This window comes from Taudactylus pleione, unplaced genomic scaffold, assembly GCF_031769625.1.
Source record: "Taudactylus pleione unplaced genomic scaffold, aTauple2 ptg000532l, whole genome shotgun sequence".
Lineage (NCBI taxonomy): Eukaryota > Metazoa > Chordata > Amphibia > Anura > Myobatrachidae > Taudactylus > Taudactylus pleione.
The window spans coordinates 3402990-3547168 of NW_028284934.1; the positions used below are offsets into that span (position 1 = coordinate 3402990).

Consider the following 144179-nt stretch of genomic DNA (forward strand, 5'->3'; position numbering starts at 1 on the left):
TTACCAGCATCAAAATCCTTAACAAAATCAAGGTTAAAATATATATTTCGGTGTTTAATAACATTCTAATTCAGTATTGTTCACTTCCTTTACTCTTCCTTATTGGTAATACCCTTAATGGTAATTGATCTACCCTTACCAAATTGGTAGCAGTAGGTTAATATCTATAAGCTATTACCATACTAGTAAACAGTAATAAGCATAGCTATAATAACATGAACAATAGAGATAACTGTGGATACATGTTAAGTCAGTCTGTACTTTGTTGCTAGTACCAGAACAGCTACTGCACCTGAGTTCTATATCTCATGTAAAAGTCTATCTCCTTGGAACAATGGGCCTGATTCAGACCCACTCGCAAGCGGCTGTCCGCTCGCAAGTGGGTCGATGGTGTGCACTGCGCATGCACACGATGGCGGGAGCTCCGTCGTGCGCATGCGCCAGATGCGACGAGCGAAGGACTTTCCTTCGCTCGTTGTGTCTGATCAAAGGGGGCGTGCTGTCGATGTTGATTGACAGCATGCCCCCTTTGGTGGGCGTGCCGGGGGCGTGCCTCCCTGATGGGGGTGTTCCCAAGGGAACGCCTACCGTCAGAAGCCGGCCCACTGACATCACTAGTGATGTCAGTGGGAGTGATTTTGGCTCTGATAGAGCTAAAATCACTCCGGGCCTTTACGGTTGAGAAACTCAACCGCAGGCTCCGGCTCGCAGTGGCAATGGTCGTGATGGTCAAGACCATCGCAGCCATCAACCTGCATGCTCGTATAGGCTGTGGGTGGTGACCCACAGCTATACGAGCGTCCAGGAGGACGCTCCATAATTATGGAGGACGGCCCTCATTCAGAGCGTGCGCTCTGCTCAGAGCGTACGGCTCTGAATGAGGGCCAATATCCTGAAGAGCAATACTTGGTGGTCTGCACTCTCTTAGTTATATATATGCATATATATATTCTATAGACAAAAAACCTTACGGTTTCACATGTCCCATTAAGGCTACTTAGACATGATTTGAAATTTCACAAAACCTATTGATTTTCTGCCACTCAAACTTCAAAAAGCAATGAAATTAAGATCATTAAGACTAATGCCTTAATGGATGTGCTCCTTGTGCAATACAGATATGGTATGCCATCACACCCTAGGTTAACTGCAGATTCAGCACTCTCACAGAATGAGATTGCTGTCACTCACAAAAAGGTGGCGCTGCTAATTCACAGCATTGTGTGCTCATTGGAATACACACATGCAGTCCATGCAACTGAGGTCCAAGCAGAAAATAGAGCTGTGCAGATAGGATAAAAGTGGTGTGGATGGGGGGAGGAGACACAGCAGCGCGGGTAGGTGAGACACAAAGGTGTGTAGAGGAGGGAAGGTTAAGCAGTACAGATGCAGGGGGTAGCCAAAGCAATGCAGATGGGTGGAAAACATTGTTGAATTGTGTGTTCATTGGAATACACACATACAGTCTATGCAACTGAGGTTTGAGCAGTTATATGGATCCAACATCCCACTCAGTGCCCACAATCTTCCCATTTAATCACTGGCTTCCAACATCCTTCTCACTGCATACATTTATTTCATTTAGAATACACATTCAGCTCCCTTATTTTTAAAAATATCATACTCTATGCAAGTACACTTTCTACCCCTATATGCCACCATGCTGCTATATATTCCTCAATCCCTACTGCTGTGTGGTCTCCCAACTGTGATAGTCTGTGTTCCCTCATCTGCACCAATGTTTTTCCCCAACCACACCGCCCTGCATCCGTGCCTTCTCCACAGTCACGTTGCTGTCTTTCTCTCATCTGTGGCTCTCTTTCTTCCTCCATCTGCACTACTCTGATCTCCCAACCGTGCACCTCTGTCTCCCCCCACCACCCGCACCACTCTGTCTTCCTCCCCATCCACACCAATCTGTCTTCCCCAATCCCTACTGCTGTGTGGTCTCAGAACTATGGTAGTCTCTCATCAGCACCAATCTGTCTTTCTCCATCTGCACTGCTCTGCATCCGTGCCACTCTGTTTCCTTCTGCACCACTGCCTTCCCCTAAGCCATGCCGCTGTCTTCCTTTCCTCTGTGGCACTCTTTCTTCCTCCATCTGCACCACCCTGCCCCCCCCAACTGTGCAACTCTGTCTCCTCCCCCCACCCGCACTACTCTGTCTTCCTACCCATCCACACTAATCTGTCTTCCCCAATCCCTACTGTTGTGTGTTCTCCTATTTGTGCTAGTCTGTGTTCCCTTATCTGCACCAATCTGTCTTTACCCATCTGCACTGCTGTCTTCCCATGTCCATGATACTCTCTTCCCCATCCATGTCGCTGTCCCCCAAAACTGTGCCACTCTGTTTCCCCCCATCCGCACCACTGTTTTCCACCCATCTGCATTACTTTGGCTACCCCCCTATCTGTACTGCTTAACCATCCCTCCTCTACACACCTTTGTGTCTCACCTATCCACGCTGCTGTGTCTCCTCCAGGGGAGGATTGGGATGGAAAACCAGCCCGGGAAATTTAATGGAAGCAGCCCTGAGTGGGGCGGAGTCTTTTGAGGGGGTGTGGTCTGTTGAGGGGGGCGGGATCCCTCAAGGGCCTGATTCTGAGTTGGACACACTTGCGGCTTTCCTTGCCTCTTTGCTGCTGTTGTGTTGGCAAAAACAAACAAATTGGCACTCACAGGGAAAAAAACACACTGGCACCCACAAGAAAAAAATAAAACACATTGGCCACCAACATAAAAAACACATTGGCCCCCACAGGGAAAAAAAACTAAAAAACAAATACACTCCCCCACAGGAAAATAATAACACACTGGCAACCACAAGAAAACAAAATAAACACACTGGCCCCAACAGGAAGACATAATACATAATTGCCCCAGTCCCCCACAAAAGACTGACCTGTCTGCAGTACTTGCTGACATGCTTGGCTCTGCCCCCCCAAGAGCGATGTGTGTTCAGCAGTTTAGATCCTGCTACAAGAGCTGTTGGGCGCTGTTGTTTGTGATCACTGTGGTGCCCAGGCTGGCAGCAGTACCATTGCTTGTAACCTGGGATGGGGGTAGACGGTGTCAGGGCCGGGGAGTAGTGAATGTCCCTGGGTCCGGAGAGGTGAGATGTGGTAGTGAGGGCAGGTAGTGTATGTCTCTGGGGCTGGGGAGAGGGTGGGGATGTAAGGAGGAGTTTAGGTCTATGGGATCGAGGGGGGGAAGGTTGTTCAGTATATGTCACCAAGGGCTGGGGGAGTCGGGCAGGAAGTACGTGCTCTCTTATATTACATCATCACTTCACTGGGCATGACAAACAAACTTATATATGTTATATATTATATCTATTATGATGGGGGGGTTCGGGGAGGGGTAATACATGTACCTGAGCAGGGGGGTTATATGGGCGTGACAAGTAAACTTATATTTATTATATATTACATTTATTGGGGTGGGGGGATCAGGATCGGGCAGGTAGTACATGTATCTGGGTATGGGAGTTATATGCGCATGACAAACATTAATTTTACATATTATATTTAATTGGTCGAGGGTGGGTAATACATGTATCTGCGCAGAGGGTTCATATTGGTAAGACAACCATATTTATTTTATATATCATATATTATACTTATTAGGTGGGGGGGCGGGGAAGATCATGATCGGGTGGGTAGTACATGTACCTGGGGTGGGGAGTAGCAGTGTATGTCACATTGGACGGGAGGGGGAGGCAGTTTATGTCTAGGGGGAGTGGGCAGAATATACTCACTCAAAGCAATCTGCCACTGCTTCCAGCCGCCGGCGCCACCTCCAACAGTTTAACTGCTTGCCGCACAGTGCTGCTGAGTCTGCGCACTGTGTGTAGTGTGATCTCTCTGCAGGTCGGAGGCTGAAGGCGGGCCACAGTTGGCTGGCGGCCGAGCCGTTAGTTGTGACTGAAGGCACCGTCTCTGCAAATGCTTACGGGCGGCAGCTCCGTCAGCCTTTTTTTTTCTTCTAACCTCTGAGCACACTGGCGCACACTGCTGCGCTTGAGCAGAAGGTGTGCAGCTGCACGATCGGAGCGCGGCAGTGGTATGGGGGAGCAGAGGTCCAGGGGAGGGGGGGGTCAATCAATGAAGGGCGTCCGCAGCCACCAAAGGGACCGGCCCAGCGGGAAATGGCCCGGCGTCCCGGCGTCCCAATCCACCCCTGGTCTCCTCCTCCCATCCACACCACTTTTATCCCATCTGCACAGCTCTATTTTCTGCTTTGACCTCAGTTGCATGGACTGCATGTGTGTATTCCAATGAGAACACAATTCTGTGAGTGACAGAAATCTCATTCTGTGAGAGTGCTGACTCTGCAGTTAACCATAGGGTGTGATGGCATACCATATCTGTATTGCACAAGGAACACATCCATTAAGTCGTCAGCCTTAATGATCGTAATTTCATAGCTTTTTGAAGTTTGAGTGGCAGAAAATAAATAGGTTTTGTCTATGGAATTTCATAGCTTTTTTCATAGCTTTTTTGAAATTTATTAACTATCAGTGTTTTGATGAGCAAACCGGGCCACCTGCTGGGGAGATGGGCAACAAAATGGTACAATAACAAAGGTGGAAGAGGGGACAGCACACAGGAGGTTGGTTTGGGAGGTGTAGCATGCGAGATGGCTTTAGGCATGTGGGGTAGTGGCTGCAGCAGTGGTGCAGAGCAGTGGCAGCGGTGCAGTGCTCAGGGGGCATCAGTTGGTGACAGAGGGCTCACTGGTAGTGCGCATGCACCTAAAAATATCAAATCAATAAGTCACAGATGCACAAATGCAGCAGTGAGATCCTTCTACATATCTGTTAAAAATTTAATGTGTAAAAAAAAAAAAGGTGTAGCCCCATCCCCTAGAGGACAGCCAGCACTGGGCTTTGGAGCCCCAGTACTGGTTGTGCTAAATACAGGGGACAAACGACATGGGGGGTCCCCCATATTAAGTACAACCAGCACCAGGCTTTTCAGAACCAGTTCTGGTTGCCAAAATATGGGAAACAAATGAGGTAGGGAGTCCCCTGTATTTAGTGCAACCAGCACAGGGCTCTGAACCGGTCCTGGTTCTGGAAATACAGGGGGAAAAATGCATTTACCCTGTATTTACCAAAACCAGCACCAGACTCCTTGTAGTGTGTGGGGGGGTGATGCCACAGCCAGGGAAGCCCTTTCACTGGGCCCCCCAGCTGTAGCATACCCCTGACCGCTAGTCAGCCCATGCTGGGGATCCCTGGGGAGTTGGGGATCCCCCAATAAATGGGCCCCCCTCCTCAGGGCACCCCTGGCTGATAATCGAGGGCTATTCCCAGCACCCCTGGGCGGTTGGTGCCATGTGGATTATGCAAAGTGTGGTGCATATGAAAATATAAATATTGTCTTTTGCAGTAGTACTACAGGTCTCAGCAGGCATCCCCGTATACATGTACTTGGAGAACCACAAGTATCAGCAGGTGGGGCATTAAGGGCCTGCTGGCACCTATTGTACCCCTGCAAAAGAAATATGAAAATAAAACAAACAGACATAGTTTTTTAAAGTATTTTATTATGCTGCACCTTCACCTGTGGGGCAGCAGCCTTTAAGCTCTTTTACATGGCTGCCACTCCACCAGGACTTCTACGGCATCTTCACCTGGATCTCAGCAGCCATTAAGCTCTTTTGCCCGGCCGCCACCCATCCAGGGCTTCCGCGGCGTCTTCTTTCTTTAGCTGGTCTCTCCAGCTCCCCAGCCGTCGACTGAATGAACGGGGCCTCACGCTGGCTATATTTATATTGATTGGCTCGTGGTGGCCATCTTTGAATTTCAAAAATGGCGCTGAGGCGCCATTTTTGAAATGGGCACGCTCGGTTCTCACCATTGAAGTCAAAGGTGAGAACAGCTCATTGGCTGAGAGGCGGAAGGCTCGCCTTTCTCAGCCAATGAGCACTCTGCACCAAGATTTCTGTACTAAAATCCCGGGCGGAGCTGTCATTCGATAGAGAGCACTACTAATGTGTGAGGGTCCCTGTATTTTTTTTTTTGGATTGTGTGAAGATGACCTGATCTACACATAGGAGGAGGTGAGTATGACATTTTTATTACAGGTACTCCCCATTGGATTATCTACTGGAGAAGAGGACAGAATGGCTTCAGGAATACATAGGTGGGTATGTGAGATAGTGCATGCATGCGTGAATACATGTGTGTGTGAATATATGTTTTAATAAAATTTTACTTTTCTACGGTGTGTTGTGTTTTTTTTTTTTAATAATGCTTTTGCTGTGGAACTAAAAGTACCAGCAAGCCTGTAATGCCCCGCATGCTGATACTTGTGGTTCTCCTCCAAGTACCAGCATGCGGGGGAGGCTTGCTGGGAACTGTAGTTCCACAGCAAAAGACAAGATTTATATTTTCAAATGCACCACACTTTACATAATCAACCCGGCACCCACCTCCCAGGGTTGCTGGGGATAGCCCCAGGCTATCAGCCCAGGCCTGGGGTGCCCTAAGGTGGGGGACCCCTTTATTTGGGATCCCTGGCCTGTGTTGACTAGTGGTCAGAAGTGATGCTGCGGCTGGGGGGCCTGGTGAAAGGGCTCCCCTGGCTTTGGCAACACCCTCCCACTAGAAAGAGTCTGGTGCTGGTTCTGGTAAATACAGGGGGACCCTACGCATTTTTTACCCTTGTATTACCAGAACCAGGACCGGATCAGAGCCCTGTGCTGGCTGCGCTAAATACGGGGGACCCCTACATCATTTGTCCACTGTATTTTGGCAATCAGGACAGGTTCTAAAAAGCCTGGTACTAGTTGTGCTTAATACGAGGAACCTCTATGTCATTTGTCCTCTTTATATAGCAATGCCCAGTGCTGGTTGTTTTCTGGGGGGCGGGGCTACGTAATTTTTTTTAATTAAACACAGAAGCAGGTATCATGGATCTACCAGATCAGAGCCTGCATTCTGTGTGCTGCTTCCTCCCCCGAGTCCTAACACCTGCACTACCACCGTCCACACTGCCGTTAAAGCTGGCTACTGTCCCCAGTTTCTGGCCACAGCTGATGCCCGCTACCACCCATGCCTTTCCACCAAATCCCACTGCAGCTAACAACAGCTTCTTTCCCCAGAGCCCACCACCACTAAAGCTTGCAAACAATGGCCATCTTGGTGCACCCATGTGAAGCCACAGTTATTACACCTGCTGGTGTCTGTTATGTAAGGTTGAATGTAAGAATGATGTGAGGCATGGGAAAGCTGTGTGGAAGCTGAATGTATGGTTGCTTGAAGATGAACAAGTTAAAAACTATTTCTTTAAAAATTATGCTAAATGGCCGATGTGTAAAAGTGAGTTTGTGAATGTGCTTGATTGGTGGGAATGGGTGAAGATGAAAGTGGGTGTGTTTTTCAGAAGAAGTGGTCATATTGTGGCTCGGCGCAAGCGTAATAGGTATAAATGGTTGAATAAGAGATTATGGTTTTTGTATAGGATGAGAGAAATGGGGCAAGAGGTTGCGGATGATATTAAGTCAGTGAGGCTTGAGGTGAATAAGATGTTGGAGGAGAGGGGTAGACAGATTATATATAGTGTGAAAGTAGAACAAGAATTTATTCATTAGACCGAGTATGTGGCTTTACCCATTTCAAAGCCTCCCCTATGAAAGACGTAGTCAAGCATCGAATGGTCTGAGCTGAAATATGAATAGGAGCTACTTCTAGACACTGAAGCATCAGATCATGATATTGTTCTAATTTTCCATCAAAAATGACTAGGTCAGGGTCTTGATTCGGAACAGTGGATTGAAAGTCTTTAGGAGGATGCTGTGAATTCCCAGATAAAATAACTGGTTGGTATTTATTTCCAGACTTTACAGGGTGCGGTGTCCCTCCCAGGACTGACAGGTTAGAAGTTTTTTCAGAAAGTGAACGTTTAGAAGTATTTCAGAAGCTGGATATTCAGAAGTCTGTTTTGGAGACAAGGGATGAACCACCCCTCCTGGGGTTTTGACTGGAATCACCCCTTCAGGCTTTGACCCAGAGCCCCAAGTTAAGATTTTTGCCTCATTAAAAGGGAAGCGACTTTTGTGGCATCCGAAGAACTTCCAAATAATTCAGAAACTTGCTGACTTTTTTCAGAGAGTGATGTCATCAACTGCTCCACAGGTGCCTGAAAAATCCTTAGTTGTTCAAGACTCCCCTTACTGGAAAACTTAGGGGGCAGTGAACAGTCACTTTGAAAGGTGCCATAAACTCTTTGTCCACATGATTTACAAAGCTGAGAATTGTCAGGATCAAAATAATTTGCAAAAATCTGCTGCTGCAGAGCATCTACATAAATGAATAGCCCTAGGAAGGCTTGTGATGTGAGAATTTGCATGTCTTCACAGCTTTTAAATCTGCTGAACAAGACCAGAACTGGATCCTCATCCGGATTCTGACTTGAGGTGGGCTGACTTGAGGGTGAAGACTGGACCGGATTTTGCATAGCTGGACTCATCTTACTATACTCCTGTGATTGGCTGGTGATAATGTTATGAATGTACCAGCACTACTTGCATGAGTACCCTAGAGCTCGCTGATGGGACTCATGCAATAGGCAGGGATTCACAGAGAATAAACCTGGAGTTAGCAGCAGGCAAGGCAAGAGTTAATTTCAGGGAAAAAACAGGTGCAGGCATGTACTGGAGTCTGCTGCTGTGGAAACTAGCTGGAAGATCAGAAGTCTAGTAATTAACCTGCACAGGTGGATAGGCACAGACACAGAAAGGATGCAGATCTGGATAGCAGCAGGCCAGCTACCCAGGATGCAGTTAGGAATTGTGTAACAGAATCAATACTTGAAATGGTTGAACTGGCAGACAGATGCAGGTTGAAGTTTGTAGTAGTATCAATACTTGAAGTGGTTGAACTGGCAGGCAGATGCAGGTTGGAGATTGTAGCAGAATCAATACTTGAACTGACAGGCAGATGCAGATATATGCTGGGACTAGACACAAACCGGACGAGACACAGAAGGCAAGCTGGAGGGTCTTGGTGAGGCACAGAAACAAAGCTGGGATGGACACAGGAACAGAGCAGAATCCAGCAGGACACAGGAGCAGGACAGGCAGGGACAGGACACTGAGGACTGAATCTGGGAGCAATAGAATACAATGGTAGGATACTGGACACTGGAACAAGGGTACAAGAGCAAAGTGCTGTTGAAAAGACATTTGGTTAGGTCAGAAGAGTGTCCACAGGAAGGGTGTAGAGGGTTTGAGAGTGTGATCCATTTGTTTTGGAATTGTTTATATGCACAGCGTGTGTGGAAGGGTTTGGGTGGTTTGGTAAAAGAGTTGTCTGGGATTCAGGTGATGTCATGGAAGATGGCAATGATTGGGTTGTGTGCGTGTGGTAGTGTGAATGAAAGGTTGCTGTGGTTAATTATGGTATGTGTTTCTGAAGTTTTGTAGGATGTTAGGAATATTTATGTGTTTAGAAGAGATAATATTGATGCCAGGGAATGTATTCATATGATATTGGGGAAACTTTACACATGTTATATGTGGGATATGCATGCTGGTGGGGGGGAGGATGCAGAGGGGTTGTGGAAACATAGGAAATGGAAAGAAATTGTTTGTTTGGGTTAGCTGGGGTGGGAGGAGTGTTTAGTAGTTTAGGGATAGTTATTGTTTTTTTATTCTTGTAGTGCATTTATAATTTGTTTAAGGTGTGGTGTATTTTTAGTGATAGTACTTACTGGTGTTTTTTGTTTTGATTAAGTTTTGTGGAAAGGATCTATGTCTTGATTTTGTTTTGTTTTTTTCGGTAAGTTAATATGATGTCATTGGAATTTTTCTTGTAGTGGATGGAACCATATGATGAGTTGTAAGAAACTTCAAATTGTGTTTGTTTCCCTTTTGGGAATGTAGGAGTTATTTTACATCTGAACGGTTTCAAGACACAAAAAAAAACAAAAAAAAAACAAGGTTGGAGATTGTTCCCAAGCCTTGTGTTGGATGGGAGCCTGCAGACCCTTGTATTCTAAGGAGACTCTTGGCTCCAGGGATGTCAAAGGGAAGCCCTATCTTTGGTGAAGGGGGATCTGAATTTTCTTGTTTCCTCCTTTAAGAGGGGCTTTCTGGCTCTAAGTTGATGGAAGGAAATGACATTTCATGAAGATGTACTGCTGCAGCCAATTGGTTTTGCTTGGTACTGTGAAAAAATCTTTCTTAACCCAATATATAGTAGCCATAGTTCTAGACAGTGGTGTAGTGCATTACCACAATCTCAAGAACATCACAGGTCCTATATATATATATATATATAATAATTTTTTTTTGAAGCCTTTGATTTATGCTCCAATCACCCAGGAAAGTGTAAAAGCATGCAGTGCAAATAAGCACCATTTCTTTTTGACCAGTCAAAAGCCAAAGACCCATCATCACAAACAGCATGGGTGCACCTAACAAAGACACCAAACAGCACCTTAGATTCAGAGTCTTCAGGCTATCTTACATCTCAAAGCTTGGGGGTTGCGCTTCTAACTTGTTACTTCTCAGAAACAAGCAGCTACCTCACATAGAAAGACATTGATAATTGTTGATGAACACAATGTGTAGTATAAATCATATACTATTACAATTAGGGAGAGCTTTGGTTTTGTAATGTCATTTAGAGCCTGGGAGTTATTTTTTTTTTTAATTCATCTCTATGTTATCAATTGAACAAATGCAGGCTTCTTTCCCACTGCCTCTTGCAAGCCTCTGCCACACCCACAAGCCAGCTGGCAGCCTTTCTTTCTTCATGTTTTGTCTCGACAGTTAATCAGGAAGTCTGAAACCTTAATTGGAATGTTAACAGTGTTTACAGAATGTTCATACTGTCCACGGAATGTTCAGGAGTGGCTGCCATGCAGTCACCATGGCAATAGAATGTATACAGTCAGCTAGCAGATTCTGCCACTATAACAACATTCTTCTATGATGTCACAATCTACTGCTGTTTATAACCATTGCACTTCCTTGAAGCCCACTTGAGAAAGGCAAAGACCTAGAGATGCATCATATCACTGCTCGTTCCAACTGGTCCAAAGTCAAACAATGAGGAAAATTCAAGCGTTACAAACCTAAAATATATTTTCAATAAATGACCAAAAATTTCTGAATAGTAAATGTGAACTACTCTAGCAAATTTTGCCTCAATGTAGAAATTTAACAAATATCCAAGTTGTCAGAAGTAATGGATAGCAATCCATGGCTCCAATGTTTCTATCCATTTGGTTGCCCTCGCAATGGTGCAAAAAAGTAAAAAAAGGAGACCTGATAATCAATTTCCAAATGGCATTGCAAAAGTGTCATAGGGGTTGGATAATCATGACACAAACAATAGAATATATTCATTATTCAATTAACCAATCCTCCGCAAATACATCCACTTTACAGGGACTTTGATTTTAGTCCCGGAATTAGACCTGAATAGAGGCAGATAAATGGAGACAAGACATAGAGACACAATGTGACACTATCGATTCCTTCCTATCTATATTCTTTAAAATGTTACTATTTAGCGTTGTAAGTCGCACGAGAAATAATTACTATTCAGACTTTGATTGTGTTTCCAAAGCACAAAAAAGATATTAATCACCAAAAAGCAGATAGTTACACGCTGTGATCTAAATACAATTAGCGCGAACAAATTATACAATCACAAGGTACAGTCGTTACATACACATGCGCTCTGGATCCAGATCCCGGCATCAAAGATGAAACCTCCGTCAACAGCAAAGAAAGGATGACTGACATCTAGTTTCAGAGAGCTTGCATATATACCCTTACAGAGATAGGCTATACAATAGAACAGGTTGGCATGATTCCATTGTTTCTTCTTCCTGATTCTTCTGTTACAGTACAGTTCATATGATCACAATCCAGCCTCCACCAGCTTTGTAATGCAGCCAGTTTAGACTTGTTATTCAGTGGGAAAATGGACACAGAGTGCATTTTAATGCCTATCTCTCTATGATCCATAATTTGCAGACACATGTTGCGATTTCCTCACCAATGGAACCGGAAATCTGCAAATACACAGTAGTTTAGAATGACACCAAACACTGTCTGCTTATCATGTACTAAACCTCAGATATCAAATGACATGTATTCCACAACATTGCTGATAATGAATAAAACCTTAAGTATTAACCTTAATGCTAGGGAAACTTTTTATGTAAGTGTGCAGTGTGTAAGTATTGGGATATTAAGAAAAGACGCTAATTAGCATTGTACGTGTTTGTGAAGTACACCGTGGTACGTGTTTTGCAGGGTTGGTCATATTATATGTTTTAGTAAATGTCTGTATTTATATAATGAAGACATTTAATATTGTTCTATTGCATGCTAATCGCTCAATGCTGAATAATAGCATTGCCATATGTACTAATAATGTGTGAGGTTCGCTAAAATAGCGCTGAGCGGCCACTCGCAAAATGGTGTCTTGCGGCCATTTGCAAAATGGCGTCATGCCGATTTTAATTTCAACAGATTCTGTCTCAGCCAATTATCCAGCTTCGACAATACCAAAGGATCAGTCCTCTTCTTACCAGTTGTTTAATGAATCAAATGAAGTATTTATAAATGCAAAAGTGCAAGCAGGTGAATGCAGCAGCAGGTTGTATTCACATGTGATTGTAGAACAAGCATGAAGGGCATAGGCCCCATTTCTTCCCATTCCCTCAGAGACAAATGGCCCCCATTGAGGGTTAAAAAGGGAATCTTCAGGTCCCCCTTCACCGATGCTAGTGGGACCCTTGGACATCCTTCATCCCTGGAGCCATTTTTTTTATGGTGTCCCTAATTGTAATGGTATATACAACCCCTAATGTTATTGACATCATCTGTTTCTTCCACATGGCTACTTGTGTATGGCATGTAACAAGGATGGAGCTTGTTCCCAAGCCTTGTGTTGGATGGGAGCCTGCAGACCCTTGTATTCTAAGGAGACTTTCGGCTCAAGGGATGTCAAAGGGTAGCCCTATCTTTGGTGAAGGGGGCTCTGAGGATTCTTGTTTTCTCCTTTATGAGAGGCTTTCTGGCTCTGAGTTGATGAAGAGAAATGAGGCTCATGTGCCTAGTGCATTTTTGCAGTTTCTTGGATGATTGGAGCCAGGGGTATAGCTATAGGGAGTGGTGCACTCCCCTAGGTCACTTCAGGCCTAACTGCATGAAGATTTACTGCTGCAGCCTATAGGTTTTGCTTGGTACTGTGGAAAAAGCTACCTTGACCCAATATAGAGAAGCCATAGTTCTAGACAGTGGTGTAGTACATAACCACAATCTCAAGATCACATTTTTTTTTAATTGAAGCCTTAGATACATACTCCAATCACCCAGGAGAGAGTAAAAGCATGCTGTGCAAATAAGCACCATTTTTCTTCGATCCACAAAAGCCAAAGACCCATCATTACAGAGAGCACCTGATAACAGAGCCAAACAGCACCTTAGCTTCAGGGTCTTCAGGCTCTCTTACATCTCAAAGCTTGGGGGTTGCACTTCTGATTTTTTTTTATTGAAAAAAGCATTCTTTATTAACATAAAGATAGCAAAAAACATACATAAACCATACATACAAGTGTACTGTGTCGCAGCACAGCTTAAGCCCAATACACTATCAAATATAATCCTACATACAATATAATGCATTGCAAAACATAGCACAAGACATCCTATAGTATACATAATGCTTTGCACTATTCATTGAGTAATTAAACAAAAACAACAATCAACAAGGTCTATGGGTGTGGAGGGTAGAGGGGAGGGGGAATCACAGATCTGAAGTTTTTATTGAAAGACAGACACAAATATGGGAAGGGTGAATAAATAGAAAGACATATCAATAAAACATCAGCACTGTGAAAAGGGGGAAGGGGGCCACTTTCCCAGTCCTTGTTGGACAGTCACACATGGGGAGAGGGGCAAAAGAAGGGGGGTTTAGTCCTCTTCTTCCTCAGGGCTGTCCATGATGGAATAGTCTCTTAGCAGGCTGTGGATCAGCCTGCGACAGTCCTGGATGAACATCCTCTCCCTTCTGAGAATGAAGCAGTTCCTGGCAAGCCACACAGCGTCCTTAAAACAGTTCATAAGGCACCAGGCCTCCTGGATTGCCCCATAAGTGTGGGTGCCAGGAAACAGTCCGTAAAGTACTGACTGGTACGAAAGGTTGTTCCTTGGCACACAGCCTGAGTTAATTTTCTAGGGCATCTAACAACAACTGTGCATAAGTACAGTCCTAAAACAAGTGCATAGATATTTCCTCATGAGAGATGAACCAGGGACAATGTCTGTACCTGCACAGGTTATGGGAGTGCATGAATGTCCTTAGGGGCAGATCCCCTTGGATTGCCATCCATGACATGTCCTTGTGTCTATTTGTGAGCCTTTTGGAGGCCACATTTTCCCATATCTGCTTGGCAGTTGCTGAAGGGAGCACTGGAATAGGCTCCATGACGTCTTTGGCTCTGATGAGCTTGTGGATAGACTTAGGTTTCCACAAGTCCAGTTTAACTCCCTCCAGTTGGTGCTACCTCACAAACTTGGACACATCCAGGTAGAACCAGGGAGTGTTCCAGTTGTAAGGGATGGAGCTATCCCACTTGTCCCAGCCTAGGGACCTCCTAAGGGGTAGGAGGAAGAAGCGAGACATGGAGTTTCCTACAGAGTCATTATCAGTCTCACACAAAGTCCTGCGGATACAGTTGCACACAAAGAAGGCTCGCAGCATTGTGGGGATATCTGGTATTCCCTTTCCACCTTTGAGGGGCTCCTTGTACATAACTGCCCGCTTAACTCTGTCCATCTTGGAGCCCCAGATGAAGTGAAATACTGCCCTTGTGATGTCCCTGCAGACCATGACCAGAGGTGGCCAGGCCTGCACTGTGTACTGCAGAATGGGAAGGATCTCGTTGCGCAGCACAAGTGCTTTTTCCTTTGATGGTAAGGTCTCTGAGGCTCCATAGTCCAATTTTTTGCCTTACAGTGGCAAGTGTTTCATCCCAGCACTTCAGGGCCGCACCGTCACCACCAAGCCAGACTCCCAGAATTTTGATGAAGTCCGGCTTAACAGCAAAGGGGAATGGAGCGGAGGATGACAGGTGCCACTGCCCGAACAGCATAGCCTCTGACTTCCCGCAGTTGACCTTTGCCCCTGAAGCTTGGCCTAAGCTCTCGCAGGTCTGGACGAGTGCTGTCACCAAACTCTGGTCAGTGCAGAAGACAGTGACGTCGTCCATGTACAGCGAACAATTGGCTTCTCTACGGTCTGGACCCGGTGCAATGACCCCTCTGATCTCTGGTTTCCGTCTGATGCATACAGCCAGGAGCTCTATAACACAAACAAAAAGAAGAGGTGAAAGAGGGCAGCCTTGTCTGACCCCAGATAGAATAGGAAAGGGGTCAGTCTTCCAGCCGTTCACCAACACCGAGCTGTGAATATCAAGGTACATCAGGTTAACATACGTGCAAAACATTTCACCAAGCCCAAATCTCTGCAGGACCCTATCCATCAACTCATGTGAGATACGGTCAAAGGCCTTCTCCTGGTCAAGGCTGACCAGAGCTGCATGCATGTACCGGTCCTTGATGTAATGGACCGTGTCTCTGAGGAGGGCAAGGCTATCTGCAATCCTGCGGCCAGGAATGCCGCAGGTCTGGTCTGGGTGAATGATCTGTCTGATGACAACGTTCAACCTGTTGGCAAGTACCTTTGCCAGGATCTTGTAGTCCACATTCAGGAGAGAGATGGGCCTCCAATTTTTCAGCTCGCATCTCTCCCCCTTATGCTTAAACAAGATCGTGATCAGTCCCTCCCTTAGTGAAGGAGGCATTTTGCCCTCCACCACAATCTCCTTGTACAGCTTGAGCAGGTCCGGGCCAATGAGGTCCCACAGCGCTACATAGAGCTCTGCTGGAAGACCATCACTGCCCGGGGTCCTGCCCTGCCTAAAGGATTTAGCGGCAGAGTGCTACTCCTCCAACACCAAGGGAGCATCCATGGCTGCTTTACCTGCAGTATCAATAGTGTTAGTGATACCTGACAGGAACTCATCAGCCACAGCACTGTCCATTGTCTTTGGGGAGTAGAGGTCACCATAGTAGTCAGTGATGACCTTCATGATGCCCTCCTACCCCTGCCTGGGAATACCGGTCTCATCTCACAGCTCAGTCAGGTGTGTGTGGCCAGAGTGGAGTTTCCTGAAAAAGAAAGAGTTACATTTCTTACTCTTCTCCAGGTTCTCCACCTTTGAGGAGGAAGCCAGATGCATCGTCTTCCGTTCCAAGAGCCTTTTCAGGCCCTTTTTGGTCTCCTCCAGATCACCTCTCACATCCAAGCCGCACCGTTGGAGGTCCTGCAGGGACTGCAATTGTCTTTGCAGTCCCTTGAAGTTCCTCTTCCGGTCGCACGCCTGTTGTCTTCCTTTGACCTGAAAGAAACTGTGAATGTTAGCCTTAACATATTCCCAACAATCACTCATGCATTCAAAATAACATTTATCATTCTTCCATGTGATGTAGGCATCCTTCAGCTCAGCCAAAACCTCCTCCCTTTCCAGCAGAGCACAGTTCAACTTCCAGGAGCCTGGGCCAGGAGGAAAACCATTGCCCAGGTCTCCTTGGAAGAGAATGGCCCTGTGGTCAGAGGAAGCAGGGAACCATAGCATGCCTATTCTGCTTCACTGCTCTAGAGGTAAATACAAAGTCAATGCGGGAATGCACCGAGCCATCGGGGCGGCTCCATGTGTAATTCACGGAGCCAGCCCCCATGGAGCCCACAGCATCCCCTAGAGAAGCTTCGGTTACCATTTCTATGAGCAATTTAGATGTCAAGTCAAGCTTAGCAGTGTTACAGGTGCTGCGTCCATCCTCCTCCATGGGGCAGTTGAAATCTCCGGCCATCACTACTGCCCTAGTGTTTGCGAGCTGCAGCTGCAGGGTCTGGAAAAGCTCCAAACGCTCATTTCTTACCGGGGGGGGCATACACGCAGATTATCCTGATAGGCTAACCTGCCCAGGAGCCATCTACGATAAGCAATCTGCCGCAGACAAGCTTCTGAACAGAATCTAGCGTGAAGAGGCTCCCCCTGATAAGAATGGCGACACCTGCAGACTTACACTCACTCCCACCAGACCAATAGGATGGACCATGAGACCCCTGCCAGCTCAGGTGTCTGTAAGACTTGGAGAAAGGGATAGAGCACTCCTGCAACATGTACATATCACATTTCTGAATATCTAAAAAGGAAAACACAGACTGTCTTCTAAACTTATCCTTAATACTCCACACATTAATGGTAAAAAGGGAAAAAGATACCATTAGTTGAGAGAAAAAGGGCTCCTGTTGGGCGGTGCTTCATCTGGATCGGCTACTGTGTCAGCAGGCTGTTTGCTATCAGCTGGTTGATCAGGCAGAAGGGGCAAGGCTCAGTCTCTCCTCCTTCCACGATTTCTTCCACTATCTCCTCCATTTCTTCCTCCAGTGGAAGGGGATCTTCAGCCTGCTCAACCGCCAATTTCTTAGAAGGGTCAGGGTCGGAAGATGGGCTGTCCAAATCCTTTCTCTTCCTGCTCATCTGGTCAGCACCTGCAGAGGGCGTAAGAGGGGGAAACTATTCCTCGGAGAGGAGAGAGACAGGTGGGGTGGTAGAGACAGTGGGATGGAGCAGAGAGCGGAAAGGTGAGGGAGGAGGGGTTGTGCCAGCAGTGGGGATGGGAGTTGCTGTCACAGTGGGAGGGGGGAGTGGGGTAGGAGGGGTGGAAAGGGAGGGAAGGGGTGGGTTGGGAAGGGTTGGAAGGTTTCTTACCCTCCTATCGCCTCTGCTGGCCTTGTCCTGATACTGCTGCTGCATAGGATTTTGCCCTATTGGTGCAGTCTCTATAAACATGGTTCTCCTCCCCACAGAGGTTGCATGTTTTCTGTATGGGACAGTCCTTGGTGTCATGTCCTGCCAACTTGCACTTCCTGCAGGCCGCCACCTAGCAGTCTCTCCCAATGTTGTCCTTCCCACCACAGGTCTTGCAAATCCGAGGCTGGTCAGGATAACTGAGAAATCCAGCAGATGCACCCAGGGAGAAGAACTGTGGCAGGTGCACGAGTCCATCGGGGCTCCAGTTGTCCTTTTGTATCCTGACAATGACAGCCCAGGAAGGTAGCGATGTCCTTGCCAGGTGTATGTGGGTTCCGCATTGAAACAGTCACCCACCTCTCCTCTCTTTAAATAGGTCAATTGCCCACAAAGTGAGAGAAAGGGGATTCAAGCCTCGCCGCTTTCACCACTTCCCAATACCTCTTGCAGATGGCAATGGAGGCCTAAGGTCACATAGAAGATGCCCTTGATGTAGTTCTATATGCTGAGGGTTTCAGCAGTCGAGAACCCCTACTCAAGGACCATCTTCTTGCCAAAGGTCTCTGTCATCATGTCCGGCATCTTTCCCTCCACCTCCTTTAGCTTCATCACCACAGTCTGCCTCATCCAGGGCTCCAAGGCTGGGGTACCCTTGGGCTGGGTCTGGCTGGGCTTCCCGGGATCTGCTGCTGGAGGGGCGGTGGATGTGGATGGGACCTGGTCAGGCAGAGCTTCGGCCGGCTTCGGTCCCTTCTTTCCCATCTTCTTCCTGGCAGAAGTGGCTGGAGCGGAGGCTGGAGCCGGCACCTGGGTTGGGGCAGCTGTGGCCATCTCTCCTGCTTCTTGCCTGGTGTCGAAGTGGGGCTGGAGAAGGGTCTGCACTGGTCTGAGGTCAGAAGTCGCTTTCGCAGAGGGCAGAGCAAACAAGTCTAACCCTCTGCCAGTCGAAGTCCTTCCTCGTCGCGATCGCAGGGTCTGGTCAGCACTGGTCAGAGGTCAGAGGATGGCTTCGCAGAGGGCAGAGCAAACAAGTCTAGCCCAATGCCAGTCGAAGTCCTTAATCGTTGCAGGGTCTGGTCATCGCTGGTCAGAGGTCAGCTTCACAGGGGGCAGAGCAAACAAGTCTAACCCTCTGCTTCTTGTAGTCCTTCCTCAGCGCAGTCGGCAGTATGGGGGACACTGGTCAGAGATTGGCTGTCGCTTCTCCAGAGGGCAGAGCAGGCAAGTCTCACCCTCAGCAGGTTGAAATCCTTCTTACTCTCAGCAGTCCTCGTTCAGCTTCCTCAGCCAGTGCAGGTCCAGAAAAATGCAGCAGCAGGTCCTCTGGAGCCCGAGTGTAGCCAAAGTTCAGTCAGTCAACACTGATAAGAACAGATACTACACTTGATCTTAGCCAAAAGGCCCCATTCACTGATACTAGTGTGACCCATGGACATCTTTGATCCCTGGAGCCATTTTTTTTAAATAAATGGTCTCCTTAATTGTAAGGGCATATGATTTATACTACCCGTAATGGTATTTGTGTTTTCTGTTCCTTTCTTCCACATGTTACATGGCTACTTTTGTATGTCATGTAGCAGGATGTGATCCTCGACCATTTTGGCTAGGACCAGGTGTGGTGTAATTGCTGCATCTGGTCTGGTTGGAAGGAATCAGGGTCTCCTTGCTAGGGGATCCTGGGACGTTGATTTGTGATTGCCTACTGCTGTTTGGAGTCCTTGAGGCTGCCAGGATGTCTGGATTGAAGAATACCATTCGCTTTAAATATGCTGAGGAGGTTACTGGTCAAAGAAGAACTCTGCGTACTTTATGGGACAGAATTTTGGTTGGTCTGGCTGGGGTAAGTAAGGAGGAGATTTACTGTATTCAAGAGTTTCCTTCAACTGGGATTTATGATGTGACTTTTTGCCATCCTGAGAACTGCCTGAATGCATTTGAGAGGGTTAAAACCTTTGCAAAAGACCCTTTATTACATGGAATTGAGGTGTTGCCTTTATTTATGGGAGCAGAGAGGCCATTAACGGTGCACATGTACAACCCCTTTGTGGAGCCAGACATTATTAGAGCTTTTCTGTCCAGGTATTGCTCTTCAGTTCGTGGAGGAATTCGCCTAGAAAATTATGTCGGCATATTTAACGGCAAGACTAAATTTTGGGTACGCTTGAGACTGGATCCCAGTGGCATTGGTGGAGTTATGCACCCTCCTGGGAACTTTAATATTGGAGGAGCTAGAGGGTACTTGTTTTATCCTGACCAGCCTTTTTTTTGCAGGAGTTGCTTTAAGTATGGCCATACTAAGGAAAATTGCAGTGTGGGAAAATGTTGCAGAAACTGTGGTTTGCCTGGGCATGAAGCTGCAGAATGTCCTCAGGCACGAAAGTGTGACATATGTGGGGATACTGGTCATGTTATGAGGAGCTGCCCTAAAGGGCCTGAGGAAATGGCTAAGGATACGAGAAGGCTGCATGAACAGCTTAATGTACCATCACATTCTGGGAGTGGAATAGTTAACAGGAGTGAGAGTAATGCTGAAACACCTGCTGTTAATGAGGCTGAGCTGCTGGAACAGGAGAGGCAGTTTAAGTTTAAAGTGGAGATGGTGGAAAGATATGGGTTTAAGACTGTGTGGGAGGCTGAGAAAGGCAATGTGCCTGCTTCAGTTGTTGGACAAGTTGTCTCCCCTGTTTCACAAGTCAGTTCCTCCCCTCCTGCTTTGAGTGGCACTGCTAACATAGCAGAGTTTCCAGACACCTCAGCAAGTCCTTCTGATAGCAATGCTACAGCATCCTTGCAATGTCATTGGAGTGAATCCGAATCTGATTTTGACACCGTGTCTGGTTGTGGAAGTAGTCCTGCAACTGTTAGGAGTTCAGACGATCTGGATGGTTTTACCTCTGTAAATAGGAATCGTGGAGTAGCGACTGGTAGCGCTTTAAAGCGCCCACGGCTGGATGTGAAGGTTGCAGTAACTACAAGTAATCGTTTTGAAGGCCTGCCAGTAGAAGAGGGTGATATGGAGGTAGCCAGCCAGGAGGTGGTGGTGATGGCTGGTCAGCCTGTCTCAGATACTGGCATGCAGTCTGCTGGGTGTTTGCCTGGCACAGTTGATGCTACAGTCCCTATGGAAGCTATTGATCAGCCTGCTCAGTGTATTCAGACTGAGGGTGGTGTGCAGGGGGATTCGCCTGCTCAGCCTTTTTTGAGCACTGGTGATGTTGAATCCTTTATTGATGTATGTAGTGGGAAATGAATGTTGGCAATGTAGTCATGATGTAATGTGCTGCTTTCTTATAATTTGCCTGGCGCGATGTCTATATCTATAATTTCCCAAAATGTAAGGGTATTTAAGTCCAATGCCAGGAGAGCCGCAATTTTGGAAGATATTAGGGCTAAAGGGGGGGATTTAATTTGTTTACAGGAGTGTGGCATATGTGAAGCTCCTAAACAAGATGAATGGCCACATGGTGCTGCAATATGGTCTGGTTCTGCATTAAATAGAAATGATGGCGTGGGGGTATTAGCCCAGAGTAGGGAGATTTCCTTTGAATCCTATGTCATTATTGAGCAGGGTCGTTGCATTTTGGTTGATATTTGTTTTAGAGGGATTAAATTAAGGGTCATTAATGTTTATGCGCCAGTTAATTTGATTGAGCGCAAAGAGTTGTTTGAAAAGATTGTATATTTTTTACCAGGTAAAACACCTGTTATTTTGATTGGTGACATGAATTGTATAATTGAGGTGCAGGGAAGGCAGAGCATTTGTACGAGTAAGGTGGATGTGACTGGTAATATGTTAAAAAGAATGATTGTGGATTTTGATTTAGTGGATGCTGCAAGTGTGTGTACTGGTGGTAAGCCATTATTTACTTATAAGGCTGATAGAGGAATGATTGAGTCTCGTTTGGATTATGTTTTTGTTACTAAAGTTTTGAAGTGTGTTAGTTTTGTGCAAGTGAGTGTGTCTTACTCTGATCATGAGTGTCTGATATGTAAGGTAGAATGTAAGAATGGTGTGAGGCATGGGAAAGGTGTGTGGAAGCTGAATGTACGGTTGCTTGAAGATGACCAAGTTAGAAAACATTTCTTTAAAAATTATGCTAAATGGCAGATGTGTAAAAGTGAGTTTGTGAATGTGCTTGATTGGTGGGAATGGGTGAAGATGAAAGTGGGTGTGTTTTTCAGAAGAAGTGGCCATATTGTGGCTCGGCGCAAGCGTAATAGGTATGAATGGTTGAATAAGAGATTGTGGTTTTTGTATAGGATGAGAGAAATGGGGCAAGAGGTTGCAGATGATATTAAGGCAGTGAGGTTTGAGGTGAATAAGATGTTGGAGGAGAGGGGTAGACAGATTATATATAGTGCGAAAGTTGAACATATGGAGAAGGATGAAAGATGTAGCAGGTTTTTTTTCAAAAAGATATGTGGAGGGTCTAAGGCTATGGATGTGGTATTGGATGATCGTGGTATGGAAGTGGGTGCGGAAGATGTTATGTTTGAGGTTGAGAAATTTTATAAGAAATTGTATGAATGGAAGGTGGGTGATGGAGATATGCAGAGTGAGGTGTTGAGTGCTGTTAGTGAAAAAGTCAATATGGGTGATTGTGATTTATTATTGAATGATATGTCTGAGGATGAGGTGAAAGATGTATTGAAGAGCATGGGGAGGAATAAATCTCCTGGTAAGGATGGTTTGCCTGTTGAATTTTATATGAGTATGTGGGATGTTGTGAAAGTTGATTTGGTTGAAGTCATGCGTTATATTTTTGTGAATGGCCAGATGAATGATTCTATGAAAGAAGGTGTGGTTGTTTTAATTCATAAAAAAGGTGATAGGCGGTGTTTGGCAAATTGGAGGCCTATTACACTATTGAACTCCGATTATAAGTTGTTTGCAAAGCTGATAGCATGTCGTATGAGAGTGGTTATTAGTCAGGTGATTGGTGAGGAGCAGGTATGTGCGGTCCCAGGACGTCGTATGCATGATAATTTAATGTTGTTGCGTGATATGATAGGTGATTGTCTAGTAAGAAAGCAGAAGATGTATGTGATGGCGCTTGATTTCGAAAAAGCATATGATAGAGTGTCTCATGTATTTATGTTTAATGTTCTGGTGCGGATGGGTTTTCCTGGGGAGTTTGTGAATAAGATTAGATGTTTGTATGCAGGTGCTTGTAGTAGATTGTTGGTGAATGGGTATTTGAGTGAGCATGTTAGTATTGAGTCTGGGGTACGTCAGGGTTGTCCTTTGTCTCCTATTATGTTCATTTGTGTGCTTGAGCCTTTGTTATGTATGTTGCGTAGGGATAAGGTTGTTAGAGGTTTTTTGGTGCCTGGAAGTAATGGGAGATGTGTGAAAACACTAGCTTATATGGATGATGTGGTTGTTGTGGGTGGAAGTAAGGTTACTTTGGACAGAGCAAAATTATTAATACAGTTGTTTTGTGGGGCATCTGCCTTTAAGGTTAATTGGGACAAGTCCAAAGTGAAAGGGTTTGGGGACAGTAGTGTGAGGGATAGTCAGATGGAGTGTGTGTCAGGTGGGATAAAGGTGTTAGGGGTTATTTTTGATGAGTGTCTGAATGGTAAGGAAAGTTGGGATGAAGTAGGGAGGAAAGTGGCTAAAAAGCTTAACTTTTGGAATTTAAGAAAATTGACTATGTTTGGGAAGGTTCTAATTATTAAAGCAGTGGTGTTACCTATGTTATTGCATATTGCAAATGTGTTTCCGCCAGGTTCCCGGGGTGTGAGGAAGATTAATAGAATGCTGTTTCTTTTCTTTTGGGGATGTAAGATGGAGCGTCTGAAACGTGAACATGTGATGAAAGAGTGGCAGAATGGAGGTATGAGGTTTCCAAATTTAGAAGTGTATTTTGGGTTGAATTATATTGCTCAAGTTTTGAGATTGATGGAGATTGATAGTAAGGCTGCTTATATGATGAAATATATGGCTGGTTGGATGATGTGTGGCTTGAAGTGGCGTGTCAGGGAAAATGCAGTGCCAATGGCGTTTAGAGTGTGTAATTGGTATAGTGTGATTGAAGTGTTTGTGAGGAAATTTGATTTATTAGGGGTGAGTGTGAAGGACTTCAGAGAAAGGAAGAATGTTATTAAAATGTTGAAGGGGCGTGAGGAGGTTTGTCTTATTGATGGTTTGACTTCCACAGATAGTGTGAGAACATGGAAGATGATTAATGTGAGTGGTTTGAATAATAGACAGAGGGAGGTGGTATGGATGAAGCTTCATGGTGTGTTGTCTGTGAGACAAGTGCTGTTGAAAAGACATTTGGTTTTGTCAGAAGAGTGTCCACGGGAAGGGTGTAGAGGTTTTGAGAGTGTGATCCATTTGTTTTGGAATTGTTCATATGCACAGCGTGTGTGGAAGGATTTGGGTGGTTTGATAAAAGAGTTGTCTGGGATTCAGGTGATGTCATGGAAGGTGGCTATGTTTGGGCTGGGTGCGTGTGGTAGTGTGAATGAAAGGTTGCTGTGGCTAATTATGGTATGTGTTTCGGAAGTTTTGTGGGATGTTAGGAATATTTATGTGTTTAGACGAGATGATATTGATGCAAGGGAATGTATTCATATGATACTGGGGAAACTTTACACATGTTATATGTGGGATAAGCATGCTGGTGGGGGGGAGGATGCAGAGGGGTTGTGGAAACATAGGAAATGGAAAGAAATTGTTTGTTTAAGTTAGCTGGGGTGGGAGGAGTGCTAGTGTTTTAGGGATGATTTTTTTGTAGTATGTTTATAATTTGTTTAAGGGGTGGTGTTATTTCAGTGATAGTACTTATTGGTGTTTTTGTTATTAATAAGTTTTGTGGAAAGGATCTATGTCTTTGTTTGTTGTTTTTTTTTTCTGGTAAGTTAATATGATGTACAGTAATTGGAATTTTTCTTTTGGTGGATGAAACCTAATGATGAGTTGTTAGATACTTCAAACAGTGGCTGTATCCCTTTTGGGAATGGAGAAGTTATCTTACACCTGAACGGTTTCAAAAAAAAAATGTAGCAGGATGTGATCCTCGGCCATTGTGGCTAGGACCAGGTGTGGTGTAATTGCTGCATCTGGTCTGGTTGGAAGGAATCAGGGTCTCCTATCTAGGGGATCCTGGGACGTTGATTTGTGATTGCCTACTGCTGTTTGGAGTCCTTGAGGCTGCCAGGATGTCTGGATTGAAGAATACCATTCGCTTTAAATATGCTGAGGAGGTTATTGGTCAAAGAAGAACCCTGCGTACTTTATGGGTCAGAATTTTGGTTGGTCTGGCTGGGGTAAGTAAGGAGGAGATTTACTGTATTCAAGAGTTTCCTTCAACTGGGATTTATGATGTGACTTTTTGCCATCCTGAGAACTGCCTGAATGCATTTGAGAGGGTTAAAACCTTTGCAAAAGACCCTTTATTACATGGAATTGAGGTGTTGCCTTTATTTATGGGAGCAGAGAGGCCATTAACGGTGCACATGTACAACCCCTTTGTGGAGCCAGACATTATTAGAGCTTTTCTGTCCAGGTATTGCTCTTCAGTTCGTGGAGGAATTCGCCTAGAAAATTATGTCGGCATATTTAACGGCAAGACTAAATTTTGGGTACGCTTGAGACTGGACCCCAGTGGCATTGGTGGAGTTATGCACCCTCCTGGGAACTTTAATATTGGAGGAGCTAGAGGGTACTTGTTTTATCCTGACCAGCCTTTTTTTTGCAGGAGTTGCTTTAAGTATGGCCATACTAAGGAAAATTGCAGTGTGGGAAAATGTTGCAGAAACTGTGGTTTGCCTGGGCATGAAGCTGCAGAATGTCCTCAGGCACGAAAGTGTGACATATGTGGGGATACTGGTCATGTTATGAGGAGCTGCCCTAAAGGGCCTGAGGAAATGGCTAAGGATACGAGAAGGCTGCATGAACAGCTTAATGTACCATCACATTCTGGGAGTGGAATAGTTAACAGGAGTGAGAGTAATGCTGAAACACCTGCTGTTAATGAGGCTGAGCTGCTGGAACAGGAGAGGCAGTTTAAGTTTAAAGTGGAGATGGTGGAAAGATATGGGTTTAAGACTGTGTGGGAGGCTGAGAAAGGCAATGTGCCTGCTTCAGATGTTGGACAAGTTGTCTCCCCTGTTTCACAAGTCAGTTCCTCCCCTCCTGCTTTGAGTGGCACTGCTAACATAGCAGAGTTTCCAGACACCTCAGCAAGTCCTTCTGATAGCAATGCTACAGCATCCTTGCAATGTCATTGGAGTGAATCCGAATCTGATTTTGACACCGTGTCTGGTTGTGGAAGTAGTCCTGCAACTGTTAGGAGTTCAGACGATCTGGATGGTTTTACCTCTGTAAATAGGAATCGTGGAGTAGCGACTGGTAGCGCTTTAAAGCGCCCACGGCTGGATGTGAAGGTTGCAGTAACTACAAGTAATCGTTTTGAAGGCCTGCCAGTAGAAGAGGGTGATATGGAGGTAGCCAGCCAGGAGGTGGTGGTGATGGCTGGTCAGCCTGTCTCAGATACTGGCATGCAGTCTGCTGGGTGTTTGCCTGGCACAGTTGATGCTACAGTCCCTATGGAAGCTATTGATCAGCCTGCTCAGTGTATTCAGACTGAGGGTGGTGTGCAGGGGGATTCGCCTGCTCAGCCTTTTTTGAGCACTGGTGATGTTGAATCCTTTATTGATGTATGTAGTGGGAAATGAATGTTGGCAATGTAGTCATGATGTAATGTGCTGCTTTCTTATAATTTGCCTGGCACGATGTCTATATCTATAATTTCCCAAAATGTAAGGGTATTTAAGTCCAATGCCAGGAGAGCCGCAATTTTGGAAGATATTAGGGCTAAAGGGGGGGATTTAATTTGTTTACAGGAGTGTGGCATATGTGAAGCTCCTAAACAAGATGAATGGCCACATGGTGCTGCAATATGGTCTGGTTCTGCATTAAATAGAAATGATGGCGTGGGGGTATTAGCCCAGAGTAGGGAGATTTCCTTTGAATCCTATGTCATTATTGAGCAGGGTCGTTGCATTTTGGTTGATATTTGTTTTAGAGGGATTAAATTAAGGGTCATTAATGTTTATGCGCCAGTTAATTTGATTGAGCGCAAAGAGTTGTTTGAAAAGATTGTATATTTTTTACCAGGTAAAACACCTGTTATTTTGATTGGTGACATGAATTGCATAATTGAAGTGCAGGGAAGGCAGAGCGTTTGTACGAGTAAGGTGGATGTGACTGGTAATATGTTAAAAAGAATGATTGTGGATTTTGATTTAGTGGATGCTGCAAGTGTGTGTACTGGTGGTAAGCCATTATTTACTTATAAGGCTGATAGAGGAATGATTGAGTCTCGTTTGGATTACGTTTTTGTTACTAAAGTTTTGAAGTGTGTTAGTTTTGTGCAAGTGAGTGTGTCTTACTCTGATCATGAGTGTCTGATATGTAAGGTAGAATGTAAGAATGGTGTGAGGCATGGGAAAGGTGTGTGGAAGCTGAATGTACGGTTGCTTGAAGATGACCAAGTTAGAAAACATTTCTTTAAAAATTATGCTAAATGGCAGATGTGTAAAAGTGAGTTTCTGAATGTGCTTGATTGGTGGGAATGGGTGAAGATGAAAGTGGGTGTGTTTTTCCGAAGAAGTGGCCATATTGTGGCTCGGCGCAAGCGTAATAGGTATGAATGGTTGAATAAGAGATTGTGGTTTTTGTATAGGATGAGAGAAATGGGGCAAGAGGTTGCAGATTATATTAAGGCAGTGAGGTTTGAGGTGAATAAGATGTTGGAGGAGAGGGGTAGACAGATTGTATATAGTGCGAAAGTTGAACATATGGAGAAGGATGAAAGATGTAGCAGGTTTTTTTTCAAAAAGATATGTGGAGGGTCTAAGGCTATGGATGTGGTATTGGATGATAGTGGTATGGAAGTGGGTGCGGAAGATGTTATGTTTGAGGTTGAGAAATTTTATAAGAAATTGTATGAATGGAAGGTGGGTGATGGAGATATGCAGAGTGAGGTGTTGAGTGCTGTTAGTGAAAAAGTCAATATGGGTGATTGTGATTTATTAGTGAATGATATGTCTGAGGATGAGGTGAAAGATGTATTGAAGAGCATGGGGAGGAATAAATCTCCTGGTAAGGATGGTTTGCCTGTTGAATTTTATATGAGTATGTGGGATGTTGTGAAAGTTGATTTGGTTGAAGTCATGCGTTATATTTTTGTGAATGGCCGGATGAATGATTCTATGAAAGAAGGTGTGGTTGTTTTAATTCATAAAAAAGGTGATAGGCGGTGTTTGGCAAATTGGAGGCCTATTACACTATTGAACTCCGATTATAAGTTGTTTGCAAAGCTGATAGCATGTCATATGAGAGTGGTTATTAGTCAGGTGATTGGTGAGGAGCAGGTATGTGCGGTCCCAGGACGTCGTATGCATGATAATTTAATGTTGTTGCGTGATATGATAGGTGATTGTCTAGTAAGAAAGCAGAAGATGTATGTGATGGCGCTTGATTTCGAAAAAGCATATGATAGAGTGTCTCATGTATTTATGTTTAATGTTCTGGTGCGGATGGGTTTTCCTGGGGAGTTTGTGAATAAGATTAGATGTTTGTATGCAGGTGCTTGTAGTAGATTGTTGGTGAATGGGTATTTGAGTGAGCATGTTAGTATTGAGTCTGGGGTACGTCAGGGTTGTCCTTTGTCTCCTATTATGTTCATTTGTGTGCTTGAGCCCTTGTTATGTATGTTGCGTAGGGATAAGGTTGTTAGAGGTTTTTTGGTGCCTGGAAGTAATGGGAGATGTGTGAAAACACTAGCTTATATGGATGATGTGGTTGTTGTGGGTGGAAGTAAGGTTACTTTGGACAGAGCAAAATTATTAATACAGTTGTTTTGTGGGGCATCTGCCTTTAAGGTTAATTGGGACAAGTCCAAAGTGAAAGGGTTTGGGGACAGTAGTGTGAGGGATAGTCAGATGGAGTGTGTGTCAGGTGGGATAAAGGTGTTAGGGGTTATTTTTGATGAGTGTCTGAATGGTAAGGAAAGTTGGGATGAAGTAGGGAGGAAAGTGGCTAAAAAGCTTAACTTTTGGAATTTAAGAAAATTGACTATGTTTGGGAAGGTTCTAATTATTAAAGCAGTGGTGTTACCTATGTTATTGCATATTGCAAATGTGTTTCCGCCAGGTTCCCGGGGTGTGAGGAAGATTAATAGAATGCTGTTTCTTTTCTTTTGGGGATGTAAGATGGAGCGTCTGAAACGTGAACATGTGATGAAAGAGTGGCAGAATGGAGGTATGAGGTTTCCAAATTTAGAAGTGTATTTTGGGTTGAATTATATTGCTCAAGTTTTGAGATTGATGGAGATTGATAGTAAGGCTGCTTATATGATGAAATATATGGCTGGTTGGATGATGTGTGGCTTGAAGTGGCGTGTCAGGGAAAATGCAGTGCCAATGGCGTTTAGAGTGTGTAATTGGTATAGTGTGATTGAAGTGTTTGTGAGGAAATTTGATTTATTAGGGGTGAGTGTGAAGGACTTCAGAGAAAGGAAGAATGTTATTAAAATGTTGAAGGGGCGTGAGGAGGTTTGTCTTATTGATGGTTTGACTTCCACAGATAGTGTGAGAACATGGAAGATGATTAATGTGAGTGGTTTGAATAATAGACAGAGGGAGGTGGTATGGATGAAGCTTCATGGTGTGTTGTCTGTGAGACAAGTGCTGTTGAAAAGACATTTGGTTTTGTCAGAAGAGTGTCCACGGGAAGGGTGTAGAGGTTTTGAGAGTGTGATCCATTTGTTTTGGAATTGTTCATATGCACAGCGTGTGTGGAAGGATTTGGGTGGTTTGATAAAAGAGTTGTCTGGGATTCAGGTGATGTCATGGAAGGTGGCTATGTTTGGGCTGGGTGCGTGTGGTAGTATGAATGAAAGGTTGCTGTGGCTAATTATGGTATGTGTTTCGGAAGTTTTGTGGGATGTTAGGAATATTTATGTGTTTAGACGAGATGATATTGATGCAAGGGAATGTATTCATATGATACTGGGGAAACTTTACACATGTTATATGTGGGATAAGCATGCTGGTGGGGGGGAGGATGCAGAGGGGTTGTGGAAACATAGGAAATGGAAAGAAATTGTTCGTTTAAGTTAGCTGGGGTGGGAGGAGTGCTAGTGTTTTAGGGATGATTTTTTTGTAGTATGTTTATTATTTGTTTAAGGGGTGGTGTTATTTCAGTGATAGTACTTATTGGTGTTTTTGTTTTTGATAAGTTTTGTGGAAAGGATCTATGTCTTTGTTTGTTGTTTTTTTTCTGGTAAGTTAATATGATGTACAGTAATTGGAATTTTTCTTTTGGTGGATGAAACCTAATGATGAGTTGTTAGATACTTCAAACAGTGGCTGAATCCCTTTTGGGAATGGAGAAGTTATCTTACACCTGAACTGTTTCAAGAAAAAAAAAAAAATGTAGCAGGATGTGATCCTCGGCCATTTTGGCTAGGACCAGGTGTGGTGTAATTGCTGCATCTGGTCTGGTTGGAAGGAATCAGGGTCTCCTTGGTAGGGGATCCTGGGACGTTGATTTGTGATTGCCTACTGCTATTTGGAGTCCTTGAGGCTGCCAGGATGCCTGGATTGAAGAATACCATTCGCTTTAAATATGCTGTGGAGGTTATTGGTCAAAGAAGAACCCTGCGTACTTTATGGGACAGAATTTTGGTTGATCTGGCTGGGGTTAGTAAGGAGGAGATTTACTGTATCCAAGAGTTTCCTTCAACAGGGATTTATGATGTGACTTTTTGCCATCCTGAGAACTGCCTGAATGCATTTGAGAGGGTTAAAACCTTTGCAAAAGACCCTTTATTACATGGAATTGAGATGTTGCCTTTATTTACGGGAGCAGAGAGGCCATTAACGGTGCACATGTACAACTCCTTTGTGGAGCCAGACATTATTAGAGCTTTTCTGTCCAGGTATTGCTCTTCAGTTCGTGGAGGAATTCGCCTAGAAAATTATGTCGGCATATTTAACGGCAAGACTAAATTTTGGGTACGCTTGAGACTGGACCCCAGTGGCATTGGTGGAGTTATGCACCCTCCTGGGAACTTTAATATTGGAGGAGCTAGAGGGTACTTGTTTTATCCTGACCAGCCATTTTTTTGCAGGGGTTGCTTTAAGTATGGCCATACTAAGGAAAATTTCACTGTGGGAAAATGTTGCAGAAACTGTGGTTTGCCTGGGCATGAAGCTGCAGAATGTCCTCAGGCACGAAAGTGTGACATATGTGGGGATACTGGTCATGTTATGAGGAGCTGCCCTAAAGGGCCTGAGGAAATGGCTATTGACACGAGAAGGTTGCATGAGCAGCTTAATGTACCATCACATTCTGGGAGTGGAATAGTTAACAGGAGTGAGAGTAATGCTGAAACACCTGCTGTTAATGAGGCTGAGCTGCTGGAACAGGAGCGGCAGTTTAAGTTTAAAGTGGATATGGTGGAAAGATATGGGTTTAAGACTGTGTGGGAGGCTGAGAAAGGCAATGTGCCTGCTTCAGATGTTGGACAAGTTGTCTCCCCTGTTTCACAAGTCAGTTCCTCCCCTCCTGCTTTGAGTGGCACTGCTAACATAGCAGAGTTTCCAGACACCTCATCAAGTCCTTCTGATAGCAATGCTACAACATCCTTGAAATGTAATTGGAGTGAATCCGAATCTGATTTTGACACCGTGTCTGGTTGTGGAAGTAGTCCTGCAACTGTTAGGAGTTCAGACGAACTGGATGGTTCTACCTCTGTAAATTTGAATCACGGAGTAGCGACTGGTAGCGCTTCAAAGCGCCCACGGCTGGACGTGAAGGTTGCAGTAACTACAAGTAATCGTTTTGAAGGCCTGCCAGTGGAAGAGGGTGATATGGATGTAGCCAGCCAGGAGGTGATGGCTGGTCAGCCTGTCTCAGACACTGGCATGCAGTCTGCTGGGTGTTTGCCTGGCACAATTGTTGCTACAGTCCCTATAGAAGCTATTGATCAGCCTGCTCAGTGTATTCAGACTGAGGGTGGTGTGCAGGGGGATTTGCCTGCTCAGCCTTTTTTGAGCACTGGTGATGTTGAATCCTTTATTGATATATGTAGTGGGAAATGAATGTTGGCAATGTAGTCATAATGTTATGTGCTGCATTCTTATATTTTGCTTGGCGCGATGTCTATATCTATAATTTCCTAAAATGTAAGGGTATTTAAGTCCAATGCCAGGAGAGCCGCAATTTTGGAAGATATTAGGGCTAAATGGGGGGATTTAATTTGTTTACAGGAGTGTGGCATATATGAAGCTCTTAAACAAGATGAATGGCCACATGGTGCTGCAATATGGTCTGGTTCTGCATTAAATAGAAATTATGGTGTGGGGGTATTAGCCCAGAGTAGGGAGATTTCTTTTGAATCCTATATCATTATTGAGCAGGGTCATTGCATTTTGGTTCATATTTGTTTTAGAGGGTTTAAATTAAGGGTCATTAATGTTTATGCGCCAGTTAATTTGATTGAGCGCAAAGAGTTGTTTGAAAAGATTGTATATTTTTTACCAGGTGAAACACCTGTTATTTCGATTGGTGACATGAATTGTATAATTGAGGTGCAGGGGAGGCAGACCGTTTGTATGAGTAAGGTGGATGTGACTGGTAATATGTTAAAAAGAATGATTGTGGATGCTGCAAGTGTGTGTACTGGTGTTAAGCCATTATTTACTTATAAGGCTGATAGAGGAATGATTGAGTCTCATTTGGATTACGTTTTTGTTACTAAAGTTTTGAAGTGTGCTAGTTTTGTGCAAGTGTGTCTTACTCTGATCATGAGTGTCTGATATGTAAGGTAGAATGTAAGAATGGTGTGAGGCATGGGAAAGGTGTGTGGAAGCTGAATGTACGGTTGCTTGAAGATGACCAAGTTAGAAAACATTTCTTTAAAATTATGCTAAATGGCAGATGTGTAAAAGTGAGTTTCTGAATGTGCTTGATTGGTGGGAATGGGTGAAGATGAAAGTGGGTGTGTTTTTCCGAAGAAGTGGCCATATTGTGGCCCGGCGCAAGCGTAATAGGTATGAATGGTTGAATAAGAGATTGTGGTTTTTGTATAGGATGAGAGAAATGGGGCAAGAGGTTGCAGATGATATTAAGGCAGTGAGGTTTGAGGTGAATAAGATGTTGGAGGAGAGGGGTAGACAGATTGTATATAGTGCGAAAGTTGAACATATGGAGAAGGATGAAAGATGTAGCAGGTTTTTTTTCAAAAAGATATGTGGAGAGTCTAAGGCTATGGATGTGGTATTGGATGATAGTGGTATGGAAGTGGGTGCGGAAGATGTTATGTTTGAGGTTGAGAAATTTTATAAGAAATTGTATGAATGGAAGGTGGGTGATGGAGATATGCAGAGTGAGGTGTTGAGTGCTGTTAGTGAAAAAGTCAATATGGGTGATTGTGATTTATTATTGAATGATATGTCTGAGGATGAGGTGAAAGATGTATTGAAGAGCATGGGGAGGAATAAATCTCCTGGTAAGGATGGTTTGCCTGTTGAATTTTATATGAGTATGTGGGATGTTGTGAAAGTTGATTTGGTTGAAGTCATGCGTTATATTTTTGTGAATGGCCGGATGAATGATTCTATGAAAGAAGGTGTGGTTGTTTTAATTCATAAAAAAGGTGATAGGCGGTGTTTGGCAAATTGGAGGCCTATTACACTATTGAACTCCGATTATAAGTTGTTTGCAAAGCTGATAGCATGTCATATGAGAGTGGTTATTAGTCAGGTGATTGGTGAGGAGCAGGTATGTGCGGTCCCAGGACGTCGTATGTATGATAATTTAATGTTGTTGCGTGATATGATAGGTGATTGTCTAGTAAGAAAGCAGAAGATGTATGTGATGGTGCTTGATTTCGAAAAAGCATATGATAGAGTGTCTCATGTATTTATGTTTAATGTTCTGGTGCGGATGGGTTTTCCTGGGGAGTTTGTGAATAAGATTAGATGTTTGTATGCAGGTGCTTGTAGTAGATTGTTGGTGAATGGGTATTTGAGTGAGCATGTTAGTATTGAGACCGGGGTATGTCAGGGTTGTCCTTTGTCTCCTATTATGTTTATTTGTGTGCTTGAGCCTTTGTTATGTATGTTGCATAGGGATAAGGTTGTTAGAGGTTTTTTGGTGCCTGGAAGTAATGGGAGATGTGTGAAAACACTAGCTTATATGGATGATGTGGTTGTTGTGGGTGGAAGTAAGGTTACTTTGGACAGAGCAAAATTGTTAATACAGTTGTTTTGTGGGGCATCTACCTTTAAAGTTAATTGGGACAAGTCCAAAGTGAAAGGGTTTGGGGACAGTAGTGTGAGGGATAGTCAGATGGAGTGTGTGACAGGTGGGATAAAGGTGTTAGGGGTTATTTTTGATGAGTGTCTGAATGGTAAGGAAAGTTGGGATGAAGTAGGGAGGAAAGTGGCTAAAAAGCTTAACTTTTGGAATTTAAGAAAATTTACTATGTTTGGGAAGGTTCTAATTATTAAAGCAGTGGTGTTACCTATGTTATTGCATATTGCAAATGTGTTTCCGCCAGGTTCCCGGTGTGTGTGGAAGATTAATAGAATGCTGTTTCTTTTCTTTTGGGGATGTAAGATGGAGCATCTGAAAACGTGAACATGTGATGAAAGAGTGGCAGAATGGAGGTATGAGGTTTCCAAATTAAGAAGTCTATTTTGGGTTGAATTATATTGCTCAAGTTTTGAGATCGATGGAGATTGATAGTAAGGCTGCTTATATGAAGGAATATATGGCTGGTTGGATGATGTGTGGCTTGAAGTGGCGTGTCAGGGAAAATGCAGTGCCAATGGCGTTTAGAGTGTGTAATTGGTATAGTGTGATTGAAGTGTTTGTGAGGAAATTTGATTTATTAGGGGTGAGTGTGAAGGACTTCAGAGAAAGGAAGAATGTTATTAAAATGTTGAAGGGGCGTGAGGAGGTTTGTCTTAGTGGTGGTTTGACTTCCACAGACAGTGTGAGAACATGGAAGATGATTAATGTGAGTGGTTTGAATAATAGACAGAGGGAGGTGGTATGGATGAAGCTTCATGGTGTGTTGTCTGTGAGACAAATGCTGTTGAAAAGACATTTGGTTTTGTCAGAAGAGTGTCCACGGGAAGGGTGTAGAGGTTTTGAGAGTGTGATCCATTTGTTTTGGAATTGTTCATATGCACAGCGTGTGTGGAAGGATTTGGGTGGTTTGATAAAAGAGTTGTCTGGGATTCAGGTGATGTCATAGAAGGTGGCTATGTTTGGGCTGGGTGCGTGTGGTAGTGTGAATGAAAGGTTGCTGTGGCTAATTATGGTATGTGTTTTGGAAGTTTTGTGGGATGTTAGGAATATTTATGTGTTTAGACGAGATGATATTGATGCAAGGGAATGTAATCATATGATACTTGGGAAACTTTACACATGTTATATGTGGGATAAGCATGCTGGTGGGGGGGAGGATGCAGAGGGGTTGTGGAAACATAGGAAATGGAAAGAAATTGTTTGTTTAGGATAGCTGGGGTGGGAGGAGTGCTAGTGGTTTAGGGATGTTTTTTTTGTAGAACGTTTATAATTTGTTTAAGGGGTAGTGTTATTTTAGCGATAGTACTTATTGGTGTTTTTGTTTTTTGATAAGTTCTGTGGAAAGGATCTATGGCCCTGATTCAGAGCCGGACGTTCTGACCAGAGTGCTCGCTCTGAATCTGGGCCCTCCTCCATTAAAATGGAGCATCCTCCTGGACGCTCGTATAGCTGTGGGTCACCACCCACAGCATATACGAGCGTGCAAAAAGATGGTCGTGATGGTCTTGACCATCGTGACCATCGGACTTGCAAGGGAAACCCTGCGGTCGGGTTTCCCAGCCGCAAGGCCAGGAGTGATTTTGGCTCTATCAGAGCCAAAATCTCTCCCACTGACATCACTAGTGATGTCAGTGGGGCCAGATTCAGACAGTAGGCATTCCCATGGGAACGCCTCCATCTGGCAGGCACGCCCCCGGCACGCCCACCAAAGGGGGCGTGCTGTCAATCAACATCGACAGCACGCTCCCTGTGGTGTGAGACCAGAGCGATGGAAAGCCCGTCACTTGCCGGGTCTCGCGCATGCGCACGACGGAGCTCCCTCTGTTGTGCGCATGCGCAGTGGGGAACATCGACCCACTTGCGAGCGTACTGCCGCTCGTGAGTGGGTCTGAATGACCCTCAATGTCTTTGTTTTTCTGGTAAGTTAAAATGATGTACAGTAATTGGTATTTTTGTTTTGGTGGATGGAACCTAATGATGAGTTGTTTGAAGTATCTAACAGTGGCTGTTTCCCTTTTGGGAATGGAGAAGTTATCTTACACCTGAACAGTTTAAAAAAAAAATGAAAAATGTGATGTAACAAAGTTGGAGTTTGTTCTCAAGCCTAGTGTTGGACGGGAGCCTTTTGGCGCCATGGATGTCAAAGATGGGCTTCATGGCTCTGACTTGATGGGGAGAAATGAGGTTCATGTGCTCAATGCATTTTTGCAGTTTCTTGAATGATTGGAGCACTCCCCTAGGTCACTTCAGGCCTAACGGCATGAAGCTGTACTGCTACAGCCAATTGGTTTTGCTTGGTACTGTGGAAAAATCTACCATGACCCAATACAGGGAAGCCTTAGTTCTAGACAGCACTGTAGTGCATAACCACAACCTCAAGAACATCACAGGTCCTATATATATTATATATATATATAATTTTTTTATACCGAAGCCATAGATGTATGCTCCAATTACCCAGGAGAGTGTAAATGCATGCTGTGCAAATAAGCACCATTTCTCTTTAAACCACAAAAGCCAAAGACCCACCATCACAGAGAGCAGGGCTGCACCTGACAGAGCAGCCAAACAGCACCTTAGATACAGGATTTTCAGGCTCTCTTATGTCTCAAAGCTTGGGGTTGCACTTCTGATTTGTTACTTCAGTTTTAATACCACCCTGAGTGGTCAAAAAAAAAGTCTGTCCCAAAAGGAACAAATAATCATTGCTGAAAGTCAAGGTTTTAATACCCATCATCAGCGTGATCTTTTATTAAACTTAAAGAGATGAAGATAATCTACATAACTCCTCCCCAAACGAACACACCCCCAACACAGTTTGGGGGCCATTTTGGAAAAAAGCCATTGAGACATTTTAAGTGAAGCATATATAAAAACTGGCATATTCAAACATGTCTCCCCATGATGCATCTGGCACAAAATCATCTGGAATCCCCAAAAAATCACTTTGTCCAGGAAAATCTCTATAACCATGCCTCAATAATCTAGGCCACAGAGTTTCAGCAAAGCATCTTTTTGGTATGACCCTAGCCTTTCTGTCATAAAAAGTCTCAACCAACTCTGGCACTAAGGTCTGAAATTCAGGCACGTCTTTAAATTTTCTATGAACTGATTTAGGCACATAGGCCATCTTTTCCCCCGACTGTTTAGCAAATTTCCCACATTTTCTTTTCTTTTCCACATCCACCTCTTCCTCTGACTGATACCAAGGGATTCTCTTAGAGCTAGATTTTAACCCTTTCTTGGGTACACGTTCAGGTTCAGCTTCCACCATTTCCACAGACTCATGACTACCAGCAGATTCATTCTTTTCAGAATCTGTCTGAACATTATCTTCTTCATTCTGAGGTTCTGGCACATTGTCACTCTTAACCTACCTTTCCTCCTCTTCAGGAAGACTCCCACCATCCACAGCAGGACACCCTCTGGCAGAGTGGCCACTCATCCCACAGACATCACATGTCTTAGGTTGAGGACATGCTCCAGCCTCATGGCCTACATTCCTGCAATTTCTGCAACATTTCCCTTTAGGGCAATCTTCTTTCACATAGCCATACTCATAGCAGGATTTGCAAAAATGTGGCTGCCCTGGGTAGAACAAAAAACCTCTAGATCCTCCCACAGAAAAATTAGCCAGGGGGTGCATAACTCCACCTTTCTCATTTGGGTCTGACCTCAGCTTTACCCAAAACTGATATTTTCAATGGAAAGTATAAAAGTCATTTTTCTGGGGTACACCACCTCTTACAGTAACACAATATCTAGATAAAAAGGCTCTTACCATATTCAGAGGGGTATAGGGATTGTAGACATGCACAATTACCGGGCGTTCTGAGCTCAAAAAGAGCGGGATGATCTCAATACCTTCCATGTCAGGTTCCAAAACTTTCTCCCGGATTTTCTCAAAGATAGGCAGGCAAATCTTGTCATCATAAAGGGTGACATCGTATACTCCAGTACTGGGGAAATCTTGTACACAAAAGATGTCATCCAAGGTCAGTTCAGACATTTTCATCAAAATTCTCTTCACAATAAACTTCAGAGTCTTCACACTCTTCCTCTCAGAATCAACATGAAGTCAAAAGTTATTCCTGATTCCAACCATATCTGCAAAAGAACAGACCAAAAACTCACCCTCTGGTTACCCTAGGAGCCCTCCACAAAGAAGGACCCCCAACTGCCTGAGCTTCTAATTTGTTACTTATCAGACACAAGCAGCTACCTCCCATAGAGAGACATTGATAATTGTTGAGGAACTCAATGGGTAGTATAAATCATATGCTATTACAATTAGTGAGAGCTTTTCTTTAATAAAAAAGAAATAAATCTATATATATATTATAATTTGCAGTACATATCATATGCTAACCACCCATAATTCAATGCTTAAATGTTAACTAAGCAAATAGATAGTGCGCACATTACTTTATTTATAAGCATAAAGTTTAGCTGCAAAATATTTTGCATATATTCAAATTATTTCACAGCTTGTACAGTTTAAGTGTAAATGAAGTAATATTTGCACTGTTTGCCCACTTAGCTGACTTTAAAAGATTAAATATATGGTGATTAGCATATGGTAAGTATTATAAATGTAAACACATATACATTGATTTATAATGGTATATGATATAAAGTGGTTTATAAAAAGATTATTTTTGCTTTGTTCTCAAGTATGGTCGGCTCCTTGTGTCAGAGCTTGGGCTGGTAGTTAGAAACTGCAGCAGTAAATTAGGAGCCAGGTATCCAAGAGACAGAACTGCAACTCCCAACCAAACAGCAGATGCACCCCTATATTTCTGTCTTTTTCTCCTGTAAATGTTTTTTCATTTGGCCTGGTTCTATTTTCGCCCATCCTTTCCTCCTCCTCCTTAATCTATACTTTCATTTCTTTGATTCATTGTTACCAAAAGAGAGCAGAGGATTTCAATGTCATTTAGAGCCTTGGAGTTATTATTTTTTTTCAATTCAACTCTATGTTATCAATTAACATATGCAGACTTCTTTCCCTCCCTCTCTTTCTCTCTGGGTGCATGATTTGTGAATGCACTCCCTCCTGCAAGCCTCTGCCACACCCACAAGCCAACTGGCAGCCTTCCTTTCTTCATTTCTTGTCTCAGCAGTTAATCAGATAGTCTAAGACCTTAATTGGAATGTTAACAGTGTTTATGGAATGTTCACACTGTCCACGGAATGTTCAGAACTCTACGGAATATTCATACTGTCCACGGAATGTTCAGGAGTGGCTGCCATGCAGTCACCAAGGCAATAGAATGTAAACAGTCAGCTAGCAGATTCTGCCACTATAACAACATTCTTCTATGATGTCACAGTCTACTGCTGCTTATAACCATTGCACTTCCTCGGAGAAGCTTACTTGAGGGAGACAAACACCTCGAGATGCATCATATCACTGCTCGTTCTTGCAAATGGAGAAAATGAATGCCTCCAGCTGGTCCCAAGTTAAACAATGAGGAAAATTCAAGCATTGCAAACCTAAAATATATTTTCAAAAGATGACAGAAATTTTCTGAATAGATAAAGTGAACTACTCTAGCAAATTTTGCCTCAGTATAGAAATGTAACAAATACCCAATTTGTCAGAAGTAATGGATAGCAATTCATGGCTCCAACAGTTGTATCCATGTGGTTACCCCCGCAATGGTGCGAAAAAGTAAAAACAGGAGACCTGTTAATCAATTTCTAAATGGCATTGCAAAAGTGTCTTAGGGGTTGGATAGTCTTGACACAAACAATAGAATATATTCATTATTTAATTAACCAATCCTCTGCAAATACATCCACTTTACAGGGACTTTGACTTTAGTCCCGGAATTAGGCCTAAATAGAGGCAGATAAATGGAGACAAGACATGGAGACACCAAAAGGTCAGTCCTCTTCTTATCAGTTGTTTAATGAATGATATGAAGTGTTTCTAAATGCAAAAGTGTAAGCAGATGAGTGCAGCAGCAGGTTGTATTCACATGTGATTGTAGAACAAGCACTGGGGGCATAGGCCCCATTTCTCCCCATCCCCTCAAAGCCAAATGGCCCCCATTAAAGGGAAAAAACTGAATCTTCAGGTCCCCCTTCACCGATGCTAGTGGGACCCTTGGACATACTTGATCCCTTGAGCAAATTTGTTTTTGTTTTTTGTTTTTTTTAAATGGTCTCCCTAATTTTAGTGGTATATGATTTATACTACCCCTAATGGCATTTGAGTTTTCTGTTCACTTCTTCCACATGTTACATGGCTATGTATGTGATGTAACAAGGTGGGAGTTTGTTCCCAATCCTGGTGTTGGATGGGAGCCTTTTGGCTCCAGGGATGTCAAAGATGGGCTTTCTGGCTCTGAGTTGATGGAGAGAAATAAGGCTCATGTGCCCAGTGCATTTTTACAGTTTCTTGGATGATTGGAGCCAGGGGAATAGCTATAGGGAGTGGTGCACTCCCCTAGGTCACTTCAGGCCTAACACCATGAAGATGCACTGCTGCAGCCAATAGGTTTTGCTTGGTACTGTGTAAAAATCTACCTTGCCCCAATACAGGGAAGCCATAGTTGGAGACAGTAGTGTAGTGCATAACCACAATCTCAAGAGCATCACAGGTCCTATATACTTTTTTTATTGAAGCCTTAAATCTATGCTCCAATCACCCAGGAGAGTGTAAAAGCATGTTTTGGAAATAAGCACCATTTCTCTTTAAACCACGAAAGCCAAAGACCCACCATCACAGAGAGCAGGGCTGCACCTGACAGAGCAGCCAAACAGCACCTTAGATTCAGGGTTTTCAGGCTCTCTTATGGCTCAAAGCTTGGGGTTGCGCTTCTGATTTGTTACTTATCAGACACAAGCAGCTACCTCACATAGAAAGACATTGATAATTGTTGAGGAACTCAATGGGTAGTATAAATCATATGCTATTACAATTAGTGAGAGCTTTTCTTTAATAAAAAATAAATAAATCTATATGTATATTATAATTTGCAGTACATATCATATGCTAACCACCCATAATTCAATGCTTAAATGTTAACTAAGCAAATAGATAGTGCGCACATTACTTTATTTATAAGCATAAAGTTTAGCTGCAAAATATTTTGCATATATTCAAATTATTTCACAGCTTGTACAGTTTAAGTGTAAATGAAGTAATATTTGCACTGTTTGCCCCCTTAGCTGACTTTAAAAGATTAAATATATGGTGATTAGCATATGGTAAGTATTATAAATGTAAACACATATACATTGATTTATAATGGTATATGATATAAAGTGGTTTATAAAAAAATTATTTTTGCTTTGTTCTCAAGTATGGTTGGCTCCTTGTGTCAGAGCTTGGGCTGGTAGTTAGAAACTGCAGCAGTAAATTAGGAGCCAGGTATCCAAGAGACAGAACTGCAACTCCCAACCAAACAGCAGATGCACCCCTATATTTCTGTCTTTTTCTCCTGTAAATGTTTTTTCATTTGGCCTGGTTCTATTTTTGCCCATCCTTTCCTCCTCCTCCTTAATCTATACTTTCATTTCTTTGATTCATTGTTACCAAAAGAGAGCAGAGGATTTCAATGTCATTTAGAGCCTTGGAGTTATTATTTTTTTTCAATTCAACTCTATGTTATCAATTAACATATGCAGACTTCTTTCCCTCCCTCTCTTTCTCTCTGGGTGCATGATTTGTGAATGCACTCCCTCCTGCAAGCCTCTGCCACACCCACAAGCCAACTGGCAGCCTTCCTTTCTTCATTTCTTGTCTCAGCAGTTAATCAGATAGTCTAAGACCTTAATTGGAATGTTAACAGTGTTTATGGAATGTTCACACTGTCCACGGAATGTTCAGAACTCTACGGAATATTCATACTGTCCACGGAATGTTCAGGAGTGGCTGCCATGCAGTCACCAAGGCAATAGAATGTAAACAGTCAGCTAGCAGATTCTGCCACTATAACAACATTCTTCTATGATGTCACAATCTACTGCTGCTTATAACCATTGCACTTCCTCGGAGAAGCTTACTTGAGGGAGACAAACACCTCGAGATGCATCATATCACTGCTCATTCTTGCAAATGGAGAAAATGAATGCCTCCAGCTGGTCCCAAGTTAAACAATGAGGAAAATTCAAGCATTGCAAACCTAAAATATATTTTCAAAAGATGACAGAAATTTTCTGAATAGATAAAGTGAACTACTCTAGCAAATTTTGCCTCAGTATAGAAATGTAACAAATACCCAATTTGTCAGAAGTAATGGATAGCAATTCATGGCTCCAACAGTTGTATCCATGTGGTTACCCCCGCAATGGTGCGAAAAAGTAAAAACAGGAGACCTGATAATCAATTTCTAAATGGCATTGCAAAAGTGTCTTAGGGGTTGGATAGTCTTGACACAAACAATAGAATATATTCATTATTTAATTAACCAATCCTCTGCAAATACATCCACTTTACAGGGACTTTGACTTTAGTCCCGGAATTAGGCCTAAATAGAGGCAGATAAATGGAGACAAGACATGGAGACACCAAAAGGTCAGTCCTCTTCTTATCAGTTGTTTAATGAATGATATGAAGTGTTTCTAAATGCAAAAGTGTAAGCAGATGAGTGCAGCAGCAGGTTGTATTCACATGTGATTGTAGAACAAGCACTGGGGGCATAGGCCCCATTTCTCCCCATCCCCTCAAAGCCAAATGGCCCCCATTAAAGGGAAAAAACTGAATCTTCAGGTCCCCCTTCACCGATGCTAGTGGGACCCTTGGACATACTTGATCCCTTGAGCAAATTTGTTTTTGTTTTTTTTTGTTTTTTAAATGGTCTCCCTAATTTTAGTGGTATATGATTTATACTACCCCTAATGGCATTTGAGTTTTCTGTTCACTTCTTCCACATGTTACATGGCTATGTATGTGATGTAACAAGGTGGGAGTTTGTTCCCAATCCTGGTGTTGGATGGGAGCCTTTTGGCTCCAGGGATGTCAAAGATGGGCTTTCTGGCTCTGAGTTGATGGAGAGAAATAAGGCTCATGTGCCCAGTGCATTTTTACAGTTTCTTGGATGATTGGAGCCAGGGGTATAGCTATAGGGAGTGATGCACTCCCCTAGGTCACTTCAGGCCTAACACCATGAAGATGCACTGCTGCAGCCAATAGGTTTTGCTTGGTACTGTGTAAAAATCTACCTTGCCCCAATACAGGGAAGCCATAGTTGGAGACAGTAGTGTAGTGCATAACCACAATCTCAAGAGCATCACAGGTCCTATATACTTTTTTTATTGAAGCCTTAAATCTATGCTCCAATCACCCAGGAGAGTGTAAAAGCATGTTTTGGAAATAAGCACCATTTCTCTTTAAACCACGAAAGCCAAAGACCCACCATCACAGAGAGCAGGGCTGCACCTGACAGAGCAGCCAAACAGCACCTTAGATTCAGGGTTTTCAGGCTCTCTTATGGCTCAAAGCTTGGGGTTGCGCTTCTGATTTGTTACTTATCAGACACAAGCAGCTACCTCACATAGAAAGACATTGATAATTGTTGAGGAACTCAATGGGTAGTATAAATCATATGCTATTACAATTAGTGAGAGCTTTTCTTTAATAAAAAATAAATAAATCTATATGTATATTATAATTTGCAGTACATATCATATGCTAACCACCCATAATTCAATGCTTAAATGTTAACTAAGCAAATAGATAGTGCGCACATTACTTTATTTATAAGCATAAAGTTTAGCTGCAAAATATTTTGCATATATTCAAATTATTTCACAGCTTGTACAGTTTAAGTGTAAATGAAGTAATATTTGCACTGTTTGCCCCCTTAGCTGACTTTAAAAGATTAAATATATGGTGATTAGCATATGGTAAGTATTATAAATGTAAACACATATACATTGATTTATAATGGTATATGATATAAAGTGGTTTATAAAAAAATTATTTTTGCTTTGTTCTCAAGTATGGTCGGCTCCTTGTGTCAGAGCTTGGGCTGGTAGTTAGAAACTGCAGCAGTAAATTAGGAGCCAGGTATCCAAGAGACAGAACTGCAACTCCCAACCAAACAGCAGATGCACCCCTATATTTCTGTCTTTTTCTCCTGTAAATGTTTTTTCATTTGGCCTGGTTCTATTTTCGCCCATCCTTTCCTCCTCCTCCTTAATCTATACTTTCATTTCTTTGATTCATTGTTACCAAAAGAGAGCAGAGGATTTCAATGTCATTTAGAGCCTTGGAGTTATTATTTTTTTTCAATTCAACTCTATGTTATCAATTAACATATGCAGACTTCTTTCCCTCCCTCTCTTTCTCTCTGGGTGCATGATTTGTGAATGCACTCCCTCCTGCAAGCCTCTGCCACACCCACAAGCCAACTGGCAGCCTTCCTTTCTTCATTTCTTGTCTCAGCAGTTAATCAGATAGTCTAAGACCTTAATTGGAATGTTAACAGTGTTTATGGAATGTTCACACTGTCCACGGAATGTTCAGAACTCTACGGAATATTCATACTGTCCACGGAATGTTCAGGAGTGGCTGCCATGCAGTCACCAAGGCAATAGAATGTAAACAGTCAGCTAGCAGATTCTGCCACTATAACAACATTCTTCTATGATGTCACAATCTACTGCTGCTTATAACCATTGCACTTCCTAGGAGAAGCTTACTTGAGGGAGACAAACACCTCGAGATGCATCATATCACTGCTCGTTCTTGCAAATGGAGAAAATGAATGCCTCCAGCTGGTCCCAAGTTAAACAATGAGGAAAATTCAAGCATTGCAAACCTAAAATATATTTTCAAAAGATGACAGAAATTTTCTGAATAGATAAAGTGAACTACTCTAGCAAATTTTGCCTCAGTATAGAAATGTAACAAATACCCAATTTGTCAGAAGTAATGGATAGCAATTCATGGCTCCAACAGTTGTATCCATGTGGTTACCCCCGCAATGGTGCGAAAAAGTAAAAACAGGAGACCTGATAATCAATTTCTAAATGGCATTGCAAAAGTGTCTTAGGGGTTGGATAGTCTTGACACAAACAATAGAATATATTCATTATTTAATTAACCAATCCTCTGCAAATACATCCACTTTACAGGGACTTTGACTTTAGTCCCGGAATTAGGCCTAAATAGAGGCAGATAAATGGAGACAAGACATGGAGACACCAAAAGGTCAGTCCTCTTCTTATCAGTTGTTTAATGAATGATATGAAGTGTTTCTAAATGCAAAAGTGTAAGCAGATGAGTGCAGCAGCAGGTTGTATTCACATGTGATTGTAGAACAAGCACTGGGGGCATAGGCCCCATTTCTCCCCATCCCCTCAAAGCCAAATGGCCCCCATTGAAGGGAAAAAACTGAATCTTCAGGTCCCCCTTCACCGATGCTAGTGGGACCCTTGGACATACTTGATCCCTTGAGCAAATTTGTTTTTGTTTTTTTTTGTTTTTTAAATGGTCTCCCTAATTTTAGTGGTATATGATTTATACTACCCCTAATGGCATTTGAGTTTTCTGTTCACTTCTTCCACATGTTACATGGCTACTTTTGTATGTCATGTAGCAGGATGTGATCCTCGGCCATTTTGGCTAGGACCAGGTGTGGTGTAATTGCTGCATCTGGTCTGGTTGGAAGGAATCAGGGTCTCCTTGCTAGGGGATCCTGGGACGTTGATTTGTGATTGCCTACTGCTGTTTGGAGTCCTTGAGGCTGCCAGGATGTCTGGATTGAAGAATACCATTCGCTTTAAATATGCTGAGGAGGTTACTGGTCAAAGAAGAACCCTGCGTACTTTATGGGACAGAATTTTGGTTGGTCTGGCTGGGGTAAGTAAGGAGGAGATTTACTGTATTCAAGAGTTTCCTTCAACTGGGATTTATGATGTGACTTTTTGCCATCCTGAGAACTGCCTGAATGCATTTGAGAGGGTTAAAACCTTTGCAAAAGACCCTTTATTACATGGAATTGAGGTGTTGCCTTTATTTATGGGAGCAGAGAGGCCATTAACGGTGCACATGTACAACCCCTTTGTGGAGCCAGACATTATTAGAGCTTTTCTGTCCAGGTATTGCTCTTCAGTTCGTGGAGGAATTCGCCTAGAAAATTATGTCGGCATATTTAACGGCAAGACTAAATTTTGGGTACGCTTGAGACTGGATCCCAGTGGCATTGGTGGAGTTATGCACCCTCCTGGGAACTTTAATATTGGAGGAGCTAGAGGGTACTTGTTTTATCCTGACCAGCCTTTTTTTTGCAGGAGTTGCTTTAAGTATGGCCATACTAAGGAAAATTGCAGTGTGGGAAAATGTTGCAGAAACTGTGGTTTGCCTGGGCATGAAGCTGCAGAATGTCCTCAGGCACGAAAGTGTGACATATGTGGGGATACTGGTCATGTTATGAGGAGCTGCCCTAAAGGGCCTGAGGAAATGGCTAAGGATACGAGAAGGCTGCATGAACAGCTTAATGTACCATCACATTCTGGGAGTGGAATAGTTAACAGGAGTGAGAGTAATGCTGAAACACCTGCTGTTAATGAGGCTGAGCTGCTGGAACAGGAGAGGCAGTTTAAGTTTAAAGTGGAGATGGTGGAAAGATATGGGTTTAAGACTGTGTGGGAGGCTGAGAAAGGCAATGTGCCTGCTTCAGTTGTTGGACAAGTTGTCTCCCCTGTTTCACAAGTCAGTTCCTCCCCTCCTGCTTTGAGTGGCACTGCTAACATAGCAGAGTTTCCAGACACCTCAGCAAGTCCTTCTGATAGCAATGCTACAGCATCCTTGCAATGTCATTGGAGTGAATCCGAATCTGATTTTGACACCGTGTCTGGTTGTGGAAGTAGTCCTGCAACTGTTAGGAGTTCAGACGATCTGGATGGTTTTACCTCTGTAAATAGGAATCGTGGAGTAGCGACTGGTAGCGCTTTAAAGCGCCCACGGCTGGATGTGAAGGTTGCAGTAACTACAAGTAATCGTTTTGAAGGCCTGCCAGTAGAAGAGGGTGATATGGAGGTAGCCAGCCAGGAGGTGGTGGTGATGGCTGGTCAGCCTGTCTCAGATACTGGCATGCAGTCTGCTGGGTGTTTGCCTGGCACAGTTGATGCTACAGTCCCTATGGAAGCTATTGATCAGCCTGCTCAGTGTATTCAGACTGAGGGTGGTGTGCAGGGGGATTCGCCTGCTCAGCCTTTTTTGAGCACTGGTGATGTTGAATCCTTTATTGATGTATGTAGTGGGAAATGAATGTTGCAATGTAGTCATGATGTAATGTGCTGCTTTCTTATAATTTGCCTGGCGCGATGTCTATATCTATAATTTCCCAAAATGTAAGGGTATTTAAGTCCAATGCCAGGAGAGCCGCAATTTTGGAAGATATTAGGGCTAAAGGGGGGGATTTAATTTGTTTACAGGAGTGTGGCATATGTGAAGCTCCTAAACAAGATGAATGGCCACATGGTGCTGCAATATGGTCTGGTTCTGCATTAAATAGAAATGATGGCGTGGGGGTATTAGCCCAGAGTAGGGAGATTTCCTTTGAATCCTATGTCATTATTGAGCAGGGTCGTTGCATTTTGGTTGATATTTGTTTTAGAGGGATTAAATTAAGGGTCATTAATGTTTATGCGCCAGTTAATTTGATTGAGCGCAAAGAGTTGTTTGAAAAGATTGTATATTTTTTACCAGGTAAAACACCTGTTATTTTGATTGGTGACATGAATTGTATAATTGAGGTGCAGGGAAGGCAGAGCGTTTGTACGAGTAAGGTGGATGTGACTGGTAATATGTTAAAAAGAATGATTGTGGATTTTGATTTAGTGGATGCTGCAAGTGTGTGTACTGGTGGTAAGCCATTATTTACTTATAAGGCTGATAGAGGAATGATTGAGTCTCGTTTGGATTATGTTTTTGTTACTAAAGTTTTGAAGTGTGTTAGTTTTGTGCAAGTGAGTGTGTCTTACTCTGATCATGAGTGTCTGATATGTAAGGTAGAATGTAAGAATGGTGTGAGGCATGGGAAAGGTGTGTGGAAGCTGAATGTACGGTTGCTTGAAGATGACCAAGTTAGAAAACATTTCTTTAAAAATTATGCTAAATGGCAGATGTGTAAAAGTGAGTTTGTGAATGTGCTTGATTGGTGGGAATGGGTGAAGATGAAAGTGGGTGTGTTTTTCAGAAGAAGTGGCCATATTGTGGCTCGGCGCAAGCGTAATAGGTATGAATGGTTGAATAAGAGATTGTGGTTTTTGTATAGGATGAGAGAAATGGGGCAAGAGGTTGCAGATGATATTAAGGCAGTGAGGTTTGAGGTGAATAAGATGTTGGAGGAGAGGGGTAGACAGATTATATATAGTGCGAAAGTTGAACATATGGAGAAGGATGAAAGATGTAGCAGGTTTTTTTTCAAAAAGATATGTGGAGGGTCTAAGGCTATGGATGTGGTATTGGATGATCGTGGTATGGAAGTGGGTGCGGAAGATGTTATGTTTGAGGTTGAGAAATTTTATAAGAAATTGTATGAATGGAAGGTGGGTGATGGAGATATGCAGAGTGAGGTGTTGAGTGCTGTTAGTGAAAAAGTCAATATGGGTGATTGTGATTTATTATTGAATGATATGTCTGAGGATGAGGTGAAAGATGTATTGAAGAGCATGGGGAGGAATAAATCTCCTGGTAAGGATGGTTTGCCTGTTGAATTTTATATGAGTATGTGGGATGTTGTGAAAGTTGATTTGGTTGAAGTCATGCGTTATATTTTTGTGAATGGCCAGATGAATGATTCTATGAAAGAAGGTGTGGTTGTTTTAATTCATAAAAAAGGTGATAGGCGGTGTTTGGCAAATTGGAGGCCTATTACACTATTGAACTCCGATTATAAGTTGTTTGCAAAGCTGATAGCATGTCGTATGAGAGTGGTTATTAGTCAGGTGATTGGTGAGGAGCAGGTATGTGCGGTCCCAGGACGTCGTATGCATGATAATTTAATGTTGTTGCGTGATATGATAGGTGATTGTCTAGTAAGAAAGCAGAAGATGTATGTGATGGCGCTTGATTTCGAAAAAGCATATGATAGAGTGTCTCATGTATTTATGTTTAATGTTCTGGTGCGGATGGGTTTTCCTGGGGAGTTTGTGAATAAGATTAGATGTTTGTATGCAGGTGCTTGTAGTAGATTGTTGGTGAATGGGTATTTGAGTGAGCATGTTAGTATTGAGTCTGGGGTACGTCAGGGTTGTCCTTTGTCTCCTATTATGTTCATTTGTGTGCTTGAGCCTTTGTTATGTATGTTGCGTAGGGATAAGGTTGTTAGAGGTTTTTTGGTGCCTGGAAGTAATGGGAGATGTGTGAAAACACTAGCTTATATGGATGATGTGGTTGTTGTGGGTGGAAGTAAGGTTACTTTGGACAGAGCAAAATTATTAATACAGTTGTTTTGTGGGGCATCTGCCTTTAAGGTTAATTGGGACAAGTCCAAAGTGAAAGGGTTTGGGGACAGTAGTGTGAGGGATAGTCAGATGGAGTGTGTGTCAGGTGGGATAAAGGTGTTAGGGGTTATTTTTGATGAGTGTCTGAATGGTAAGGAAAGTTGGGATGAAGTAGGGAGGAAAGTGGCTAAAAAGCTTAACTTTTGGAATTTAAGAAAATTGACTATGTTTGGGAAGGTTCTAATTATTAAAGCAGTGGTGTTACCTATGTTATTGCATATTGCAAATGTGTTTCCGCCAGGTTCCCGGGGTGTGAGGAAGATTAATAGAATGCTGTTTCTTTTCTTTTGGGGATGTAAGATGGAGCGTCTGAAACGTGAACATGTGATGAAAGAGTGGCAGAATGGAGGTATGAGGTTTCCAAATTTAGAAGTGTATTTTGGGTTGAATTATATTGCTCAAGTTTTGAGATTGATGGAGATTGATAGTAAGGCTGCTTATATGATGAAATATATGGCTGGTTGGATGATGTGTGGCTTGAAGTGGCGTGTCAGGGAAAATGCAGTGCCAATGGCGTTTAGAGTGTGTAATTGGTATAGTGTGATTGAAGTGTTTGTGAGGAAATTTGATTTATTAGGGGTGAGTGTGAAGGACTTCAGAGAAAGGAAGAATGTTATTAAAATGTTGAAGGGGCGTGAGGAGGTTTGTCTTATTGATGGTTTGACTTCCACAGATAGTGTGAGAACATGGAAGATGATTAATGTGAGTGGTTTGAATAATAGACAGAGGGAGGTGGTATGGATGAAGCTTCATGGTGTGTTGTCTGTGAGACAAGTGCTGTTGAAAAGACATTTGGTTTTGTCAGAAGAGTGTCCACGGGAAGGGTGTAGAGGTTTTGAGAGTGTGATCCATTTGTTTTGGAATTGTTCATATGCACAGCGTGTGTGGAAGGATTTGGGTGGTTTGATAAAAGAGTTGTCTGGGATTCAGGTGATGTCATGGAAGGTGGCTATGTTTGGGCTGGGTGCGTGTGGTAGTGTGAATGAAAGGTTGCTGTGGCTAATAATGGTATGTGTTTCGGAAGTTTTGTGGGATGTTAGGAATATTTATGTGTTTAGACGAGATGATATTGATGCAAGGGAATGTATTCATATGATACTGGGGAAACTTTACACATGTTATATGTGGGATAAGCATGCTGGTGGGGGGGAGGATGCAGAGGGGTTGTGGAAACATAGGAAATGGAAAGAAATTGTTTGTTTAAGTTAGCTGGGGTGGGAGGAGTGCTAGTGTTTTAGGGATGATTTTTTTGTAGTATGTTTATAATTTGTTTAAGGGGTGGTGTTATTTCAGTGATAGTACTTATTGGTGTTTTTGTTATTAATAAGTTTTGTGGGAAGGATCTATGTCTTTGTTTGTTGTTTTTTTTCTGGTAAGTTAATATGATGTACAGTAATTGGAATTTTTCTTTTGGTGGATGAAACCTAATGATGAGTTGTTAGATACTTCAAACAGTGGCTGTATCCCTTTTGGGAATGGAGAAGTTATCTTACACCTGAACGGTTTCAAAAAAAAAAAAAAAAAAACAAGGTGGGAGTTTGTTCCCAATCCTGGTGTTGGATGGGAGCCTTTTGGCTCCAGGGATGTCAAAGATGGGCTTTCTGGCTCTGAGTTGATGGAGAGAAATAAGGCTCATGTGCCCAGTGCATTTTTACAGTTTCTTGGATGATTGGAGCCAGGGGTATAGCTATAGGGAGTGGTGCACTCCCCTAGGTCACTTCAGGCCTAACACCATGAAGATGCACTGCTGCAGCCAATAGGTTTTGCTTGGTACTGTGTAAAAATCTACCTTGCCCCAATACAGGGAAGCCATAGTTGGAGACAGTAGTGTAGTGCATAACCACAATCTCAAGAGCATCACAGGTCCTATATACTTTTTTTATTGAAGCCTTAAATCTATGCTCCAATCACCCAGGAGAGTGTAAAAGCATGTTTTGGAAATAAGCACCATTTCTCTTTAAACCACGAAAGCCAAAGACCCACCATCACAGAGAGCAGGGCTGCACCTGACAGAGCAGCCAAACAGCACCTTAGATTCAGGGTTTTCAGGCTCTCTTATGGCTCAAAGCTTGGGGTTGCGCTTCTGATTTGTTACTTATCAGACACAAGCAGCTACCTCACATAGAGAGACATTGATAATTGTTGAGGAACTCAATGGGTAGTATAAATCATATGCTATTACAATTAGTGAGAGCTTTTCTTTAATAAAAAAGAAATAAATCTATATATATATTATAATTTGCAGTACATATCATATGCTAACCACCCATAATTCAATGCTTTAATGTTAACTAAGCAAATAGATAGTGCGCACATTACTTTATTTATAAGCATAAAGTTTAGCTGCAAAATATTTTGCATATATTCAAATTATTTCACAGCTTGTACAGTTTAAGTGTAAATGAAGTAATATTTGCACTGTTTGCCCACTTAGCTGACTTTAAAAGATTAAATATATGGTGATTAGCATATGGTAAGTATTATAAATGTAAACACATATACATTGATTTATAATGGTATATGATATAAAGTGGTTTATAAAAAGATTATTTTTGCTTTGTTCTCAAGTATGGTCGGCTCCTTGTGTCAGAGCTTGGGCTGGTAGTTAGAAACTGCAGCAGTAAATTAGGAGCCAGGTATCCAAGAGACAGAACTGCAACTCCCAACCAAACAGCAGATGCACCCCTATATTTCTGTCTTTTTCTCCTGTAAATGTTTTTTCATTTGGCCTGGTTCTATTTTCGCCCATCCTTTCCTCCTCCTCCTTAATCTATACTTTCATTTCTTTGATTCATTGATACCAAAAGAGAGCAGAGGATTTCAATGTCATTTAGAGCCTTGGAGTTATTATTTTTTTTCAATTCATCTCTATGTTATCAATTAACATATGCAGACTTCTTTCCCTCCCTCTCTTTCTCTCTGGGTGCATGATTTGTGAATGCACTGCCTCCTGCAAGCCTCTGCCACACCCACAAGCCAACTGGCAGCCTTCCTTTCTTCATTTCTTGTCTCAGCAGTTAATCAGATAGTCTAAGACCTTAATTGGAATGTTAACAGTGTTTATGGAATGTTCACACTGTCCACGGAATGTTCAGAACTCTACGGAATATTCATACTGTCCACGGAATGTTCAGGAGTGGCTGCCATGCAGTCACCATGGCAATAGAATGTAAACAGTCAGCTAGCAGATTCTGCCACTATAACAACATTCTTCTATGATGTCACAATCTACTGCTGCTTATAACCATTGCACTTCCTCGGAGAAGCTTACTTGAGGGAGACAAACACCTCGAGATGCATCATATCACTGCTCGTTCTTGCAAATGGAGAAAATGAATGCCTCCAGCTGGTCCCAAGTTAAACAATGAGGAAAATTCAAGCATTGCAAACCTAAAATATATTTTCAAAAGATGACAGAAATTTTCTGAATAGATAATGTGAACTACTCTAGCAAATTTTGCCTCAGTATAGAAATGTAACAAATACCCAATTTGTCAGAAGTAATGGATAGCAATTCATGGCTCCAACAGTTGTATCCATGTGGTTACCCCCGCAATGGTGCGAAAAAGTAAAAACAGGAGACCTGATAATCAATTTCTAAATGGCATTGCAAAAGTGTCTTAGGGGTTGGATAGTCTTGACACAAACAACAGAATATATTCATTATTTAATTAACCAATCCTCTGCAAATACATCCACTTTACAGGGACTTTGACTTTAGTCCCGGAATTAGGCCTAAATAGAGGCAGATAAATGGAGACAAGACATGGAGACACCAAAAGGTCAGTCCTCTTCTTATCAGTTGTTTAATGAATGATATGAAGTGTTTCTAAATGCAAAAGTGTAAGCAGATGAGTGCAGCAGCAGGTTGTATTCACATGTGATTGTAGAACAAGCACTGGGGGCATAGGCCCCATTTCTCCCCATCCCCTCAAAGCCAAATGGCCCCCATTGAAGGGAAAAAAATGAATCTTCAGGTCCCCCTTCACCGATGCTAGTGGGACCCTTGGACATACTTGATCCCTTGAGCAAATTTGTTTTTGTTTTTTTTTGTTTTTTAAATGGTCTCCCTAATTTTAGTGGTATATGATTTATACTACCCCTAATGGCATTTGAGTTTTCTGTTCACTTCTTCCACATGTTACATGGCTATGTATGTGATGTAACAAGGTGGGAGTTTGTTCCCAATCCTGGTGTTGGATGGGAGCCTTTTGGCTCCAGGGATGTCAAAGATGGGCTTTCTGGCTCTGAGTTGATGGAGAGAAATAAGGCTCATGTGCCCAGTGCATTTTTACAGTTTCTTGGATGATTGGAGCCAGGGGTATAGCTATAGGGAGTGGTGCACTCCCCTAGGTCACTTCAGGCCTAACACCATGAAGATGCACTGCTGCAGCCAATAGGTTTTGCTTGGTTCTGTGTAAAAATCTACCTTGCCCCAATACAGGGAAGCCATAGTTGGAGACAGTAGTGTAGTGCATAACCACAATCTCAAGAGCATCACAGGGCCTATATACTTTTTTTATTGAAGCCTTAAATCTATGCTCCAATCACCCAGGAGAGTGTAAAAGCATGTTTTGGAAATAAGCACCATTTCTCTTTAAACCACGAAAGCCAAAGACCCACCATCACAGAGAGCAGGGCTGCACCTGACAGAGCAGCCAAACAGCACCTTAGATTCAGAGTTTTCAGGCTCTCTTAAGGCTCAAAGCTTGGGGTTGCGCTTCTGATTTGTTACTTATCAGACACAAGCAGCTACCTCACATAGAGAGACATTGATAATTGTTGAGGAACTCAATGGGTAGTATAAATCATATGCTATTACAATTAGTGAGAGCTTTTCTTTAATAAAAAAGAAATAAATCTATATATATATTATAATTTGCAGTACATATCATATGCTAACCACCCATAATTCAATGCTTAAATGTTAACTAAGCAAATAGATAGTGCGCACATTACTTTATTTATAAGCATAAAGTTTAGCTGCAAAATATTTTGCATATATTCAAATTATTTCACAGCTTGTACAGTTTAAGTGTAAATGAAGTAATATTTGCACTGTTTGCCCCCTTAGCTGACTTTAAAAGATTAAATATATGGTGATTAGCATATGGTAAGTATTATAAATGTAAACACATATACATTGATTTATAATGGTATATGATATAAAGTGGTTTATAAAAAAATTATTTTTGCTTTGTTCTCAAGTATGGTTGGCTCCTTGTGTGAGAGCTTGGGCTGGTAGTTAGAAACTGCAGCAGTAAATTAGGAGCCAGGTATCCAAGAGACAGAACTGCAACTCCCAACCAAACAGCAGATGCACCCCTATATTTCTGTCTTTTTCTCCTGTAAATGTTTTTTCATTTGGCCTGGTTCTATTTTTGCCCATCCTTTCCTCCTCCTCCTTAATCTATACTTTCATTTCTTTGATTCATTGTTACCAAAAGATAGCAGAGGATTTCAATGTCATTTAGAGCCTTGGAGTTATTATTTTTTTTCAATTCATCTCTATGTTATCAATTAACATATGCAGACTTCTTTCCATCCCTCTCTTTCTCTCTGGGTGCATGATTTGTGAATGCACTGCCTCCTGCAAGCCTCTGCCACACCCACAAGCCAACTGGCAGCCTTCCTTTCTTCATTTCTTGTCTCAGCAGTTAATCAGATAGTCTAAGACCTTAATTGGAATGTTAACAGTGTTTATGGAATGTTCACACTGTCCACGGAATGTTCAGAACTCTACGGAATATTCATACTGTCCACGGAATGTTCAGGAGTGGCTGCCATGCAGTCACCAAGGCAATAGAATGTAAACAGTCAGCTAGCAGATTCTGCCACTATAACAACATTCTTCTATGATGTCACAATCTACTGCTGCTTATAACCATTGCACTTCCTCGGAGAAGCTTACTTGAGGGAGACAAACACCTCGAGATGCATCATATCACTGCTCGTTCTTGCAAATGGAGAAAATGAATGCCTCCAGCTGGTCCCAAGTTAAACAATGAGGAAAATTCAAGCATTGCAAACCTAAAATATATTTTCAAAAGATGACAGAAATTTTCTGAATAGATAATGTGAACTACTCTAGCAAATTTTGCCTCAGTATAGAAATGTAACAAATACCCAATTTGTCAGAAGTAATGGATAGCAATTCATGGCTCCAACAGTTGTATCCATGTGGTTACCCCCGCAATGGTGCGAAAAAGTAAAAACAGGAGACCTGATAATCAATTTCTAAATGGCATTGCAAAAGTGTCTTAGGGGTTGGATAGTCTTGACACAAACAATAGAATATATTCATTATTTAATTAACCAATCCTCAGCAAATACATCCACTTTACAGGGACTTTGACTTTAGTCCCGGAATTAGGCCTAAATAGAGGCAGATAAATGGAGACAAGACATGGAGACACCAAAAGGTCAGTCCTCTTCTTATCAGTTGTTTAATGAATGATATGAAGTGTTTCTAAATGCAAAAGTGTAAGCAGATGAGTGCAGCAGCAGGTTGTATTCACATGTGATTGTAGAACAAGCACTGGGGGCATAGGCCCCATTTCTCCCCATCCCCTCAAAGCCAAATGGCCCCCATTGAAGGGAAAAAACTGAATCTTCAGGTCCCCCTTCACCGATGCTAGTGGGACCCTTGGACATACTTGATCCCTTGAGCAAATTTGTTTTTGTTTTTTTTTGTTTTTTAAATGGTCTCCCTAATTCTAGTGGTATATGATTTATACTACCCCTAATGGCATTTGAGTTTTCTGTTCACTTCTTCCACATGTTACATGGCTATGTATGTGATGTAACAAGGTGGGAGTTTGTTCCCAATCCTGGTGTTGGATGGGAGCCTTTTGGCTCCAGGGATGTCAAAGATGGGCTTTCTGGCTCTGAGTTGATGGAGAGAAATAAGGCTCATGTGCCCAGTGCATTTTTACAGTTTCTTGGATGATTGGAGCCAGGGGTATAGCTATAGGGAGTGATGCACTCCCCTAGGTCACTTCAGGCCTAACACCATGAAGATGCACTGCTGCAGCCAATAGGTTTTGCTTGGTACTGTGTAAAAATCTACCTTGCCCCAATACAGGGAAGCCATAGTTGGAGACAGTAGTGTAGTGCATAACCACAATCTCAAGAGCATCACAGGTCCTATATACTTTTTTTATTGAAGCCTTAAATCTATGCTCCAATCACCCAGGAGAGTGTAAAAGCATGTTTTGGAAATAAGCACCATTTCTCTTTAAACCACGAAAGCCAAAGACCCACCATCACAGAGAGCAGGGCTGCACCTGACAGAGCAGCCAAACAGCACCTTAGATTCAGGGTTTTCAGGCTCTCTTATGGCTCAAAGCTTGGGGTTGCGCTTCTGATTTGTTACTTATCAGACACAAGCAGCTACCTCACATAGAGAGACATTGATAATTGTTGAGGAACTCAATGGGTAGTATAAATCATATGCTATTACAATTAGTGAGAGCTTTTCTTTAATAAAAAATAAATAAATCTATATGTATATTATAATTTGCAGTACATATCATATGCTAACCACCCATAATTCAATGCTTAAATGTTAACTAAGCAAATAGATAGTGCGCACATTACTTTATTTATAAGCATAAAGTTTAGCTGCAAAATATTTTGCATATATTCAAATTATTTCACAGCTTGTACAGTTTAAGTGTAAATGAAGTAATATTTGCACTGTTTGCCCCCTTAGCTGACTTTAAAAGATTAAATATATGGTGATTAGCATATGGTAAGTATTATAAATGTAAACACATATACATTGATTTATAATGGTATATGATATAAAGTGGTTTATAAAAAAAATATTTTTGCTTTGTTCTCAAGTATGGTTGGCTCCTTGTGTCAGAGCTTGGGCTGGTAGTTAGAAACTGCAGCAGTAAATTAGGAGCCAGGTATCCAAGAGACAGAACTGCAACTCCCAACCAAACAGCAGATGCACCCCTATATTTCTGTCTTTTTCTCCTGTAAATGTTTTTTCATTTGGCCTGGTTCTATTTTTGCCCATCCTTTCCTCCTCCTCCTTAATCTATACTTTCATTTCTTTGATTCATTGTTACCAAAAGATAGCAGAGGATTTCAATGTCATTTAGAGCCTTGGAGTTATTATTTTTTTTCAATTAATCTCTATGTTATCAATTAACATATGCAGACTTCTTTCCATCCCTCTCTTTCTCTCTGGGTGCATGATTTGTGAATGCACTGCCTCCTGCAAGCCTCTGCCACACCCACAAGCCAACTGGCAGCCTTCCTTTCTTCATTTCTTGTCTCAGCAGTTAATCAGATAGTCTAAGACCTTAATTGGAATGTTAACAGTGTTTATGGAATGTTCACACTGTCCACGGAATGTTCAGAACTCTACGGAATATTCATACTGTCCACGGAATGTTCAGGAGTGGCTGCCATGCAGTCACCAAGGCAATAGAATGTAAACAGTCAGCTAGCAGATTCTGCCACTATAACAACATTCTTCTATGATGTCACAATCTACTGCTGCTTATAACCATTGCACTTCCTCGGAGAAGCTTACTTGAGGGAGACAAACACCTCGAGATGCATCATATCACTGCTCGTTCTTGCAAATGGAGAAAATGAATGCCTCCAGCTGGTCCCAAGTTAAACAATGAGGAAAATTCAAGCATTGCAAACCTAAAATATATTTTCAAAAGATGACAGAAATTTTCTGAATAGATAAAGTGAACTACTCTAGCAAATTTTGCCTCAGTATAGAAATGTAACAAATACCCAATTTGTCAGAAGTAATGGATAGCAATTCATGGCTCCAACAGTTGTATCCATGTGGTTACCCCCGCAATGGTGCGAAAAAGTAAAAACAGGAGACCTGATAATCAATTTCTAAATGGCATTGCAAAAGTGTCTTAGGGGTTGGATAGTCTTGACACAAACAATAGAATATATTCATTATTTAATTAACCAATCCTCAGCAAATACATCCACTTTACAGGGACTTTGACTTTAGTCCCGGAATTAGGCCTAAATAGAGGCAGATAAATGGAGACAAGACATGGAGACACCAAAAGGTCAGTCCTCTTCTTATCAGTTGTTTAATGAATGATATGAAGTGTTTCTAAATGCAAAAGTGTAAGCAGATGAGTGCAGCAGCAGGTTGTATTCACATGTGATTGTAGAACAAGCACTGGGGGCATAGGCCCCATTTCTCCCCATCCCCTCAAAGCCAAATGGCCCCCATTGAAGGGAAAAAACTGAATCTTCAGGTCCCCCTTCACCGATGCTAGTGGGACCCTTGGACATACTTGATCCCTTGAGCAAATTTGTTTTTGTTTTTTTTTGTTTTTTAAATGGTCTCCCTAATTCTAGTGGTATATGATTTATACTACCCCTAATGGCATTTGAGTTTTCTGTTCACTTCTTCCACATGTTACATGGCTATGTATGTGATGTAACAAGGTGGGAGTTTGTTCCCAATCCTGGTGTTGGATGGGAGCCTTTTGGCTCCAGGGATGTCAAAGATGGGCTTTCTGGCTCTGAGTTGATGGAGAGAAATAAGGCTCATGTGCCCAGTGCATTTTTACAGTTTCTTGGATGATTGGAGCCAGGGGTATAGCTATAGGGAGTGATGCACTCCCCTAGGTCACTTCAGGCCTAACACCATGAAGATGCACTGCTGCAGCCAATAGGTTTTGCTTGGTACTGTGTAAAAATCTACCTTGCCCCAATACAGGGAAGCCATAGTTGGAGACAGTAGTGTAGTGCATAACCACAATCTCAAGAGCATCACAGGTCCTATATACTTTTTTTATTGAAGCCTTAAATCTATGCTCCAATCACCCAGGAGAGTGTAAAAGCATGTTTTGGAAATAAGCACCATTTCTCTTTAAACCACGAAAGCCAAAGACCCACCATCACAGAGAGCAGGGCTGCACCTGACAGAGCAGCCAAACAGCACCTTAGATTCAGGGTTTTCAGGCTCTCTTATGGCTCAAAGCTTGGGGTTGCGCTTCTGATTTGTTACTTATCAGACACAAGCAGCTACCTCACATAGAGAGACATTGATAATTGTTGAGGAACTCAATGGGTAGTATAAATCATATGCTATTACAATTAGTGAGAGCTTTTCTTTAATAAAAAATAAATAAATCTATATGTATATTATAATTTGCAGTACATATCATATGCTAACCACCCATAATTCAATGCTTAAATGTTAACTAAGCAAATAGATAGTGCGCACATTACTTTATTTATAAGCATAAAGTTTAGCTGCAAAATATTTTGCATATATTCAAATTATTTCACAGCTTGTACAGTTTAAGTGTAAATGAAGTAATATTTGCACTGTTTGCCCCCTTAGCTGACTTTAAAAGATTAAATATATGGTGATTAGCATATGGTAAGTATTATAAATGTAAACACATATACATTGATTTATAATGGTATATGATATAAAGTGGTTTATAAAAAAAATATTTTTGCTTTGTTCTCAAGTATGGTTGGCTCCTTGTGTCAGAGCTTGGGCTGGTAGTTAGAAACTGCAGCAGTAAATTAGGAGCCAGGTATCCAAGAGACAGAACTGCAACTCCCAACCAAACAGCAGATGCACCCCTATATTTCTGTCTTTTTCTCCTGTAAATGTTTTTTCATTTGGCCTGGTTCTATTTTTGCCCATCCTTTCCTCCTCCTCCTTAATCTATACTTTCATTTCTTTGATTCATTGTTACCAAAAGATAGCAGAGGATTTCAATGTCATTTAGAGCCTTGGAGTTATTATTTTTTTTCAATTAATCTCTATGTTATCAATTAACATATGCAGACTTCTTTCCATCCCTCTCTTTCTCTCTGGGTGCATGATTTGTGAATGCACTGCCTCCTGCAAGCCTCTGCCACACCCACAAGCCAACTGGCAGCCTTCCTTTCTTCATTTCTTGTCTCAGCAGTTAATCAGATAGTCTAAGACCTTAATTGGAATGTTAACAGTGTTTATGGAATGTTCACACTGTCCACGGAATGTTCAGAACTCTACGGAATATTCATACTGTCCACGGAATGTTCAGGAGTGGCTGCCATGCAGTCACCAAGGCAATAGAATGTAAACAGTCAGCTAGCAGATTCTGCCACTATAACAACATTCTTCTATGATGTCACAATCTACTGCTGCTTATAACCATTGCACTTCCTCGGAGAAGCTTACTTGAGGGAGACAAACACCTCGAGATGCATCATATCACTGCTCGTTCTTGCAAATGGAGAAAATGAATGCCTCCAGCTGGTCCCAAGTTAAACAATGAGGAAAATTCAAGCATTGCAAACCTAAAATATATTTTCAAAAGATGACAGAAATTTTCTGAATAGATAAAGTGAACTACTCTAGCAAATTTTGCCTCAGTATAGAAATGTAACAAATACCCAATTTGTCAGAAGTAATGGATAGCAATTCATGGCTCCAACAGTTGTATCCATGTGGTTACCCCCGCAATGGTGCGAAAAAGTAAAAACAGGAGACCTGATAATCAATTTCTAAATGGCATTGCAAAAGTGTCTTAGGGGTTGGATAGTCTTGACACAAACAATAGAATATATTCATTATTTAATTAACCAATCCTCAGCAAATACATCCACTTTACAGGGACTTTGACTTTAGTCCCGGAATTAGGCCTAAATAGAGGCAGATAAATGGAGACAAGACATGGAGACACCAAAAGGTCAGTCCTCTTCTTATCAGTTGTTTAATGAATGATATGAAGTGTTTCTAAATGCAAAAGTGTAAGCAGATGAGTGCAGCAGCAGGTTGTATTCACATGTGATTGTAGAACAAGCACTGGGGGCATAGGCCCCATTTCTCCCCATCCCCTCAAAGCCAAATGGCCCCCATTGAAGGGAAAAAACTGAATCTTCAGGTCCCCCTTCACCGATGCTAGTGGGACCCTTGGACATACTTGATCCCTTGAGCAAATTTGTTTTTGTTTTTTTTTGTTTTTTAAATGGTCTCCCTAATTCTAGTGGTATATGATTTATACTATCCCTAATGGCATTTGAGTTTTCTGTTCACTTCTTCCACATGTTACATGGCTACTTTTGTATGTCATGTAGCAGGATGTGATCCTCGGCCATTTTGGCTAGGACCAGGTGTGGTGTAATTGCTGCATCTGGTCTGGTTGGAAGGAATCAGGGTCTCCTTGTTAGGGGATCCTGGGACGTTGATTTGTGATTGCCTACTGCTGTTTGGAGTCCTTGAGGCTGCCAGGATGTCTGGATTGAAGAATACCATTCGCTTTAAATATGCTGAGGAGGTTACTGGTCAAAGAAGAACCCTGCGTACTTTATGGGACAGAATTTTGGTTGGTCTGGCTGGGGTAAGTAAGGAGGAGATTTACTGTATTCAAGAGTTTCCTTCAACTGGGATTTATGATGTGACTTTTTGCCATCCTGAGAACTGCCTGAATGCATTTGAGAGGGTTAAAACCTTTGCAAAAGACCCTTTATTACATGGAATTGAGGTGTTGCCTTTATTTATGGGAGCAGAGAGGCCATTAACGGTGCACATGTACAACCCCTTTGTGGAGCCAGACATTATTAGAGCTTTTCTGTCCAGGTATTGCTCTTCAGTTCGTGGAGGAATTCGCCTAGAAAATTATGTCGGCATATTTAACGGCAAGACTAAATTTTGGGTACGCTTGAGACTGGATCCCAGTGGCATTGGTGGAGTTATGCACCCTCCTGGGAACTTTAATATTGGAGGAGCTAGAGGGTACTTGTTTTATCCTGACCAGCCTTTTTTTTGCAGGAGTTGCTTTAAGTATGGCCATACTAAGGAAAATTGCAGTGTGGGAAAATGTTGCAGAAACTGTGGTTTGCCTGGGCATGAAGCTGCAGAATGTCCTCAGGCACGAAAGTGTGACATATGTGGGGATACTGGTCATGTTATGAGGAGCTGCCCTAAAGGGCCTGAGGAAATGGCTAAGGATACGAGAAGGCTGCATGAACAGCTTAATGTACCATCACATTCTGGGAGTGGAATAGTTAACAGGAGTGAGAGTAATGCTGAAACACCTGCTGTTAATGAGGCTGAGCTGCTGGAACAGGAGAGGCAGTTTAAGTTTAAAGTGGAGATGGTGGAAAGATATGGGTTTAAGACTGTGTGGGAGGCTGAGAAAGGCAATGTGCCTGCTTCAGTTGTTGGACAAGTTGTCTCCCCTGTTTCACAAGTCAGTTCCTCCCCTCCTGCTTTGAGTGGCACTGCTAACATAGCAGAGTTTCCAGACACCTCAGCAAGTCCTTCTGATAGCAATGCTACAGCATCCTTGCAATGTCATTGGAGTGAATCCGAATCTGATTTTGACACCGTGTCTGGTTGTGGAAGTAGTCCTGCAACTGTTAGGAGTTCAGACGATCTGGATGGTTTTACCTCTGTAAATAGGAATCGTGGAGTAGCGACTGGTAGCGCTTTAAAGCGCCCACGGCTGGATGTGAAGGTTGCAGTAACTACAAGTAATCGTTTTGAAGGCCTGCCAGTAGAAGAGGGTGATATGGAGGTAGCCAGCCAGGAGGTGGTGGTGATGGCTGGTCAGCCTGTCTCAGATACTGGCATGCAGTCTGCTGGGTGTTTGCCTGGCACAGTTGATGCTACAGTCCCTATGGAAGCTATTGATCAGCCTGCTCAGTGTATTCAGACTGAGGGTGGTGTGCAGGGGGATTCGCCTGCTCAGCCTTTTTTGAGCACTGGTGATGTTGAATCCTTTATTGATGTATGTAGTGGGAAATGAATGTTGGCAATGTAGTCATGATGTAATGTGCTGCTTTCTTATAATTTGCCTGGCGCGATGTCTATATCTATAATTTCCCAAAATGTAAGGGTATTTAAGTCCAATGCCAGGAGAGCCGCAATTTTGGAAGATATTAGGGCTAAAGGGGGGGATTTAATTTGTTTACAGGAGTGTGGCATATGTGAAGCTCCTAAACAAGATGAATGGCCACATGGTGCTGCAATATGGTCTGGTTCTGCATTAAATAGAAATGATGGCGTGGGGGTATTAGCCCAGAGTAGGGAGATTTCCTTTGAATCCTATGTCATTATTGAGCAGGGTCGTTGCATTTTGGTTGATATTTGTTTTAGAGGGATTAAATTAAGGGTCATTAATGTTTATGCGCCAGTTAATTTGATTGAGCGCAAAGAGTTGTTTGAAAAGATTGTATATTTTTTACCAGGTAAAACACCTGTTATTTTGATTGGTGACATGAATTGTATAATTGAGGTGCAGGGAAGGCAGAGCGTTTGTACGAGTAAGGTGGATGTGACTGGTAATATGTTTAAAAGAATGATTGTGGATTTTGATTTAGTGGATGCTGCAAGTGTGTGTACTGGTGGTAAGCCATTATTTACTTATAAGGCTGATAGAGGAATGATTGAGTCTCGTTTGGATTATGTTTTTGTTACTAAAGTTTTGAAGTGTGTTAGTTTTGTGCAAGTGAGTGTGTCTTACTCTGATCATGAGTGTCTGATATGTAAGGTAGAATGTAAGAATGGTGTGAGGCATGGGAAAGGTGTGTGGAAGCTGAATGTACGGTTGCTTGAAGATGACCAAGTTAGAAAACATTTCTTTAAAAATTATGCTAAATGGCAGATGTGTAAAAGTGAGTTTGTGAATGTGCTTGATTGGTGGGAATGGGTGAAGATGAAAGTGGGTGTGTTTTTCAGAAGAAGTGGCCATATTGTGGCTCGGCGCAAGCGTAATAGGTATGAATGGTTGAATAAGAGATTGTGGTTTTTGTATAGGATGAGAGAAATGGGGCAAGAGGTTGCAGATGATATTAAGGCAGTGAGGTTTGAGGTGAATAAGATGTTGGAGGAGAGGGGTAGACAGATTATATATAGTGCGAAAGTTGAACATATGGAGAAGGATGAAAGATGTAGCAGGTTTTTTTTCAAAAAGATATGTGGAGGGTCTAAGGCTATGGATGTGGTATTGGATGATCGTGGTATGGAAGTGGGTGCGGAAGATGTTATGTTTGAGGTTGAGAAATTTTATAAGAAATTGTATGAATGGAAGGTGGGTGATGGAGATATGCAGAGTGAGGTGTTGAGTGCTGTTAGTGAAAAAGTCAATATGGGTGATTGTGATTTATTATTGAATGATATGTCTGAGGATGAGGTGAAAGATGTATTGAAGAGCATGGGGAGGAATAAATCTCCTGGTAAGGATGGTTTGCCTGTTGAATTTTATATGAGTATGTGGGATGTTGTGAAAGTTGATTTGGTTGAAGTCATGCGTTATATTTTTGTGAATGGCCAGATGAATGATTCTATGAAAGAAGGTGTGGTTGTTTTAATTCATAAAAAAGGTGATAGGCGGTGTTTGTCAAATTGGAGGCCTATTACACTATTGAACTCCGATTATAAGTTGTTTGCAAAGCTGATAGCATGTCGTATGACAGTGGTTATTAGTCAGGTGATTGGTGAGGAGCAGGTATGTGCGGTCCCAGGACGTCGTATGCATGATAATTTAATGTTGTTGCGTGATATGATAGGTGATTGTCTAGTAAGAAAGCAGAAGATGTATGTGATGGCGCTTGATTTCGAAAAAGCATATGATAGAGTGTCTCATGTATTTATGTTTAATGTTCTGGTGCGGATGGGTTTTCCTGGGGAGTTTGTGAATAAGATTAGATGTTTGTATGCAGGTGCTTGTAGTAGATTGTTGGTGAATGGGTATTTGAGTGAGCATGTTAGTATTGAGTCTGGGGTACGTCAGGGTTGTCCTTTGTCTCCTATTATGTTCATTTGTGTGCTTGAGCCTTTGTTATGTATGTTGCGTAGGGATAAGGTTGTTAGAGGTTTTTTGGTGCCTGGAAGTAATGGGAGATGTGTGAAAACACTAGCTTATATGGATGATGTGGTTGTTGTGGGTGGAAGTAAGGTTACTTTGGACAGAGCAAAATTATTAATACAGTTGTTTTGTGGGGCATCTGCCTTTAAGGTTAATTGGGACAAGTCCAAAGTGAAAGGGTTTGGGGACAGTAGTGTGAGGGATAGTCAGATGGAGTGTGTGTCAGGTGGGATAAAGGTGTTAGGGGTTATTTTTGATGAGTGTCTGAATGGTAAGGAAAGTTGGGATGAAGTAGGGAGGAAAGTGGCTAAAAAGCTTAACTTTTGGAATTTAAGAAAATTGACTATGTTTGGGAAGGTTCTAATTATTAAAGCAGTGGTGTTACCTATGTTATTGCATATTGCAAATGTGTTTCCGCCAGGTTCCCGGGGTGTGAGGAAGATTAATAGAATGCTGTTTCTTTTCTTTTGGGGATGTAAGATGGAGCGTCTGAAACGTGAACATGTGATGAAAGAGTGGCAGAATGGAGGTATGAGGTTTCCAAATTTAGAAGTGTATTTTGGGTTGAATTATATTGCTCAAGTTTTGAGATTGATGGAGATTGATAGTAAGGCTGCTTATATGATGAAATATATGGCTGGTTGGATGATGTGTGGCTTGAAGTGGCGTGTCAGGGAAAATGCAGTGCCAATGGCGTTTAGAGTGTGTAATTGGTATAGTGTGATTGAAGTGTTTGTGAGGAAATTTGATTTATTAGGGGTGAGTGTGAAGGACTTCAGAGAAAGGAAGAATGTTATTAAAATGTTGAAGGGGCGTGAGGAGGTTTGTCTTATTGATGGTTTGACTTCCACAGATAGTGTGAGAACATGGAAGATGATTAATGTGAGTGGTTTGAATAATAGACAGAGGGAGGTGGTATGGATGAAGCTTCATGGTGTGTTGTCTGTGAGACAAGTGCTGTTGAAAAGACATTTGGTTTTGTCAGAAGAGTGTCCACGGGAAGGGTGTAGAGGTTTTGAGAGTGTGATCCATTTGTTTTGGAATTGTTCATATGCACAGCGTGTGTGGAAGGATTTGGGTGGTTTGATAAAAGAGTTGTCTGGGATTCAGGTGATGTCATGGAAGGTGGCTATGTTTGGGCTGGGTGCGTGTGGTAGTGTGAATGAAAGGTTGCTGTGGCTAATTATGGTATGTGTTTCGGAAGTTTTGTGGGATGTTAGGAATATTTATGTGTTTAGACGAGATGATATTGATGCAAGGGAATGTATTCATATGATACTGGGGAAACTTTACACATGTTACATGTGGGATAAGCATGCTGGTGGGGGGGAGGATGCAGAGGGGTTGTGGAAACATAGGAAATGGAAAGAAATTGTTCGTTTAAGTTAGCTGGGGTGGGAGGAGTGCTAGTGTTTTAGGGATGATTTTTTTGTAGTATGTTTATAATTTGTTTAAGGGGTTGTGTTTTTGTTTTTGATAAGTTCTGTGAAAAGGATCTATGTCTTTGTTTTTTTTTGTCTTTTTTTCTGGTAAGTTAAAATGATGTACAGTAATTGGAATTTTTCTTTTGGTGGATGGAACCTAATGATGAGTTGTTAGATACTTCAAACAGTGGCTGTATCCCTTTTGGGAATGGAGAAGTTATCTTACACCTGAACGGTTTCAAAAAAAAAAAAAAAAACAAGGTGGGAGTTTGTTCCCAATCCTGGTGTTGGATGGGAGCCTTTTGGCTCCAGGGATGTCAAAGATGGGCTTTCTGGCTCTGAGTTGATGGAGAGAAATAAGGCTCATGTGCCCAGTGCATTTTTACAGTTTCTTGGATGATTGGAGCCAGGGGTATAGCTATAGGGAGTGATGCACTCCCCTAGGTCACTTCAGGCCTAACACCATGAAGATGCACTGCTGCAGCCAATAGGTTTTGCTTGGTACTGTGTAAAAATCTACCTTGCCCCAATACAGGGAAGCCATAGTTGGAGACAGTAGTGTAGTGCATAACCACAATCTCAAGAGCATCACAGGTCCTATATACTTTTTTTATTGAAGCCTTAAATCTATGCTCCAATCACCCAGGAGAGTGTAAAAGCATGTTTTGGAAATAAGCACCATTTCTCTTTAAACCACGAAAGCCAAAGACCCACCATCACAGAGAGCAGGGCTGCACCTGACAGAGCAGCCAAACAGCACCTTAGATTCAGGGTTTTCAGGCTCTCTTATGGCTCAAAGCTTGGGGTTGCGCTTCTGATTTGTTACTTATCAGACACAAGCAGCTACCTCACATAGAGAGACATTGATAATTGTTGAGGAACTCAATGGGTAGTATAAATCATATGCTATTACAATTAGTGAGAGCTTTTCTTTAATAAAAAAGAAATAAATCTATATATATATTATAATTTGCAGTACATATCATATGCTAACCACCCATAATTCAATGCTTAAATGTTAACTAAGCAAATAGATAGTGCGCACATTACTTTATTTATAAGCATAAAGTTTAGCTGCAAAATATTTTGCATATATTCAAATTATTTCACAGCTTGTACAGTTTAAGTGTAAATGAAGTAATATTTGCACTGTTTGCCCCCTTAGCTGACTTTAAAAGATTAAATATATGGTGATTAGCATATGGTAAGTATTATAAATGTAAACACATATACATTGATTTATAATGGTATATGATATAAAGTGGTTTATAAAAAAATTATTTTTGCTTTGTTCTCAAGTATGGTTGGCTCCTTGTGTCAGAGCTTGGGCTGGTAGTTAGAAACTGCAGCAGTAAATTAGGAGCCAGGTATCCAAGAGACAGAACTGCAACTCCCAACCAAACAGCAGATGCACCCCTATATTTCTGTCTTTTTCTCCTGTAAATGTTTTTTCATTTGGCCTGGTTCTATTTTTGCCCATCCTTTCCTCCTCCTCCTTAATCTATACTTTCATTTCTTTGATTCATTGTTACCAAAAGATAGCAGAGGATTTCAATGTCATTTAGAGCCTTGGAGTTATTATTTTTTTTCAATTCATCTCTATGTTATCAATTAACATATGCAGACTTCTTTCCATCCCTCTCTTTCTCTCTGGGTGCATGATTTGTGAATGCACTGCCTCCTGCAAGCCTCTGCCACACCCACAAGCCAACTGGCAGCCTTCCTTTCTTCATTTCTTGTCTCAGCAGTTAATCAGATAGTCTAAGACCTTAATTGGAATGTTAACAGTGTTTATGGAATGTTCACACTGTCCACGGAATGTTCAGAACTCTACGGAATATTCATACTGTCCACGGAATGTTCAGGAGTGGCTGCCATGCAGTCACCAAGGCAATAGAATGTAAACAGTCAGCTAGCAGATTCTGCCACTATAACAACATTCTTCTATGATGTCACAATCTACTGCTGCTTATAACCATTGCACTTCCTCGGAGAAGCTTACTTGAGGGAGACAAACACCTCGAGATGCATCATATCACTGCTCGTTCTTGCAAATGGAGAAAATGAATGCCTCCAGCTGGTCCCAAGTTAAACAATGAGGAAAATTCAAGCATTGCAAACCTAAAATATATTTTCAAAAGATGACAGAAATTTTCTGAATAGATAAAGTGAACTACTCTAGCAAATTTTGCCTCAGTATAGAAATGTAACAAATACCCAATTTGTCAGAAGTAATGGATAGCAATTCATGGCTCCAACAGTTGTATCCATGTGGTTACCCCCGCAATAGTGCGAAAAAGTAAAAACAGGAGACCTGATAATCAATTTCTAAATGGCATTGCAAAAGTGTCTTAGGGGTTGGATAGTCTTGACACAAACAATAGAATATATTCATTATTTAATTAACCAATCCTCAGCAAATACATCCACTTTACAGGGACTTTGACTTTAGTCCCGGAATTAGGCCTAAATAGAGGCAGATAAATGGAGACAAGACATGGAGACACCAAAAGGTCAGTCCTCTTCTTATCAGTTGTTTAATGAATGATATGAAGTGTTTCTAAATGCAAAAGTGTAAGCAGATGAGTGCAGCAGCAGGTTGTATTCACATGTGATTGTAGAACAAGCACTGGGGGCATAGGCCCCATTTCTCCCCATCCCCTCAAAGCCAAATGGCCCCCATTGAAGGGAAAAAAATGAATTTTCAGGTCCCCCTTCACCGATGCTAGTGGGACCCTTGGACATACTTGATCCCTTGAGCAAATTTGTTTTTGTTTTTTGTTTTTTTTAAATGGTCTCCCTAATTCTAGTGGTATATGATTTATACTACCCCTAATGGCATTTGAGTTTTCTGTTCACTACTTCCACATGTTACATGGCTACTTTTGTATGTCATGTAGCAGGATGTGATCCTCGGCCATTTTGGCTAGGACCAGGTGTGGTGTAATTGCTGCATCTGGTCTGGTTGGAAGGAATCAGGGTCTCCTTGCTAGGGGATCCTGGGACGTTGATTTGTGATTGCCTACTGCTGTTTGGAGTCCTTGAGGCTGCCAGGATGTCTGGATTGAAGAATACCATTCGCTTTAAATATGCTGAGGAGGTTACTGGTCAAAGAAGAACCCTGCGTACTTTATGGGACAGAATTTTGGTTGGTCTGGCTGGGGTAAGTAAGGAGGAGATTTACTGTATTCAAGAGTTTCCTTCAACTGGGATTTATGATGTGACTTTTTGCCATCCTGAGAACTGCCTGAATGCATTTGAGAGGGTTAAAACCTTTGCAAAAGACCCTTTATTACATGGAATTGAGGTGTTGCCTTTATTTATGGGAGCAGAGAGGCCATTAATGGTGCACATGTACAACCCCTTTGTGGAGCCAGACATTATTAGAGCTTTTCTGTCCAGGTATTGCTCTTCAGTTCGTGGAGGAATTCGCCTAGAAAATTATGTCGGCATATTTAACGGCAAGACTAAATTTTGGGTACGCTTGAGACTGGATCCCAGTGGCATTGGTGGAGTTATGCACCCTCCTGGGAACTTTAATATTGGAGGAGCTAGAGGGTACTTGTTTTATCCTGACCAGCCTTTTTTTTGCAGGAGTTGCTTTAAGTATGGCCATACTAAGGAAAATTGCAGTGTGGGAAAATGTTGCAGAAACTGTGGTTTGCCTGGGCATGAAGCTGCAGAATGTCCTCAGGCACGAAAGTGTGACATATGTGGGGATACTGGTCATGTTATGAGGAGCTGCCCTAAAGGGCCTGAGGAAATGGCTAAGGATACGAGAAGGCTGCATGAACAGCTTAATGTACCATCACATTCTGGGAGTGGAATAGTTAACAGGAGTGAGAGTAATGCTGAAACACCTGCTGTTAATGAGGCTGAGCTGCTGGAACAGGAGAGGCAGTTTAAGTTTAAAGTGGAGATGGTGGAAAGATATGGGTTTAAGACTGTGTGGGAGGCTGAGAAAGGCAATGTGCCTGCTTCAGTTGTTGGACAAGTTGTCTCCCCTGTTTCACAAGTCAGTTCCTCCCCTCCTGCTTTGAGTGGCACTGCTAACATAGCAGAGTTTCCAGACACCTCAGCAAGTCCTTCTGATAGCAATGCTACAGCATCCTTGCAATGTCATTGGAGTGAATCCGAATCTGATTTTGACACCGTGTCTGGTTGTGGAAGTAGTCCTGCAACTGTTAGGAGTTCAGACGATCTGGATGGTTTTACCTCTGTAAATAGGAATCGTGGAGTAGCGACTGGTAGCGCTTTAAAGCGCCCACGGCTGGATGTGAAGGTTGCAGTAACTACAAGTAATCGTTTTGAAGGCCTGCCAGTAGAAGAGGGTGATATGGAGGTAGCCAGCCAGGAGGTGGTGGTGATGGCTGGTCAGCCTGTCTCAGATACTGGCATGCAGTCTGCTGGGTGTTTGCCTGGCACAGTTGATGCTACAGTCCCTATGGAAGCTATTGATCAGCCTGCTCAGTGTATTCAGACTGAGGGTGGTGTGCAGGGGGATTCGCCTGCTCAGCCTTTTTTGAGCACTGGTGATGTTGAATCCTTTATTGATGTATGTAGTGGGAAATGAATGTTGGCAATGTAGTCATGATGTAATGTGCTGCTTTCTTATAATTTGCCTGGCGCGATGTCTATATCTATAATTTCCCAAAATGTAAGGGTATTTAAGTCCAATGCCAGGAGAGCCGCAATTTTGGAAGATATTAGGGCTAAAGGGGGGGATTTAATTTGTTTACAGGAGTGTGGCATATGTGAAGCTCCTAAACAAGATGAATGGCCACATGGTGCTGCAATATGGTCTGGTTCTGCATTAAATAGAAATGATGGCGTGGGGGTATTAGCCCAGAGTAGGGAGATTTCCTTTGAATCCTATGTCATTATTGAGCAGGGTCGTTGCATTTTGGTTGATATTTGTTTTAGAGGGATTAAATTAAGGGTCATTAATGTTTATGCGCCAGTTAATTTGATTGAGCGCAAAGAGTTGTTTGAAAAGATTGTATATTTTTTACCAGGTAAAACACCTGTTATTTTGATTGGTGACATGAATTGTATAATTGAGGTGCAGGGAAGGCAGAGCGTTTGTACGAGTAAGGTGGATGTGACTGGTAATATGTTTAAAAGAATGATTGTGGATTTTGATTTAGTGGATGCTGCAAGTGTGTGTACTGGTGGTAAGCCATTATTTACTTATAAGGCTGATAGAGGAATGATTGAGTCTCGTTTGGATTATGTTTTTGTTACTAAAGTTTTGAAGTGTGTTAGTTTTGTGCAAGTGAGTGTGTCTTACTCTGATCATGAGTGTCTGATATGTAAGGTAGAATGTAAGAATGGTGTGAGGCATGGGAAAGGTGTGTGGAAGCTGAATGTACGGTTGCTTGAAGATGACCAAGTTAGAAAACATTTCTTTAAAAATTATGCTAAATGGCAGATGTGTAAAAGTGAGTTTGTGAATGTGCTTGATTGGTGGGAATGGGTGAAGATGAAAGTGGGTGTGTTTTTCAGAAGAAGTGGCCATATTGTGGCTCGGCGCAAGCGTAATAGGTATGAATGGTTGAATAAGAGATTGTGGTTTTTGTATAGGATGAGAGAAATGGGGCAAGAGGTTGCAGATGATATTAAGGCAGTGAGGTTTGAGGTGAATAAGATGTTGGAGGAGAGGGGTAGACAGATTATATATAGTGCGAAAGTTGAACATATGGAGAAGGATGAAAGATGTAGCAGGTTTTTTTTCAAAAAGATATGTGGAGGGTCTAAGGCTATGGATGTGGTATTGGATGATCGTGGTATGGAAGTGGGTGCGGAAGATGTTATGTTTGAGGTTGAGAAATTTTATAAGAAATTGTATGAATGGAAGGTGGGTGATGGAGATATGCAGAGTGAGGTGTTGAGTGCTGTTAGTGAAAAAGTCAATATGGGTGATTGTGATTTATTATTGAATGATATGTCTGAGGATGAGGTGAAAGATGTATTGAAGAGCATGGGGAGGAATAAATCTCCTGGTAAGGATGGTTTGCCTGTTGAATTTTATATGAGTATGTGGGATGTTGTGAAAGTTGATTTGGTTGAAGTCATGCGTTATATTTTTGTGAATGGCCAGATGAATGATTCTATGAAAGAAGGTGTGGTTGTTTTAATTCATAAAAAAGGTGATAGGCGGTGTTTGTCAAATTGGAGGCCTATTACACTATTGAACTCCGATTATAAGTTGTTTGCAAAGCTGATAGCATGTCGTATGACAGTGGTTATTAGTCAGGTGATTGGTGAGGAGCAGGTATGTGCGGTCCCAGGACGTCGTATGCATGATAATTTAATGTTGTTGCGTGATATGATAGGTGATTGTCTAGTAAGAAAGCAGAAGATGTATGTGATGGCGCTTGATTTCGAAAAAGCATATGATAGAGTGTCTCATGTATTTATGTTTAATGTTCTGGTGCGGATGGGTTTTCCTGGGGAGTTTGTGAATAAGATTAGATGTTTGTATGCAGGTGCTTGTAGTAGATTGTTGGTGAATGGGTATTTGAGTGAGCATGTTAGTATTGAGTCTGGGGTACGTCAGGGTTGTCCTTTGTCTCCTATTATGTTCATTTGTGTGCTTGAGCCTTTGTTATGTATGTTGCGTAGGGATAAGGTTGTTAGAGGTTTTTTGGTGCCTGGAAGTAATGGGAGATGTGTGAAAACACTAGCTTATATGGATGATGTGGTTGTTGTGGGTGGAAGTAAGGTTACTTTGGACAGAGCAAAATTATTAATACAGTTGTTTTGTGGGGCATCTGCCTTTAAGGTTAATTGGGACAAGTCCAAAGTGAAAGGGTTTGGGGACAGTAGTGTGAGGGATAGTCAGATGGAGTGTGTGTCAGGTGGGATAAAGGTGTTAGGGGTTATTTTTGATGAGTGTCTGAATGGTAAGGAAAGTTGGGATGAAGTAGGGAGGAAAGTGGCTAAAAAGCTTAACTTTTGGAATTTAAGAAAATTGACTATGTTTGGGAAGGTTCTAATTATTAAAGCAGTGGTGTTACCTATGTTATTGCATATTGCAAATGTGTTTCCGCCAGGTTCCCGGGGTGTGAGGAAGATTAATAGAATGCTGTTTCTTTTCTTTTGGGGATGTAAGATGGAGCGTCTGAAACGTGAACATGTGATGAAAGAGTGGCAGAATGGAGGTATGAGGTTTCCAAATTTAGAAGTGTATTTTGGGTTGAATTATATTGCTCAAGTTTTGAGATTGATGGAGATTGATAGTAAGGCTGCTTATATGATGAAATATATGGCTGGTTGGATGATGTGTGGCTTGAAGTGGCGTGTCAGGGAAAATGCAGTGCCAATGGCGTTTAGAGTGTGTAATTGGTATAGTGTGATTGAAGTGTTTGTGAGGAAATTTGATTTATTAGGGGTGAGTGTGAAGGACTTCAGAGAAAGGAAGAATGTTATTAAAATGTTGAAGGGGCGTGAGGAGGTTTGTCTTATTGATGGTTTGACTTCCACAGATAGTGTGAGAACATGGAAGATGATTAATGTGAGTGGTTTGAATAATAGACAGAGGGAGGTGGTATGGATGAAGCTTCATGGTGTGTTGTCTGTGAGACAAGTGCTGTTGAAAAGACATTTGGTTTTGTCAGAAGAGTGTCCACGGGAAGGGTGTAGAGGTTTTGAGAGTGTGATCCATTTGTTTTGGAATTGTTCATATGCACAGCGTGTGTGGAAGGATTTGGGTGGTTTGATAAAAGAGTTGTCTGGGATTCAGGTGATGTCATGGAAGGTGGCTATGTTTGGGCTGGGTGCGTGTGGTAGTGTGAATGAAAGGTTGCTGTGGCTAATTATGGTATGTGTTTCGGAAGTTTTGTGGGATGTTAGGAATATTTATGTGTTTAGACGAGATGATATTGATGCAAGGGAATGTATTCATATGATACTGGGGAAACTTTACACATGTTACATGTGGGATAAGCATGCTGGTGGGGGGGAGGATGCAGAGGGGTTGTGGAAACATAGGAAATGGAAAGAAATTGTTCGTTTAAGTTAGCTGGGGTGGGAGGAGTGCTAGTGTTTTAGGGATGATTTTTTTGTAGTATGTTTATAATTTGTTTAAGGGGTTGTGTTTTTGTTTTTGATAAGTTCTGTGAAAAGGATCTATGTCTTTGTTTTTTTTTGTCTTTTTTTCTGGTAAGTTAAAATGATGTACAGTAATTGGAATTTTTCTTTTGGTGGATGGAACCTAATGATGAGTTGTTAGATACTTCAAACAGTGGCTGTATCCCTTTTGGGAATGGAGAAGTTATCTTACACCTGAACGGTTTCAAAAAAAAAAAAAAAAACAAGGTGGGAGTTTGTTCCCAATCCTGGTGTTGGATGGGAGCCTTTTGGCTCCAGGGATGTCAAAGATGGGCTTTCTGGCTCTGAGTTGATGGAGAGAAATAAGGCTCATGTGCCCAGTGCATTTTTACAGTTTCTTGGATGATTGGAGCCAGGGGTATAGCTATAGGGAGTGATGCACTCCCCTAGGTCACTTCAGGCCTAACACCATGAAGATGCACTGCTGCAGCCAATAGGTTTTGCTTGGTACTGTGTAAAAATCTACCTTGCCCCAATACAGGGAAGCCATAGTTGGAGACAGTAGTGTAGTGCATAACCACAATCTCAAGAGCATCACAGGTCCTATATACTTTTTTTATTGAAGCCTTAAATCTATGCTCCAATCACCCAGGAGAGTGTAAAAGCATGTTTTGGAAATAAGCACCATTTCTCTTTAAACCACGAAAGCCAAAGACCCACCATCACAGAGAGCAGGGCTGCACCTGACAGAGCAGCCAAACAGCACCTTAGATTCAGGGTTTTCAGGCTCTCTTATGGCTCAAAGCTTGGGGTTGCGCTTCTGATTTGTTACTTATCAGACACAAGCAGCTACCTCACATAGAGAGACATTGATAATTGTTGAGGAACTCAATGGGTAGTATAAATCATATGCTATTACAATTAGTGAGAGCTTTTCTTTAATAAAAAAGAAATAAATCTATATATATATTATAATTTGCAGTACATATCATATGCTAACCACCCATAATTCAATGCTTAAATGTTAACTAAGCAAATAGATAGTGCGCACATTACTTTATTTATAAGCATAAAGTTTAGCTGCAAAATATTTTGCATATATTCAAATTATTTCACAGCTTGTACAGTTTAAGTGTAAATGAAGTAATATTTGCACTGTTTGCCCCCTTAGCTGACTTTAAAAGATTAAATATATGGTGATTAGCATATGGTAAGTATTATAAATGTAAACACATATACATTGATTTATAATGGTATATGATATAAAGTGGTTTATAAAAAAATTATTTTTGCTTTGTTCTCAAGTATGGTTGGCTCCTTGTGTCAGAGCTTGGGCTGGTAGTTAGAAACTGCAGCAGTAAATTAGGAGCCAGGTATCCAAGAGACAGAACTGCAACTCCCAACCAAACAGCAGATGCACCCCTATATTTCTGTCTTTTTCTCCTGTAAATGTTTTTTCATTTGGCCTGGTTCTATTTTTGCCCATCCTTTCCTCCTCCTCCTTAATCTATACTTTCATTTCTTTGATTCATTGTTACCAAAAGATAGCAGAGGATTTCAATGTCATTTAGAGCCTTGGAGTTATTATTTTTTTTCAATTCATCTCTATGTTATCAATTAACATATGCAGACTTCTTTCCATCCCTCTCTTTCTCTCTGGGTGCATGATTTGTGAATGCACTGCCTCCTGCAAGCCTCTGCCACACCCACAAGCCAACTGGCAGCCTTCCTTTCTTCATTTCTTGTCTCAGCAGTTAATCAGATAGTCTAAGACCTTAATTGGAATGTTAACAGTGTTTATGGAATGTTCACACTGTCCACGGAATGTTCAGAACTCTATGGAATATTCATACTGTCCACGGAATGTTCAGGAGTGGCTGCCATGCAGTCACCATGGCAATAGAATGTAAACAGTCAGCTAGCAGATTCTGCCACTATAACAACATTCTTCTATGATGTCACAATCTACTGCTGCTTATAACCATTGCACTTCCTCGGAGAAGCTTACTTGAGGGAGACAAACACCTCGAGATGCATCATATCACTGCTCGTTCTTGCAAATGGAGAAAATGAATGCCTCCAGCTGGTCCCAAGTTAAACAATGAGGAAAATTCAAGCATTGCAAACCTAAAATATATTTTCAAAAGATGACAGAAATTTTCTGAATAGATAATGTGAACTACTCTAGCAAATTTTGCCTCAGTATAGAAATGTAACAAATACCCAATTTGTCAGAAGTAATGGATAGCAATTCATGGCTCCAACAGTTGTATCCATGTGGTTACCCCCGCAATGGTGCGAAAAAGTAAAAACAGGAGACCTGATAATCAATTTCTAAATGGCATTGCAAAAGTGTCTTAGGGGTTGGATAGTCTTGACACAAACAATAGAATATATTCATTATTTAATTAACCAATCCTCTGCAAATACATCCACTTTACAGTGACTTTGACTTTAGTCCCGGAATTAGGCCTAAATAGAGGCAGATAAATGGAGACAAGACATGGAGACACCAAAAGGTCAGTCCTCTTCTTATCAGTTGTTTAATGAATGATATGAAGTGTTTCTAAATGCAAAAGTGTAAGCAGATGAGTGCAGCAGCAGGTTGTATTCACATGTGATTGTAGAACAAGCACTGGGGGCATAGGCCCCATTTCTCCCCATCCCCTCAAAGCCAAATGGCCCCCATTGAAGGGAAAAAACTGAATCTTCAGGTCCCCCTTCACCGATGCTAGTGGGACCCTTGGACATACTTGATCCCTTGAGCAAATTTGTTTTTTTTTTTTTTTGTTTTTTAAATGGTCTCCCTAATTTTAGTGGTATATGATTTATACTACCCCTAATGGCATTTGAGTTTTCTGTTCACTTCTTCCACATGTTACATGGCTATGTATGTGATGTAACAAGGTGGGAGTTTGTTCCCAATCCTGGTGTTGGATGGGAGCCTTTTGGCTCCAGGGATGTCAAAGATGGGCTTTCTGGCTCTGAGTTGATGGAGAGAAATAAGGCTCATGTGCCCAGTGCATTTTTACAGTTTCTTGGATGATTGGAGCCAGGGGTATAGCTATAGGGAGTGGTGCACTCCCCTAGGTCACTTCAGGCCTAACACCATGAAGATGCACTGCTGCAGCCAATAGGTTTTGCTTGGTACTGTGTAAAAATCTACCTTGCCCCAATACAGGGAAGCCATAGTTGGAGACAGTAGTGTAGTGCATAACCACAATCTCAAGAGCATCACAGGTCCTATATACTTTTTTTATTGAAGCCTTAAATCTATGCTCCAATCACCCAGGAGAGTGTAAAAGCATGTTTTGGAAATAAGCACCATTTCTCTTTAAACCACGAAAGCCAAAGACCCACCATCACAGAGAGCAGGGCTGCACCTGACAGAGCAGCCAAACAGCACCTTAGATTCAGGGTTTTCAGGCTCTCTTATGGCTCAAAGCTTGGGGTTGCACTTCTGATTTGTTACTTATCAGACACAAGCAGCTACCTCACATAGAGAGACATTGATAATTGTTGAGGAACTCAATGGGTAGTATAAATCATATGCTATTACAATTAGTGAGAGCTTTTCTTTAATAAAAAAGAAATAAATCTATATATATATTATAATTTGCAGTACATATCATATGCTAACCACCCATAATTCAATGCTTAAATGTTAACTAAGCAAATAGATAGTGCGCACATTACTTTATTTATAAGCATAAAGTTTAGCTGCAAAATATTTTGCATATATTCAAATTATTTCACAGCTTGTACAGTTTAAGTGTAAATGAAGTAATATTTGCACTGTTTGCCCACTTAGCTGACTTTAATAGATTAAATATATGGTGATTAGCATATGGTAAGTATTATAAATGTAAACACATATACATTGATTTATAATGGTATATGATATAAAGTGGTTTATAAAAAGATTATTTTTGCTTTGTTCTCAAGTATGGTCGGCTCCTTGTGTCAGAGCTTGGGCTGGTAGTTAGAAACTGCAGCAGTAAATTAGGAGCCAGGTATCCAAGAGACAGAACTGCAACTCCCAACCAAACAGCAGATGCACCCCTATATTTCTGTCTTTTTCTCCTGTAAATGTTTTTTCATTTGGCCTGGTTCTATTTTCGCCCATCCTTTCCTCCTCCTCCTTAATCTATACTTTCATTTCTTTGATTCATTGTTACCAAAAGAGAGCAGAGGATTTCAATGTCATTTAGAGCCTTGGAGTTATTATTTTTTTTCAATTCATCTCTATGTTATCAATTAACATATGCAGACTTCTTTCCCTCCCTCTCTTTCTCTCTGGGTGCATGATTTGTGAATGCACTGCCTCCTGCAAGCCTCTGCCACACCCACAAGCCAACTGGCAGCCTTCCTTTCTTCATTTCTTGTCTCAGCAGTTAATCAGATAGTCTAAGACCTTAATTGGAATGTTAACAGTGTTTATGGAATGTTCACACTGTCCACGGAATGTTCAGAACTCTACGGAATATTCACACTGTCCACGGAATGTTCAGGAGTGGCTGCCATGCAGTCACCATGGCAATAGAATGTAAACAGTCAGCTAGCAGATTCTGCCACTATAACAACATTCTTCTATGATGTCACAATCTACTGCTGCTTATAACCATTGCACTTCCTCGGAGAAGCTTACTTGAGGGAGACAAACACCTCGAGATGCATCATATCACTGCTCGTTCTTGCAAATGGAGAAAATGAATGCCTCCAGCTGGTCCCAAGTTAAACAATGAGGAAAATTCAAGCATTGCAAACCTAAAATATATTTTCAAAAGATGACAGAAATTTTCTGAATAGATAATGTGAACTACTCTAGCAAATTTTGCCTCAGTATAGAAATGTAACAAATACCCAATTTGTCAGAAGTAATGGATAGCAATTCATGGCTCCAACAGTTGTATCCATGTGGTTACCCCCGCAATGGTGCGAAAAAGTAAAAACAGGAGACCTGATAATCAATTTCTAAATGGCATTGCAAAAGTGTCTTAGGGGTTGGATAGTCTTGACACAAACAATAGAATATATTCATTATTTAATTAACCAATCCTCTGCAAATACATCCACTTTACAGGGACTTTGACTTTAGTCCCGGAATTAGGCCTAAATAGAGGCAGATAAATGGAGACAAGACATGGAGACACCAAAAGGTCAGTCCTCTTCTTATCAGTTGTTTAATGAATGATATGAAGTGTTTCTAAATGCAAAAGTGTAAGCAGATGAGTGCAGCAGCAGGTTGTATTCACATGTGATTGTAGAACAAGCACTGGGGGCATAGGCCCCATTTCTCCCCATCCCCTCAAAGCCAAATGGCCCCCATTGAAGGGAAAAAACTGAATCTTCAGGTCCCCCTTCACCGATGCTAGTGGGACCCTTGGACATACTTGATCCCTTGAGCAAATTTGTTTTTGTTTTTTTTTGTTTTTTAAATGGTCTCCCTAATTTTAGTGGTATATGATTTATACTACCCCTAATGGCATTTGAGTTTTCTGTTCACTTCTTCCACATGTTACATGGCTACTTTTGTATGTCATGTAGCAGGATGTGATCCTCGGCCATTTTGGCTAGGACCAGGTGTGGTGTAATTGCTGCATCTGGTCTGGTTGGAAGGAATCAGGGTCTCCTTGCTAGGGGATCCTGGGACGTTGATTTGTGATTGCCTACTGCTGTTTGGAGTCCTTGAGGCTGCCAGGATGTCTGGATTGAAGAATACCATTCGCTTTAAATATGCTGAGGAGGTTACTGGTCAAAGAAGAACCCTGCGTACTTTATGGGACAGAATTTTGGTTGGTCTGGCTGGGGTAAGTAAGGAGGAGATTTACTGTATTCAAGAGTTTCCTTCAACTGGGATTTATGATGTGACTTTTTGCCATCCTGAGAACTGCCTGAATGCATTTGAGAGGGTTAAAACCTTTGCAAAAGACCCTTTATTACATGGAATTGAGGTGTTGCCTTTATTTATGGGAGCAGAGAGGCCATTAACGGTGCACATGTACAACCCCTTTGTGGAGCCAGACATTATTAGAGCTTTTCTGTCCAGGTATTGCTCTTCAGTTCGTGGAGGAATTCGCCTAGAAAATTATGTCGGCATATTTAACGGCAAGACTAAATTTTGGGTACGCTTGAGACTGGATCCCAGTGGCATTGGTGGAGTTATGCACCCTCCTGGGAACTTTAATATTGGAGGAGCTAGAGGGTACTTGTTTTATCCTGACCAGCCTTTTTTTTGCAGGAGTTGCTTTAAGTATGGCCATACTAAGGAAAATTGCAGTGTGGGAAAATGTTGCAGAAACTGTGGTTTGCCTGGGCATGAAGCTGCAGAATGTCCTCAGGCACGAAAGTGTGACATATGTGGGGATACTGGTCATGTTATGAGGAGCTGCCCTAAAGGGCCTGAGGAAATGGCTAAGGATACGAGAAGGCTGCATGAACAGCTTAATGTACCATCACATTCTGGGAGTGGAATAGTTAACAGGAGTGAGAGTAATGCTGAAACACCTGCTGTTAATGAGGCTGAGCTGCTGGAACAGGAGAGGCAGTTTAAGTTTAAAGTGGAGATGGTGGAAAGATATGGGTTTAAGACTGTGTGGGAGGCTGAGAAAGGCAATGTGCCTGCTTCAGTTGTTGGACAAGTTGTCTCCCCTGTTTCACAAGTCAGTTCCTCCCCTCCTGCTTTGAGTGGCACTGCTAACATAGCAGAGTTTCCAGACACCTCAGCAAGTCCTTCTGATAGCAATGCTACAGCATCCTTGCAATGTCATTGGAGTGAATCCGAATCTGATTTTGACACCGTGTCTGGTTGTGGAAGTAGTCCTGCAACTGTTAGGAGTTCAGACGATCTGGATGGTTTTACCTCTGTAAATAGGAATCGTGGAGTAGCGACTGGTAGCGCTTTAAAGCGCCCACGGCTGGATGTGAAGGTTGCAGTAACTACAAGTAATCGTTTTGAAGGCCTGCCAGTAGAAGAGGGTGATATGGAGGTAGCCAGCCAGGAGGTGGTGGTGATGGCTGGTCAGCCTGTCTCAGATACTGGCATGCAGTCTGCTGGGTGTTTGCCTGGCACAGTTGATGCTACAGTCCCTATGGAAGCTATTGATCAGCCTGCTCAGTGTATTCAGACTGAGGGTGGTGTGCAGGGGGATTCGCCTGCTCAGCCTTTTTTGAGCACTGGTGATGTTGAATCCTTTATTGATGTATGTAGTGGGAAATGAATGTTGGCAATGTAGTCATGATGTAATGTGCTGCTTTCTTATAATTTGCCTGGCGCGATGTCTATATCTATAATTTCCCAAAATGTAAGGGTATTTAAGTCCAATGCCAGGAGAGCCGCAATTTTGGAAGATATTAGGGCTAAAGGGGGGGATTTAATTTGTTTACAGGAGTGTGGCATATGTGAAGCTCCTAAACAAGATGAATGGCCACATGGTGCTGCAATATGGTCTGGTTCTGCATTAAATAGAAATGATGGCGTGGGGGTATTAGCCCAGAGTAGGGAGATTTCCTTTGAATCCTATGTCATTATTGAGCAGGGTCGTTGCATTTTGGTTGATATTTGTTTTAGAGGGATTAAATTAAGGGTCATTAATGTTTATGCGCCAGTTAATTTGATTGAGCGCAAAGAGTTGTTTGAAAAGATTGTATATTTTTTACCAGGTAAAACACCTGTTATTTTGATTGGTGACATGAATTGTATAATTGAGGTGCAGGGAAGGCAGAGCGTTTGTACGAGTAAGGTGGATGTGACTGGTAATATGTTAAAAAGAATGATTGTGGATTTTGATTTAGTGGATGCTGCAAGTGTGTGTACTGGTGGTAAGCCATTATTTACTTATAAGGCTGATAGAGGAATGATTGAGTCTCGTTTGGATTATGTTTTTGTTACTAAAGTTTTGAAGTGTGTTAGTTTTGTGCAAGTGAGTGTGTCTTACTCTGATCATGAGTGTCTGATATGTAAGGTAGAATGTAAGAATGGTGTGAGGCATGGGAAAGGTGTGTGGAAGCTGAATGTACGGTTGCTTGAAGATGACCAAGTTAGAAAACATTTCTTTAAAAATTATGCTAAATGGCAGATGTGTAAAAGTGAGTTTGTGAATGTGCTTGATTGGTGGGAATGGGTGAAGATGAAAGTGGGTGTGTTTTTCAGAAGAAGTGGCCATATTGTGGCTCGGCGCAAGCGTAATAGGTATGAATGGTTGAATAAGAGATTGTGGTTTTTGTATAGGATGAGAGAAATGGGGCAAGAGGTTGCAGATGATATTAAGGCAGTGAGGTTTGAGGTGAATAAGATGTTGGAGGAGAGGGGTAGACAGATTATATATAGTGCGAAAGTTGAACATATGGAGAAGGATGAAAGATGTAGCAGGTTTTTTTTCAAAAAGATATGTGGAGGGTCTAAGGCTATGGATGTGGTATTGGATGATCGTGGTATGGAAGTGGGTGCGGAAGATGTTATGTTTGAGGTTGAGAAATTTTATAAGAAATTGTATGAATGGAAGGTGGGTGATGGAGATATGCAGAGTGAGGTGTTGAGTGCTGTTAGTGAAAAAGTCAATATGGGTGATTGTGATTTATTATTGAATGATATGTCTGAGGATGAGGTGAAAGATGTATTGAAGAGCATGGGGAGGAATAAATCTCCTGGTAAGGATGGTTTGCCTGTTGAATTTTATATGAGTATGTGGGATGTTGTGAAAGTTGATTTGGTTGAAGTCATGCGTTATATTTTTGTGAATGGCCAGATGAATGATTCTATGAAAGAAGGTGTGGTTGTTTTAATTCATAAAAAAGGTGATAGGCGGTGTTTGGCAAATTGGAGGCCTATTACACTATTGAACTCCGATTATAAGTTGTTTGCAAAGCTGATAGCATGTCGTATGAGAGTGGTTATTAGTCAGGTGATTGGTGAGGAGCAGGTATGTGCGGTCCCAGGACGTCGTATGCATGATAATTTAATGTTGTTGCGTGATATGATAGGTGATTGTCTAGTAAGAAAGCAGAAGATGTATGTGATGGCGCTTGATTTCGAAAAAGCATATGATAGAGTGTCTCATGTATTTATGTTTAATGTTCTGGTGCGGATGGGTTTTCCTGGGGAGTTTGTGAATAAGATTAGATGTTTGTATGCAGGTGCTTGTAGTAGATTGTTGGTGAATGGGTATTTGAGTGAGCATGTTAGTATTGAGTCTGGGGTACGTCAGGGTTGTCCTTTGTCTCCTATTATGTTCATTTGTGTGCTTGAGCCTTTGTTATGTATGTTGCGTAGGGATAAGGTTGTTAGAGGTTTTTTGGTGCCTGGAAGTAATGGGAGATGTGTGAAAACACTAGCTTATATGGATGATGTGGTTGTTGTGGGTGGAAGTAAGGTTACTTTGGACAGAGCAAAATTATTAATACAGTTGTTTTGTGGGGCATCTGCCTTTAAGGTTAATTGGGACAAGTCCAAAGTGAAAGGGTTTGGGGACAGTAGTGTGAGGGATAGTCAGATGGAGTGTGTGTCAGGTGGGATAAAGGTGTTAGGGGTTATTTTTGATGAGTGTCTGAATGGTAAGGAAAGTTGGGATGAAGTAGGGAGGAAAGTGGCTAAAAAGCTTAACTTTTGGAATTTAAGAAAATTGACTATGTTTGGGAAGGTTCTAATTATTAAAGCAGTGGTGTTACCTATGTTATTGCATATTGCAAATGTGTTTCCGCCAGGTTCCCGGGGTGTGAGGAAGATTAATAGAATGCTGTTTCTTTTCTTTTGGGGATGTAAGATGGAGCGTCTGAAACGTGAACATGTGATGAAAGAGTGGCAGAATGGAGGTATGAGGTTTCCAAATTTAGAAGTGTATTTTGGGTTGAATTATATTGCTCAAGTTTTGAGATTGATGGAGATTGATAGTAAGGCTGCTTATATGATGAAATATATGGCTGGTTGGATGATGTGTGGCTTGAAGTGGCGTGTCAGGGAAAATGCAGTGCCAATGGCGTTTAGAGTGTGTAATTGGTATAGTGTGATTGAAGTGTTTGTGAGGAAATTTGATTTATTAGGGGTGAGTGTGAAGGACTTCAGAGAAAGGAAGAATGTTATTAAAATGTTGAAGGGGCGTGAGGAGGTTTGTCTTATTGATGGTTTGACTTCCACAGATAGTGTGAGAACATGGAAGATGATTAATGTGAGTGGTTTGAATAATAGACAGAGGGAGGTGGTATGGATGAAGCTTCATGGTGTGTTGTCTGTGAGACAAGTGCTGTTGAAAAGACATTTGGTTTTGTCAGAAGAGTGTCCACGGGAAGGGTGTAGAGGTTTTGAGAGTGTGATCCATTTGTTTTGGAATTGTTCATATGCACAGCGTGTGTGGAAGGATTTGGGTGGTTTGATAAAAGAGTTGTCTGGGATTCAGGTGATGTCATGGAAGGTGGCTATGTTTGGGCTGGGTGCGTGTGGTAGTGTGAATGAAAGGTTGCTGTGGCTAATTATGGTATGTGTTTCGGAAGTTTTGTGGGATGTTAGGAATATTTATGTGTTTAGACGAGATGATATTGATGCAAGGGAATGTATTCATATGATACTGGGGAAACTTTACACATGTTATATGTGGGATAAGCATGCTGGTGGGGGGGAGGATGCAGAGGGGTTGTGGAAACATAGGAAATGGAAAGAAATTGTTTGTTTAAGTTAGCTGGGGTGGGAGGAGTGCTAGTGTTTTAGGGATGATTTTTTTGTAGTATGTTTATAATTTGTTTAAGGGGTGGTGTTATTTCAGTGATAGTACTTATTGGTGTTTTTGTTATTAATAAGTTTTGTGGAAAGGATCTATGTCTTTGTTTGTTGTTTTTTTTTCTGGTAAGTTAATATGATGTACAGTAATTGGAATTTTTCTTTTGGTGGATGAAACCTAATGATGAGTTGTTAGATACTTCAAACAGTGGCTGTATCCCTTTTGGGAATGGAGAAGTTATCTTACACCTGAACGGTTTCAAAAAAAAAAAAAAAAAAATGTAGCAGGATGTGATCCTCGGCCATTTTGGCTAGGACCAGGTGTGGTGTAATTGCTGCATCTGGTCTGGTTGGAAGGAATCAGGGTCTCCTTGCTAGGGGATCCTGGGACGTTGATTTGTGATTGCCTACTGCTGTTTGGAGTCCTTGAGGCTGCCAGGATGTCTGGATTGAAGAATACCATTCGCTTTAAATATGCTGAGGAGGTTACTGGTCAAAGAAGAACCCTGCGTACTTTATGGGACAGAATTTTGGTTGGTCTGGCTGGGGTAAGTAAGGAGGAGATTTACTGTATTCAAGAGTTTCCTTCAACTGGGATTTATGATGTGACTTTTTGCCATCCTGAGAACTGCCTGAATGCATTTGAGAGGGTTAAAACCTTTGCAAAAGACCCTTTATTACATGGAATTGAGGTGTTGCCTTTATTTATGGGAGCAGAGAGGCCATTAACGGTGCACATGTACAACCCCTTTGTGGAGCCAGACATTATTAGAGCTTTTCTGTCCAGGTATTGCTCTTCAGTTCATGGAGGAATTCGCCTAGAAAATTATGTCGGCATATTTAACGGCAAGACTAAATTTTGGGTACGCTTGAGACTGGACCCCAGTGGCATTGGTGGAGTTATGCACCCTCCTGGGAACTTTAATATTGGAGGAGCTAGAGGGTACTTGTTTTATCCTGACCAGCCTTTTTTTTGCAGGAGTTGCTTTAAGTATGGCCATACTAAGGAAAATTGCAGTGTGGGAAAATGTTGCAGAAACTGTTGTTTGCCTGGGCATGAAGCTGCAGAATGTCCTCAGGCACGAAAGTGTGACATATGTGGGGATACTGGTCATGTTATGAGGAGCTGCCCTAAAGGGCCTGAGGAAATGGCTAAGGATACGAGAAGGCTGCATGAACAGCTTAATGTACCATCACATTCTGGGAGTGGAATAGTTAACAGGAGTGAGAGTAATGCTGAAACACCTGCTGTTAATGAGGCTGAGCTGCTGGAACAGGAGCGGCAGTTTAAGTTTAAAGTGGAGATGGTGGAAAGATATGGGTTTAAGACTGTGTGGGAGGCTGAGAAAGGCAATGTGCCTGCTTCAGTTGTTGGACAAGTTGTCTCCCCTGTTTCACAAGTCAGTTCCTCCCCTCCTGCTTTGAGTGGCACTGCTAACATAGCAGAGTTTCCAGACACCTCAGCAAGTCCTTCTGATAGCAATGCTACAGCATCCTTGCAATGTCATTGGAGTGAATCCGAATCTGATTTTGACACCGTGTCTGGTTGTGGAAGTAGTCCTGCAACTGTTAGGAGTTCAGACGATCTGGATGGTTTTACCTCTGTAAATAGGAATCGTGGAGTAGCGACTGGTAGCGCTTTAAAGCGCCCACGGCTGGATGTGAAGGTTGCAGTAACTACAAGTAATCGTTTTGAAGGCCTGCCAGTAGAAGAGGGTGATATGGAGGTAGCCAGCCAGGAGGTGGTGGTGATGGCTGGTCAGCCTGTCTCAGATATTGGCATGCAGTCTGCTGGGTGTTTGCCTGGCACAGTTGATGCTACAGTCCCTATGGAAGCTATTGATCAGCCTGCTCAGTGTATTCAGACTGAGGGTGGTGTGCAGGGGGATTCGCCTGCTCAGCCTTTTTTGAGCACTGGTGATGTTGAATCCTTTATTGATGTATGTAGTGGGAAATGAATGTTGGCAATGTAGTCATGATGTAATGTGCTGCTTTCTTATAATTTGCCTGGCGCGATGTCTATATCTATAATTTCCCAAAATGTAAGGGTATTTAAGTCCAATGCCAGGAGAGCCGCAATTTTGGAAGATATTAGGGCTAAAGGGGGGGATTTAATTTGTTTACAGGAGTGTGGCATATGTGAAGCTCCTAAACAAGATGAATGGCCACATGGTGCTGCAATATGGTCTGGTTCTGCATTAAATAGAAATGATGGCGTGGGGGTATTAGCCCAGAGTAGGGAGATTTCCTTTGACTCCTATGTCATTATTGAGCAGGGTCGTTGCATTTTGGTTCATATTTGTTTTAGAGGGATTAAATTAAGGGTCATTAATGTTTATGCGCCAGTTAATTTGATTGAGCGCAAAGAGTTGTTTGAAAAGATTGTATATTTTTTACCAGGTAAAACACCTGTTATTTTGATTGGTGACATGAATTGTATAATTGAGGTGCAGGGAAGGCAGAGCGTTTGTACGAGTAAGGTGGATGTGACTGGTAATATGTTAAAAAGAATGATTGTGGATTTTGATTTAGTGGATGCTGCAAGTGTGTGTACTGGTGGTAAGCCATTATTTACTTATAAGGCTGATAGAGGAATGATTGAGTCTCGTTTGGATTATGTTTTTGTTACTAAAGTTTTGAAGTGTGTTAGTTTTGTGCAAGTGAGTGTGTCTTACTCTGATCATGAGTGTCTGATATGTAAGGTAGAATGTAAGAATGGTGTGAGGCATGGGAAAGGTGTGTGGAAGCTGAATGTACGGTTGCTTGAAGATGACCAAGTTAGAAAACATTTCTTTAAAAATTATGCTAAATGGCAGATGTGTAAAAGTGAGTTTGTGAATGTGCTTGATTGGTGGGAATGGGTGAAGATGAAAGTGGGTGTGTTTTTCAGAAGAAGTGGCCATATTGTGGCTCGGCGCAAGCGTAATAGGTATGAATGGTTGAATAAGAGATTGTGGTTTTTGTATAGGATGAGAGAAATGGGGCAAGAGGTTGCAGATGATATTAAGGCAGTGAGGTTTGAGGTGAATAAGATGTTGGAGGAGAGGGGTAGACAGATTATATATAGTGCGAAAGTTGAACATATGGAGAAGGATGAAAGATGTAGCAGGTTTTTTTTCAAAAAGATATGTGGAGGGTCTAAGGCTATGGATGTGGTATTGGATGATAGTGGTATGGAAGTGGGTGCGGAAGATGTTATGTTTGAGGTTGAGAAATTTTATAAGAAATTGTATGAATGGAAGGTGGGTGATGGAGATATGCAGAGTGAGGTGTTGAGTGCTGTTAGTGGAAAAGTCAATATGGGTGATTGTGATTTATTATTGAATGATATGTCTGAGGATGAGGTGAAAGATGTATTGAAGAGCATGGGGAGGAATAAATCTCCTGGTAAGGATGGTTTGCCTGTTGAATTTTATATGAGTATGTGGGATGTTGTGAAAGTTGATTTGGTTGAAGTCATACGTTATATTTTTGTGAATGGCCGGATGAATGATTCTATGAAAGAAGGTGTGGTTGTTTTAATTCATAAAAAAGGTGATAGGCGGTGTTTGTCAAATTGGAGGCCTATTACACTATTGAACTCCGATTATAAGTTGTTTGCAAAGCTGATAGCATGTCGTATGAGAGTGGTTATTAGTCAGGTGATTGGTGAGGAGCAGGTATGTGCGGTCCCAGGATGTCGTATGCATGATAATTTAATGTTGTTGCGTGATATGATAGGTGATTGTCTAGTAAGAAAGCAGAAGATGTATGTGATGGCGCTTGATTTCGAAAAAGCATATGATAGAGTGTCTCATGTATTTATGTTTAATGTTCTGGTGCGGATGGGTTTTCCTGGGGAGTTTGTGAATAAGATTAGATGTTTGTATGCAGGTGCTTGTAGTAGATTGTTGGTGAATGGGTATTTGAGTGAGCATGTTAGTATTGAGTCTGGGGTACGTCAGGGTTGTCCTTTGTCTCCTATTATGTTCATTTGTGTGCTTGAGCCTTTGTTATGTATGTTGCGTAGGGATAAGGTTGTTAGAGGTTTTTTGGTGCCTGGAAGTAATGGGAGATGTGTGAAAACACTAGCTTATATGGATGATGTGGTTGTTGTGGGTGGAAGTAAGGTTACTTTGGACAGAACAAAATTATTAATACAGTTGTTTTGTGGGGCATCTGCCTTTAAGGTTAATTGGGACAAGTCCAAAGTGAAAGGGTTTGGGGACAGTAGTGTGAGGGATAGTCAGATGGAGTGTGTGTCAGGTGGGATAAAGGTGTTAGGGGTTATTTTTGATGAGTGTCTGAATGGTAAGGAAAGTTGGGATGAAGTAGGGAGGAAAGTGGCTAAAAAGCTTAACTTTTGGAATTTAAGAAAATTGACTATGTTTGGGAAGGTTCTAATTATTAAAGCAGTGGTGTTACCTATGTTATTGCATATTGCAAATGTGTTTCCGCCAGGTTCCCGGGGTGTGAGGAAGATTAATAGAATGCTGTTTCTTTTCTTTTGGGGATGTAAGATGGAGCGTCTGAAACGTGAACATGTGATGAAAGAGTGGCAGAATGGAGGTATGAGGTTTCCAAATTTAGAAGTGTATTTTGGGTTGAATTATATTGCTCAAGTTTTGAGATTGATGGAGATTGATAGTATGGCTGCTTATATGATGAAATATATGGCTGGTTGGATGATGTGTGGCTTGAAGTGGCGTGTCAGGGAAAATGCAGTGCCAATGGCGTTTAGAGTGTGTAATTGGTATAGTGTGATTGAAGTGTTTGTGAGGAAATTTGATTTATTAGGGGTGAGTGTGAAGGACTTCAGAGAAAGGAAGAATGTTATTAAAATGTTGAAGGGGCGTGAGGAGGTTTGTCTTATTGATGGTTTGACTTCCACAGATAGTGTGAGAACATGGAAGATGATTAATGTGAGTGGTTTGAATAATAGACAGAGGGAGGTGGTATGGATGAAGCTTCATGGTGTGTTGTCTGTGAGACAAGTGCTGTTGAAAAGACATTTGGTTTTGTCAGAAGAGTGTCCACGGGAAGGGTGTAGAGGTTTTGAGAGTGTGATCCATTTGTTTTGGAATTGTTCATATGCACAGCGTGTGTGGAAGGATTTGGGTGGTTTGATAAAAGAGTTGTCTGGGATTCAGGTGATGTCATGGAAGGTGGCTATGTTTGGGCTGGGTGCGTGTGGTAGTGTGAATGAAAGGTTGCTGTGGCTAATTATGGTATGTGTTTCGGAAGTTTTGTGGGATGTTAGGAATATTTATGTGTTTAGACGAGATGATATTGATGCAAGGGAATGTATTCATATGATACTGGGGAAACTTTACACATGTTATATGTGGGATAAGCATGCTGGTGGGGGGGAGGATGCAGAGGGGTTGTGGAAACATAGGAAATGGAAAGAAATTGTTTGTTTAAGTTAGCTGGGGTGGGAGGAGTGCTAGTGTTTTAGGGATGATTTTTTTGTAGTATGTTTATAATTTGTTTAAGGGGTGGTGTTATTTCAGTGATAGTACTTATTGGTGTTTTTGTTATTAATAAGTTTTGTGGAAAGGATCTATGTCTTTGTTTGTTGTTTTTTTTTCTGGTAAGTTAATATGATGTACAGTAATTGGAATTTTTCTTTTGGTGGATGAAACCTAATGATGAGTTGTTAGATACTTCAAACAGTGGCTGTATCCCTTTTGGGAATGGAGAAGTTATCTTACACCTGAACGGTTTCAAAAAAAAAAAAAAAAAAAACAAGGTGGGAGTTTGTTCCCAATCCTGGTGTTGGATGGGAGCCTTTTGGCTCCAGGGATGTCAAAGATGGGCTTTCTGGCTCTGAGTTGATGGAGAGAAATAAGGCTCATGTGCCCAGTGCATTTTTACAGTTTCTTGGATGATTGGAGCCAGGGGTATAGCTATAGGGAGTGATGCACTCCCCTAGGTCACTTCAGGCCTAACACCATGAAGATGCACTGCTGCAGCCAATAGGTTTTGCTTGGTACTGTGTAAAAATCTACCTTGCCCCAATACAGGGAAGCCATAGTTGGAGACAGTAGTGTAGTGCATAACCACAATCTCAAGAGCATCACAGGTCCTATATACTTTTTTTATTGAAGCCTTAAATCTATGCTCCAATCACCCAGGAGAGTGTAAAAGCATGTTTTGGAAATAAGCACCATTTCTCTTTAAACCACGAAAGCCAAAGACCCACCATCACAGAGAGCAGGGCTGCACCTGACAGAGCAGCCAAACAGCACCTTAGATTCAGGGTTTTCAGGCTCTCTTATGGCTCAAAGCTTGGGGTTGCGCTTCTGATTTGTTACTTATCAGACACAAGCAGCTACCTCACATAGAGAGACATTGATAATTGTTGAGGAACTCAATGGGTAGTATAAATCATATGCTATTACAATTAGTGAGAGCTTTTCTTTAATAAAAAAGAAATAAATCTATATATATATTATAATTTGCAGTACATATCATATGCTAACCACCCATAATTCAATGCTTAAATGTTAACTAAGCAAATAGATAGTGCGCACATTACTTTATTTATAAGCATAAAGTTTAGCTGCAAAATATTTTGCATATATTCAAATTATTTCACAGCTTGTACAGTTTAAGTGTAAATGAAGTAATATTTGCACTGTTTGCCCCCTTAGCTGACTTTAAAAGATTAAATATATGGTGATTAGCATATGGTAAGTATTATAAATGTAAACACATATACATTGATTTATAATGGTATATGATATAAAGTGGTTTATAAAAAAATTATTTTTGCTTTGTTCTCAAGTATGGTCGGCTCCTTGTGTCAGAGCTTGGGCTGGTAGTTAGAAACTGCAGCAGTAAATTAGGAGCCAGGTATCCAAGAGACAGAACTGCAACTCCCAACCAAACAGCAGATGCACCCCTATATTTCTGTCTTTTTCTCCTGTAAATGTTTTTTCATTTGGCCTGGTTCTATTTTCGCCCATCCTTTCCTCCTCCTCCTTAATCTATACTTTCATTTCTTTGATTCATTGTTACCAAAAGAGAGCAGAGGATTTCAATGTCATTTAGAGCCTTGGAGTTATTATTTTTTTTCAATTCAACTCTATGTTATCAATTAACATATGCAGACTTCTTTCCCTCCCTCTCTTTCTCTCTGGGTGCATGATTTGTGAATGCACTCCCTCCTGCAAGCCTCTGCCACACCCACAAGCCAACTGGCAGCCTTCCTTTCTTCATTTCTTGTCTCAGCAGTTAATCAGATAGTCTAAGACCTTAATTGGAATGTTAACAGTGTTTATGGAATGGTCACACTGTCCACGGAATGTTCAGAACTCTACGGAATATTCATACTGTCCACGGAATGTTCAGGAGTGGCTGCCATGCAGTCACCAAGGCAATAGAATGTAAACAGTCAGCTAGCAGATTCTGCCACTATAACAACATTCTTCTATGATGTCACAATCTTCTGCTGCTTATAACCATTGCACTTCCTCGGAGAAGCTTACTTGAGGGAGACAAACACCTCGAGATGCATCATATCACTGCTCGTTCTTGCAAATGGAGAAAATGAATGCCTCCAGCTGGTCCCAAGTTAAACAATGAGGAAAATTCAAGCATTGCAAACCTAAAATATATTTTCAAAAGATGACAGAAATTTTCTGAATAGATAATGTGAACTACTCTAGCAAATTTTGCCTCAGTATAGAAATGTAACAAATACCCAATTTGTCAGAAGTAATGGATAGCAATTCATGGCTCCAACAGTTGTATCCATGTGGTTACCCCCGCAATGGTGCGAAAAAGTAAAAACAGGAGACCTGATAATCAATTTCTAAATGGCATTGCAAAAGTGTCTTAGGGGTTGGATAGTCTTGACACAAACAATAGAATATATTCATTATTTAATTAACCAATCCTCTGCAAATACATCCACTTTACAGGGACTTTGACTTTAGTCCCGGAATTAGGCCTAAATAGAGGCAGATAAATGGAGACAAGACATGGAGACACCAAAAGGTCAGTCCTCTTCTTATCAGTTGTTTAATGAATGATATGAAGTGTTTCTAAATGCAAAAGTGTAAGCAGATGAGTGCAGCAGCAGGTTGTATTCACATGTGATTGTAGAACAAGCACTGGGGGCATAGGCCCCATTTCTCCCCATCCCCTCAAAGCCAAATGGCCCCCATTAAAGGGAAAAAACTGAATCTTCAGGTCCCCCTTCACCGATGCTAGTGGGACCCTTGGACATACTTGATCCCTTGAGCAAATTTGTTTTTTTTTTTTTTTTTTTTTTTTTTAATGGTCTCCCTAATTTTAGTGGTATATGATTTATACTACCCCTAATGGCATTTGAGTTTTCTGTTCACTTCTTCCACATGTTACATGGCTATGTATGTGATGTAACAAGGTGGGAGTTTGTTCCCAATCCTGGTGTTGGATGGGAGCCTATTGGCTCCAGGGATGTCAAAGATGGGCTTTCTGGCTCTGAGTTGATGGAGAGAAATAAGGCTCATGTGCCCAGTGCATTTTTACAGTTTCTTGGATGATTGGAGCCAGGGGTATAGCTATAGGGAGTGATGCACTCCCCTAGGTCACTTCAGGCCTAACACCATGAAGATGCACTGCTGCAGCCAATAGGTTTTGCTTGGTACTGTGTAAAAATCTACCTTGCCCCAATACAGGGAAGCCATAGTTGGAGACAGTAGTGTAGTGCATAACCACAATCTCAAGAGCATCACAGGTCCTATATACTTTTTTATTGAAGCCTTAAATCTATGCTCCAATCACCCAGGAGAGTGTAAAAGCATGTTTTGGAAATAAGCACCATTTCTCTTTAAACCACGAAAGCCAAAGACCCACCATCACAGAGAGCAGGGCTGCACCTGACAGAGCAGCCAAACAGCACCTTAGATGCAGGGTTTTCAGGCTCTCTTATGGCTCAAAGCTTGGGGTTGCGCTTCTGATTTGTTACTTATCAGACACAAGCAGCTACCTCACATAGAGAGACATTGATAATTGTTGAGGAGCTCAATGGGTAGTATAAATCATATGCTATTACAATTAGTGAGAGCTTTTCTTTAATAAAAAAGAAATAAATCTATATATATATTATAATTTGCAGTACATATCATATGCTAACCACCCATAATTCAATGCTTAAATGTTAACTAAGCAAATAGATAGTGCGCACATTACTTTATTTATAAGCATAAAGTTTAGCTGCAAAATATTTTGCATATATTCAAATTATTTCACAGCTTGTACAGTTTAAGTGTAAATGAAGTAATATTTGCACTGTTTGCCCACTTAGCTGACTTTAAAAGATTAAATATATGGTGATTAGCATATGGTAAGTATTATAAATGTAAACACATATACATTGATTTATAATGGTATATGATATAAAGTGGTTTATAAAAAGATTATTTTTGCTTTGTTCTCAAGTATGGTCGGCTCCTTGTGTCAGAGCTTGGGCTGGTAGTTAGAAACTGCAGCAGTAAATTAGGAGCCAGGTATCCAAGAGACAGAACTGCAACTCCCAACCAAACAGCAGATGCACCCCTATATTTCTGTCTTTTTCTCCTGTAAATGTTTTTTCATTTGGCCTGGTTCTATTTTCGCCCATCCTTTCCTCCTCCTCCTTAATCTATACTTTCATTTCTTTGATTCATTGTTACCAAAAGAGAGCAGAGGATTTCAATGTCATTTAGAGCCTTGGAGTTATTATTTTTTTTCAATTCATCTCTATGTTATCAATTAACATATGCAGACTTCTTTCCCTCCCTCTCTTTCTCTCTGGGTGCATGATTTGTGAATGCACTGCCTCCTGCAAGCCTCTGCCACACCCACAAGCCAACTGGCAGCCTTCCTTTCTTCATTTCTTGTCTCAGCAGTTAATCAGATAGTCTAAGACCTTAATTGGAATGTTAACAGTGTTTATGGAATGTTCACACTGTCCACGGAACGTTCAGAACTCTACGGAATATTCATACTGTCCACGGAATGTTCAGGAGTGGCTGCCATGCAGTCACCATGGCAATAGAATGTAAACAGTCAGCTAGCAGATTCTGCCACTATAACAACATTCTTCTATGATGTCACAATCTACTGCTGCTTATAACCATTGCACTTCCTCGGAGAAGCTTACTTGAGGGAGACAAACACCTCGAGATGCATCATATCACTGCTCGTTCTTGCAAATGGAGAAAATGAATGCCTCCAGCTGGTCCCAAGTTAAACAATGAGGAAAATTCAAGCATTGCAAACCTAAAATATATTTTCAAAAGATGACAGAAATTTTCTGAATAGATAATGTGAACTACTCTAGCAAATTTTGCCTCAGTATAGAAATGTAACAAATACCCAATTTGACAGAAGTAATGGATAGCAATTCATGGCTCCAACAGTTGTATCCATGTGGTTACCCCCGCAATGGTGCGAAAAAGTAAAAACAGGAGACCTGATAATCAATTTCTAAATGGCATTGCAAAAGTGTCTTAGGGGTTGGATAGTCTTGACACAAACAATAGAATATATTCATTATTTAATTAACCAATCCTCTGCAAATACATCCACTTTACAGGGACTTTGACTTTAGTCCCGGAATTAGGCCTAAATAGAGGCAGATAAATGGAGACAAGACATGGAGACACCAAAAGGTCAGTCCTCTTCTTATCAGTTGTTTAATGAATGATATGAAGTGTTTCTAAATGCAAAAGTGTAAGCAGATGAGTGCAGCAGCAGGTTGTATTCACATGTGATTGTAGAACAAGCACTGGGGGCATAGGCCCCATTTCTCCCCATCCCCTCAAAGCCAAATGGCCCCCATTGAAGGGAAAAAACTGAATCTTCAGGTCCCCCTTCACCGATGCTAGTGGGACCCTTGGACATACTTGATCCCTTGAGCAAATTTGTTTTTGTTTTTTTTTGTTTTTTAAATGGTCTCCCTAATTTTAGTGGTATATGATTTATGCTACCCCTAATGGCATTTGAGTTTTCTGTTCACTTCTTCCACATGTTACATGGCTATGTATGTGATGTAACAAGGTGGGAGTTTGTTCCCAATCCTGGTGTTGGATGGGAGCCTTTTGGCTCCAGGGATGTCAAAGATGGGCTTTCTGGCTCTGAGTTGATGGAGAGAAATAAGGCTCATGTGCCCAGTGCATTTTTACAGTTTCTTGGATGATTGGAGCCAGGGGTATAGCTATAGGGAGTGGTGCACTCCCCTAGGTCACTTCAGGCCTAACACCATGAAGATGCACTGCTGCAGCCAATAGGTTTTGCTTGGTACTGTGTAAAAATCTACCTTGACCCAATAACAGGGAAGCCATAGTTGGAGACAGTAGTGTAGTGCATAACCACAATCTCAAGAGCATCACAGGTCCTATATACTTTTTTTATTAAAGCCTTAAATCTATGCTCCAATCACCCAGGAGAGTGTAAAAGCATGTTTTGGAAATAAGCACCATTTCTCTTTAAACCACGAAAGCCAAAGACCCACCATCACAGAGAGCAGGGCTGCACCTGACAGAGCAGCCAAACAGCACCTTAGATGCAGGGTTTTCAGGCTCTCTTATGGCTCAAAGCTTGGGGTTGCGCTTCTGATTTGTTACTTATCAGACACAAGCAGCTACCTCACATAGAGAGACATTGATAATTGTTGAGGAGCTCAATGGGTAGTATAAATCATATGCTATTACAATTAGTGAGAGCTTTTCTTTAATAAAAAAGAAATAAATCTATATATATATTATAATTTGCAGTACATATCATATGCTAACCACCCATAATTCAATGCTTAAATGTTAACTAAGCAAATAGATAGTGCGCACATTACTTTATTTATAAGCATAAAGTTTAGCTGCAAAATATTTTGCATATATTCAAATTATTTCACAGCTTGTACAGTTTAAGTGTAAATGAAGTAATATTTGCACTGTTTGCCCACTTAGCTGACTTTAAAAGATTAAATATATGGTGATTAGCATATGGTAAGTATTATAAATGTAAACACATATACATTGATTTATAATGGTATATGATATAAAGTGGTTTATAAAAAGATTATTTTTGCTTTGTTCTCAAGTATGGTCGGCTCCTTGTGTCAGAGCTTGGGCTGGTAGTTAGAAACTGCAGCAGTAAATTAGGAGCCAGGTATCCAAGAGACAGAACTGCAACTCCCAACCAAACAGCAGATGCACCCCTATATTTCTGTCTTTTTCTCCTGTAAATGTTTTTTCATTTGGCCTGGTTCTATTTTCGCCCATCCTTTCCTCCTCCTCCTTAATCTATACTTTCATTTCTTTGATTCATTGTTACCAAAAGAGAGCAGAGGATTTCAATGTCATTTAGAGCCTTGGAGTTATTATTTTTTTTCAATTCATCTCTATGTTATCAATTAACATATGCAGACTTCTTTCCCTCCCTCTCTTTCTCTCTGGGTGCATGATTTGTGAATGCACTGCCTCCTGCAAGCCTCTGCCACACCCACAAGCCAACTGGCAGCCTTCCTTTCTTCATTTCTTGTCTCAGCAGTTAATCAGATAGTCTAAGACCTTAATTGGAATGTTAACAGTGTTTATGGAATGTTCACACTGTCCACGGAACGTTCAGAACTCTACGGAATATTCATACTGTCCACGGAATGTTCAGGAGTGGCTGCCATGCAGTCACCATGGCAATAGAATGTAAACAGTCAGCTAGCAGATTCTGCCACTATAACAACATTCTTCTATGATGTCACAATCTACTGCTGCTTATAACCATTGCACTTCCTCGGAGAAGCTTACTTGAGGGAGACAAACACCTCGAGATGCATCATATCACTGCTCGTTCTTGCAAATGGAGAAAATGAATGCCTCCAGCTGGTCCCAAGTTAAACAATGAGGAAAATTCAAGCATTGCAAACCTAAAATATATTTTCAAAAGATGACAGAAATTTTCTGAATAGATAATGTGAACTACTCTAGCAAATTTTGCCTCAGTATAGAAATGTAACAAATACCCAATTTGTCAGAAGTAATGGATAGCAATTCATGGCTCCAACAGTTGTATCCATGTGGTTACCCCCGCAATGGTGCGAAAAAGTAAAAACAGGAGACCTGATAATCAATTTCTAAATGGCATTGCAAAAGTGTCTTAGGGGTTGGATAGTCTTGACACAAACAATAGAATATATTCATTATTTAATTAACCAATCCTCTGCAAATACATCCACTTTACAGGGACTTTGACTTTAGTCCCAGAATTAGGCCTAAATAGAGGCAGATAAATGGAGACAAGACATGGAGACACCAAAAGGTCAGTCCTCTTCTTATCAGTTGTTTAATGAATGATATGAAGTGTTTCTAAATGCAAAAGTGTAATCAGATGAGTGCAGCAGCAGGTTGTATTCACATGTGATTGTAGAACAAGCACTGGGGGCATAGGCCCCATTTCTCCCCATCCCCTCAAAGCCAAATGGCCCCCATTGAAGGGAAAAAACTGAATCTTCAGGTCCCCCTTCACCGATGCTAGTGGGACCCTTGGACATACTTGATCCCTTGAGCAAATTTGTTTTTGTTTTTTTTTGTTTTTTAAATGGTCTCCCTAATTTTAGTGGTATATGATTTATACTACCCCTAATGGCATTTGAGTTTTCTGTTCACTTCTTCCACATGTTACATGGCTATGTATGTGATGTAACAAGGTGGGAGTTTGTTCCCAATCCTGGTGTTGGATGGGAGCCTTTTGGCTCCAGGGATGTCAAAGATGGGCTTTCTGGCTCTGAGTTGATGGAGAGAAATAAGGCTCATGTGCCCAGTGCATTTTTACAGTTTCTTGGATGATTGGAGCCAGGGGTATAGCTATAGGGAGTGGTGCACTCCCCTAGGTCACTTCAGGCCTAACACCATGAAGATGCACTGCTGCAGCCAATAGGTTTTGCTTAGTACTGTGTAAAAATCTACCTTGCCCCAATAACAGGGAAGCCATAGTTGGAGACAGTAGTGTAGTGCATAACCACAATCTCAAGAGCATCACAGGTCCTATATACTTTTTTTATTGAAGCCTTAAATCTATGCTCCAATCACCCAGGAGAGTGTAAAAGCATGTTTTGGAAATAAGCACCATTTCTCTTTAAACCACAAAAGCCAAAGACCCACCATCACAGAGAGCAGGGCTGCACCTGACAGAGCAGCCAAACAGCACCTTAGATTCGGGGTTTTCAGGCTCTCTTATGGCTCAAAGCGTGGGGTTGCGCTTCTGATTTGTTACTTATCAGACACAAGCAGCTACCTCACATAGAGAGACATTGATAATTGTTGAGGAGCTCAATGGGTAGTATAAATCATATGCTATTACAATTAGTGAGAGCTTTTCTTTAATAAAAAAGAAATAAATCTATATATATATTATAATTTGCAGTACATATCATATGCTAACCACCCATAATTCAATGCTTAAATGTTAACTAAGCAAATAGATAGTGCGCACATTACTTTATTTATAAGCATAAAGTTTAGCTGCAAAATATTTTGCATATATTCAAATTATTTCACAGCTTGTACAGTTTAAGTGTAAATGAAGTAATATTTGCACTGTTTGCCCACTTAGCTGACTTTAAAAGATTAAATATATGGTGATTAGCATATGGTAAGTATTATAAATGTAAACACATATACATTGATATATAATGGTATATGATATAAAGTGGTTTATAAAAAGATTATTTTTGCTTTGTTCTCAAGTATGGTCGGCTCCTTGTGTCAGAGCTTGGGCTGGTAGTTAGAAACTGCAGCAGTAAATTAGGAGCCAGGTATCCAAGAGACAGAACTGCAACTCCCAACCAAACAGCAGATGCACCCCTATATTTCTGTCTTTTTCTCCTGTAAATGTTTTTTCATTTGGCCTGGTTCTATTTTCGCCCATCCTTTCCTCCTCCTCCTTAATCTATACTTTCATTTCTTTGATTCATTGTTACCAAAAGAGAGCAGAGGATTTCAATGTCATTTAGAGCCTTGGAGGTATTATTTTTTTTCAATTCATCTCTATGTTATCAATTAACATATGCAGACTTCTTTCCCTCCCTCTCTTTCTCTCTGGGTGCATGATTTGTGAATGCACTGCCTCCTGCAAGCCTCTGCCACACCCACAAGCCAACTGGCAGCCTTCCTTTCTTCATTTCTTGTCTCAGCAGTTAATCAGATAGTCTAAGACCTTAATTGGAATGTTAACAGTGTTTATGGAATGTTCACACTGTCCACGGAACGTTCAGAACTCTACGGAATATTCATACTGTCCACGGAATGTTCAGGAGTGGCTGCCATGCAGTCACCATGGCAATAGAATGTAAACAGTCAGCTAGCAGATTCTGCCACTATAACAACATTCTTCTATGATGTCACAATCTACTGCTGCTTATAACCATTGCACTTCCTCGGAGAAGCTTACTTGAGGGAGACAAACACCTCGAGATGCATCATATCACTGCTCGTTCTTGCAAATGGAGAAAATGAATGCCTCCAGCTGGTCCCAAGTTAAACAATGAGGAAAATTCAAGCATTGCAAACCTAAAATATATTTTCAAAAGATGACAGAAATTTTCTGAATAGATAATGTGAACTACTCTAGCAAATTTTGCCTCAGTATAGAAATGTAACAAATACCCAATTTGTCAGAAGTAATGGATAGCAATTCATGGCTCCAACAGTTGTATCCATGTGGTTACCCCCGCAATGGTGCGAAAAAGTAAAAACAGGAGACCTGATAATCAATTTCTAAATGGCATTGCAAAAGTGTCTTAGGGGTTGGATAGTCTTGACACAAACAATAGAATATATTCATTATTTAATTAACCAATCCTCTGCAAATACATCCACTTTACAGGGACTTTGACTTTAGTCCCGGAATTAGGCCTAAATAGAGGCAGATAAATGGAAACAAGACATGGAGACACCAAAAGGTCAGTCCTCTTCTTATCAGTTGTTTAATGAATGATATGAAGTGTTTCTAAATGCAAAAGTGTAAGCAGATGAGTGCAGCAGCAGGTTGTATTCACATGTGATTGTAGAACAAGCACTGGGGGCATAGGCCCCATTTCTCCCCATCCCCTCAAAGCCAAATGGCCCCCATTGAAGGGAAAAAACTGAATCTTCAGGTCCCCCTTCACCGATGCTAGTGGGACCCTTGGACATACTTGATCCCTTGAGCAAATTTGTTTTTGTTTTTTTTTGTTTTTTAAATGGTCTCCCTAATTTTAGTGGTATATGATTTATGCTACCCCTAATGGCATTTGAGTTTTCTGTTCACTTCTTCCACATGTTACATGGCTATGTATGTGATGTAACAAGGTGGGAGTTTGTTCCCAATCTTGGTGTTGGATGGGAGCCTTTTGGCTCCAGGGATGTCAAAGATGGGCTTTCTGGCTCTGAGTTGATGGAGAGAAATAAGGCTCATGTGCCCAGTGCATTTTTACAGTTTCTTGGATGATTGGAGCCAGGGGTATAGCTATAGGGAGTGGTGCACTCCCCTAGGTCACTTCAGGCCTAACACCATGAAGATGCACTGCTGCAGCCAATAGGTTTTGCTTGGTACTGTGTAAAAATCTACCTTGCCCCAATAACAGGGAAGCCATAGTTGGAGACAGTAGTGTAGTGCATAACCACAATCTCAAGAGCATCACAGGTCCTATATACTTTTTTTATTGAAGCCTTAAATCTATGCTCCAATCACCCAGGAGAGTGTAAAAGCATGTTTTGGAAATAAGCACCATTTCTCTTTAAACCACGAAAGCCAAAGACCCACCATCACAGAGAGCAGGGCTGCACCTGACAGAGCAGCCAAACAGCACCTTAGATGCAGGGTTTTCAGGCTCTCTTATGGCTCAAAGTTTGGGGTTGCGCTTCTGATTTGTTACTTATCAGACACAAGCAGCTACCTCACATAGAGAGACATTGATAATTGTTGAGGAGCTCAATGGGTAGTATAAATCATATGCTATTACAATTAGTGAGAGCTTTTCTTTAATAAAAAAGAAATAAATCTATATATATATTATAATTTGCAGTACATATCATATGCTAACCACCCATAATTCAATGCTTAAATGTTAACTAAGCAAATAGATAGTGCGCACATTACTTTATTTATAAGCATAAAGTTTATCTGCAAAATATTTTGCATATATTCAAATTATTTCACAGCTTGTACAGTTTAAGTGTAAATGAAGTAATATTTGCACTGTTTGCCCACTTAGCTGACTTTAAAAGATTAAATATATGGTGATTAGCATATGGTAAGTATTATAAATGTAAACACATATACATTGATTTATAATGGTATATGATATAAAGTGGTTTATAAAAAGATTATTTTTGCTTTGTTCTGAAGTATGGTCGGCTCCTTGTGTCAGAGCTTGGGCTGGTAGTTAGAAACTGCAGCAGTAAATTAGGAGCCAGGTATCCAAGAGACAGAACTGCAACTCCCAACCAAACAGCAGATGCACCCCTATATTTCTGTCTTTTTCTCCTGTAAATGTTTTTTCATTTGGCCTGGTTCTATTTTCGCCCATCCTTTCCTCCTCCTCCTTAATCTATACTTTCATTTCTTTGATTCATTGTTACCAAAAGAGAGCAGAGGATTTCAATGTCATTTAGAGCCTTGGAGTTATTATTTTTTTTCAATTCATCTCTATGTTATCAATTAACATATGCAGACTTCTTTCCCTCCCTCTCTTTCTCTCTGGGTGCATGATTTGTGAATGCACTGCCTCCTGCAAGCCTCTGCCACACCCACAAGCCAACTGGCAGCCTTCCTTTCTTCATTTCTTGTCTCAGCAGTTAATCAGATAGTCTAAGACCTTAATTGGAATGTTAACAGTGTTTATGGAATGTTCACACTGTCCACGGAACGTTCAGAACTCTACGGAATATTCATACTGTCCACGGAATGTTCAGGAGTGGCTGCCATGCAGTCACCATGGCAATAGAATGTAAACAGTCAGCTAGCAGATTCTGCCACTATAACAACATTCTTCTATGATGTCACAATCTACTGCTGCTTATAACCATTGCACTTCCTCGGAGAAGCTTACTTGAGGGAGACAAACACCTCGAGATGCATCATATCACTGCTCGTTCTTGCAAATGGAGAAAATGAATGCCTCCAGCTGGTCCCAAGTTAAACAATGAGGAAAATTCAAGCATTGCAAACCTAAAATATATTTTCAAAAGATGACAGAAATTTTCTGAATAGATAATGTGAACTACTCTAGCAAATTTTGCCTCAGTATAGAAATGTAACAAATACCCAATTTGTCAGAAGTAATGGATAGCAATTCATGGCTCCAACAGTTGTATCCATGTGGTTACCCCCGCAATGGTGCGAAAAAGTAAAAACAGGAGACCTGATAATCAATTTCTAAATGGCATTGCAAAAGTGTCTTAGGGGTTGGATAGTCTTGACACAAACAATAGAATATATTCATTATTTAATTAACCAATCCTCTGCAAATACATCCACTTTACAGGGACTTTGACTTTAGTCCCGGAATTAGGCCTAAATAGAGGCAGATAAATGGAGACAAGACATGGAGACACCAAAAGGTCAGTCCTCTTCTTATCAGTTGTTTAATGAATGATATGAAGTGTTTCTAAATGCAAAAGTGTAAGCAGATGAGTGCAGCAGCAGGTTGTATTCACATGTGATTGTAGAACAAGCACTGGGGGCATAGGCCCCATTTCTCCCCATCCCCTCAAAGCCAAATGGCCCCCATTGAAGGGAAAAAACTGAATCTTCAGGTCCCCCTTCACCGATGCTAGTGGGACCCTTGGACATACTTGATCCCTTGAGCAAATTTGTTTTTTTTTGTTTTTTAAATGGTCTCCCTAATTTTAGTGGTATATGATTTATACTACCCCTAATGGCATTTGAGTTTTCTGTTCACTTCTTCCACATGTTACATGGCTACTTTTGTATGTCATGTAGCAGGATGTGATCCTCGGCCATTTTGGCTAGGACCAGGTGTGGTGTAATTGCTGCATCTGGTCTGGTTGGAAGGAATCAGGGTCTCCTTGCTAGGGGATCCTGGGACGTTGATTTGTGATTGCCTACTGCTGTTTGGAGTCCTTGAGGCTGCCAGGATGTCTGGATTGAAGAATACCATTCGCTTTAAATATGCTGAGGAGGTTACTGGTCAAAGAAGAACCCTGCGTACTTTATGGGACAGAATTTTGGTTGGTCTGGCTGGGGTAAGTAAGGAGGAGATTTACTGTATTCAAGAGTTTCCTTCAACTGGGATTTATGATGTGACTTTTTGCCATCCTGAGAACTGCCTGAATGCATTTGAGAGGGTTAAAACCTTTGCAAAAGACCCTTTATTACATGGAATTGAGGTGTTGCCTTTATTTATGGGAGCAGAGAGGCCATTAACGGTGCACATGTACAACCCCTTTGTGGAGCCAGACATTATTAGAGCTTTTCTGTCCAGGTATTGCTCTTCAGTTCGTGGAGGAATTCGCCTAGAAAATTATGTCGGCATATTTAACGGCAAGACTAAATTTTGGGTACGCTTGAGACTGGATCCCAGTGGCATTGGTGGAGTTATGCACCCTCCTGGGAACTTTAATATTGGAGGAGCTAGAGGGTACTTGTTTTATCCTGACCAGCCTTTTTTTTGCAGGAGTTGCTTTAAGTATGGCCATACTAAGGAAAATTGCAGTGTGGGAAAATGTTGCAGAAACTGTGGTTTGCCTGGGCATGAAGCTGCAGAATGTCCTCAGGCACGAAAGTGTGACATATGTGGGGATACTGGTCATGTTATGAGGAGCTGCCCTAAAGGGCCTGAGGAAATGGCTAAGGATACGAGAAGGCTGCATGAACAGCTTAATGTACCATCACATTCTGGGAGTGGAATAGTTAACAGGAGTGAGAGTAATGCTGAAACACCTGCTGTTAATGAGGCTGAGCTGCTGGAACAGGAGAGGCAGTTTAAGTTTAAAGTGGAGATGGTGGAAAGATATGGGTTTAAGACTGTGTGGGAGGCTGAGAAAGGCAATGTGCCTGCTTCAGTTGTTGGACAAGTTGTCTCCCCTGTTTCACAAGTCAGTTCCTCCCCTCCTGCTTTGAGTGGCACTGCTAACATAGCAGAGTTTCCAGACACCTCAGCAAGTCCTTCTGATAGCAATGCTACAGCATCCTTGCAATGTCATTGGAGTGAATCCGAATCTGATTTTGACACCGTGTCTGGTTGTGGAAGTAGTCCTGCAACTGTTAGGAGTTCAGACGATCTGGATGGTTTTACCTCTGTAAATAGGAATCGTGGAGTAGCGACTGGTAGCGCTTTAAAGCGCCCACGGCTGGATGTGAAGGTTGCAGTAACTACAAGTAATCGTTTTGATGGCCTGCCAGTAGAAGAGGGTGATATGGAGGTAGCCAGCCAGGAGGTGGTGGTGATGGCTGGTCAGCCTATCTCAGATATTGGCATGCAGTCTGCTGGGTGTTTGCCTGGCACAGTTGATGCTACAGTCCCTATGGAAGCTACTGATCAGCCTGCTCAGTGTATTCAGACTGAGGGTGGTGTGCAGGGGGATTCACCTGCTCAGCCTTTTTTGAGCACTGGTGATGTTGAATCCTTTATTGATGTATGTAGTGGGAAATGAATGTTGGCAATGTAGTCATGATGTAATGTGCTGCTTTCTTATAATTTGCCTGGCACGATGTCTATATCTATAATTTCCCAAAATGTAAGGGTATTTAAGTCCAATGCCAGGAGAGCCGCAATTTTGGAAGATATTAGGGCTAAAGGGGGGGATTTAATTTGTTTACAGGAGTGTGGCATATGTGAAGCTCCTAAACAAGATGAATGGCCACATGGTGCTGCAATATGGTCTGGTTCTGCATTAAATAGAAATGATGGCGTGGGGGTATTAGCCCAGAGTAGGGAGATTTCCTTTGAATCCTATGTCATTATTGAGCAGGGTCGTTGCATTTTGGTTCATATTTGTTTTAGAGGGATTAAATTAAGGGTCATTAATGTTTATGCGCCAGTTAATTTGACTGAGCGCAAAGAGTTGTTTGAAAAGATTGTATATTTTTTACCAGGTAAAACACCTGTTATTTTGATTGGTGACATGAATTGTATAATTGAGGTGCAGGGGAGGCAGAGCGTTTGTACGAGTAAGGTGGATGTGACTGGTAATATGTTAAAAAGAATGATTGTGGATTTTGATTTAGTGGATGCTGCAAGTGTGTGTACTGGTGGTAAGCCATTATTTACTTATAAGGCTGATAGAGGAATGATTGAGTCTCGTTTGGATTACGTTTTTGTTACTAAAGTTTTGAAGTGTGTTAGTTTTGTGCAAGTGAGTGTGTCTTACTCTGATCATGAGTGTCTGATATGTAAGGTAGAATGTAAGAATGGTGTGAGGCATGGGAAAGGTGTGTGGAAGCTGAATGTACGGTTGCTTGAAGATGACCAAGTTAGAAAACATTTCTTTAAAAATTATGCTAAATGGCAGATGTGTAAAAGTGAGTTTGTGAATGTGCTTGATTGGTGGGAATGGGTGAAGATGAAAGTGGGTGTGTTTTTCAGAAGAAGTGGCCATATTGTGGCTCGGCGCAAGCGTAATAGGTATGAATGGTTGAATAAGAGATTGTGGTTTTTGTATAGGATGAGAGAAATGGGGCAAGAGGTTGCAGATGATATTAAGGCAGTGAGGTTTGAGGTGAATAAGATGTTGGAGGAGAGGGGTAGACAGATTATATATAGTGCGAAAGTTGAACATATGGAGAAGGATGAAAGATGTAGCAGGTTTTTTTTCAAAAAGATATGTGGAGGGTCTAAGGCTATGGATGTGGTATTGGATGATAGTGGTATGGAAGTGGGTGCGGATGATGTTATGTTTGAGGTTGAGAAATTTTATAAGAAATTGTATGAATGGAAGGTGGGTGATGGAGATATGCAGAGTGAGGTGTTGAGTGCTGTTAGTGAAAAAGTCAATATGGGTGATTGTGATTTATTATTGAATGATATGTCTGAGGATGAGGTGAAAGATGTATTGAAGAGCATGGGGAGGAATAAATCTCCTGGTAAGGATGGTTTGCCTGTTGAATTTTATATGAGTATGTGGGATGTTGTGAAAGTTGATTTGGTTGAAGTCATGCGTTATATTTTTGTGAATGGCCGGATGAATGATTCTATGAAAGAAGGTGTGGTTGTTTTAATTCATAAAAAAGGTGATAGGCGGTGTTTGGCAAATTGGAGGCCTATTACACTATTGAACTCCGATTATAAGTTGTTTGCAAAGCTGATAGCATGTCGTATGAGAGTGGTTGTTAGTCAGGTGATTGGTGAGGAGCAGGTATGTGCGGTCCCAGGACGTCGTATGCATGATAATTTAATGTTGTTGCGTGATATGATAGGTGATTGTCTAGTAAGAAAGCAGAAGATGTATGTGATGGCGCTTGATTTCGAAAAAGCATATGATAGAGTGTCTCATGTATTTATGTTTAATGTTCTGGTGCGGATGGGTTTTCCTGGGGAGTTTGTGAATAAGATTAGATGTTTGTATGCAGGTGCTTGTAGTAGATTGTTGGTGAATGGGTATTTGAGTGAGCATGTTAGTATTGAATCTGGGGTACGTCAGGGTTGTCCTTTGTCTCCTATTATGTTCATTTGTGTGCTTGAGCCTTTGTTATGTATGTTGCGTAGGGATAAGGTTGTTAGAGGTTTTTTGGTGCCTGGAAGTAATGGGAGATGTGTGAAAACACTAGCTTATATGGATGATGTGGTTGTTGTGGGTGGAAGTAAGGTTACTTTGGACAGAGCAAAATTATTAATACAGTTGTTTTGTGGGGCATCTGCCTTTAAGGTTAATTGGGACAAGTCCAAAGTGAAAGGGTTTGGGGACAGTAGTGTGAGGGATAGTCAGATGGAGTGTGTGTCAGGTGGGATAAAGGTGTTAGGGGTTATTTTTGATGAGTGTCTGAATGGTAAGGAAAGTTGGGATGAAGTAGGGAGGAAAGTGGCTAAAAAGCTTAACTTTTGGAATTTAAGGAAATTGACTATGTTTGGGAAGGTTCTAATTATTAAAGCAGTGGTGTTACCTATGTTATTGCATATTGCAAATGTGTTTCCGCCAGGTTCCCGGGGTGTGAGGAAGATTAATAGAATGCTGTTTCTTTTCTTTTGGGGATGTAAGATGGAGCGTCTGAAACGTGAACATGTGATGAAAGAGTGGCAGAATGGAGGTATGAGGTTTCCAAATTTAGAAGTGTATTTTGGGTTGAATTATATTGCTCAAGTTTTGAGATTGATGGAGATTGATAGTAAGGCTGCTTATATGATGAAATATATGGCTGGTTGGATGATGTGTGGCTTAAAGTGGCGTGTCAGGGAAAATGCAGTGCCAATGGCGTTTAGAGTGTGTAATTGGTATAGTGTGATTGAAGTGTTTGTGAGGAAATTTGATTTATTAGGGGTGAGTGTGAAGGACTTCAGAGAAAGGAAGAATGTTATTAAAATGTTGAAGGGGCGTGAGGAGGTTTGTCTTATTGATGGTTTGACTTCCACAGATAGTGTGAGAACATGGAAGATGATTAATGTGAGTGGTTTGAATAATAGACAGAGGGAGGTGGTATGGATGAAGCTTCATGGTGTGTTGTCTGTGAGACAAGTGCTGTTGAAAAGACATTTGGTTTTGTCAGAAGAGTGTCCACGGGAAGGGTGTAGAGGTTTTGAGAGTGTGATCCATTTGTTTTGGAATTGTTCATATGCACAGCGTGTGTGGAAGGATTTGGGTGGTTTGATAAAAGAGTTGTCTGGGATTCAGGTGATGTCATGGAAGGTGGCTATGTTTGGGCTGGGTGCGTGTGGTAGTGTGAATGAAAGGTTGCTGTGGCTAATTATGGTATGTGTTTCGGAAGTTTTGTGGGATGTTAGGAATATTTATGTGTTTAGACGAGATGATATTGATGCAAGGGAATGTATTCATATGATACTGGGGAAACTTTACACATGTTATATGTGGGATAAGCATGCTGGTGGGGGGGAGGATGCAGAGGGGTTGTGGAAACATAGGAAATGGAAAGAAATTGTTCGTTTAAGTTAGCTGGGGTGGGAGGAGTGCTAGTGTTTTAGGGATGATTTTTTTGTAGTATGTTTATAATTTGTTTAAGGGGTTGTGTTTTTGTTTTTGATAAGTTCTGTAAAAAGGATCTATGTCTTTGTTTTTTTTTTGTCTTTTTTTCTGGTAAGTTAAAATGATGTACAGTAATTGGAATTTTTCTTTTGGTGGATGGAACCTAATGATGAGTTGTTAGATACTTCAAACAGTGGCTGTATCCCTTTTGGGAATGGAGAAGTTATCTTACACCTGAACGGTTTCAAAAAAAAAAAAAAAAAAAAAAAAAAAAAAAAAAAAAAAAACAAGGTGGGAGTTTGTTCCCAATCCTGGTGTTGGATGGGAGCCTTTTGGCTCCAGGGATGTCAAAGATGGGCTTTCTGGCTCTGAGTTGATGGAGAGAAATAAGGCTCATGTGCCCAGTGCATTTTTACAGTTTCTTGGATGATTGGAGCCAGGGGTATAGCTATAGGGAGTGGTGCACTCCCCTAGGTCACTTCAGGCCTAACACCATGAAGATGCACTGCTGCAGCCAATAGGTTTTGCTTGGTACTGTGTAAAAATCTACCTTGCCCCAATAACAGGGAAGCCATAGTTGGAGACAGTAGTGTAGTGCATAACCACAATCTCAAGAGCATCACAGGTCCTATATACTTTTTTTATTGAAGCCTTAAATCTATGCTCCAATCACCCAGGAGAGTGTAAAAGCATGTTTTGGAAATAAGCACCATTTCTCTTTAAACCACGAAAGCCAAAGACCCACCATCACAGAGAGCAGGGCTGCACCTGACAGAGCAGCCAAACAGCACCTTAGATTCAGGGTTTTCAGGCTCTCTTATGGCTCAAAGCTTGGGGTTGCGCTTCTGATTTGTTACTTATCAGACACAAGCAGCTACCTCACATAGAGAGACATTGATAATTGTTGAGGAGCTCAATGGGTAGTATAAATCATATGCTATTACAATTAGTGAGAGCTTTTCTTTAATAAAAAAGAAATAAATATATATATATATATTATAATTTGCAGTACATATCATATGCTATCCACCCATAATTCAATGCTTAAATGTTAACTAAGCAAATAGATAGTGCGCACATTACTTTATTTATAAGCATAAAGTTTAGCTGCAAAATATTTTGCATATATTCAAATTATTTCACAGCTTGTACAGTTTAAGTGTAAATGAAGTAATATTTGCACTGTTTGCCCACTTAGCTGACTTTAAAAGATTAAATATATGGTGATTAGCATATGGTAAGTATTATAAATGTAAACACATATACATTGATTTATAATGGTATATGATATAAAGTGGTTTATAAAAAGATTATTTTTGCTTTGTTCTGAAGTATGGTCGGCTCCTTGTGTCAGAGCTTGGGCTGGTAGTTAGAAACTGCAGCAGTAAATTAGGAGCCAGGTATCCAAGAGACAGAACTGCAACTCCCAACCAAACAGCAGATGCACCCCTATATTTCTGTCTTTTTCTCCTGTAAATGTTTTTTCATTTGGCCTGGTTCTATTTTCGCCCATCCTTTCCTCCTCCTCCTTAATCTATACTTTCATTTCTTTGATTCATTGTTACCAAAAGAGAGCAGAGGATTTCAATGTCATTTAGAGCCTTGGAGTTATTATTTTTTTTCAATTCATCTCTATGTTATCAATTAACATATGCAGACTTCTTTCCCTCCCTCTCTTTCTCTCTGGGTGCATGATTTGTGAATGCACTGCCTCCTGCAAGCCTCTGCCACACCCACAAGCCAACTGGCAGCCTTCCTTTCTTCATTTCTTGTCTCAGCAGTTAATCAGATAGTCTAAGACCTTAATTGGAATGTTAACAGTGTTTATGGAATGTTCACACTGTCCACGGAACGTTCAGAACTCTACGGAATATTCATACTGTCCACGGAATGTTCAGGAGTGGCTGCCATGCAGTCACCATGGCAATAGAATGTAAACAGTCAGCTAGCAGATTCTGCCACTATAACAACATTCTTCTATGATGTCACAATCTACTGCTGCTTATAACCATTGCACTTCCTCGGAGAAGCTTACTTGAGGGAGACAAACACCTCGAGATGCATCATATCACTGCTCGTTCTTGCAAATGGAGAAAATGAATGCCTCCAGCTGGTCCCAAGTTAAACAATGAGGAAAATTCAAGCATTGCAAACCTAAAATATATTTTCAAAAGATGACAGAAATTTTCTGAATAGATAATGTGAACTACTCTAGCAAATTTTGCCTCAGTATAGAAATGTAACAAATACCCAATTTGTCAGAAGTAATGGATAGCAATTCATGGCTCCAACAGTTGTATCCATGTGGTTACCCCCGCAATGGTGCGAAAAAGTAAAAACAGGAGACCTGATAATCAATTTCTAAATGGCATTGCAAAAGTGTCTTAGGGGTTGGATAGTCTTGACACAAACAATAGAATATATTCATTATTTAATTAACCAATCCTCTGCAAATACATCCACTTTACAGGGACTTTGACTTTAGTCCCGGAATTAGGCCTAAATAGAGGCAGATAAATGGAGACAAGACATGGAGACACCAAAAGGTCAGTCCTCTTCTTATCAGTTGTTTAATGAATGATATGAAGTGTTTCTAAATGCAAAAGTGTAAGCAGATGAGTGCAGCAGCAGGTTGTATTCACATGTGATTGTAGAACAAGCACTGGGGGCATAGGCCCCATTTCTCCCCATCCCCTCAAAGCCAAATGGCCCCCATTGAAGGGAAAAAACTGAATCTTCAGGTCCCCCTTCACCGATGCTAGTGGGACCCTTGGACATACTTGATCCCTTGAGCAAATTTGTTTTTGTTTTTTTTTGTTTTTTAAATGGTCTCCCTAATTTTAGTGGTATATGATTTATACTACCCCTAATGGCATTTGAGTTTTCTGTTCACTTCTTCCACATGTTACATGGCTACTTTTGTATGTCATGTAGCAGGATGTGATCCTCGGCCATTTTGGCTAGGACCAGGTGTGGTGTAATTGCTGCATCTGGTCTGGTTGGAAGGAATCAGGGTCTCCTTGCTAGGGGATCCTGGGACGTTGATTTGTGATTGCCTACTGCTGTTTGGAGTCCTTGAGGCTGCCAGGATGTCTGGATTGAAGAATACCATTCGCTTTAAATATGCTGAGGAGGTTACTGGTCAAAGAAGAACCCTGCGTACTTTATGGGACAGAATTTTGGTTGGTCTGGCTGGGGTAAGTAAGGAGGAGATTTACTGTATTCAAGAGTTTCCTTCAACTGGGATTTATGATGTGACTTTTTGCCATCCTGAGAACTGCCTGAATGCATTTGAGAGGGTTAAAACCTTTGCAAAAGACCCTTTATTACATGGAATTGAGGTGTTGCCTTTATTTATGGGAGCAGAGAGGCCATTAACGGTGCACATGTACAACCCCTTTGTGGAGCCAGACATTATTAGAGCTTTTCTGTCCAGGTATTGCTCTTCAGTTCGTGGAGGAATTCGCCTAGAAAATTATGTCGGCATATTTAACGGCAAGACTAAATTTTGGGTACGCTTGAGACTGGATCCCAGTGGCATTGGTGGAGTTATGCACCCTCCTGGGAACTTTAATATTGGAGGAGCTAGAGGGTACTTGTTTTATCCTGACCAGCCTTTTTTTTGCAGGAGTTGCTTTAAGTATGGCCATACTAAGGAAAATTGCAGTGTGGGAAAATGTTGCAGAAACTGTGGTTTGCCTGGGCATGAAGCTGCAGAATGTCCTCAGGCACGAAAGTGTGACATATGTGGGGATACTGGTCATGTTATGAGGAGCTGCCCTAAAGGGCCTGAGGAAATGGCTAAGGATACGAGAAGGCTGCATGAACAGCTTAATGTACCATCACATTCTGGGAGTGGAATAGTTAACAGGAGTGAGAGTAATGCTGAAACACCTGCTGTTAATGAGGCTGAGCTGCTGGAACAGGAGAGGCAGTTTAAGTTTAAAGTGGAGATGGTGGAAAGATATGGGTTTAAGACTGTGTGGGAGGCTGAGAAAGGCAATGTGCCTGCTTCAGTTGTTGGACAAGTTGTCTCCCCTGTTTCACAAGTCAGTTCCTCCCCTCCTGCTTTGAGTGGCACTGCTAACATAGCAGAGTTTCCAGACACCTCAGCAAGTCCTTCTGATAGCAATGCTACAGCATCCTTGCAATGTCATTGGAGTGAATCCGAATCTGATTTTGACACCGTGTCTGGTTGTGGAAGTAGTCCTGCAACTGTTAGGAGTTCAGACGATCTGGATGGTTTTACCTCTGTAAATAGGAATCGTGGAGTAGCGACTGGTAGCGCTTTAAAGCGCCCACGGCTGGATGTGAAGGTTGCAGTAACTACAAGTAATCGTTTTGAAGGCCTGCCAGTAGAAGAGGGTGATATGGAGGTAGCCAGCCAGGAGGTGGTGGTGATGGCTGGTCAGCCTGTCTCAGATACTGGCATGCAGTCTGCTGGGTGTTTGCCTGGCACAGTTGATGCTACAGTCCCTATGGAAGCTATTGATCAGCCTGCTCAGTGTATTCAGACTGAGGGTGGTGTGCAGGGGGATTCGCCTGCTCAGCCTTTTTTGAGCACTGGTGATGTTGAATCCTTTATTGATGTATGTAGTGGGAAATGAATGTTGGCAATGTAGTCATGATGTAATGTGCTGCTTTCTTATAATTTGCCTGGCGCGATGTCTATATCTATAATTTCCCAAAATGTAAGGGTATTTAAGTCCAATGCCAGGAGAGCCGCAATTTTGGAAGATATTAGGGCTAAAGGGGGGGATTTAATTTGTTTACAGGAGTGTGGCATATGTGAAGCTCCTAAACAAGATGAATGGCCACATGGTGCTGCAATATGGTCTGGTTCTGCATTAAATAGAAATGATGGCGTGGGGGTATTAGCCCAGAGTAGGGAGATTTCCTTTGAATCCTATGTCATTATTGAGCAGGGTCGTTGCATTTTGGTTGATATTTGTTTTAGAGGGATTAAATTAAGGGTCATTAATGTTTATGCGCCAGTTAATTTGATTGAGCGCAAAGAGTTGTTTGAAAAGATTGTATATTTTTTACCAGGTAAAACACCTGTTATTTTGATTGGTGACATGAATTGTATAATTGAGGTGCAGGGAAGGCAGAGCGTTTGTACGAGTAAGGTGGATGTGACTGGTAATATGTTAAAAAGAATGATTGTGGATTTTGATTTAGTGGATGCTGCAAGTGTGTGTACTGGTGGTAAGCCATTATTTACTTATAAGGCTGATAGAGGAATGATTGAGTCTCGTTTGGATTATGTTTTTGTTACTAAAGTTTTGAAGTGTGTTAGTTTTGTGCAAGTGAGTGTGTCTTACTCTGATCATGAGTGTCTGATATGTAAGGTAGAATGTAAGAATGGTGTGAGGCATGGGAAAGGTGTGTGGAAGCTGAATGTACGGTTGCTTGAAGATGACCAAGTTAGAAAACATTTCTTTAAAAATTATGCTAAATGGCAGATGTGTAAAAGTGAGTTTGTGAATGTGCTTGATTGGTGGGAATGGGTGAAGATGAAAGTGGGTGTGTTTTTCAGAAGAAGTGGCCATATTGTGGCTCGGCGCAAGCGTAATAGGTATGAATGGTTGAATAAGAGATTGTGGTTTTTGTATAGGATGAGAGAAATGGGGCAAGAGGTTGCAGATGATATTAAGGCAGTGAGGTTTGAGGTGAATAAGATGTTGGAGGAGAGGGGTAGACAGATTATATATAGTGCGAAAGTTGAACATATGGAGAAGGATGAAAGATGTAGCAGGTTTTTTTTCAAAAAGATATGTGGAGGGTCTAAGGCTATGGATGTGGTATTGGATGATCGTGGTATGGAAGTGGGTGCGGAAGATGTTATGTTTGAGGTTGAGAAATTTTATAAGAAATTGTATGAATGGAAGGTGGGTGATGGAGATATGCAGAGTGAGGTGTTGAGTGCTGTTAGTGAAAAAGTCAATATGGGTGATTGTGATTTATTATTGAATGATATGTCTGAGGATGAGGTGAAAGATGTATTGAAGAGCATGGGGAGGAATAAATCTCCTGGTAAGGATGGTTTGCCTGTTGAATTTTATATGAGTATGTGGGATGTTGTGAAAGTTGATTTGGTTGAAGTCATGCGTTATATTTTTGTGAATGGCCAGATGAATGATTCTATGAAAGAAGGTGTGGTTGTTTTAATTCATAAAAAAGGTGATAGGCGGTGTTTGGCAAATTGGAGGCCTATTACACTATTGAACTCCGATTATAAGTTGTTTGCAAAGCTGATAGCATGTCGTATGAGAGTGGTTATTAGTCAGGTGATTGGTGAGGAGCAGGTATGTGCGGTCCCAGGACGTCGTATGCATGATAATTTAATGTTGTTGCGTGATATGATAGGTGATTGTCTAGTAAGAAAGCAGAAGATGTATGTGATGGCGCTTGATTTCGAAAAAGCATATGATAGAGTGTCTCATGTATTTATGTTTAATGTTCTGGTGCGGATGGGTTTTCCTGGGGAGTTTGTGAATAAGATTAGATGTTTGTATGCAGGTGCTTGTAGTAGATTGTTGGTGAATGGGTATTTGAGTGAGCATGTTAGTATTGAGTCTGGGGTACGTCAGGGTTGTCCTTTGTCTCCTATTATGTTCATTTGTGTGCTTGAGCCTTTGTTATGTATGTTGCGTAGGGATAAGGTTGTTAGAGGTTTTTTGGTGCCTGGAAGTAATGGGAGATGTGTGAAAACACTAGCTTATATGGATGATGTGGTTGTTGTGGGTGGAAGTAAGGTTACTTTGGACAGAGCAAAATTATTAATACAGTTGTTTTGTGGGGCATCTGCCTTTAAGGTTAATTGGGACAAGTCCAAAGTGAAAGGGTTTGGGGACAGTAGTGTGAGGGATAGTCAGATGGAGTGTGTGTCAGGTGGGATAAAGGTGTTAGGGGTTATTTTTGATGAGTGTCTGAATGGTAAGGAAAGTTGGGATGAAGTAGGGAGGAAAGTGGCTAAAAAGCTTAACTTTTGGAATTTAAGAAAATTGACTATGTTTGGGAAGGTTCTAATTATTAAAGCAGTGGTGTTACCTATGTTATTGCATATTGCAAATGTGTTTCCGCCAGGTTCCCGGGGTGTGAGGAAGATTAATAGAATGCTGTTTCTTTTCTTTTGGGGATGTAAGATGGAGCGTCTGAAACGTGAACATGTGATGAAAGAGTGGCAGAATGGAGGTATGAGGTTTCCAAATTTAGAAGTGTATTTTGGGTTGAATTATATTGCTCAAGTTTTGAGATTGATGGAGATTGATAGTAAGGCTGCTTATATGATGAAATATATGGCTGGTTGGATGATGTGTGGCTTGAAGTGGCGTGTCAGGGAAAATGCAGTGCCAATGGCGTTTAGAGTGTGTAATTGGTATAGTGTGATTGAAGTGTTTGTGAGGAAATTTGATTTATTAGGGGTGAGTGTGAAGGACTTCAGAGAAAGGAAGAATGTTATTAAAATGTTGAAGGGGCGTGAGGAGGTTTGTCTTATTGATGGTTTGACTTCCACAGATAGTGTGAGAACATGGAAGATGATTAATGTGAGTGGTTTGAATAATAGACAGAGGGAGGTGGTATGGATGAAGCTTCATGGTGTGTTGTCTGTGAGACAAGTGCTGTTGAAAAGACATTTGGTTTTGTCAGAAGAGTGTCCACGGGAAGGGTGTAGAGGTTTTGAGAGTGTGATCCATTTGTTTTGGAATTGTTCATATGCACAGCGTGTGTGGAAGGATTTGGGTGGTTTGATAAAAGAGTTGTCTGGGATTCAGGTGATGTCATGGAAGGTGGCTATGTTTGGGCTGGGTGCGTGTGGTAGTGTGAATGAAAGGTTGCTGTGGCTAATTATGGTATGTGTTTCGGAAGTTTTGTGGGATGTTAGGAATATTTATGTGTTTAGACGAGATGATATTGATGCAAGGGAATGTATTCATATGATACTGGGGAAACTTTACACATGTTATATGTGGGATAAGCATGCTGGTGGGGGGGAGGATGCAGAGGGGTTGTGGAAACATAGGAAATGGAAAGAAATTGTTTGTTTAAGTTAGCTGGGGTGGGAGGAGTGCTAGTGTTTTAGGGATGATTTTTTTGTAGTATGTTTATAATTTGTTTAAGGGGTGGTGTTATTTCAGTGATAGTACTTATTGGTGTTTTTGTTATTAATAAGTTTTGTGGAAAGGATCTATGTCTTTGTTTGTTGTTTTTTTTTCTGGTAAGTTAATATGATGTACAGTAATTGGAATTTTTCGTTTGGTGGATGAAACCTAATGATGAGTTGTTAGATACTTCAAACAGTGGCTGTATCCCTTTTGGGAATGGAGAAGTTATCTTACACCTGAACGGTAAAAAAAAAAAAAAAAACAAGGTGGGAGTTTGTTCCCAATCCTGGTGTTGGATGGGAGCCTTTTGGCTCCAGGGATGTCAAAGATGGGATTTCTGGCTCTGAGTTGATGGAGAGAAATAAGGCTCATGTGCCCAGTGCATTTTTACAGTTTCTTGGATGATTGGAGCCAGGGGTATAGCTATAGGGAGTGGTGCACTCCCCTAGGTCACTTCAGGCCTAACACCATGAAGATGCACTGCTGCAGCCAATAGGTTTTGCTTGGTACTGTGTAAAAATCTACCTTGCCCCAATAACAGGGAAGCCATAGTTGGAGACAGTAGTGTAGTGCATAACCACAATCTCAAGAGCATCGCAGGTCCTATATACTTTTTTTATTGAAGCCTTAAATCTATGCTCCAATCACCCAGGAGAGTGTAAAAGCATGTTTTGGAAATAAGCACCATTTCTCTTTAAACCACGAAAGCCAAAGACCCACCATCACAGAGAGCAGGGCTGCACCTGACAGAGCAGCCAAACAGCACCTTAGATTCAGGGTTTTCAGGCTCTCTTATGGCTCAAAGCTTGGGGTTGCGCTTCTGATTTGTTACTTATCAGACACAAGCAGCTACCTCACATAGAGAGACATTGATAATTGTTGAGGAGCTCAATGGGTAGTATAAATCATATGCTATTACAATTAGTGAGAGCTTTTCTTTAATAAAAAAGAAATAAATCTATATATATATTAAAATTTGCAGTACATATCATATGCTAACCACCCATAATTCAATGCTTAAATGTTAACTAAGCAAATAGATAGTGCGCACATTACTTTATTTATAAGCATAAAGTTTAGCTGCAAAATATTTTGCATATATTCAAATTATTTCACAGCTTGTACAGTTTAAGTGTAAATGAAGTAATATTTGCACTGTTTGCCCACTTAGCTGACTTTAAAAGATTAAATATATGGTGACTAGCATATGGTAAGTATTATAAATGTAAACACATATACATTGATTTATAATGGTATATGATATAAAGTGGTTTATAAAAAGATTATTTTTGCTTTGTTCTCAAGTATGGTCGGCTCCTTGTGTCAGAGCTTGGGCTGGTAGTTAGAAACTGCAGCAGTAAATTAGGAGCCAGGTATCCAAGAGACAGAACTGCAACTCCCAACCAAACAGCAGATGCACCCCTATATTTCTGTCTTTTTCTCCTGTAAATGTTTTTTCATTTGGCCTGGTTCTATTTTCGCCCATCCTTTCCTCCTCCTCCTTAATCTATACTTTCATTTCTTTGATTCATTGTTACCAAAAGAGAGCAGAGGATTTCAATGTCATTTAGAGCCTTGGAGGTATTATTTTTTTTCAATTCATCTCTATGTTATCAATTAACATATGCAGACTTCTTTCCCTCCCTCTCTTTCTCTCTGGGTGCATGATTTGTGAATGCACTGCCTCCTGCAAGCCTCTGCCACACCCACAAGCCAACTGGCAGCCTTCCTTTCTTCATTTCTTGTCTCAGCAGTTAATCAGATAGTCTAAGACCTTAATTGGAATGTTAACAGTGTTTATGGAATGTTCACACTGTCCACGGAACGTTCAGAACTCTACGGAATATTCATACTGTCCACGGAATGTTCAGGAGTGGCTGCCATGCAGTCACCATGGCAATAGAATGTAAACAGTCAGCTAGCAGATTCTGCCACTATAACAACATTCTTCTATGATGTCACAATCTACTGCTGCTTATAACCATTGCACTTCCTCGGAGAAGCTTACTTGAGGGAGACAAACACCTCGAGATGCATCATATCACTGCTCGTTCTTGCAAATGGAGAAAATGAATGCCTCCAGCTGGTCCCAAGTTAAACAATGAGGAAAATTCAAGCATTGCAAACCTAAAATATATTTTCAAAAGATGACAGAAATTTTCTGAATAGATAATGTGAACTACTCTAGCAAATTTTGCCTCATTATAGAAATGTAACAAATACCCAATTTGTCAGAAGTAATGGATAGCAATTCATGGCTCCAACAGTTGTATCCATGTGGTTACCCCCGCAATGGTGCGAAAAAGTAAAAACAGGAGACCTGATAATCAATTTCTAAATGGCATTGCAAAAGTGTCTTAGGGGTTGGATAGTCTTGACACAAACAATAGAATATATTCATTATTTAATTAACCAATCCTCTGCAAATACATCCACTTTACAGGGACTTTGACTTTAGTCCCGGAATTAGGCCTAAATAGAGGCAGATAAATGGAGACAAGACATGGAGACACCAAAAGGTCAGTCCTCTTCTTATCAGTTGTTTAATGAATGATATGAAGTGTTTCTAAATGCAAAAGTGTAAGCAGATGAGTGCAGCAGCAGGTTGTATTCACATGTGATTGTAGAACAAGCACTGGGGGCATAGGCCCCATTTCTCCCCATCCCCTCAAAGCCAAATGGCCCCCATTGAAGGGAAAAAACTGAATCTTCAGGTCCCCCTTCACCGATGCTAGTGGGACCCTTGGACATACTTGATCCCTTGAGCAAATTTGTTTTTGTTTTTTTTTGTTTTTTAAATGGTCTCCCTAATTTTAGTGGTATATGATTTATACTACCCCTAATGGCATTTGAGTTTTCTGTTCACTTCTTCCACATGTTACATGGCTATGTATGTGATGTAACAAGGTGGGAGTTTGTTCCCAATCCTGGTGTTGGATGGGAGCCTTTTGGCTCCAGGGATGTCAAAGATGGGATTTCTGGCTCTGAGTTGATGGAGAGAAATAAGGCTCATGTGCCCAGTGCATTTTTACAGTTTCTTGGATGATTGGAGCCAGGGGTATAGCTATAGGGAGTGGTGCACTCCCCTAGGTCACTTCAGGCCTAACACCATGAAGATGCACTGCTGCAGCCAATAGGTTTTGCTTGGTACTGTGTAAAAATCTACCTTGCCCCAATAACAGGGAAGCCATAGTTGGAGACAGTAGTGTAGTGCATAACCACAATCTCAAGAGCATCACAGGTCCTATATACTTTTTTTTATTGAAGCCTTAAATCTATGCTCCAATCACCCAGGAGAGTGTAAAAGCATGTTTTGGAAATAAGCACCATTTCTCTTTAAACCACGAAAGCCAAAGACCCACCATCACAGAGAGCAGGGCTGCACCTGACAGAGCAGCCAAACAGCACCTTAGATTCAGGGTTTTCAGGCTCTCTTATGGCTCAAAGCTTGGGGTTGCGCTTCTGATTTGTTACTTATCAGACACAAGCAGCTACCTCACATAGAGAGACATTGATAATTGTTGAGGAACTCAATGGGTAGTATAAATCATATGCTATTACAATTAGTGAGAGCTTTTCTTTAATAAAAAAGAAATAAATCTATATATATATTATAATTTGCAGTACATATCATATGCTAACTACCCATAATTCAATGCTTAAATGTTAACTAAGCAAATAGATAGTGCGCACATTACTTTATTTATAAGCATAAAGTTTAGCTGCAAAATATTTTGCATATATTCAAATTATTTCACAGCTTGTACAGTTTAAGTGTAAATGAAGTAATATTTGCACTGTTTGCCCACTTAGCTGACTTTAAAAGATTAAATATATGGTGATTAGCATATGGTAAGTATTATAAATGTAAACACATATACATTGATTTATAATGGTATATGATATAAAGTGGTTTATAAAAAGATTATTTTTGCTTTGTTCTCAAGTATGGTCGGCTCCTTGTGTCAGAGCTTGGGCTGGTAGTTAGAAACTGCAGCAGTAAATTAGGAGCCAGGTATCCAAGAGACAGAACTGCAACTCCCAACCAAACAGCAGATGCACCCCTATATTTCTGTCTTTTTCTCCTGTAAATGTTTTTTCATTTGGCCTGGTTCTATTTTCGCCCATCCTTTCCTCCTCCTCCTTAATCTATACTTTCATTTCTTTGATTCATTGTTACCAAAAGAGAGCAGAGGATTTCAATGTCATTTAGAGCCTTGGAGTTATTATTTTTTTTCAATTCATCTCTATGTTATCAATTAACATATGCAGACTTCTTTCCCTCCCTCTCTTTCTCTCTGGGTGCATGATTTGTGAATGCACTGCCTCCTGCAAGCCTCTGCCACACCCACAAGCCAACTGGCAGCCTTCCTTTCTTCATTTCTTGTCTCAGCAGTTAATCAGATAGTCTAAGACCTTAATTGGAATGTTAACAGTGTTTATGGAATGTTCACACTGTCCACGGAATGTTCAGAACTCTACGGAATATTCATACTGTCCACGGAATGTTCAGGAGTGGCTGCCATGCAGTCACCATGGCAATAGAATGTAAACAGTCAGCTAGCAGATTCTGCCACTATAACAACATTCTTCTATGATGTCACAATCTACTGCTGCTTATAACCATTGCACTTCCTCGGAGAAGCTTACTTGAGGGAGACAAACACCTCGAGATGCATCATATCACTGCTCGTTCTTGCAAATGGAGAAAATGAATGCCTCCAGCTGGTCCCAAGTTAAACAATGAGGAAAATTCAAGCATTGCAAACCTAAAATATATTTTCAAAAGATGACAGAAATTTTCTGAATAGATAATGTGAACTACTCTAGCAAATTTTGCCTCAGTATAGAAATGTAACAAATACCCAATTTGTCAGAAGTAATGGATAGCAATTCATGGCTCCAACAGTTGTATCCATGTGGTTATCCCCGCAATGGTGCGAAAAAGTAAAAACAGGAGACCTGATAATCAATTTCTAAATGGCATTGCAAAAGTGTCTTAGGGGTTGGATAGTCTTAACACAAACAATAGAATATATTCATTATTTATTTAACCAATCCTCTGCAAATACATCCACTTTACAGGGACTTTGACTTTAGTCCCGGAATTAGGCCTAAATAGAGGCAGATAAATGGAGACAAGACATGGAGACACCAAAAGGTCAGTCCTCTTCTTATCAGTTGTTTAATGAATGATATGAAGTGTTTCTAAATGCAAAAGTGTAAGCAGATGAGTGCAGCAGCAGGTTGTATTCACATGTGATTGTAGAACAAGCACTGGGGGCATAGGCCCCATTTCTCCCCATCCCCTCAAAGCCAAATGGCCCCCATTGAAGGGAAAAAACTGAATCTTCAGGTCCCCCTTCACCGATGCTAGTGGCACCCTTGGACATACTTGATCCCTTGAGCAAATTTGTTTTTGTTTTTTTTTGTTTTTTAAATGGTCTCCCTAATTTTAGTGGTATATGATTTATACTACCCCTAATGGCATTTGAGTTTTCTGTTCACTTCTTCCACATGTTACATGGCTATGTATGTGATGTAACAAGGTGGGAGTTTGTTCCCAATCCTGGTGTTGGATGGGAGCCTTTTGGCTCCAGGGATGTCAAAGATGGGCTTTCTGGCTCTGAGTTGATGGAGAGAAATAAGGCTCATGTGCCCAGTGCATTTTTACAGTTTCTTGGATGATTGGAGCCAGGGGTATAGCTATAGGGAGTGGTGCACTCCCCTAAGTCACTTCAGGCCTAACACCATGAAGATGCACTGCTGCAGCCAATAGGTTTTGCTTGGTACTGTGTAAAAATCTACCTTGCCCCAATAACAGGGAAGCCATAGTTGGAGACAGTAGTGTAGTGCATAACCACAATCTCAAGAGCATCACAGGTCCTATATACTTTTTTTATTGAAGCCTTAAATCTATGCTCCAATCACCCAGGAGAGTGTAAAAGCATGTTTTGGAAATAAGCACCATTTCTCTTTAAACCACGAAAGCCAAAGACCCACCATCACAGAGAGCAGGGCTGCACCTGACAGAGCAGCCAAACAGCACCTTAGATTCAGGGTTTTCAGGCTCTCTTATGGCTCAAAGCTTGGGGTTGCGCTTCTGATTTGTTACTTATCAGACACAAGCAGCTACCTCACATAGAGAGACATTGATAATTGTTGAGGAGCTCAATGGGTAGTATAAATCATATGCTATTACAATTAGTGAGAGCTTTTCTTTAATAAAAAAGAAATAAATCTATATATATATTATAATTTGCAGTACATATCATATGCTAACCACCCATAATTCAATGCTTAAATGTTAACTAAGCAAATAGATAGTGCGCACATTACTTTATTTATAAGCATAAAGTTTAGCTGCAAAATATTTTGCATATATTCAAATTATTTCACAGCTTGTACAGTTTAAGTGTAAATGAAGTAATATTTGCACTGTTTGCCCACTTAGCTGACTTTAAAAGATTAAATATATGGTGATTAGCATATGGTAAGTATTATAAATGTAAACACATATACATTGATTTATAATGGTATATGATATAAAGTGGTTTATAAAAAGATTATTTTTGCTTTGTTCTCAAGTATGGTCGGCTCCTTGTGTCAGAGCTTGGGCTGGTAGTTAGAAACTGCAGCAGTAAATTAGGAGCCAGGTATCCAAGAGACAGAACTGCAACTCCCAACCAAACAGCAGATGCACCCCTATATTTCTGTCTTTTTCTCCTGTAAATGTTTTTTCATTTGGCCTGGTTCTATTTTCGCCCATCCTTTCCTCCTCCTCCTTAATCTATACTTTCATTTCTTTGATTCATTGTTACCAAAAGAGAGCAGAGGATTTCAATGTCATTTAGAGCCTTGGAGTTATTATTTTTTTTCAATTCATCTCTATGTTATCAATTAACATATGCAGACTTCTTTCCCTCCCTCTCTTTCTCTCTGGGTGCATGATTTGTGAATGCACTGCCTCCTGCAAGCCTCTGCCACACCCACAAGCCAACTGGCAGCCTTCCTTTCTTCATTTCTTGTCTCAGCAGTTAATCAGATAGTCTAAGACCTTAATTGGAATGTTAACAGTGTTTATGGAATGTTCACACTGTCCACGGAATGTTCAGAACTCTACGGAATATTCATACTGTCCACGGAATGTTCAGGAGTGGCTGCCATGCAGTCACCATGGCAATAGAATGTAAACAGTCAGCTAGCAGATTCTGCCACTATAACAACATTCTTCTATGATGTCACAATCTACTGCTGCTTATAACCATTGCACTTCCTCGGAGAAGCTTACTTGAGGGAGACAAACACCTCGAGATGCATCATATCACTGCTCGTTCTTGCAAATGGAGAAAATGAATGCCTCCAGCTGGTCCCAAGTTAAACAATGAGGAAAATTCAAGCATTGCAAACCTAAAATATATTTTCAAAAGATGACAGAAATTTTCTGAATAGATAATGTTAACTACTCTAGCAAATTTTGCCTCAGTATAGAAATGTAACAAATACCCAATTTGTCAGAAGTAATGGATAGCAATTCATGGCTCCAACAGTTGTATCCATGTGGTTATCCCCGCAATGGTGCGAAAAAGTAAAAACAGGAGACCTGATAATCAATTTCTAAATGGCATTGCAAAAGTGTCTTAGGGGTTGGATAGTCTTAACACAAACAATAGAATATATTCATTATTTATTTAACCAATCCTCTGCAAATACATCCACTTTACAGGGACTTTGACTTTAGTCCCGGAATTAGGCCTAAATAGAGGCAGATAAATGGAGACAAGACATGGAGACACCAAAAGGTCAGTCCTCTTCTTATCAGTTGTTTAATGAATGATATGAAGTGTTTCTAAATGCAAAAGTGTAAGCAGATGAGTGCAGCAGCAGGTTGTATTCACATGTGATTGTAGAACAAGCACTGGGGGCATAGGCCCCATTTCTCCCCATCCCCTCAAAGCCAAATGGCCCCCATTGAAGGGAAAAAACTGAATCTTCAGGTCCCCCTTCACCGATGCTAGTGGGACCCTTGGACATACTTGATCCCTTGAGCAAATTTGTTTTTGTTTTTTTTTGTTTTTTAAATGGTCTCCCTAATTTTAGTGGTATATGATTTATACTACCCCTAATGGCATTTGAGTTTTCTGTTCACTTCTTCCACATGTTACATGGCTATGTATGTGATGTAACAAGGTGGGAGTTTGTTCCCAATCCTGGTGTTGGATGGGAGCCTTTTGGCTCCAGGGATGTCAAAGATGGGCTTTCTGGCGCTGAGTTGATGGAGAGAAATAAGGCTCATGTGCCCAGTGCATTTTTACCGTTTCTTGGACGATTGGAGCCAGGGGTATAGCTATAGGGAGTGGTGCACTCCCCTAGGTTACTTCAGGCCTAACACCATGAAGATGCACTGCTGCAGCCAATAGGTTTTGCTTGGTACTGTGTAAAAATCTACCTTGCCCCAATAACAGGGAAGCCATAGTTGGAGACAGTAGTGTAGTGCATAACCACAATCTCAAGAGCATCACAGGTCCTATATACTTTTTTTATTGAAGCCTTAAATCTATGCTCCAATCACCCAGGAGAGTGTAAAAGCATGTTTTGGAAATAAGCACCATTTCTCTTTAAACCACGAAAGCCAAAGACCCACCATCACAGAGAGCAGGGCTGCACCTGACAGAGCAGCCAAACAGCACCTTAGATTCAGAGTTTTCAGGCTCTCTTATGGCTCAAAGCTTGGGGTTGCGCTTCTGATTTGTTACTTATCAGACACAAGCAGCTACCTCACATAGAGAGACATTGATAATTGTTGAGGAACTCAATGGGTAGTATAAATCATATGCTATTACAATTAGTGAGAGCTTTTCTTTAATAAAAAAGAAATAAATCTATATATATATTATAATTTGCAGTACATATCATATGCTAACCACCCATAATTCAATGCTTAAATGTTAACTAAGCAAATAGATAGTGCGCACATTACTTTATTTATAAGCATAAAGTTTAGCTGCAAAATATTTTGCATATATTCAAATTATTTCACAGCTTGTACAGTTTAAGTGTAAATGAAGTAATATTTGCACTGTTTGCCCACTTAGCTGACTTTAAAAGATTAAATATATGGTGATTAGCATATGGTAAGTATTATAAATGTAAACACATATACATTGATTTATAATGGTATATGATATAAAGTGGTTTATAAAAAGATTATTTTTGCTTTGTTCTCAAGTATGGTCGGCTCCTTGTGTCAGAGCTTGGGCTGGTAGTTAGAAACTGCAGCAGTAAATTAGGAGCCAGGTATCCAAGAGACAGAACTGCAACTCCCAACCAAACAGCAGATGCACCCCTATATTTCTGTCTTTTTCTCCTGTAAATGTTTTTTCATTTGGCCTGGTTCTATTTTCGCCCATCCTTTCCTCCTCCTCCTTAATCTATACTTTCATTTCTTTGATTCATTGTTACCAAAAGAGAGCAGAGGATTTCAATGTCATTTAGAGCCTTGGAGTTATTATTTTTTTTCAATTCATCTCTATGTTATCAATTAACATATGCAGACTTCTTTCCCTCCCTCTCTTTCTCTCTGGGTGCATGATTTGTGAATGCACTGCCTCCTGCAAGCCTCTGCCACACCCACAAGCCAACTGGCAGCCTTCCTTTCTTCATTTCTTGTCTCAGCAGTTAATCAGATAGTCTAAGACCTTAATTGGAATGTTAACAGTGTTTATGGAATGTTCACACTGTCCACGGAATGTTCAGAACTCTACGGAATATTCATACTGTCCACGGAATGTTCAGGAGTGGCTGCCATGCAGTCACCATGGCAATAGAATGTAAACAGTCAGCTAGCAGATTCTGCCACTATAACAACATTCTTCTATGATGTCACAATCTACTGCTGCTTATAACCATTGCACTTCCTCGGAGAAGCTTACTTGAGGGAGAAAAACACCTCGAGATGCATCATATCACTGCTCGTTCTTGCAAATGGAGAAAATGAATGCCTCCAGCTGGTCCCAAGTTAAACAATGAGGAAAATTCAAGCATTGCAAACCTAAAATATATTTTCAAAAGATGACAGAAATTTTCTGAATAGATAATGTGAACTACTCTAGCAAATTTTGCCTCAGTATAGAAATGTAACAAATACCCAATTTGTCAGAAGTAATGGATAGCAATTCATGGCTCCAACAGTTGTATCCATGTGGTTACCCCCGCAATGGTGCGAAAAAGTAAAAACAGGAGACCTGATAATCAATTTCTAAATGGCATTGCAAAAGTGTCTTAGGGGTTGGATAGTCTTGACACAAACAATAGAATATATTCATTATTTAATTAACCAATCCTCTGCAAATACATCCACTTTACAGGGACTTTGACTTTAGTCCCGGAATTAGGCCTAAATAGAGGCAGATAAATGGAGACAAGACATGGAGACACCAAAAGGTCAGTCCTCTTCTTATCAGTTGTTTAATGAATGATATGAAGTGTTTCTAAATGCAAAAGTGTAAGCAGATGAGTGCAGCAGCAGGTTGTATTCACATGTGATTGTAGAACAAGCACTGGGGGCATAGGCCCCATTTCTCCCCATCCCCTCAAAGCCAAATGGCCCCCATTGAAGGGAAAAAACTGAATCTTCAGGTCCCCCTTCACCGATGCTAGTGGGACCCTTGGACATACTTGATCCCTTGAGCAAATTTGTTTTTGTTTTTTTTTGTTTTTTAAATGGTCTCCCTAATTTTAGTGGTATATGATTTATACTACCCCTAATGGCATTTGAGTTTTCTGTTCACTTCTTCCACATGTTACATGGCTACTTTTGTATGTCATGTAGCAGGATGTGATCCTCGGCCATTTTGGCTAGGACCAGGTGTGGTGTAATTGCTGCATCTGGTCTGGTTGGAAGGAATCAGGGTCTCCTTGCTAGGGGATCCTGGGACGTTAATTTGTGATTGCCTACTGCTGTTTGGAGTCCTTGAGGCTGCCAGGATGTCTGGATTGAAGAATACCATTCGCTTTAAATATGCTGAGGAGGTTACTGGTCAAAGAAGAACCCTGCGTACTTTATGGGACAGAATTTTGGTTGGTCTGGCTGGGGTAAGTAAGGAGGAGATTTACTGTATTCAAGAGTTTCCTTCAACTGGGATTTATGATGTGACTTTTTGCCATCCTGAGAACTGCCTGAATGCATTTGAGAGGGTTAAAACCTTTGCAAAAGACCCTTTATTACATGGAATTGAGGTGTTGCCTTTATTTATGGGAGCAGAGAGGCCATTAACGGTGCACATGTACAACCCCTTTGTGGAGCCAGACATTATTAGAGCTTTTCTGTCCAGGTATTGCTCTTCAGTTCGTGGAGGAATTCGCCTAGAAAATTATGTCGGCATATTTAACGGCAAGACTAAATTTTGGGTACGCTTGAGACTGGATCCCAGTGGCATTGGTGGAGTTATGCACCCTCCTGGGAACTTTAATATTGGAGGAGCTAGAGGGTACTTGTTTTATCCTGACCAGCCTTTTTTTTGCAGGAGTTGCTTTAAGTATGGCCATACTAAGGAAAATTGCAGTGTGGGAAAATGTTGCAGAAACTGTGGTTTGCCTGGGCATGAAGCTGCAGAATGTCCTCAGGCACGAAAGTGTGACATATGTGGGGATACTGGTCATGTTATGAGGAGCTGCCCTAAAGGGCCTGAGGAAATGGCTAAGGATACGAGAAGGCTGCATGAACAGCTTAATGTACCATCACATTCTGGGAGTGGAATAGTTAACAGGAGTGAGAGTAATGCTGAAACACCTGCTGTTAATGAGGCTGAGCTGCTGGAACAGGAGAGGCAGTTTAAGTTTAAAGTGGAGATGGTGGAAAGATATGGGTTTAAGACTGTGTGGGAGGCTGAGAAAGGCAATGTGCCTGCTTCAGCTGTTGGACAAGTTGTCTCCCCTGTTTCACAAGTCAGTTCCTCCCCTCCTGCTTTGAGTGGCACTGCTAACATAGCAGAGTTTCCAGACACCTCAGTAAGTCCTTCTGATAGCAATGCTACAGCATCCTTGCAATGTCATTGGAGTGAATCCGAATCTGATTTTGACACCGTGTCTGGTTGTGGAAGTAGTCCTGCAACTGTTAGGAGTTCAGACGATCTGGATGGTTTTACCTCTGTAAATAGGAATCGTGGAGTAGCGACTGGTAGCGCTTTAAAGCGCCCACGGCTGGATGTGAAGGTTGCAGTAACTACAAGTAATCGTTTTGAAGGCCTGCCAGTAGAAGAGGGTGATATGGAGGTAGCCAGCCAGGAGGTGGTGGTGATGGCTGGTCAGCCTGTCTCAGATACTGGCATGCAGTCTGCTGGGTGTTTGCCTGGCACAGTTGATGCTACAGTCCCTATGGAAGCTATTGATCAGCCTGCTCAGTGTATTCAGACTGAGGGTGGTGTGCAGGGGGATTCGCCTGCTCAGCCTTTTTTGAGCACTGGTGATGTTGAATCCTTTATTGATGTATGTAGTGGGAAATGAATGTTGGCAATGTAGTCATGATGTAATGTGCTGCTTTCTTATAATTTGCCTGGCGCGATGTCTATATCTATAATTTCCCAAAATGTAAGGGTATTTAAGTCCAATGCCAGGAGAGCCGCAATTTTGGAAGATATTAGGGCTAAAGGGGGGGATTTAATTTGTTTACAGGAGTGTGGCATATGTGAAGCTCCTAAACAAGATGAATGGCCACATGGTGCTGCAATATGGTCTGGTTCTGCATTAAATAGAAATGATGGCGTGGGGGTATTAGCCCAGAGTAGGGAGATTTCCTTTGAATCCTATGTCATTATTGAGCAGGGTCGTTGCATTTTGGTTGATATTTGTTTTAGAGGGATTAAATTAAGGGTCATTAATGTTTATGCGCCAGTTAATTTGATTGAGCGCAAAGAGTTGTTTGAAAAGATTGTATATTTTTTACCAGGTAAAACACCTGTTATTTTGATTGGTGACATGAATTGTATAATTGAGGTGCAGGGAAGGCAGAGCGTTTGTACGAGTAAGGTGGATGTGACTGGTAATATGTTAAAAAGAATGATTGTGGATTTTGATTTAGTGGATGCTGCAAGTGTGTGTACTGGTGGTAAGCCATTATTTACTTATAAGGCTGATAGAGGAATGATTGAGTCTCGTTTGGATTATGTTTTTGTTACTAAAGTTTTGAAGTGTGTTAGTTTTGTGCAAGTGAGTGTGTCTTACTCTGATCATGAGTGTCTGATATGTAAGGTAGAATGTAAGAATGGTGTGAGGCATGGGAAAGGTGTGTGGAAGCTGAATGTACGGTTGCTTGAAGATGACCAAGTTAGAAAACATTTCTTTAAAAATTATGCTAAATGGCAGATGTGTAAAAGTGAGTTTGTGAATGTGCTTGATTGGTGGGAATGGGTGAAGATGAAAGTGGGTGTGTTTTTCAGAAGAAGTGGCCATATTGTGGCTCGGCGCAAGCGTAATAGGTATGAATGGTTGAATAAGAGATTGTGGTTTTTGTATAGGATGAGAGAAATGGGGCAAGAGGTTGCAGATGATATTAAGGCAGTGAGGTTTGAGGTGAATAAGATGTTGGAGGAGAGGGGTAGACAGATTATATATAGTGCGAAAGTTGAACATATGGAGAAGGATGAAAGATGTAGCAGGTTTTTTTTCAAAAAGATATGTGGAGGGTCTAAGGCTATGGATGTGGTATTGGATGATCGTGGTATGGAAGTGGGTGCGGAAGATGTTATGTTTGAGGTTGAGAAATTTTATAAGAAATTGTATGAATGGAAGGTGGGTGATGGAGATATGCAGAGTGAGGTGTTGAGTGCTGTTAGTGAAAAAGTCAATATGGGTGATTGTGATTTATTATTGAATGATATGTCTGAGGATGAGGTGAAAGATGTATTGAAGAGCATGGGGAGGAATAAATCTCCTGGTAAGGATGGTTTGCCTGTTGAATTTTATATGAGTATGTGGGATGTTGTGAAAGTTGATTTGGTTGAAGTCATGCGTTATATTTTTGTGAATGGCCAGATGAATGATTCTATGAAAGAAGGTGTGGTTGTTTTAATTCATAAAAAAGGTGATAGGCGGTGTTTGTCAAATTGGAGGCCTATTACACTATTGAACTCCGATTATAAGTTGTTTGCAAAGCTGATAGCATGTCGTATGAGAGTGGTTATTAGTCAGGTGATTGGTGAGGAGCAGGTATGTGCGGTCCCAGGACGTCGTATGCATGATAATTTAATGTTGTTGCGTGATATGATAGGTGATTGTCTAGTAAGAAAGCAGAAGATGTATGTGATGGCGCTTGATTTCGAAAAAGCATATGATAGAGTGTCTCATGTATTTATGTTTAATGTTCTGGTGCGGATGGGTTTTCCTGGGGAGTTTGTGAATAAGATTAGATGTTTGTATGCAGGTGCTTGTAGTAGATTGTTGGTGAATGGGTATTTGAGTGAGCATGTTAGTATTGAGTCTGGGGTACGTCAGGGTTGTCCTTTGTCTCCTATTATGTTCATTTGTGTGCTTGAGCCTTTGTTATGTATGTTGCGTAGGGATAAGGTTGTTAGAGGTTTTTTGGTGCCTGGAAGTAATGGGAGATGTGTGAAAACACTAGCTTATATGGATGATGTGGTTGTTGTGGGTGGAAGTAAGGTTACTTTGGACAGAGCAAAATTATTAATACAGTTGTTTTGTGGGGCATCTGCCTTTAAGGTTAATTGGGACAAGTCCAAAGTGAAAGGGTTTGGGGACAGTAGTGTGAGGGATAGTCAGATGGAGTGTGTGTCAGGTGGGATAAAGGTGTTAGGGGTTATTTTTGATGAGTGTCTGAATGGTAAGGAAAGTTGGGATGAAGTAGGGAGGAAAGTGGCTAAAAAGCTTAACTTTTGGAATTTAAGAAAATTGACTATGTTTGGGAAGGTTCTAATTATTAAAGCAGTGGTGTTACCTATGTTATTGCATATTGCAAATGTGTTTCCGCCAGGTTCCCGGGGTGTGAGGAAGATTAATAGAATGCTGTTTCTTTTCTTTTGGGGATGTAAGATGGAGCGTCTGAAACGTGAACATGTGATGAAAGAGTGGCAGAATGGAGGTATGAGGTTTCCAAATTTAGAAGTGTATTTTGGGTTGAATTATATTGCTCAAGTTTTGAGATTGATGGAGATTGATAGTAAGGCTGCTTATATGATGAAATATATGGCTGGTTGGATGATGTGTGGCTTGAAGTGGCGTGTCAGGGAAAATGCAGTGCCAATGGCGTTTAGAGTGTGTAATTGGTATAGTGTGATTGAAGTGTTTGTGAGGAAATTTGATTTATTAGGGGTGAGTGTGAAGGACTTCAGAGAAAGGAAGAATGTTATTAAAATGTTGAAGGGGCGTGAGGAGGTTTGTCTTATTGATGGTTTGACTTCCACAGATAGTGTGAGAACATGGAAGATGATTAATGTGAGTGGTTTGAATAATAGACAGAGGGAGGTGGTATGGATGAAGCTTCATGGTGTGTTGTCTGTGAGACAAGTGCTGTTGAAAAGACATTTGGTTTTGTCAGAAGAGTGTCCACGGGAAGGGTGTAGAGGTTTTGAGAGTGTGATCCATTTGTTTTGGAATTGTTCATATGCACAGCGTGTGTGGAAGGATTTGGGTGGTTTGATAAAAGAGTTGTCTGGGATTCAGGTGATGTCATGGAAGGTGGCTATGTTTGGGCTGGGTGCGTGTGGTAGTGTGAATGAAAGGTTGCTGTGGCTAATTATGGTATGTGTTTCGGAAGTTTTGTGGGATGTTAGGAATATTTATGTGTTTAGACGAGATGATATTGATGCAAGGGAATGTATTCATATGATACTGGGGAAACTTTACACATGTTATATGTGGGATAAGCATGCTGGTGGGGGGGAGGATGCAGAGGGGTTGTGGAAACATAGGAAATGGAAAGAAATTGTTTGTTTAAGTTAGCTGGGGTGGGAGGAGTGCTAGTGTTTTAGGGATGATTTTTTTGTAGTATGTTTATAATTTGTTTAAGGGGTGGTGTTATTTCAGTGATAGTACTTATTGGTGTTTTTGTTATTAATAAGTTTTGTGGAAAGGATCTATGTCTTTGTTTGTTGTTTTTTTTCTGGTAAGTTAATATGATGTACAGTAATTGGAATTTTTCGTTTGGTGGATGAAACCTAATGATGAGTTGTTAGATACTTCAAACAGTGGCTGTATCCCTTTTGGGAATGGAGAAGTTATCTTACACCTGAACGGTTTCAAAAAAAAAAAAAAAAAAAATGTAGCAGGATGTGATCCTCGGCCATTTTGGCTAGGACCAGGTGTGGTGTAATTGCTGCATCTGGTCTGGTTGGAAGGAATCAGGGTCTCCTTGCTAGGGGATCCTGGGACGTTGATTTGTGATTGCCTACTGCTGTTTGGAGTCCTTGAGGCTGCCAGGATGTCTGGATTGAAGAATACCATTCGCTTTAAATATGCTGAGGAGGTTACTGGTCAAAGAAGAACCCTGCGTACTTTATGGGACAGAATTTTGGTTGGTCTGGCTGGGGTAAGTAAGGAGGAGATTTACTGTATTCAAGAGTTTCCTTCAACTGGGATTTATGATGTGACTTTTTGCCATCCTGAGAACTGCCTGAATGCATTTGAGAGGGTTAAAACCTTTGCAAAAGACCCTTTATTACATGGAATTGAGGTGTTGCCTTTATTTATGGGAGCAGAGAGGCCATTAACGGTGCACATGTACAACCCCTTTGTGGAGCCAGACATTATTAGAGCTTTTCTGTCCAGGTATTGCTCTTCAGTTCGTGGAGGAATTCGCCTAGAAAATTATGTCGGCATATTTAACGGCAAGACTAAATTTTGGGTACGCTTGAGACTGGATCCCAGTGGCATTGGTGGAGTTATGCACCCTCCTGGGAACTTTAATATTGGAGGAGCTAGAGGGTACTTGTTTTATCCTGACCAGCCTTTTTTTTGCAGGAGTTGCTTTAAGTATGGCCATACTAAGGAAAATTGCAGTGTGGGAAAATGTTGCAGAAACTGTGGTTTGCCTGGGCATGAAGCTGCAGAATGTCCTCAGGCACGAAAGTGTGACATATGTGGGGATACTGGTCATGTTATGAGGAGCTGCCCTAAAGGGCCTGAGGAAATGGCTAAGGATACGAGAAGGCTGCATGAACAGCTTAATGTACCATCACATTCTGGGAGTGGAATAGTTAACAGGAGTGAGAGTAATGCTGAAACACCTGCTGTTAATGAGGCTGAGCTGCTGGAACAGGAGAGGCAGTTTAAGTTTAAAGTGGAGATGGTGGAAAGATATGGGTTTAAGACTGTGTGGGAGGCTGAGAAAGGCAATGTGCCTGCTTCAGTTGTTGGACAAGTTGTCTCCCCTGTTTCACAAGTCAGTTCCTCCCCTCCTGCTTTGAGTGGCACTGCTAACATAGCAGAGTTTCCAGACACCTCAGCAAGTCCTTCTGATAGCAATGCTACAGCATCCTTGCAATGTCATTGGAGTGAATCCGAATCTGATTTTGACACCGTGTCTGGTTGTGGAAGTAGTCCTGCAACTGTTAGGAGTTCAGACGATCTGGATGGTTTTACCTCTGTAAATAGGAATCGTGGAGTAGCGACTGGTAGCGCTTTAAAGCGCCCACGGCTGGATGTGAAGGTTGCAGTAACTACAAGTAATCGTTTTGAAGGCCTGCCAGTAGAAGAGGGTGATATGGAGGTAGCCAGCCAGGAGGTGGTGGTGATGGCTGGTCAGCCTGTCTCAGATACTGGCATGCAGTCTGCTGGGTGTTTGCCTGGCACAGTTGATGCTACAGTCCCTATGGAAGCTATTGATCAGCCTGCTCAGTGTATTCAGACTGAGGGTGGTGTGCAGGGGGATTCGCCTGCTCAGCCTTTTTTGAGCACTGGTGATGTTGAATCCTTTATTGATGTATGTAGTGGGAAATGAATGTTGGCAATGTAGTCATGATGTAATGTGCTGCTTTCTTATAATTTGCCTGGCGCGATGTCTATATCTATAATTTCCCAAAATGTAAGGGTATTTAAGTCCAATGCCAGGAGAGCTGCAATTTTGGAAGATATTAGGGCTAAAGGGGGGGATTTAATTTGTTTACAGGAGTGTGGCATATGTGAAGCTCCTAAACAAGATGAATGGCCACATGGTGCTGCAATATGGTCTGGTTCTGCATTAAATAGAAATGATGGCGTGGGGGTATTAGCCCAGAGTAGGGAGATTTCCTTTGAATCCTATGTCATTATTGAGCAGGGTCGTTGCATTTTGGTTGATATTTGTTTTAGAGGGATTAAATTAAGGGTCATTAATGTTTATGCGCCAGTTAATTTGATTGAGCGCAAAGAGTTGTTTGAAAAGATTGTATATTTTTTACCAGGTAAAACACCTGTTATTTTGATTGGTGACATGAATTGTATAATTGAGGTGCAGGGAAGGCAGAGCGTTTGTACGAGTAAGGTGGATGTGACTGGTAATATGTTAAAAAGAATGATTGTGGATTTTGATTTAGTGGATGCTGCAAGTGTGTGTACTGGTGGTAAGCCATTATTTACTTATAAGGCTGATAGAGGAATGATTGAGTCTCGTTTGGATTATGTTTTTGTTACTAAAGTTTTGAAGTGTGTTAGTTTTGTGCAAGTGAGTGTGTCTTACTCTGATCATGAGTGTCTGATATGTAAGGTAGAATGTAAGAATGGTGTGAGGCATGGGAAAGGTGTGTGGAAGCTGAATGTACGGTTGCTTGAAGATGACCAAGTTAGAAAACATTTCTTTAAAAATTATGCTAAATGGCAGATGTGTAAAAGTGAGTTTGTGAATGTGCTTGATTGGTGGGAATGGGTGAAGATGAAAGTGGGTGTGTTTTTCAGAAGAAGTGGCCATATTGTGGCTCGGCGCAAGCGTAATAGGTATGAATGGTTGAATAAGAGATTGTGGTTTTTGTATAGGATGAGAGAAATGGGGCAAGAGGTTGCAGATGATATTAAGGCAGTGAGGTTTGAGGTGAATAAGATGTTGGAGGAGAGGGGTAGACAGATTATATATAGTGCGAAAGTTGAACATATGGAGAAGGATGAAAGATGTAGCAGGTTTTTTTTCAAAAAGATATGTGGAGGGTCTAAGGCTATGGATGTGGTATTGGATGATCGTGGTATGGAAGTGGGTGCGGAAGATGTTATGTTTGAGGTTGAGAAATTTTATAAGAAATTGTATGAATGGAAGGTGGGTGATGGAGATATGCAGAGTGAGGTGTTGAGTGCTGTTAGTGAAAAAGTCAATATGGGTGATTGTGATTTATTATTGAATGATATGTCTGAGGATGAGGTGAAAGATGTATTGAAGAGCATGGGGAGGAATAAATCTCCTGGTAAGGATGGTTTGCCTGTTGAATTTTATATGAGTATGTGGGATGTTGTGAAAGTTGATTTGGTTGAAGTCATGCGTTATATTTTTGTGAATGGCCAGATGAATGATTCTATGAAAGAAGGTGTGGTTGTTTTAATTCATAAAAAAGGTGATAGGCGGTGTTTGGCAAATTGGAGGCCTATTACACTATTGAACTCCGATTATAAGTTGTTTGCAAAGCTGATAGCATGTCGTATGAGAGTGGTTATTAGTCAGGTGATTGGTGAGGAGCAGGTATGTGCGGTCCCAGGACGTCGTATGCATGATAATTTAATGTTGTTGCGTGATATGATAGGTGATTGTCTAGTAAGAAAGCAGAAGATGTATGTGATGGCGCTTGATTTCGAAAAAGCATATGATAGAGTGTCTCATGTATTTATGTTTAATGTTCTGGTGCGGATGGGTTTTCCTGGGGAGTTTGTGAATAAGATTAGATGTTTGTATGCAGGTGCTTGTAGTAGATTGTTGGTGAATGGGTATTTGAGTGAGCATGTTAGTATTGAGTCTGGGGTACGTCAGGGTTGTCCTTTGTCTCCTATTATGTTCATTTGTGTGCTTGAGCCTTTGTTATGTATGTTGCGTAGGGATAAGGTTGTTAGAGGTTTTTTGGTGCCTGGAAGTAATGGGAGATGTGTGAAAACACTAGCTTATATGGATGATGTGGTTGTTGTGGGTGGAAGTAAGGTTACTTTGGACAGAGCAAAATTATTAATACAGTTGTTTTGTGGGGCATCTGCCTTTAAGGTTAATTGGGACAAGTCCAAAGTGAAAGGGTTTGGGGACAGTAGTGTGAGGGATAGTCAGATGGAGTGTGTGTCAGGTGGGATAAAGGTGTTAGGGGTTATTTTTGATGAGTGTCTGAATGGTAAGGAAAGTTGGGATGAAGTAGGGAGGAAAGTGGCTAAAAAGCTTAACTTTTGGAATTTAAGAAAATTGACTATGTTTGGGAAGGTTCTAATTATTAAAGCAGTGGTGTTACCTATGTTATTGCATATTGCAAATGTGTTTCCGCCAGGTTCCCGGGGTGTGAGGAAGATTAATAGAATGCTGTTTCTTTTCTTTTGGGGATGTAAGATGGAGCGTCTGAAACGTGAACATGTGATGAAAGAGTGGCAGAATGGAGGTATGAGGTTTCCAAATTTAGAAGTGTATTTTGGGTTGAATTATATTGCTCAAGTTTTGAGATTGATGGAGATTGATAGTAAGGCTGCTTATATGATGAAATATATGGCTGGTTGGATGATGTGTGGCTTGAAGTGGCGTGTCAGGGAAAATGCAGTGCCAATGGCGTTTAGAGTGTGTAATTGGTATAGTGTGATTGAAGTGTTTGTGAGGAAATTTGATTTATTAGGGGTGAGTGTGAAGGACTTCAGAGAAAGGAAGAATGTTATTAAAATGTTGAAGGGGCGTGAGGAGGTTTGTCTTATTGATGGTTTGACTTCCACAGATAGTGTGAGAACATGGAAGATGATTAATGTGAGTGGTTTGAATAATAGACAGAGGGAGGTGGTATGGATGAAGCTTCATGGTGTGTTGTCTGTGAGACAAGTGCTGTTGAAAAGACATTTGGTTTTGTCAGAAGAGTGTCCACGGGAAGGGTGTAGAGGTTTTGAGAGTGTGATCCATTTGTTTTGGAATTGTTCATATGCACAGCGTGTGTGGAAGGATTTGGGTGGTTTGATAAGAGTTGTCTGGGATTCAGGTGATGTCATGGAAGGTGGCTATGTTTGGGCTGGGTGCGTGTGGTAGTGTGAATGAAAGGTTGCTGTGGCTAATTATGGTATGTGTTTCGGAAGTTTTGTGGGATGTTAGGAATATTTATGTGTTTAGACGAGATGATATTGATGCAAGGGAATGTATTCATATGATACTGGGGAAACTTTACACATGTTATATGTGGGATAAGCATGCTGGTGGGGGGGAGGATGCAGAGGGGTTGTGGAAACATAGGAAATGGAAAGAAATTGTTTGTTTAAGTTAGCTGGGGTGGGAGGAGTGCTAGTGTTTTAGGGATGATTTTTTTGTAGTATGTTTATAATTTGTTTAAGGGGTGGTGTTATTTCAGTGATAGTACTTATTGGTGTTTTTGTTATTAATAAGTTTTGTGGAAAGGATCTATGTCTTTGTTTGTTGTTTTTTTTCTGGTAAGTTAATATGATGTACAGTAATTGGAATTTTTCTTTTGGTGGATGAAACCTAATGATGAGTTGTTAGATACTTCAAACAGTGGCTGTATCCCTTTTGGGAATGGAGAAGTTATCTTACACCTGAACGGTTTCAAAAAAAAAAAAAACAAGGTGGGAGTTTGTTCCCAATCCTGGTGTTGGATGGGAGCCTTTTGGCTCCAGGGATGTCAAAGATGGGCTTTCTGGCTCTGAGTTGATGGAGAGAAATAAGGCTCATGTGCCCAGTGCATTTTTACAGTTTCTTGGATGATTGGAGCCAGGGGTATAGCTATAGGGAGTGGTGCACTCCCCTAGGTCACTTCAGGCCTAACACCATGAAGATGCACTGCTGCAGCCAATAGGTTTTGCTTGGTACTGTGTAAAAATCTACCTTGCCCCAATAACAGGGAAGCCATAGTTGGAGACAGTAGTGTAGTGCATAACCACAATCTCAAGAGCATCACAGGTCCTATATACTTTTTTTATTGAAGCCTTAAATCTATGCTCCAATCACCCAGGAGAGTGTAAAAGCATGTTTTGGAAATAAGCACCATTTCTCTTTAAACCACGAAAGCCAAAGACCCACCATCACAGAGAGAAAGGTTGCACCTGACAGAGCAGCCAAACAGCACCTTAGATTCAGTGTTTTCAGGCTCTCTTACGGCTCAAAGCTTGGGGTTGCGCTTCTGATTTGTTACTTATCAGACACAAGCAGCTACCTCACATAGAGAGACATTGATAATTGTTGAGGAACTCAATGGGTAGTATAAATCATATGCTATTACAATTAGTGAGAGCTTTTCTTTAATAAAAAAGAAATAAATCTATATATATATTATAATTTGCAGTACATATCATATGCTAACCACCCATAATTCAATGCTTAAATGTTAACTAAGCAAATAGATAGTGCGCACATTACTTTATTTATAAGCATAAAGTTTAGCTGCAAAATATGTTGCATATATTCAAATTATTTCACAGCTTGTACAGTTTAAGTGTAAATGAAGTAATATTTGCACTGTTTGCCCACTTAGCTGACTTTAAAAGATTAAATATATGGTGATTAGCATATGGTAAGAATTATAAATGTAAACACATATACATTGATTTATAATGGTATATGATATAAAGTGGTTTATAAAAAGATTATTTTTGCTTTGTTCTCAAGTATGGTCGGCTCCTTGTGTCAGAGCTTGGGCTGGTAGTTAGAAACTGCAGCAGTAAATTAGGAGCCAGGTATCCAAGAGACAGAACTGCAACTCCCAACCAAACAGCAGATGCACCCCTATATTTCTGTCTTTTTCTCCTGTAAATGTTTTTTCATTTGGCCTGGTTCTATTTTCGCCCATCCTTTCCTCCTCCTCCTTAATCTATACTTTCATTTCTTTGATTCATTGTTACCAAAAGAGAGCAGAGGATTTCAATGTCATTTAGAGCCTTGGAGTTATTATTTTTTTTCAATTCATCTCTATGTTATCAATTAACATATGCAGACTTCTTTCCCTCCCTCTCTTTCTCTCTGGGTGCATGATTTGTGAATGCACTGCCTCCTGCAAGCCTCTGCCACACCCACAAGCCAACTGGCAGCCTTCCTTTCTTCATTTCTTGTCTCAGCAGTTAATCAGATAGTCTAAGACCTTAATTGGAATGTTAACAGTGTTTATGGAATGTTCACACTGTCCACGGAATGTTCAGAACTCTACGGAATATTCATACTGTCCACGGAATGTTCAGGAGTGGCTGCCATGCAGTCACCATGGCAATAGAATGTAAACAGTCAGCTAGCAGATTCTGCCACTATAACAACATTCTTCTATGATGTCACAATCTACTGCTGCTTATAACCATTGCACTTCCTCGGAGAAGCTTACTTGAGGGAGACAAACACCTCGAGATGCATCATATCACTGCTCGTTCTTGCAAATGGAGAAAATGAATGCCTCCAGCTGGTCCCAAGTTAAACAATGAGGAAAATTCAAGCATTGCAAACCTAAAATATATTTTCAAAAGATGACAGAAATTTTCTGAATAGATAATGTGAACTACTCTAGCAAATTTTGCCTCAGTATAGAAATGTAACAAATACCCAATTTGTCAGAAGTAATGGATAGCAATTCATGGCTCCAACAGTTGTATCCATGTGGTTACCCCCGCAATGGTGCGAAAAAGTAAAAACAGGAGACCTGATAATCAATTTCTAAATGGCATTGCAAAAGTGTCTTAGGGGTTGGATAGTCTTGACACAAACAATAGAATATATTCATTATTTAATTAACCAATCCTCTGCAAATACATCCACTTTACAGGGACTTTGACTTTAGTCCCGGAATTAGGCCTAAATAGAGGCAGATAAATGGAGACAAGACATGGAGACACCAAAAGGTCAGTCCTCTTCTTATCAGTTGTTTAATGAATGATATGAAGTGTTTCTAAATGCAAAAGTGTAAGCAGATGAGTGCAGCAGCAGGTTGTATTCACATGTGATTGTAGAACAAGCACTGGGGGCATAGGCCCCATTTCTCCCCATCCCCTCAAAGCCAAATGGCCCCCATTGAAGGGAAAAAACTGAATCTTCAGGTCCCCCTTCACCGATGCTAGTGGGACCCTTGGACATACTTGATCCCTTGAGCAAATTTGTTTTTTTTTTTTTTTTTTTTTTTAAATGGTCTCCCTAATTTTAGTGGTATATGATTTATACTACCCCTAATGGCATTTGAGTTTTCTGTTCACTTCTTCCACATGTTACATGGCTATGTATGTGATGTAACAAGGTGGGAGTTTGTTCCCAATCCTGGTGTTGGATGGGAGCCTTTTGGCTCCAGAGATGTCAAAGATGGGCTTTCTGGCTCTGAGTTGATGGAGAGAAATAAGGCTCATGTGCCCAGTGCATTTTTACAGTTTCTTGGATGATTGGAGCCAGGGGTATAGCTATAGGGAGTGGTGCACTCCCCTAGGTCACTTCAGGCCTAACACCATGAAGATGCACTGCTGCAGCCAATAGGTTTTGCTTGGTACTGTGTAAAAATCTACCTTGCCCCAATAACAGGGAAGCCATAGTTGGAGACAGTAGTGTAGTGCATAACCACAATCTCAAGAGCATCACAGGTCCTATATACTTTTTTTATTGAAGCCTTAAATCTATGCTCCAATCACCCAGGAGAGTGTAAAAACATGTTTTGGAAATAAGCACCATTTCTCTTTAAACCACGAAAGCCAAAGACCCACCATCACAGAGAGCAGGGCTGCACCTGACAGAGCAGCCAAACAGCACCTTAGATTCAGGGTTTTCAGGCTCTCTTATGGCTCAAAGCTTGGGGTTGCGCTTCTGATTTGTTACTTATCAGACACAAGCAGCTACCTCACATAGAGAGACATTGATAATTGTTGAGGAACTCAATGGGTAGTATAAATCATATGCTATTACAATTAGTGAGAGCTTTTCTTTAATAAAAAAGAAATAAATCTATATATATATTATAATTTGCAGTACATATCATATGCTAACTACCCATAATTCAATGCTTAAATGTTAACTAAGCAAATAGATAGTGCGCACATTACTTTATTTATAAGCATAAAGTTTAGCTGCAAAATATTTTGCATATATTCAAATTATTTCACAGCTTGTACAGTTTAAGTGTAAATGAAGTAATATTTGCACTGTTTGCCCACTTAGCTGACTTTAAAAGATTAAATATATGGTGATTAGCATATGGTAAGTATTATAAATGTAAACACATATACATTGATTTATAATGGTATATGATATAAAGTGGTTTATAAAAAGATTATTTTTGCTTTGTTCTCAAGTATGGTCGGCTCCTTGTGTCAGAGCTTGGGCTGGTAGTTAGAAACTGCAGCAGTAAATTAGGAGCCAGGTATCCAAGAGACAGAACTGCAACTCCCAACCAAACAGCAGATGCACCCCTATATTTCTGTCTTTTTCTCCTGTAAATGTTTTTTCATTTGGCCTGGTTCTATTTTCGCCCATCCTTTCCTCCTCCTCCTTAATCTATACTTTCATTTCTTTGATTCATTGTTACCAAAAGAGAGCAGAGGATTTCAATGTCATTTAGAGCCTTGGAGTTATTATTTTTTTTCAATTCATCTCTATGTTATCAATTAACATATGCAGACTTCTTTCCCTCCCTCTCTTTCTCTCTGGGTGCATGATTTGTGAATGCACTGCCTCCTGCAAGCCTCTGCCACACCCACAAGCCAACTGGCAGCCTTCCTTTCTTCATTTCTTGTCTCAGCAGTTAATCAGATAGTCTAAGACCTTAATTGGAATGTTAACAGTGTTTATGGAATGTTCACACTGTCCACGGAACGTTCAGAACTCTACGGAATATTCATACTGTCCACGGAATGTTCAGGAGTGGCTGCCATGCAGTCACCATGGCAATAGAATGTAAACAATCAGCTAGCAGATTCTGCCCCTATAACAACATTCTTCTATGATGTCACAATCTACTGCTGCTTATAACCATTGCACTTCCTCGGAGAAGCTTACTTGAGGGAGACAAACACCTCGAGATGCATCATATCACTGCTCGTTCTTGCAAATGGAGAAAATGAATGCCTCCAGCTGGTCCCAAGTTAAACAATGAGGAAAATTCAAGCATTGCAAACCTAAAATATATTTTCATAAGATTACAGAAATTTTCTGAATAGATAATGTGAACTACTCTAGCAAATTTTGCCTCAGTATAGAAATGTAACAAATACCCAA

General features: G+C 41.2%; 1 pseudogene; it reads right to left on the reverse strand.

Moving 5' to 3' along the window:
* Nucleotides 1-13945: 13945 nt before the first annotated feature.
* LOC148501161 (uncharacterized) lies at nt 13946-16906 on the reverse strand (annotated as a pseudogene).
* Between the last annotated feature and the right edge of the window lie 127273 nt (nt 16907-144179).